Below are 128,913 nucleotides of genomic sequence, written 5' to 3'. Positions count from 1 at the left end.
GATAATATAGAGGAGTTTACCTCACCACTCAGCAGATAGTGATAATATAGAGGAGTTTACCTCTCCGCTCAGCAGATAGTGATAATATAGAGGAGATTACCTCTCCGCTCAGCAGATAGTGATAATATAGAGGAGATTACCTCTCCGCTCAGCAGATAGTGATAATATAGAGGAGTTTACCTCTCCACTCAGCAGATAATGATAATATAGAGGAGATTACCTCTCCACTCAGCAGATAGTGATAATATAGAGGAGTTTACCTCTCCACTCAGCAGATAATGATAATATAGAGGAGTTTACCTCTCCACTCAGCAGATAATGATAATATAGAGGAGTTTACCTCTCCACTCAGCAGATAATGATAATATAGAGGAGATTACCTCTCCACTCAGCAGATAGTGATAATATAGAGGAGTTTACCTCTCCACTCAGCAGATAATGATAATATAGAGGAGTTTACCTCTCCACTCAGCAGATAATGATAATATAGAGGAGTTTACCTCACCACTCAGCAGATAGTGATAATATAGAGGAGTTTACCTCTCCACTCAGCAGATAGTGATAATATAGAGGAGATTACTTCTCCACTCAGCAGATAATGATAATATAGAGGAGTTTACCTCTCCGCTCAGCAGATAATGATAATATAGAGGAGTTTACCTCTCCACTCAGCAGATAGTGATAATATAGAGGAGATTACCTCTCCGCTCAGCAGATAGTGATAATATAGAGGAGTTTACCTCTCCACTCAGCAGATAGTGATAATATAGAGGAGTTTACCTCTCCACTCAGCAGATAGTGATAATATAGAGGAGATTACCTCTCCACTCAGCAGATAGTGATAATATAGAGGAGATTACCTCTCCGCTCAGCAGATAGTGATAATATAGAGGAGATTACCTCTCCACTCAGCAGATAGTGATAATATAGAGGAGATTACCTCTCCGCTCAGCAGATAGTGATAATATAGAGGAGTTTACCTCTCCACTCAGCAGATAGTGATAATATAGAGGAGTTTACCTCTCCACTCAGCAGATAGTGATAATATAGAGGAGATTACCTCTCCGCTCAGCAGATAGTGATAATATAGAGGAGATTACCTCTCCGCTCAGCAGATAGTGATAATATAGAGGAGATTACCTCTCCACTCAGCAGATAGTGATAATATAGAGGAGTTTACCTCTCCACTCAGCAGATAGTGATAATATAGAGGAGATTACCTCTCCACTCAGCAGATAGTGATAATATAGAGGAGATTACCTCTCCACTCAGCAGATAGTGATAATATAGAGGAGTTTACCTCTCCACTCAGCAGATAGTGATAATATAGAGGAGATTACCTCTCCACTCAGCAGATAGTGATAATATAGAGGAGATTACCTCTCCGCTCAGCAGATAGTGATAATATAGAGGAGTTTACCTCTCCACTCAGCAGATAGTGATAATATAGAGGAGATTACCTCTCCGCTCAGCAGATAGTGATAATATAGAGGAGATTACCTCTCCGCTCAGCAGATAGTGATAATATAGAGGAGATTACCTCTCCGCTCAGCAGATAGTGATAATATAGAGGAGTTTACCTCTCCGCTCAGCAGATAGTGATAATATAGAGGAGTTTACCTCTCCACTCAGCAGATAGTGATAATATAGAGGAGTTTACCTCTCCACTCAGCAGATAGTGATAATATAGAGGAGATTACCTCTCCACTCAGCAGATAATGATAATATAGAGGAGATTACCTCTCCACTCAGCAGATAATGATAATATAGAGGAGATTACCTCTCCGCTCAGCAGATAGTGATAATATAGAGGAGATTACCTCTCCGCTCAGCAGATAATGATAATATAGAGGAGATTACCTCTCCACTCAGCAGATAATGATAATATAGAGGAGATTACCTCTCCACTCAGCAGATAATGATAATATAGAGGAGATTACCTCACCACTCAGCAGATAATGATAATATAGAGGAGATTACCTCACCACTCAGCAGATAGTGATAATATAGAAGAGTTTACCTCTCCACTCAGCAGATAGTGATAATATAGAGGAGATTACCTCTCCACTCAGCAGATAGTGATAATATAGAGGAGATTACCTCACCACTCAGCAGATAGTGATAATATAGAGGAGATTACCTCTCCACTCAGCAGATAATGATAATATAGAGGAGATTACCTCTCCACTCAGCAGATAATGATAATATAGAGGAGATTACCTCTCCACTCAGCAGATAGTGATAATATAGAGGAGATTACCTCTCCACTCAGCAGATAATGATAATATAGAGGAGATTACCTCTCCACTCAGCAGATAGTGATAATATAGAGGAGTTTACCTCTCCACTCAGCAGATAATGATAATATAGAGGAGATTACCTCTCCACTCAGCAGATAGTGATAATATAGAGGAGATTACCTCTCCACTCAGCAGATAGTGATAATATAGAGGAGATTACCTCTCCACTCAGCAGATAATGATAATATAGAGGAGATTACCTCTCCACTCAGCAGATAGTGATAATATAGAGGAGATTACCTCTCCACTCAGCAGATAATGATAATATAGAGGAGATTACCTCTCCACTCAGCAGATAGTGATAATATAGAGGAGTTTACCTCTCCACTCAGCAGATAATGATAATATAGAGGAGATTACCTCTCCACTCAGCAGATAATGATAATATAGAGGAGATTACCTCTCCACTCAGCAGATAATGATAATATAGAGGAGATTACCTCTCCACTCAGCAGATAATGATAATATAGAGGAGATTACCTCTCCACTCAGCAGATAGTGATAATATAGAGGAGATTACCTCTCCACTCAGCAGATAATGATAATATAGAGGAGATTACCTCTCCACTCAGCAGATAGTGATAATATAGAGGAGATTACCTCTCCACTCAGCAGATAGTGATAATATAGAGGAGATTACCTCTCCACTCAGCAGATAGTGATAATATAGAGGAGATTACCTCTCCACTCAGCAGATAATGATAATATAGAGGAGTTTACCTCTCCACTCAGCAGATAATGATAATATAGAGGAGATTACCTCACCACTCAGCAGATAGTGATAATATAGAGGAGATTACCTCACCACTCAGCAGATAGTGATAATATAGAGGAGATTACCTCTCCACTCAGCAGATAGTGATAATATAGAGGAGATTACCTCTCCACTCAGCAGATAATGATAATATAGAGGAGTTTACCTCTCCACTCAGCAGATAATGATAATATAGAGGAGATTACCTCACCACTCAGCAGATAGTGATAATATAGAGGAGATTACCTCACCACTCAGCAGATAGTGATAATATAGAGGAGATTACCTCTCCACTCAGCAGATAGTGATAATATAGAGGAGATTACCTCTCCACTCAGCAGATAATGATAATATAGAGGAGTTTACCTCTCCACTCAGCAGATAATGATAATATAGAGGAGATTACCTCACCACTCAGCAGATAGTGATAATATAGAGGAGATTACCTCTCCACTCAGCAGATAATGATAATATAGAGGAGATTACCTCTCCACTCAGCAGATAGTGATAATATAGAGGAGTTTACCTCTCCACTCAGCAGATAATGATAATATAGAGGAGATTACCTCTCCACTCAGCAGGGAGATGATCTCCAGGGCGCAGGCGATGATTCTTCGGGCCGTCTCTGCCTCCATCCTCGGACGTCGCTCCGGTCACAGGCGGTGGATGGTGTCGGGGGATGGAGACCTTCAGGCTTCTGTATAATAACGGCTGACACCACAGACAACAACCTGCAGCTGCTGCACTGTAGATGAAGGACCTGTGGTGACGTCAGCATCATGTGACCAGGAGGGGCGGAGCTCAGCAGAGCAGTGAGGCAGAAAGACTTGTGATGACGCCACACCATGTGACCAGAATGTGCAGAGCTGTGACGTGGAGGGTATATAAGGGCAGTAGTGCTGGGCGCTCTCTGGGCCTCGGTATACAGCTGTACAGGAGTGCAGTGAGGGCTTTTCCGCCATTCCCTCAGGCTGTAGCTCTGGATCCCTCACTCCTGTCCCTTCACTATAGAGCCTGGGCCTCGGTATACAGCTGTACAGCAGTGCAGTGAGAGCTTTTCCGCCATTTCCTCAGGCTCTAGCTCCGAGGCCCTCGCTCCTGTCTCTTCACTATAGAGCCTGGGCCTCGGTATACAGCTGTACAGGAGTGCAGTGAGGGCTTTTCCACCATTTCCTCAGGCTCTAGCTCCGGGGCCCTCACTCCTGTCCCTTCACTATAGAGCCTGGGCCTCGGTATACAGCTGTACAGGGGTGCAGTGAGGGCTTTTCCACCATTTCCTCAGGCTCTAGCTCCGGGGCCCTCGCTCCTGTTTCTTCACTATAGAGCCTGGGCCTCGGTATACAGCAGTGCAGTGAGGGCTTTTCCACCATTTCCTCAGTCTCTAGCTCCGGGGCCCTCACTCCTGTCTCTTCTATAGAGCCTGGGCCTCGGTATACAGCTGTACAGGGGCGCAGTGAGGGCTTTTCCGCCATTTCCTCAGGCTCTAGCTCCGGGGCCCTCACTCCTGTCTCTTCACTATAGAGCCTGGGCCTCGGTATACAGCTGTACAGGGGTGCAGTGAGGGCTTTTCCACCATTTCCTCAGGCTGTAGCTCCGGGGCCCTCACTCCTGTCCCTTCACTATAGAGCCTGGGCCTCGGTATACAGCTGTACAGGGGTGCAGTGAGGGCTTTTCCGCCATTTCCTCAGGCTGTAGCTCCGGGGCCCTCGCTCCTGTCCCTTCACTATAGAGCCTGGGCCTTGGTATACAGCTGTATAGGGGTGCAGTGAGGGCTTTTCCACCATTTCCTCAGGCTGTAGCTCTGGGGCCCTCACTCCTGTCCCTTCACTATAGAGCCTGGGCCTCAGTATACAGCTGTACAGGGGCGCAGTGAGGGGTTTTCCGCCACTTCCTCAGACTGTAGCTCTGGGGCCCTCGCTCCTGTCCCTTCACTATAGAGCCTGGGCCTCGGTATACAGCTGTACAGCAGTGCAGTGAGAGCTTTTCCGCCATTTCCTCAGGCTGTAGCTATGGGGCCTTCACTCCTGTCCCTTCATTATAGAGCCTGGGCCTCGGTATACCGCTGTACAGGGGTGCAGTGAGGGCTTTTCCCGCCATTTCCTCAGGCTGTAGCTCCAGGGCCCTCAATCCTGTCCCTTCACTATAGAGCCTGGGCCTCGGTATACAGTTGTACAGGGGTGCAGTGAGTCTTTTCCGCCATGTTGTCAGCTCCCTTACCACTGCTCTGTGTTGTCACTTTCTGGTCTCTGCTGGTTGTTCCTGTGGTGTCTCCATTAGTCGGTGCTGTGACATCGGCCGGCGCTGGAGAACATTCTTAGGCCAGTTTCACACGTCAGTTTATTTGCGGTACCGGAGATCTCCATGTCAGTGTGTCTAATACTTGTGTCACGTGTGTGGCATGCGTGTGCCGCATCAGTACCACACGGACGAGCGCCGGGGAAGAAGCTCTACAGCCAGCAGGTGCTGAAGACGGCTCTCATCATTCTTCCCTGCTCTGCCGGAGATCACTGGCAGCAGAGGAGGATGATGAGAGTTATATTAAAGTCAGAACGATGACAGCAGGTGGGGGCTTGTGGGACTATTACTCCCATCATCCTGCACCTGCTGCCGCTAATAACAGTGATAGAAACACTTGGTGGCAACAATTTAATGAGCCCACCATTAAGAAGTGAAGCAAAGCATAAATAAAAATATGTTTTATTTGCAAAATTACATATATTAAAAGGAGCACATGTCCATGATTCCATCAGAACATACCCCAAAAGGGGGCAGCAGCAGGAAAAAAGCAAATTCATTGATACAATCTTTTTAGAGGTATACACGGATCACATATAACACAAAATATCCACCACATAGCCATATATGGAGTGCCAATTTAATAAGTGCCAGTATAAGCATCTATCATAAGATAATCTTGTTTATGATCCAAATCCTTCATATAATCCGTATATAATATTCAACAGCATATCCTCTGTCAGGGTCCAGACAGCCCCGGCGTACAGCCTCCGCTAGGCAGGGACTCACCCGCACCGTAGGGACTCCTGGGGCCAAGAACAGCCATAAAATAAAGATACACGGGACCTGAATGTAGAAGTTTAGAAAGGCACAGGACCTACGGTCATGTGACTACAAGGGGGAGGGGCTTAGCGTCCTGCTTTCAAAGAAGGTAGAAAACTCAAAGTCGGGCAAAGCGGGGGTCATGCACAATACAGGCAAGCAAGGTACAGGAGGGATAAACAGACGGGAGGTCAGACAAAGCCAAAGGTCATACACAAGATATCAGTACAGTACCAGGGATGCGACAGAACGGATAGTCAGAGCCAAGCAGAGATCAAAACCAAACAGACGTAGAAGGTACCAAGCAGAATCCAGAGAACAGACCGAGTCATACACAGAGAATCAAGCAACCAGAACACAGCACTAACACACTCAGGGGTCACCACACAATGCCAAGGGCGAAAGTATAACTGACGGGGGATGGGAGCTTCCTGAGGCTATAAGAAGCCTCCCCAGAACCAATGAGAGGCCACCATAATAGGTCCCAGGTGTGCAGGTGAGAGTCTGCACTGAGGTCAGAACATTAACCCCAGCAGTGCCGGTCACCCAGCACTGGTATCATGACAGTACCCCCCTCTCAATGGGGGGCCTCTGGACCCCCAAGCTTTCCCGGGTAGCATGGAAAGCCCGAACCAGACGATCCGCATGCATCAACCGGACCGGCACCCAGGACCTGTCCTCTGGCCCATACCCCTTCCAATGAACTAGGTACTGTACTGTACCAACCTAGAATCTACGATGTGACCAATCTCATATTCCACATGTCCCTCAACCGAAACCGGAGGAGCAGCGGACTCGGATTCTCCCCGGACTGCTTCAAATGGTTTCAGTAGAGATCTATGGAAGACGTTAGGGATCTTGAAAGAGGGTGGAAGGCATAGCCTGTACGCTACTGGGTTGATTTTTTCCACAATCTTGTACGGGCCAATGAATTTGGGGCCCAACTTGGCTGACGGAATCTTTAACTTAATGTTTCGCGTGGAGAGCCAGACTTTCTCTCCAACCTGAAACATGGGACCAGGTGTTCGTTTCCTGTCCGCGATAAACTTATACCTGCCTTGAGACCTAGATATACGTTGCTGGACTTCTGCCCATGTATTTTTTAACCGCTGAACAGTCCTCAGCCCCGGGGCACCCCGAATCCAGACGAGGAAACTCACCAAAATGAGGACTGAACCCATAGTTGATCAAGAAAGGGGACAGACCAGTGGATTGACTCACCCGACTATTGAAGGCAAATTCAGCCAACGGCAGTATATCACACCAGTCATTCTGTCTAGCAGAAGTCAGACATCTGAGGATCTGTTCCAGTGACTGATTAGTGCGTTCCGTCTGACCATTACTCTCAGGATGGTATGCAGACGAAAAGGCCAGAGATATCCCTAATTTTTTGCAGAAAGCATGCCAAAACTTAGCCACAACCTGCACACCACGATCAGACACCACATTCAGGGGTACCCCATGCAAGTGGACCACATGCTGCACAAACAATCTGGATAAGGTCTCAGCAGAAGGTAATGCGGACAGGGGTACAAAATTAGCCTGCTTTGAAAATCTGTCCACCACTACCCATACCACCATATTACCCCTGGAAGAGGGAAGATTGGTAATAAAATCCATGGACAGATGGGTCCAAGGTCTTTCGGGAACTTCCAAGGGCATCAGCTCCCCCGCCGGCCGGCTATGGGAGCTTTTAGAACGAGCGCAGACCCCACAACCAGAAATGAATTTCTTTATATCAGGACCAAGAGTAGGCCACCAGAAGATCCTATCCACCGCCAGTCGCGTGGCTGATATACCAGGGTGAGCACACAACTTGGATTCGTGGAACTCTTGCAAGAGTTTAATGCGAAGTTGCTCTGGTACAAACAACTTGCCCCCTGGCTTGGCCGCAGGAGCCAGCGACTGGGCCCCCTCAATTTCCCGTTCCAATTCAGACGAGATCCCTGCTAACACCACCCCAGGGTGCAGGATGGAGGACGGTGGCTCAGGGGCAGACACAGGGTGAAAACTATGACATTCTTTGACCCTGGACGGAAAGTAATAGTAAACTGGAAACGAGAAAAAAAAAGTGACCAACGGGCCTGTCTGGGCGTTAATCTTTTAGCAGACTCAATGTATGACAAATTTTTGTGATCAGTGATCACAGTAACCGGGTGACTGGCCCCCTCCAAAAAGAGCCTCCATTCCTCGAACGCCAACTTGACCGCAAGAAGCTCTCTATTTCCTACATCATAATTTCTTTCAGCAGCAGAGAACTTCCTGGAAAAGAAAGCACATGGCCTGAGGTTGGTAAGAGTGGCAGACCCTTGAGATAACACTGCCCCCACCTCGGAGGCATCCACCTCCACCACAAATGGTTTGGAAGGATCTGGCTGTACCAAGACAGGAGCAGACATAAAACATTTTTTCAGCGTCGCAAAGGCCTCTTTTGCGAGCGAGGACCAATTTCTCACATCCACACCTTTGCATGTTAGATCCGTGAGAGGTTTGACCACTTGCGAAAACCCCCGGATAAATTTGCGGTAATAATTGATGAACCCCAAGAAGCGCTGAAGACCCTTAAGATCTCAGGGTTGCACCCAATCCGCAATGGCCTGCACCTTCTTGTGGTCCATGCGAAAACCCTCACTGGATACAATTAATCCCAAAAATGACAATTCTTGTACACAGAATACAAGTTTCTCCAATTTGGCATAAAGATGATTTTCTCTCAGTCTTTGGAGAACAGTTCGTAAATGTTCCAAATGAGAATGCTTGTCAGAGGAGTATATCAAAATATCATCTAAGTAGATAACGACAAAACGACCAATGAGATCCGAGAATACCACGTTGATGAAATTCTGAAATATGGCGGAGGCGTTGGTAAGACCAAATGGCATGACTAAATTTTCAAACAGTCCCTCGGTCGTGAGGAACGCGGTTTTCCATTCATCCCTCTCCCGGGCCCTTATCAAATTATATGCCCCCCGAAGATCCAGTTTAGAAAACCACTTTGCCCCTGATAGTTGGTTACACAAATCAGGAATCAACGGAAGGGGGTACGTATTCCGTACCGTAATCTGATTAAGCTCCCGAAAATCGAGACAGGGACGTAACCCACTATCTTTTTTCTTTACAAAAAAGAAACCTGCCGCCACAGGTGAGACTGAAGGACGTATGTGTCCTTTGCGCAGACTTTCAGCAATGTACTCCTTCATAGCCAAGGGCTCAGGACCGGACAAATTAAACAGACGGGCTTTAGGTAATTTAGCCCCCGGGACCAGCTCAATAGCGCAGTCAAAGGGTCTATGTGGCGGTAACGTCTCGGCCTCGCTTTCGGAGAATACATCTTCAAAGTCCTTCAGGCATTCTGGAATACCTTCCAGCTCGACAGATGATACAGACACAGATTTAACAGGTTCAACCAGCAGTGCGGATTTATCACATAACAAAATCATTAAACCCCCATTGAACAATCTCCCCCGTTTTCCAGTTAATAACTGGGTTATGACGTAACCAGGGCATGCCCAGCACCAACCCTGCAGGTAGATTGTCCAGAACAAAACAACTTAGGTTTTCCACATGAGTAGCGCCCACTCTGAGGGAAAACAAGTAAGACATAAAGAGAATTCCCTCCTTAGTGAGGGGAGAGGAGTCAATGGCCTTCACCTTGATCGGAACCTTGAGCCTAACTGTCCCTATCTTACAGTGTGTGACCAATTGGGAGTCAATGAGGTTAATCTGTGAAGTACAGTATTCAGATGTACGGGACATCTTGTTCTTTAGACTCCATTTTTGTGCTTGCGACGCCATTTTGTTGTTTATGAGTTAAATTTTCTAACTTAACTAGATGAAAGTTCACGGCTGTTATGAAACCAGACTGTTCCAGCTTGTACAAGATATGAGATATGAGATGAGACCCTAAAAGAATGCGCTATTGTTCTATATTCTACGTCACGCAGCTGGGGACATATTCCGATTTTCTTGCAATACTATTGGCTTAAATGTATTATGATTCTATTGGTAGCTGTATACTTTGCATAATTAAGCAGAATGCTATGTAATGTGAGATTCAGTAAAGGGGCTCAGTGATCTGCCTCGATCCTCCCGTACAGAGACCCCCGTCTCCGTGTGGTCATTCCCAGTTGTTAGCAACGCCCTGTAAATTAATTTGGAAATCACTGGCTCAACCGTGAAGGGTTAATTTAGCCATACCTCAACAGTTTTGGCGCCCAACGTGCGGCCCCCGGAACAGGGACGCCTCTGCCCCCGGAACAGGGACGCCTCTGCCCCCGGAACAGGGACGCCTCTGCCCCCGGAGGACAACAAGACAAAGGACCCTCGGAGCGGACACAGGTGCTGCAAAATTGGGACTGATCACCCCCCCACGACAACCACGGTAAGTTGGCAGTTATACTGTTCAGACTGACCGTTTGGTGTGGTTTTCCTGTGCTTGTTGCTGCAAAGAGGATCTGAGGTTTGTCCCCGTGGTGGGGTGATTCATGGGTGGAATCATATAGAGGTGTAGTCCCGTTGAGGGCCCAGTGCTCGAACCGTACTTCATAAGGGACGGACACCCCGGATTGACCAGTGATTGTGACTCTCTTTATCGTCAAAATATCCTGAAATCCTGAATTCACTGTTAGTAATCAGGCGTGGTGTGTGATCGAAGACTGGGTAGGATACGTAACTCAGGTATACATAGATATATATAACCAGAGGTGTCCGGAGGGATAGTCTGAGACGCCCTCCTCCTTTCACTGAGTACCGCGAATTTTGGGCAATCTCAGAGGGGAATTATTGACCCGGTGGAACAGAGACTGAAACGGCCACCAGATCTGTGCACAATTTGTCAGGATATTTAGCTCTAAATGAGAGAATCCGTGGAAGGAAAAGAAGAATTTTGTGGCTTGGCACATGAATTGTGTGACGAAGGTGTTAGGAAGAACAGAGGAAGTGAATTCTGATTGTTTCTGTTACTGCTATGTTGAAGAAGGAAAAATTGTCTATTATTATGGAAAAGACGGATTGTTTGTGGTTCAAGCAAGTGACTGTGGTGTGAGAATGTGATTGATTAAAGAAAGAACTAAGATCCAGACAATGTGTCAGGCAGTCGAATAGTTAAAAGAATGATTGGAAAGAAGAGGTCTCCCTGCTAGATGACAATTGTACAAGGAGACCGAGAGTCGCAGCCCCCACCTTTGCTGCCAGCCTCAATCCCCGTTCACCCGATCCAGAGGAAAAGAAAAAAAAGTTTTCAGAAGAATTTAACCCGTCTGTTCAGCGTACAGAAAAAAAAAAGCAAACAGCAGCCTCCAGCCCCCACTGCAGCTGCGAGCACACAGTGTGCCCTTCAGCCCACACAGCAAACTCTCGCCCCCCCCAGACTTCAGCTACTGGTAACCCTGCTCCTCAGCCCCTCCCTGCTAATTATGGTGCTGTGCCAGACTCGAACACATTCAGAGATTGTCATTCTCCTGCTGTTTTGATCGGAGTAGATGGTAGACCCAATTAATATTCTTTCATAAACCCTATTTCTGTGGGACCTTTTCCCAAGGTTACTGTTCAGTTCGTAATCTCTCCCACATGTCCAGTAAATTTACTAGGGGCAGATTTATTATCACAGTTCCGCTCTGGAGTACAATTCCAAGATGATGGTCACATGGTTCTTATGTTATAAAATCCCTATGTAGATGAAGACAGTGAGGAAATCTGTATTTTGCATGCCCTTCCTACAGTTATGATGGCCCTGATAGGCTCAGATCCACCCCCAATATTGCCTGAGGATCAATGACTCACCCCATACCTCTCAGAGATACTATCTAAACTCTGGTAAAAAGGGCCAAATGATATAGGGAAAATGCCCGTAGAACCAGTAAAAGTGTTTCTCAAACCTGGTGCCTAATCCTCATACTCTTTTGTCCCAAATACCCCAGGATGCTGCTTGGTTTACAGTTATTGATCTTACCAATGCCTTCTTTAGCATTCCGTTACACCCAGACTGCCAGTTTCTATTTGCCTTCATTTATCAGGGCAACAGTTAACATGGACAGTTATGCCACAAGGGGCCCAAAACAGACCCAACCAGTTTGCAAAAAAATATGAGCCGGTGTCTTTTGCCATTTCTGCCATTGTTAGCCTCCTTAAGTATCTAGCAGCACTGAACTGTCGGGTTTCGGCCTCGAAACTTCAGTTCTGCCTTGGTCAAGTGATCTTCTTGGGTCACTGTCTCCTTCAGGGTGTCAGACACCTCGGACTCACGGTATGCATTTGGTATTGCTCACGATTTTGGGGCTCTATGGGCCAATCGAGGGTTTATTACTACTGCTGGAACCCCAGTGAAAAATGCTGAAGCTGTTAAAACCCTCATGGACTCGATCAAATTACCTACTCAGGTGGCCATTATCAAAGTTAGGGCGCACGGTCCTAGGAACAGCCCACAGACTGTTGGCAACGCATTTGCGGATATACAAGCAAAAGCCGCCGCTCTCTTACCCGTTGAACCAACCATACCAACTATGGTGACCACACGCTCTCAGCGTAAACAGTTACAAGAAGCATTGACCCTACAAGAACTTGAGGATCTACAACAGACTGAAGTTTTCTGTCGGACCCCGCGAGACCGCTTAATGACAATGCAGAGAATGTCTCCAAAAAAGAGGTGAAGTAATGGAAGACTGATGGGGCACGTATGGATAATGGTCTCTGGAAAAAGGACCAACTCGTGTGTCTCCCTAAGCGGATGTACCCTGCTATTGCCACATGGGCACATGGACCTACACATCGAGGAAAGAATCAGGCCCTCGCACTGGTGCAAAAATTCTACTGGGCCCCGGGAATTTCCACAGTTTTGACAGCGCTCAACCGTGCCTGTAATATCTGTCAGACTTGCAATCCCGGTCAACTTCAACGTGTACCCCCGAAGCATCTTGCTAAGCCCGACTATCCTTTCCAAAGGCTCCAGGCGGACCATATCACGTTGCCTAAGTCTGGAAGGTATGAATACTGTTTGGTTGTTGTTGACATGTTCTCCAGTTGGCCGGAAGCATTCCCCGTTACCAACATGACTGCAAAAACTACAGCGAAGAAACTGGTGATGGAAGTTATATGCACATATGGGGTTCCAGAAGTTGTTGAAAGTGATCAAGGTCCGGCCTTTTCTTCTCAGGTGTATCAGGAAGTTCTGACAATGCTTGGATCCACTGTAGCCCTCCATACTCCGTACCACCCACAATCCAGTGGGAAAGTTGAGAGGCTGAACGGCACACTGAGGGACAATTGACCAAAATGATGCAGGAGACTACGGCTCCATGGCCAGAGCTCCTACCCATTGTACTCTACAATATCCGTCGTACCCCTATTGCAAAACCTGGCCTGTCCCCATATGAGATATTGTTTGGTACTAGGCCCCCAGTTGCAAACTTCCAGCCCCAGCAGTTATCAGAAGAAACTGACCGTGCTGTTCAATATGTTATTCAGCTTAGTAAAAATCTTGCTAACACCCATGTTCTAGTTTTCTTTTCATTTCCAGATTCAGCAGAAACCGACACCTGTCATAACCTGAAGCCTGGTGATTTGGTAGTCGTGAAAAGGCATGTCAGGAAGCACGGACTAGAACCCTTGTATGACGGTCCCTATCAAGTCCTCCTCATCACCCCTACATCAGTGAAACTAGAAGGAAGACCGACTTGGATTCACGCATCGCACTGCAAGCTGGTTAAACGAGCCAATAGCAAATAAGGGGGCATAATGTTTTGGTCTTTAGCATTTTCTATATTACTATTGGTAACCGCATGGGACAGCCTAAATTCCCCAATGTCCTTGAATAATAAGTTTATACATCATCATGAAAAATTACTGAGAGATTTGTTGGACAATTCCCAGTCTCTGGCAGACTGATGGATCTGCACGTATTCACCAGTGTCAGCCACAAGCATCCCCTTTTTGGCTATCCCTGTTCCACCAGAGGAGTTATTTGCTTGGACTGACTGTTCTGACACACTCGCTAATAATGCCACAGATAATGTTAAGTTATGGAATTTAACTGTTGGTATACCTATTGTGGGATGGGTGGGATACCCCTGGTGGCAAGGTAACCATTTAGGAAGTAATACCCAACTTCAATATTTGGCCTACAAAGGGGGGGCTTGGGTCCCTAAGAATAAGACTAGTTTAATCAATCTGGGGCAAATTCCAACGTATGGTCTACAAGTCAGTTTCAATGTAACTTCACACTCTACTGATGCCTTCAAACCAATGTTGCTAGAAAGAAGGTTACATAACACGTCATGGGAATATTCTAATTTGTTTCCCCAGGGTTCTAACGAAACCTGTGCCAGTATTCCTGGCAATATATCTTGTAATGAGTCCTCTGAATATGTGCCAGGAACTCCCACTTGTGGAAATCCTGATGTAGGTTATTGTAGTCCTTTAGGACAATCTTCAGGTTGGTGCATGCTTCAGAATGCATCTGCATTCATAGACTTAGCGCATAGATTGGTACTGCAACATTCAGCCCTATGGGATTTACCTGATGACATGTTCTGGGTATGTGGAGACAATGCTTATAAATGGTTGCCAGTAGGGGTAAGAGGTACTTGTACTCTGGGTCACTTGACCCCGGCAACCTTTGTTATTCCGAACAAACAGTTGGATACACAGGCTATACCCAAACATACATTATACAAAAGAGCTGCGGACAATTCACCCCGCCCTTCAGGGAGACCACATATAGTGCAGATGAGTGTGGCCAATAAAATTGTCAGTTCCATTTTCATTTACCCTATGATTACACAAATGTGGGATAAATTGGTTAGGGCCACAGACTATATAGATGATCAAATTTGGGATATATTGGATATACTTAACACTACTGTTGCTGTCCAAAATCAACTTATTATAGTCACTAATCAACAAACTATAGTGCTGGACTACTTAACAGCAGCACAAGGTGGTATGTGTCAGGTCATTGGACCCGCTTGCTGTCATTATATAGATCCTAACAGTACTATGAAGTTAAGGTTAAAGTTAGAAGATATTCAAAGACTCAGAGAGCAATATGATAAAGACAATGATCGTACTAAGGACAGTTGGTGGTCAGACACCTTCTCCTTTCTCACTCCAGCCAATTGATTTAAGGGAATTGGGGGCTGGATAGCTGGGATCTTACAGAGCTTGTTACACACTGCTGCCTGTATCCTTGTTGTATATGTGATACTAGAACTTGTTCTTTGGTGTATTTCTGTATGTATTAGGAAATTCTACACTAAGACAGCTAATGATGATACCAAAGGTGTCGTTGCCCCTGCTCTTCTCTGCACCGATCTCAAAAGGCTACTTGATGAAGATGTTGAAGCCAAGCGCATGGCTACCTACAAAAGATCTCCACCACCGTCATCAAAAATTGTTATTCGGAAATTGTAGTATACAGGGGGGACGGGTGCGCCGCGACAGCCATGACTGATAACACGGCATCAGTCATGTGAAGACCAGTACCCCTCGAGCTTATGGCTTGGGATAGCACCTCTGATGCTGCATATGTGTTATCAAAATTTATCTAGGGGGGAATTGTGAAGTACAGTATTCAGATGTACGGGACATCTTGTTTTTTAGACTCCATTTTTGTGCTTGCGACGCCATTTTGTTGTTTATGAGTTAAATTTTGTAACTTAACTAGATGAAAGTTCACGGCTGTTATGAAACCAGACTGTTCCAGCTTGTACAAGATATGAGATATGAGATGAGACCCTAAAAGAATGCGCTATTGTTCTATATTCTACGTCACGCAGCTGGGGACATATTCCCATTTTCTTGCAATACTATTGGCTTAAATGTATTACCATTCTATTGGTAGCTGTATACTTTGCATAATTAAGCAGAATGCTATGTAATGTGAGATTCAGTAAAGGGGCTCAGTGATCTGCCTCGATCCTCCCGTACAGAGACCCCCGTCTCCGTGTGGTCATTCCCAGTTGCTAGCAATGCCCTGTAAATTAATTTGGAAATCACTGGCTCAACCGTGAAGGGTTAATTTAGCCCTACCTCAACAAATCGATGATCCGCAGTCCACGAAGGCTGTAGAGGAAAAAGAACTACCGTCCACAAACCGTTCCACAGGCAGTAAGACTTTAGAAAACGAGGAAAAGGGTACCTGAGGGTCTGAGTAGTCTCCCCATTGACTACCCAGACCTAGTCGTTTCCCGCCGACCGGGTTGAAGACGGGCAATCAGGACACTCCCTTTTCCAATGTCCCGTTTTACCGCAGTAAAAGCATAACTGCTTGTCCTTCCGGCGTTTCCTCTCCATATCCTTCAGGGAGAGGGCACCTACATCCATGAGCTCAGGGGCAGTCTCTTTTCCACTGGGGAACAATGGAGTTTCCACCTGCATCACCCCTCTGGCCCGCAGCCTGCGGTCCATCCGGACGGCCTAGGTCATGGCGTCCTCGAGAGAGTTAGGCGGGGGATGTAACGCCAAGGCATCCTGCAGCCGATCGGACAAGCCTCTGCGAAAGAGTCCTCGGAGTGTGGCATCGTTCCAAGAGATCTCTGCGGCCCAGCGGCAGAATTCAGTACAAAACCACTCAGCTGAGTGTTTCCCCTGACAGATGCTCATCACCATGTCCTCTGCCAATCACACTCGGTCAGGCTCATCATAAATGTGCCCGAGGGCCTCAAAAAATGCATTCACCGACACTCAGGGACAGTGGGAGGAAGGGAGAAAGCCCAAGCTTGTGGGGACCCTCTTAACAGAGACATAATGACGCCAACCTTCTGACTTTCGTCCCCAGAGGAACGTGGTCTCAAACTGAAAAAAAAAAGTTTGCACCCCTCTATGAAGACCCTGAACTCTTTTTTGTTTCCAGAAAAAAAGTCAGGCAGTTTAACAGGTGGTTCTGGGGACACCAAAACAACAACACTCACCCCAGCCCCCAGAGACCCAGCAGCTAGAGCTCCCCGCACTGTCTCAGAAACCTGCTGCTGAGAACGAGCCAGAGCTTGCTGATCCAGAGATAAACCCTGAAACATCTGACTCAGACTTTTCATCTGGTCAGCCAGAGACTGTATGGGATCCATAACTCTCTGCACAAAAAACCCCCCAAAAACTTAATGGTCAGTTATAATGTCAGGGTCCTGACAGCGCTGGCGTACAGCCTCCGCTAAGCAGGGACTCACCCGCACCGTAGGGACTCCTGAAGACAAGAACAGACGGAAAATAAAGATGCACGGGACCTGAATGTAGAAGTTTAGAAAGCAGGCACAAGACCTACGGTCATGTGACTACAAGGGGGCGGGGCTTAGCATCCTGCTATCAAAGAAGGTAGAAAACTCAAAGTCGGGCAAAGCGGGGGTCATGCACAATACAGGCAAGCAAGGTACAGGAGGGATGAACAGACGGGAGGTCAGACAAAGCCAAAGGTCATACACAAGATCTCAGTAAAGTACCAGGGATAAGACAGAACGGATAGTCAGAGCCAAGCAGAGATCAAAACCAAACAGACGTAGAAGGTACCAAGCAGAATCCAGAGAACAGACCGAGTCATACACAGAGAATCAAGCAACCAGAACACAGCACTATCACACTCAGGGGTCACCACACAATGCCAAGGGCAAAAGTATAACTGACGGGGGATGGGAGCTTCCTGAGGCTATAAGAAGCCTCCCCAGAACCAATGAGAGGCCACCATAATAGGTCCCAGGTGTGCAGGTGAGAGTCTGCACTGCGATCAGAACATTAACCCCAGCAGTGCCGGTCACCCAGAACTGGTATCATGACATCCTCATTATCCCTGGATTAGGGTCTCATTAGGGACTAAATATATACTTTTATAAAATACCATTAATGCTTTAGGCATCCATATGCCATGCGGTCTAAGCCTGCAATAAAGTCATATTCATACCTCAATATACAATATCCCCATATAAATTGCGGCTAGTGCTTAATATTTGAGTTGTTAATAATAATAATAATAAATTTTATTTCTATAGCGCCGACATATTCCGCAGCACTTTACATTTCAGAGGGGATTTGTACAGACAGTAGACATTACAGCATAACAATAATCACATAGATCATAACAGACACCAAGAGGAGTGAGGGCCCTGCTCGCAAGCTTACAGTCTATGAGGAAAGAGGGAGACACGAAAGGTGGGTGGTAACAGTTGCCCTGATTGTATGGAACAGCCATAATGTTAAGTGTGTAACAGTACAGATACTGAGGGCTAATGGATGCATAAAGCATGTGGGAACATGATGCTGGGAACCTGGTTATGGTAAAACTTTTGGCTGTGCCACACCGGGATAGCTTAGGTTAATGTGTTGAGGCGATAGGCCAGTCTGAATAAATGCGTTTTCAGGGCACGCTTAAAATTGTGGAGATTGGGGACTAATCGTATTGACCTGGGAAGTGCATTCCAAAGAATTGGCACAGCACGTGTAAAGTCTTGGAGACGGGAGTGGGAGGTTCTGATTATTGAGGATGCTAACCTCAGGTCATCAGCAGAGCGGAGGGTGCAGGTAGGGTGGTATACTGAAACAAGGGAGGAAATGTAGGGTGGTGCTGAGCCATAGAGGGCTTTGTGGGTGAGAGTAATAAGTTTATACTGAATTCTGGAGTGGATGGGTAGCCAGTGTAATGACTGGCACAAGGTAGAGGCATCGGTGTAACGATTGGTGAGAAATATGATCCTGGTTGCAGCATTCAAGACAGATTGGAGAGGGGAGAGTTTGGTAAGAGAGAGATCGATTAGAAGAGAGTTACAATAGTCAAGACGAGAATGAATAAGAGAAACAGTAAGAGTTTTTTCAGAGTCAAAAGTAAGAAAAGGTCGAATTCTAGAGATGTTTTTGAGGTGCAGATGACAAGAGCGAGCCAGTGATCGAATGTAGGGGGCGAAGGAAAGCTCGGAGTCAAGTATGACCCCAAGACAACGGGCATGTTGCTGGGGAGTAATAGTGGAACCACACACAGAAATGGCAATGTCAGGTATAGGTACATTAGTAGAGGGAGGAAACACAAGGAGTTCAGTCTTTGACAGGTTCAGTTTCAGATATAGTGAGGACATGATGTTAGACACAGCGTTTAGACAATCGCCGGTGTTTTCTAGAAAGGCTGGCGTGATGTCAGGAGAAGAGGCGTATAATTGGGTGTCATCAGCATAGAGATGGTACTGGAAACCAAATCTACTGATTGTTTGACCAATAGGGGCAGTGTACAAGGAGAAAAGGAGGGGGCCTTGAACCGATACTTGAGGAACCCCAACAGTAAGGGGAAGGTGAGAGGAGGAGGAGCCAGCAAAAGATACAGTAAAGGAGCGGTCAGAGAGATAGGAGGAGAACCAGGAGAGAACGGTGTCCTTGAGGCCGATGGAACGGAGCATAGTGAGGAGGAGCTGATGATCCACAGTGTCGAATGCTGCAGAGAAATCCAAGAGAATTAGCATGGAGTAATGACCATTTGATTTAGCTGTTAGTAGATAATTAGAGACTTTAGTGAGGGCAGTTTCAGTAGAGTGTAAAGAGCGGAAACCGGATTGGAGAGGGTCGAGAAGAGAGTTATCAAAGAGATAGCGGATAAGACGGGAGTGGACCAGGCTTTCCAGGAGTTTAGAGATGAAGGGAAGATTAGAGACAGGTCTATAGTTAGCGGCACAGTTTTGGTCGAGGGATGGTTTTATAGAGTTGAGCGAAACGGGTTGGCCAAATTCAGAATCCGCCGAGTTTGGCTAAAGTCGGGTTTCATCGATCGAAACCCGACCATAGCGTGAGGTCGGCCATGAGGTCGCCGACTTGAGCGCCTAAGTCCTGTTTCCCACAATTCTTCCAGTGCCTTTTCTCAGCCAATCATCAAGGACGCACACTGTGGGCAACGCGATTACGTAGGCAGCAGCCCCCACCATGTTAGAGAAGGGCATTCAAGTGATTGGCTGGCTTTGTGTGGCGTCACAGTGGCTATAAAAGGCCGTGACCGCCGACCCCCATCTTACTTCTGCCAATCTTAGCATAGGGAGAGGTTGCTGCTGATCGTTCTCAAAAGGGAGAGTTTAGGCAGGAAAAAAAAAATAGCTTGTGCTGATAGCGAATGTCACTGTACAACACAACAGTATAGTGTGCAGTGACAGGGGAGGATATATTTGTGTGCAGCAGCTCTGTTGGTTTTTAGGCTGCCTTATAAGGCTACCTGATAGCTGCATTTCTGTTTGCACACTGCTGTGCAGAATGCATTTTTAAAAGCAAAAATCCTTTTATTCCTTTTTTTCTGCACAGTAGATACTGAGCGTAAATTTTTTCTCACACCGTATAGAGGTGTACGCTCCTCACACACTACCGTGTACCGGCTGGTATCACGGACAAATACATGCTATATGTGTGTGACTCTGTAAAAAAATACACAGAGATTAACATTTTTCCATACATACACCGTATAGAGGTGTCCGACTCGCAAACAGTATCGGATATCTGGTGTTCTTATTACGGTCACATCTCCACAGAGTCAGCGTGTGTGTGTGACACTCTGTAAATACATATACGGACATTTCCATTTCTCCATACACCGTATTGACTGCTGTCCGATTATCAAACAGTATCAGATATCTGGTGTTCTTATTACGGTCACATCTACACAGAGTCAGCGTGTGTGTGTGACACTCCGTAAATACATATACAGACATTTCCATTTCTCCATACACCATATTGACTGCTGTCCGATTCTAAAACAGTGTCGGATATCTGGTGTTCTTAATACGGTCACATCTACACAGAGTCAGCGTGTGTGTGTGACACTCCATAAATACATATACGGACATTTTCATTTCTCCATACACCGTATTGACTGCTATCCGATTATCAAACAGTATTGTATATCTGCTGTTTTTATTACGGTCACATCTACATAGAGTCAGCGTGTGTGTGTGACACTCCGTAAATACATATACGTAGATTGACATTTTCACCAACAACGTATACAGCTGTACACTTCTGATACAGTACCGTATATCTGCTTGTTGGATTATGGTGAAATACATACTGGGTGAGCGTCTGTGACTCACAAAATATATACAGAGATTTCACTTTTTACATACACCTTACACAGCTGTACGCTCCTCATACAGTACCATTTCTCTGCTGGTATTTTTGGTACATGTTCCCAAACATGAGGAAGTATGGTGTAAGAGGCCATGGGCGGGGGGGCGCAGCTGGTACTGATGGTGGTGGTGGTGCATCGGCTGGTTCTGGGACAAGCACAATAGCAGCTAAGGCAGGAGGTGTTGAACCTGCGTCATCATCTGGCACAAGAAGGCCTTTAAGTTTCCCTTTTCTGGGAGTAGGTAAACCGCTTTTAAAGCTGGAGCTTCAGGAACAGGTTTTGGCTTACATTGCCGAAACAGCCTCCAACTCTATTGCATCCTCTTCTGAAGTTACAACAACTGCAAGCACAGAGTCATCAGTGCAGGCTTCTGGTCAGGAACAACACCTTTCCTTGTGTCCTTCACCCACACCAAAAGTGAAGGATGCCACAGCACACACTTCAGATTACTCCATGGAGCTCTTTTCACATACCATGCCTGGGTTATCAAGTCAAATCCTGAATTCCCCAGTCCAAGATGAATCTGACATGGAGCGCACTGATGCACAGCCTCTGCGAGATGATTATGCTGGTACATTCACCCACAGCACTACATTGCCCTCGCAGTCTACTGAGCCCAAATCAGACCATGATTAAACTCAGGTGCCCCTTCCCGCACACTATACCACCATACACAGTGACACAGAGGAAGGTACAGAGGAAGGTGCAGATGACATTGAAGATGAGGTCATGGATGACCCAGTTGACCTGGATTGGCATCCATTGGGGGAAGAGGGTGCCGGTGAAAATAGGTCAGAACAGGAGAAGGATCCGCAGCAAGCATCGTCATCGCAGCAGCGGTTATCCGGCAGGCCCGTAGCTGTCAAAAAACTTGTTAAGAAAACTAAAAGAGTTGCAGGACAGCTTGGCCAGACGGTCAAATTAGCACAGCGTGCAAGCCCTGAAAATTTGTACCATAGTAGGAAGAGTGCAGTGTGGCACTTTTTTGAACAAAATCCTACTGATGACGCAAAGGTTATCTGTAAGAAGTGCCGAAGGACCTTTAGCAGAAGGAAAAATCTAAGAAATTTGAATACCAGTTGCATGCTTAGACATTTAACCAACATGCACTTGCAAGCGTGGACGGACTACAAAACCTCAGGTAGCACATGTGCGCCTACTCCGACTGAAGGTAGCCGGCAACGGTCCATCGCTTCACCCACTGTAAGGCCACCGCTAAGCACACCACCATCAAGAAATGTTGAGGTGTTGTCGCTAGCAGTCAGGGAATCACAATATTTTTGCGAGAAAATGCTGAATCTAGGCCATCAACACCCTCACCATCACCAACCCCTTCTCAGTCCATCCGGTCTAACGCTAGTTCCCCCATATGCAGCTCTCAAGTCCAGCTCACCCTACCAGACACTCTCAGTAGGACAAAAAAGTACTCATCCTCTCATCCGCGAACACTGGCTTTGAACGCCTACTGTTGTGAGTTCATTTTTCCCTTCACCATTGAGGTCTGATGAACTCCCTCCTCTTGTGAAGGAAGGTAGTGAGACTGATTACCAAACACCTGGGCAGCTAGATGATAACTGGGTGGCTGGAATTGAGGACTGGATATAAGGCTGCCGACGCCCTTCTTCCTGGCTGGTGATTTTCCTGCTGGATTCTTGGAGACCAGTCTGATTCCTACGTCTCAAAGCTAAGTTTTTCTGCTCTGCTTTGTACTCTTCAGTTTTGTTTTTGTTTTGCCTTGTTTTTGGGAGTTCTGCCATCCCGGGGGGGGTGAGCTGAATTCCAATTTTGTGCAGTCCTGTGGGACTTGCTCACGGTCTACTGTTGTGAGTTCATTTTTCCCTTCACCATTGAGGTCTGATGAACTCCCTCCTCTGGTGAAGGAAAGTAGTGAGACTTATTACCAAACACCTGGGCAGCTAGATGATAACTGGGTGGCTGGAATTGAGGACTGGATATAAGGCTGCCGACGCCTTTCTTCCTGGCTGGTGATTCTGTTATGATGAGTTACCGAAGGAGGAAAAAACAAAATACCAGCTAAGTCCAGAAAAACCAGAGAGGTCGGCAGCTATCGGATTGCAGACACCTGAACCTATCCACAACAACTAGCAGTAGCCCGTGGGGGGTTCCTACGGTGCCCTAGACCCCTCGATCACAGCCGGAGAGCTACATAGCCTAAAGACAGAAAAGGGAAAAACTAAACTGCCCCAGAGCAGACCCCAAAGCAATAGGCAACCCCCAACATATAATGACGGTGAAGCAAGATGAAAACACTAACACAGATAGAAAGATAGGTTGAGCAAATGATGGGGCCCAAGCTAACTACATAGGACAGGATAGGAAAGCTGCTGTCTGCCATCCGCAAAAATCCTATCAAAATGAGCCAACCGACTGATAGGAAAAACTGGCCCTGAAGTCGCTAGGCTTCAAAAGACTATATCAGCACTCAGGTATATTCTGAAGACAGAGCAAAAGATCAACAGATCAGAGACAAAAATGGAATTCAGCTCACCCCCGGTCGGGGATGGCAGAACTCCCAAAAAACAAGGCAAAACAAAAACAAAACTGAAGAGTACAAAGCAGAGCAGAAAAACTTAGCTTTGAGACGCAGGAATCAGACTGGTCTCCAAGAATCCAGCAGGAAAATCACCAGCCTGGAAGAAGGGCGTCGACAGCCTTATATCCAGTCCTCAATTCCAGCCACCCAGTTATCATCTAGCTGCCCAGGTGTTTGGTAATTAGTCTCACTACCTTCCTTCACCAGAGGAGGGAGTTCATCAGACCTCAATGGTGAAGGGAAAAATGAACTCACAACAGCCTACATTGCCAAACTGATCTCATTAGAGATGATGCCCTTCCGTTTGGTTGAAAGCAAAGCTTTCCGAGAGCTCATGGCCTACGCTGTCCCACGCTATGACCTACCCGTTCGGCACTACTTTTCTCACAAATCCATCCCTGCCCTCCACCGGCATGTGAAAGACCGCATTATCCATGCACTAAAACAATCAGTGAGTGGAAAGGTGCACCTCACAACACATGCATGGTCCAGAAGGCATGACCAGGGCCATTACGTGTCCATCACTGCGCACTGGGTTAATGTGGAGGATGCAGGCTCCACAGGGGACAGTGGCAGTGGAACAGTGGTGCTGCCTAGCCCACGGTATAGGAAACAGTTGGCTGTAGGCGTTCGACCCTCCTCCTCCTCCAGAAGCGAAAACTTGTCGACAGAGTGCAGTCGCACGAGCACTCCATCCACATGTGTCAGTGCTGCACACGAGGTGTCCCACTATCGAACAGCTAGTGGTAAGCGGCAGCAGGCTGCTTTAAAAATGATGTATTTGGGCGACAGCAGACACACCGCGGAGGTACTGGCTGACTGCTTGCATCGACAAACTGAGTCATGGCTGGGCAATCTACATCTTGAGCCAGGCAAGGTAGTAGGTGATATCCCACCTTGAACCTGGTAGTGCAGTGCTTCCTAAATAATTATCCTGAGTTAACAGCCCTGCTCCATAAGGTGCGAAGACTGTGCTCGCACATCCGTCGCTTGCCCATACACTCCAGTTGTATGCAGAAGCTGCAGCGATCACTCCACCTCCCCAAGCACCGCCTAATCATAGACATTGCTACAAGATGGAACTCCACCATGCACATGGTTGAGAGGCTGTGCGAACAGAGGCAGTGTTATGATTGAGTCACCGTAGGAGGCAAAAACGGAAATGCTAACTAAGTCCAGAAAACCAGAGAGGTTGGCAGCTATCGGATTGCAGACCCCTGAACCTATCAACACAACTAGCAGTAGCCGTGGGGGGTTCCTACGATGCCCTAGACCCCTCGATCACAGCCGGAGGACTAAATAGCCTAAAGACAGAAAGGGAAATCTAAACTGCCCCAGAGCAGACCCCAAATCAAAAGGCAGCCCCCCACATATAATGATGCTGAAGCAAGAAGAAAGAACACAACACAGACAGAAAGATAGACTGAGCAAAGACGGGGCCCAAGCTAACTAGATAGGAAAGGACAGGAAGGCTGCTGTCTGCAATCCGTGAAAAACCCTATGAAAATAAGAGCCAACAGACTGACAGTGAAAAAGGCCCTGAAGACGCTAGGCTTCAAAAAGACTATGTCAGTACTCAGGAATATTCTGAAGACAAAGCAACCGGCAAAAGGAGATTCAGCTCACCCCAGCAGGGAATGGCAGAATCCAGAAAAGCAAGGCAAACAAAAGCAAAACACAAATGCTAAAAGGCAAAGCAGAAAACTTAGCTTTAGAGGAGCAGGAATCAGACTGGTCTCCTAGAAGTCCACAGAGAAATCACCCGCAGGGCAGAAGGGCATCGGCAGCCTTATATCCAGTCCGTGACTCCACTCAGCCAGTCATCATCATTAGGCTCAGGTGCCTGATAATCAGGCTCATTACCTTCCTTTACCAGAATAGGGAGTTCACCAGACCTCAGTGACGAAGGGGAAAATGAACTCACAACAGGCACGCTGTAAAGCATTTGTGGGAGGATACACGGGCAGGCAGTTTGAGGGCAGACATGGAGTTGTCGGGTGTGCAGTGGTCAAAGCTGAAAGACCTCTGTAAAGTCCTTCAGTGTTTTGAGGAATGCACACAGCTGGTAAGCGCAGACGATGTCATCATAAGCATGAGCATACCACTTATGCGTCTGCTCATGCAAACTTTGACGCACATTAACGATCAGGTGTCTGCAGTGGAGGAGCAACAGGAGGAGGATGAGGAGGGAAGGCTTGATGATGGCCATTGTCTGGTCAGGGAACTGTCATGGACGAGGTGGAGGAAGAAGAGGAAGATGAGGGGGATGATTATTTTGGGGATGAGTATGCTTCTCAGGGAGCAAGAGAAAATGTGGGCGTGCCAAGGTCAGGTACAGGGTTTGTGCGTGACTGGAGAGATGTGGATTTGCAAGAAAGTGCTCCTCCACCCAAAAACTGGCAGTGCAGCATTGACACCTGGAACATTGGCCCACATGTGTGATTATGCCTTGCGGATCCAAAAAAGGGACCCCCGCATTGCCAAAATGATGAGGGATGATGACTACTGGTTGGTCAGCATCCTCGATCCACGCTATAAAGGCAAACTACACAACATCATGCCACAGGAGAACCTAGAGATAATATTGGCTAACAAACAAGCAACTCTGGTAAACCGTTTGTTTTGAGGCATTCCCAGCAGCGGAGCTGGTTCTCCCACGAGCCGTAGTGGGCAAAATGGAAGAGGTGTTCGTGGTGCACACAGCCAAACTGGCGTTGGAGACAGGGGTTTCCTAACCATGTTGTGGTCTGATTTCTCAAGTACCACGCAGATGACAGCTAATACAGAATCGATTGCAAGTGACAGGAGCCAGCAGTTTTCAACTATGGTTACAAACTACTCCCATATCGAGGTTCTCCCTCACAGGTCATTCCCCTTTGATTATTGGGCCTCAAAACTGGACACATGGCCTGAATTGGCACAATATGCCTTACAGGAGCTCGCTTGCCCTGCTGGTAGTGTGCTATCTGAGTCTTCAGTGCTGCTGGATCAATCCTGACAAAAAAAAGGACCTGTTGACCCAAAATGTGGATGATCTAACCTTCATTAAAATGAATCATGCATGGGGTTCCAAGGATTTTGTCCCACCTTCCCCTGATAGCACATAGGTTGCAGAAAAAAGGCTCGCTTTTGTCCTCTTCCTCGGACTTCTCCAATTCCTCCATTTGCAGCTGCTGAAAGTCCAGCCTACACATCAACATATGCAATTTTTTAAACCTCCCTAACTGTGCTGCCCCCCCCAATGCTGGGGTCACCACCTGGTGCACACGGGCAAGTGCTGTTGCCCTGAACAGGTGTGTGTGCCCACCCTCCCTTGGGCGACGGCACTGGCCCAGGCCCCCTCATAGTACAATAAAGTGTCTCTGACGGTGGGGGGGCCCACTCACCGTCAGACACACTGCCGTACTATGAGGGGCCCTGTGCCAGTACCAGCGCCCACAAGTGGGACCACCCTGCTTGCTCAGGGACACAGCACCTGCAATACTTACCTCTCCCTGCTGCACCGCTGTGTAGTCTGGCCAGTTAAATCCTTCACAGGGATGGCCACTACAAATTTGGTGTACTGATCGATGATGGTTAAGATGTAGCTATGTCCTGTCATGCTGGCCTCTACCTTCAGATGATCAATGGCTACCATTTCTACCGTGTGACCTTCCTGCCACCATTTTTCAATGTCTCCTCTCATGGCAATCCAATAGAATCTCCTACGGCCTGTGGCTTCTGTGTTTTGCACTCCAAAGTGACCAGACAGATCATGATAGGCCGTGAGGACCATGTCTACAGCTCTCCCTGCAATCACAATTTGATGGAGACGAAAACCGGTGATCGACGCTACTGCGATACAGCAACTCTTTCTTCACTAATTTCCGTTTTAGCTGTATCCACAGTAAAAGTAATTGAGGGTCAGCATCGCCTCTGCTAATTTTACCCGGTTTTCCCGTGATTAGTAATTCAATCTTTTCTGAAATCACTCGACTTTCCGTCTCTACTTTTATCCATCTAGCTTCCTGTAGTGGAGAGTCTGGACTTGCTTACTGAGACTAAAATATATACGAAGATTTCAAAGTACCCAAACACTGTTTAATGATGTATGTTTCGAATACATTTCCCTTTTTCTCATTTTTATATTCTTGTGTAATCCATACTGAGCCTGTGAACATCTGTCTGTAACTCCAGAAATATATTTGTACATTTAAGATTACCCCAACACTGTATACAGCTGTACGCTTGTGATACCTTACCCATTTAATGCTTTTTATATTGTGGTCTAATTCATACTGAGCCAGTGACAGTCTGTTTCTGACTCTTGAAATATATACTGAGATTTACAATGCCCCCTACACCGTATACAACTGTACGCTTCTGATCCGTTACCCTTTTACTGCTTTTTATATTGTGTAAACCATACTGACCCTGAGAGCGTCTGTGTCTGCCTCCAGAAATAAAGAGGGAGATTTGCAATGTTTAAACAATACTATATCTACCTTGCATCTGGTGAAACAGTGCCCTTTTTCTACTTTTTATATTCTTGGCTAATTGTAAAAAAATGAGTATTCTTATATATTATTTAGGACTTGTTACCAGGTAAAAATGTAGTGGTTTATTTGGATTCTTCCATCAAAGAAAAGATTATTACAGAAAAGCATAAAAATAGGTGAAGAGATTGTCCATTTGTTCATAGCAAAGCAACATGTATTCATATTTCCTTGGGATCCCGCATGGCAAATGGCTTCTGTCTGTGTTAGGCTTCTCACGTAGTGATCAAGTTACATACCAGCTGTCCATTCAATCTTGTGGGCAAGCAAAGATGACTTCTCGAGTGTAGAAGTGGAGAAGAGCGAGCGACCCCTAGAGTGAGCCTTGAATTATATACGTCTCTTAAAGCACGTGATCTATATATAAATATGGAGTTGACATTTACCATGAGCTAAACTTGCAAAAATAACACATGCAGTGTCAGCGGAAGGCAATGTTCAATACAGAATTGAGTGTAATATAAATACATATCCAGTTATTTAATATTTAACAATTCCCCCTTTTTGAGGGTGACAGACAATAATTGGAACCATCAAAATATAATGAGATCTTCTTTTCTTCTTCTTTGACAAAATAATTTAATATCAATAATAATAATATCAGATTATTGTTATACGCACTCAATGATGTGAATTCATGTTATGGTAAGCCGTGAACAATATTCATATAAAATAGTTGTAATTATACTTTCCTAAATCTAAATTGAAGCATCTCAGGTCCAGTCATCATCATCCGATGTCATCTGGTCTTCATTTTGATGTCTTCTGTCTTCTTCTTGGTTCTTTTTTTTTTTTTAGAACACAGTCTTTATATGATAATTCCTTTGTTTAGCATATAGTTGTTGCAGAAATCGTGTTGTGTATCAAATCAAAGTTCATAAATTCAAATATTGATAAGAAACAAAGTCTATAGATGAAATGCAGCTTTAATATCTGTGCGGTGTCACCTTTAAAAGCCTGGGCTACATTGGCTCGCCTTGGATATTCTGGAATCCTCCATCGGCACTGGTCTTTGAACAGGTGTGACGTCTTTGGTCAGCAAAGCAAGGGTTAAAATGACTCTTCCTTGCTAAACATAGCACCATAACCAGTCAGTCCTACTGCACAGGACACATGTCAGGGTTGTAGCTTCCTGACAATTACCTTCATTGTTCACCAGCTTTTCGTTGAAGCTTTACAGGTGATTGAAAACCTCTGGAACTTGATAAGAACGTGATAACACCGTTCATCTCAGCATCACAGGAACATCGTCCTCTGGTTGTCAGGTTAGACACTTTAATTGTGACTGTCAGTGGTGGATACTGCACTTGTGACTGTCAGTGGTGGATACTGCACTTGTGACTGTCAGTGGTGGATACTGCACTTGTGACTGTCAGTGGTGGATACTGCACTTGTGGCTGTCAGTGGTGGATACTGCACTTGTGGCTGTCAGTGGTGGATACTGCACTTGTGACTGTCAGTGGTGGATACTGCACTTGTGACTGTCAGTGGTGGATACTGCACTTGTGACTGTCAGTGGTGGATACTGCACTTGTGGCTGTCAGTGGTGAATACTGCACTTGTGACTGTCAGTGGTGGATACTGCACTTGTGGCTGTCAGTGGTGGATACTGCACTTGTGACTGTCAGTGGTGGATACTGCACTTGTGACTGTCAGTGGTGAATACTGCACTTGTGACTGTCAGTGGTGGATACTGCACTTGTGGCTGTCAGTGGTGGATACTGCACTTGTGACTGTCAGAGGTGGATACTGCACTTGTGACTGTCAGTGGTGAATACTGCACTTGTGACTGTCAGTGGTGGGTACTGCACTTGTGACTGTCAGTGGTGGATTCTGCACTTGTGACTGTCAGTGGTGGATACTGCACTTGTGACTGTCAGTGGTGGATACTGCACTTGTGGCTGTCAGTGGTGGATACTGCACTTGTGACTGTCAGTGGTGGATACTGCACTTGTGACTGTCAGTGGTGAATACTGCACTTGTGACTGTCAGTGGTGGATACTGCACTTGTGGCTGTCAGTGGTGGATACTGCACTTGTGACTGTCAGTGGTGGATACTGCACTTGTGACTGTCAGTGGTGGATTCTGCACTTGTGGCTGTCAGTGGTGGATACTGCACTTGTGACTGTCAGTGGTGGATACTGCACTTGTGACGGTCAGTGCTGAATACTGCACTTGTGACTGTCAGTGGTGGATACTGCACTTGTGGCTGTCAGTGGTGGATACTGCACTTGTGACTGTCAGTGGTGAATACTGCACTTGTGACTGTCAGTGGTGGATTCTGCACTTGTGACTGTCAGTGGTGGATTCTGCACTTGTGGCTGTCAGTGGTGGATACTGCACTTGTGGCTGTCAGTGGTGGATACTGCACTTGTGGCTGTCAGTGGTGGATACTGCACTTGTGACGGTCAGTGGTGGATTCTGCACTTGTGACTGTCAGTGGTGGATACTGCACTTGTGGCTGTCAGTGGTGGATACTGCACTTGTGACTGTCAGTGGTGGATTCTGCACTTGTGACTGTCAGTGGTGGATTCTGCACTTGTGACGGTCAGTGGTGGATTCTGCACTTGTGACTGTCAGTGGTGGATACTGCACTTGTGGCTGTCAGTGGTGGATACTGCACTTGTGACTGTCAGTGGTGGATACTGCACTTGTGACTGTCAGTGGTGGATACTACACTTGTGACGGTCAGTGGTGGATTCTGCACTTGTGACTGTCAGTGGTGGATACTACACTTGTGACGGTCAGTGGTGGATTCTGCACTTGTGACTGTCAGTGGTGGATTCTGCACTTGTGACGGTCAGTGGTGGATTCTGCACTTGTGACTGTCAGTGGTGGATACTGCACTTGTGACTGTCAGTGGTGGATACTACACTTGTGACTGTCAGTGGTGGATACTGCACTTGTGACTGTCAGTGGTGGATACTGCACTTGTGACGGTCAGTGGTGGATACTGCACTTGTGGCTGTCAGTGGTGGATTCTGCACTTGTGACTGTCAGTGGTGGATTCTGCACTTGTGACTGTCAGTGGTGGATTCTGCACTTGTGACGGTCAGTGGTGGATACTGCACTTGTGACTGTCAGTGGTGGATTCTGCACTTGTGACTGTCAGTGGTGGATTCTGCACTTGTGACGGTCAGTGGTGGATACTGCACTTGTGACTGTCAGTGGTGGATACTGCACTTGTGACTGTCAGTGGTGGATACTGCACTTGTGACTGTCAGTGGTGGATTCTGCACTTGTGACTGTCAGTGGTGGATTCTGCACTTGTGACGGTCAGTGGTGGATTCTGCACTTGTGACGGTCAGTGGTGGATACTGCACTTGTGACTGTCAGTGGTGGATACTGCACTTGTGGCTGTCAGTGGTGGATACTGCACTTGTGACTGTCAGTGGTGGATACTGCACTTGTGACTGTCAGTGGTGGATACTGCACTTGTGACTGTCAGTGGTGGATACTGCACTTGTGACTGTCAGTGGTGGATACTGCACTTGTGGCTGTCAGTGGTGGATACTGCACTTGTGACTGTCAGTGGTGGATACTGCACTTGTGACTGTCAGTGGTGGATACTGCACTTGTGGCTGTCAGTGGTGGATACTGCACTTGTGGCTGTCAGTGGTGGATACTGCACTTGTGACTGTCAGTGGTGGATACTGCACTTGTGGCTGTCAGTGATGGATACTGCACTTGTGGCTGTCAGTGGTGGATACTGCACTTGTGGCTGTCAGTGGTGGATACTGCACTTGTGGCTGTCAGTGGTGGATACTGCACTTGTGACTGTCAGTGGTGGATACTGCACTTGTGACTGTCAGTGGTGGATACTGCACTTGTGGCTGTCAGTGGTGGATACTGCACTTGTGACTGTCAGTGGTGGATTCTGCACTTGTGACTGTCAGTGGTGGATACTGCACTTGTGACTGTCAGTGGTGGATACTGCACTTGTGACTGTCAGTGGTGGATACTGCACTTGTGACTGTCAGTGGTGGATACTGCACTTGTGGCTGTCAGTGGTGGATACTGCACTTGTGACTGTCAGTGGTGGATACTGCACTTGTGACTGTCAGTGGTGGATACTGCACTTGTGGCTGTCAGTGGTGGATACTGCACTTGTGACTGTCAGTGGTGGATACTGCACTTGTGGCTGTCAGTGGTGGATACTGCACTTGTGACTGTCAGTGGTGGATACTGCACTTGTGGCTGTCAGTGGCGGATACTGCACTTGTGGCTGTCAGTGGCAGATACTGCACTTGTGGCTGTCAGTGGCGGATACTGCACTTGTGACTGTCAGTGGTGGATACTGCACTTGTGGCTGTCAGTGGTGGATACTGCACTTGTGACTGTCAGTGGTGGATACTGCACTTGTGACTGTCAGTGGTGGATACTGCACTTGTGACTGTCAGTGGTGGATACTGCACTTGTGGCTGTCAGTGGTGGATACTGCACTTGTGACTGTCAGTGGTGGATACTGCACTTGTGGCTGTCAGTGGTGGATTCTGCACTTGTGACTGTCAGTGGTGGATACTGCACTTGTGGCTGTCAGTGATGGATACTGCACTTGTGGCTGTCAGTGGTGGATACTGCACTTGTGACTGTCAGTGGTGGATACTGCACTTGTGACTGTCAGTGGTGGATACTGCACTTGTGGCTGTCAGTGATGGATACTGCACTTGTGGCTGCCAGTGGTGGATACTGCACTTGTGGCTGTCAGTGATGGATACTGCACTTGTGACTGTCAGTGGTGGATACTGCACTTGTGGCTGTCAGTGGTGGATACTACACTTGTGACTGTCAGTGGTGGATACTGCACTTGTGACTGTCAGTGGTGGATTCTGCACTTGTGACTGTCAGTGGTGGATACTGCACTTGTGGCTGTCAGTGATGGATACTGCACTTGTGGCTGTCAGTGGTGGATACTGCACTTGTGGCTGTCAGTGGTGGATACTGCACTTGTGGCTGTCAGTGGTGGATACTGCACTTGTGACTGTCAGTGGTGGATACTGCACTTGTGACTGTCAGTGGTGGATACTGCACTTGTGACTGTCAGTGGTGGATTCTGCACTTGTGACTGTCAGTGGTGGATACTGCACTTGTGACTGTCAGTGGTGGATACTGCACTTGTGACTGTCAGTGGTGGATACTGCACTTGTGACTGTCAGTGGTGGATACTGCACTTGTGGCTGTCAGTGGTGGATACTGCACTTGTGACTGTCAGTGGTGGATACTGCACTTGTGACTGTCAGTGGTGGATACTGCACTTGTGGCTGTCAGTGGTGGATACTGCACTTGTGACTGTCAGTGGTGGATACTGCACTTGTGGCTGTCAGTGGTGGATACTGCACTTGTGACTGTCAGTGGTGGATACTGCACTTGTGGCTGTCAGTGGCGGATACTGCACTTGTGGCTGTCAGTGGCGGATACTGCACTTGTGGCTGTCAGTGGTGGATACTGCACTTGTGACTGTCAGTGGTGGATACTGCACTTGTGGCTGTCAGTGGTGGATACTGCACTTGTGACTGTCAGTGGTGGATACTGCACTTGTGACTGTCAGTGGTGGATACTGCACTTGTGACTGTCAGTGGTGGATACTGCACTTGTGGCTGTCAGTGGTGGATACTGCACTTGTGACTGTCAGTGGTGGATACTGCACTTGTGGCTGTCAGTGGTGGATTCTGCACTTGTGACTGTCAGTGGTGGATACTGCACTTGTGGCTGTCAGTGATGGATACTGCACTTGTGGCTGTCAGTGGTGGATACTGCACTTGTGACTGTCAGTGGTGGATACTGCACTTGTGACTGTCAGTGGTGGATACTGCACTTGTGACTGTCAGTGGTGGATACTGCACTTGTGACTGTCAGTGATGGATACTGCACTTGTGGCTGCCAGTGGTGGATACTGCACTTGTGGCTGTCAGTGATGGATACTGCACTTGTGGCTGTCAGTGGTGGATACTGCACTTGTGGCTGTCAGTGGTGGATACTGCACTTGTGACTGTCAGTGGTGGATACTGCACTTGTGACTGTCAGTGGTGGATACTGCACTTGTGGCTGTCAGTGGTGGATACTGCACTTGTGGCTGTCAGTGATGGATACTGCACTTGTGGCTGTCAGTGGTGGATACTGCACTTGTGGCTGTCAGTGGTGGATACTGCACTTGTGACTGTCAGTGGTGGATACTGCACTTGTGGCTGTCAGTGGTGGATACTACACTTGTGACTGTCAGTGGTGGATACTGCACTTGTGACTGTCAGTGGTGGATTCTGCACTTGTGACTGTCAGTGGTGGATACTGCACTTGTGACTGTCAGTGGTGGATACTGCACTTGTGACTGTCAGTGGTGGATACTGCACTTGTGACTGTCAGTGGTGGATACTGCACTTGTGACTGTCAGTGGTGGATACTGCACTTGTGACTGTCAGTGGTGGATACTGCACTTGTGACTGTCAGTGGTGGATACTGCACTTGTGGCTGTCAGTGGTGGATACTGCACTTGTGACTGTCAGTGGTGGATACTGCACTTGTGGCTGTCAGTGGTGGATACTGCACTTGTGACTGTCAGTGGTGGATACCGCACTTGTGGCTGTCAGTGGTGGATACTGCACTTGTGGCTGTCAGTCTTTTACTCAGTAATCACAGCTTTGTTACCTTCTGGGACTTCTGGATCGCAGCATTCTTCTTCTTGCAACTGGTAAGAATCAATAAAGTTTAGAAATATGAAAAGTCTTTATTAGCGTAATTTCAGTATCTTTCTTGAAGTCTTCATTCCCTATTCTATACCAAATCTGGTAATTTCAGAACCCATAATATCACAGCATACCACAGCAGTCAGTAATATCCATATAATTATTATCAGAATTTGTACCATATATGGATTTCAATATTTGGAATAATAATAAAACAATAATAAGTGATAATACATTATTAACCATATTCTTCATGTGATAGAACAATTTTTTTATGCCATAGGTGTAATTACCTTTTTCAACCCATAGGTGTCAGTATGTTTTATGTAACAAGTGTTTTCATCTTTATTATTCAACTTTATTAATAGAATATATTCATTAGACCAATAATATGTAGGAATGTATAGCCATGAACCAAAATAAGAATATAAGAGTGAATGAATGAATGAAAGAATTGTTGCATAGAACTCAGAAGTGAAACATTTTCCTTTGTAATAGAACCATATCATCACTATATTTAATGAAGCAATATTCTCATAGTAGATATTACTTTATTAAATATTGATGTTTTTCTTGATTGACAGAAAAAATAAAAAAATTAAGAATTAGAAATAAAAAATAGAATAATAAAAATTGAAAATGAAGAATAAAAATAAGAATAAAAATAAGGCCTTTATGTTGATACCAAATGCAGAGTAGTTATGTCCTCAGTGACATATACCCTTAATATTTCCATGATCTGGATTATTTCATATTTGTATTACCAAAATATTTAAATTATGCGACTTTGCATGTAATACTCTTCTTACTGTAAAGAAATGACTCTTTATAATACTTAATGTTATTATCCCCAATACTTATACCATTGAACCTTATTTATATTTCTTCTTTATTAAAATGTGTGAAGAAGAGGTATTCATCAAATGTGATGATGTAGTCAGGATCAAAAAACACAATTTCCCCCTTAATACCGAAAAATATTGTTTTATGAAATAATTCATTTATCAAAACCAAAATGAAAAATAATTAATTTATAAATTGTGTGAATTTTATACTTGCTTTATACCATATATTTGTCTGAAGAGATGTACCCATCTATGTAACTATTAAAAATAAAATTGATTATCATAAAATTATCCTTTGAAAAAAAAAAATAATCTAAATGTAAATTTTCTTAAACCATTTTGATGTGTGATTGCACTTATCCACAATTAACTAAATCAAGAAATAATTACTAAAGAAATATAGAAATGTATGTTGTGTAGATAATATTTCATTATATGTCTTAATATTCTAATAATTTAGCTGATCTGCATATTTTTTATAAAGATAAAGTTTGTTGTTTTTTTTTTCTAACATTCATAGTCTTGAGGCCTCACATACATCAAACGTTTCACATTACTCCTAAGCAGCTGCTTATACACGCATCTGTCACTCAGACAGTGTCACATATAAGTTCACACCAAATTCCACATACAAAGGTGTGAATACATGAATATAACCCCAAAAAATTATGGTAATTATTGATCAATGCGCATTGTAAACAATTACATTTAGTATCTTAATATTTCTTTGCATATTCCCCAAATACACATAACATAAATGTATGTTGTATAGCTATACTTGAAACTTTAGGCCTAAGGAAAAAAAATTCATTTGATTTGCAAAAGTTGAGACCCCTTAAAAATTCTTTTCACTAAGGAACAGGCTAAATTACAGCACTAAAACCAGGGACATGATATACTGGTATACTTATTATTAGAATAAGGTTCAGATTTCACATGCTGTGGTTGTCATTCATGCCATGCAGTAAAGACATACACACAGAACACATTTACAATGCAGTTAGTTATATGAATATTATTTAAGTGTTAAATATATAAAATCATGCAATTATTTCAACTTCCTGTGTAAATAAAGGCATAAATCCTTGTCAGAGAATTTTTCCCGATTAAGTCCTGCTTTAAAATGAAAATTCTAAGGAAAAATAAAAGAGAAGGTTAATATCATATTCATAATTCTAAATATTATTACTGGAGTAGATTTTAATTTTCACTAAAAAAAACAGTTCTACAATCTCTACTTCTACAAACACTCTATATATACTGTATGAACATGTATCTCTATAGAACTACAGAATTATACTCTATATAATAATTACATATAACTGACTAATACATTGTCTAACACTTTTACACAACATATAATTACATTTTTATCCAATTCCTAAACCCAATCTTATTTCTCTGTAAAAAATGTCTTGAAATATTCTTACTATTTTGAAATTAATGGATTCTCTGAACAGCTCAGATAATGGATTCTTCAGCTGACAGGCCACGATGTCACTCACCGCCTGCTTCTGTCCGTCAGATTCCGATAGACTCTTCAGCTCAAAGCCAATGATCTCATTCACCACCTGCTTCTGTCTGTCAAATTCCGCCATCTTTTTTACAGAAAGATCAGAATTTTGAATTTTTCTTAACTCAGTTTGTGAAGTTTTTTCAGTGGTCTGCATCATTTCATACGGGATAAAGCAAATATGTGATTTTCTTCGTTCTTCATAGATTTGATTTCGGGGAGACTTTGATACAAGCTTCTGATAAGATTTTACTCTGCCTGTCTTTACAAAATTAGCACGATTTACTTTCCTTTCACAGTTCTCGTATTTCCTAGCAAAATCAAGGGATTGCGCACATTCAAATAAAGAATCTTTTTGTGACGCAATAACACGAGATGCAGGATTTAGAAACCCAAATTTGTTTACAAAACTCTTTATCAGGGACTGTGTTTTGACATTTTCAAAGAGCGTTCTGTACAAGCAATCAAATATGGACATGAATGTAAAAGTACATTCTTTCCGACCAATCCTTAATTTTTGAAGAATATCAATATCTGGATAATTTTCATTTGATGCACAAAAAATCAGAATTTTTAATCTGTCCTTATCATTTAAGTTCGCATGTGTTTCACCAGATATCCTTAATGATAACCGCCTGGAAAAAGTTACAGGGATCCATATTTTAAACAACAGATTTTTTTCCTCGTTAGTTAAATCAAATTTGTCAACACAGCTTTCAAAAACCCCAAAGTTTCTACAAACATGGATTTTGTTATCATATGCAGGAATGATTTTGCATATTTTTAACAAATTTTTCCACCTCGTTTCAATTTGAAATTGGGCCTGTGAGTCGTCTATTTTTAGTGGTACGTCCTTCCCTTGTACGTCCTCTACGTCAGTTCTGAAGTCTCCTCCTACTTCTCCATCTTGTTCCATGTCTGCAAGGTCACCTTGAATGGCTGCTACAGACACTTGATTACAGTCTTGTTCAATCTCCCTAACTTTACAGCCAATCTCAGGAACATCACTATTTTCCTTTGCACTATCAGTTTTGAATCTCTCTGTTACAAATTTATGAAATACATCAATCATTTGTAAAATATGTTTCAATTTCATTCTGTAATAAAGGATAAAAGCTAGAATCTAACTTTAGATTTTCCACTTCACATTCTGCTTATAAGCTGAGCAATAAAACGTCTAAATTAGACTCGTCTACAGACTTAAATTTCAGTTTACTCTGCTTAGAAAAAGAAGTAATAACATCCATTTTCTTACCTTGAAATATCTCTGCTTGTAGTTCCTTTGATGGACAACGCTGGGCTCTTGTCTTCCCATGTCTACCTTCAGCACGTCTGGCACTTGTAGTACTTCTCAATCCATCTGGCAATTCTTAGTCCTCACTTCTAGGTTCTGTCTGATTCTTGTGACTTGTACATATAAGTGGAGTTCCTGATAACTTGCACATCTGACGTTAGCAAAGTTCATTCCCCCTTTTTGGGCAAGTTGAGGGAAATCCGCAAAAAAGTGCAAGATCTGGCTGGCTCTCCAATGTAAAAAAAACAGGTATTCTTATATATTATTCAGGACTTGTTACCAGATAACAATGTAGTGGTTTATTTGGATTTTTCCATCAAAGAAAAGATTATTACAGAAAAACATAAAAATAGGTGAAGAGATTGTCCATTTGTTCATAGCAAAGCAACATGTATTCATCTTTCCTTGGGATCCCGCATGGCAAATGGCTTCTGTCTGTGTTAGGCTTCTCATGTAGTGATCAAGTTACATACCAGCTGTCCATTCAATGTCGTGGGCAAGCAAAGATGACTACTCGAGTGTAGAAGTGGAGAAGAGCGAGCGACCCCTAGAGTGATCCATGAATTATATAAGTCTCTTAAAGCACGTGATCTATATACCGGGTGAGTCATAAAGGACGGATGTATTTGAAGTGGCTATAACTCACCACCAGGTGGAGGTAGAGATGTGCGGGAGGCGGGGTTATGTTTGTGAGGTGAAAGCATTGTTTTTATTTTAGTTTCAGTTTAAGCTATGGTGCCGTGGACGATAGAACATCGCGTTTTTGCGTACGACAGTTTTGTCAAGAATAATGAGTGTATCACAGCCGTTCAGCATGAGTTTCGGCATCATTTCAATATTCACAGAAATCAAGCTGTTCCCGCTCGTAACACTATCCTACGTTGGGTTGAAGCACTCCGTACACGAGGTACACTAATGAACAAACGACCACCGGGGGCTCCACGAACGGCACGTACCGCTGCACAGCCCTAAGGTAACGGTGTGGTGCGCTATGGGCAAATATGGCGTGATCGGTCCGTACTTTTTCGAAGGCGATAATGGCAATACTGTTACCGTGAACTCACAACGTTATATCGCCATGATAAATAACTTCGTTGTTCCTGAGTTACGACGGCAACATATCCCCATCTCTAGTGTGTGGTTTCAACAAGATGGGGCAACGGCCCACACAGCCGGAGCAACAATGAACGTTCTTCGCCCTCTCTTCCCTGGTCGCATCATTTCCAGGTTTGGCGATATTAATTGGCCTCCTAGGTCCCCAGACCTGTCCATGTGCGATTATTACTTATGGGGTCACCTCAAATCACGTGTATACAAGCTTAAGCCTCGATCATTACAAGAACTGAAGGAAGCTATTCGAGTGGAAGTTGCCCAAATCGACAGAGTTGTGTTGGAACGTGTTGATGCCAACTTCCAAGAACGCCTTTGGAAATGCATCACTGATAATGGCCACCACATGGCAGATGTTGTTTTCCACACTTGAATTTGTCAAATGCTATTAGTATACGTAACCAAATCTGTGAATACATTTATATTTAATAAATATTTAACGATTTTATGATTAGTTTAAAAACGTCCGTCCTTTATGACTCACCCGGTATATGGAGTAGACATTTACCATGAGCTAAACTTGCTAAAATAACACATGCAGTGTCAGCGGAAGGCACTGTTCAATACAGAATTGAGTGTAATATAAATACATAGCCAGTTATTTAATATTTAACACTAATGCATACTGGGACTGAGAGCGTCTGTGTTTGCCTCCTGAAATGTCTACGGAGATTTTGAATGTTTAAACTATACTATATATACCTTGTATCTGGGGATACTGTACCCTTTTTCTCCTTTTTTGATTGTTGTCGAATCCATACTGGCCATGACAGCGTCTGCCTCCAAAAAAATAAATGTAGATTTAGAATGTTGAAACTATACTATATATCCCTGGTATCTGGTGTTAAAATGAAACGCCACACAGGGCCGGGGGTTACACAGTACCGGGCCTTTCAGGCTCTTTTAAGGGTGAAATATGTCACGGAGGTCATTGGGACCCAGTACGTGGCCCTGGGTGTCCAATAAAGAAGATGACAGTTCAGATGAGGGGGAAGATGGTATGATAATTAATTTGGAAAAGGGGGATCGTGACGCCACCTGTGGTACTCGGCTAGGGTAGCCGACGCTGCAATGCATATCCTCTGGGACGGTTTTAAAGCATCCAAGATGATGAAGCTCTCCACGGGCACAGCTGTATCCCAGTGTAATGTTGAGTAAGGTATAATGTACTGTAGATATGTTTCTGGAACATTCCAGAAGATCCCTTTGCCATGTAGCTGCAACCCCCCCTCTTTCCCCCACAACCCCCACACCAGTGTCTTCCTGTGTGCAGCTCTCTGAAACATGATACCGTCCATTTCCTGTCGAGCTAGGAATGTTAATTAAGCTGAGTGGAAATAGTGTCTTTGTTCTGAAGCATGCGGCTTGCATACAGGTATAGGAAATATTAAAAGAAGCTCCAGCGCGCCCTTTGCTTGTGACAGAGATATGAAACTCACATTTCTGCAAAGGGCACGAGGCCAACTTTCAAAACCCCCAAGTTTCACGATTCTCGGACTTCCAGAAATTGAGATATGGATGGCTCCCAATCGGAGTGTCCTACCTAGTGCATTCTTGATGTTTTCTTGTTGGGTTCGTTACACTGGGAAACATGACACCCTTGGTGAGTTCATACGAGCTTCCCCCATTAAGATATGATTATCATAAGTTTTAGTAAGATTTCAACTTAGAGAGTAAGGGAGGTTGGACCTCTCCAGACCTCCCATTTCGTGAGGTCACAGACCCTAGTCTATAGGTATTCCCTACCAAATTCCAGGCAGAGCAGCTCAAGTCCTCGTGCCAGAGAGACGTGCCGATGAGTGGGGACGTTTGGTTAAGTGCCCCTCTCCCCAGCCACATGGGATGCCTAAAGAGTCATAAGCAACTGTGAGAGTACTTTCTGTTTTCATCCATTTTGCTTTATATTTGTATTTGTACATATTTAATGTCTCAATTTTATAGCATCTTGTTGTGAGTTCATTTTCCCAATCACCATTGAGGTCTGATGAACTCCCTCTTCTGGTGAAGGAAGGTAGTGAGGCTGATTACCAAGCACCTGGGCAGGATGATGACTGGGTGACGGGAATTACTGACTGGATATAAGGCAGCCGACGCTCTTCTGCCTTGCTGGTGATCTCTCTGAGGGATTCTAGGAGACCAGTCTGATTCCTGCTCCTCAAAAGCTAAGCTTTCTGCTCTACTTTTTGCATTTGTGTTTTGGTTTTGTTTTGCATTGTTTTCTGCCATTCCCAGCTGGGGTGAGCTGAATTCCTTTTTGCTCTGTCTTCAGAAAATACCTGAGTACTGATATAGTCTTTTTGAAGCCTAGCGTCTTCAGGGCTTTTTTTCCCTATCAGCTGTTGGCTCTTGTTTTGATAGGGTTTTGGCGGATTACAGACAGCAGCTTTTCTATCCTGTCCTATCTAGTTAGCTTGGGCCCCATCATTTGCTCAGCCAATCTTTCTATCTGTGTGTTTTTTCATCTTGCTTCACCGTCATTATATGTTGGGGGCTGCCTATTACTTTGGGGTCTGCTCTGGGGCAGTTTAGATTTCCCTTTCTGTCTTTAGGCTATGTAGTTCTCCGGCTGTGATCGAGGGGTCTAGGGCACCGTAGGAACCCCCCACGGCTACTGCTAGTTGTTGTTGATAGGTTCAGGGGTCTGTAATCCGATAGCTGCCAACTTCTCTGGTTTTCTGGACTTAGCTAGTACTTCTGTTTTTGCCTCCTACGGTGACTCATTCATAACAGCATCTTTTATCTATAATCACTGCCTACCCTTTGGGGAATAAATTATATAATAATTCAGTCTGTCTTCATGCTCTAAGAAACGAACTATACGCCTTGTTTAGATAATCGCTACTAATTCAAGGGGTTTGCCGCGGACCCTCTTAATTAACTCTTTGATTAAGTAAAGCGTGGATGGTGGCAGCATGGTGTGTGCGGTTGTTTCGGCTAGTTGGCAGTCCAGAAGGGTCTTATATTGCTGAAGGGGGGCTGCGGCCACAGCATTGATAATTCCCTTACTGCAGTAGCCTAATTGCCCGTGCAGAACAAGCAGCCCGTCTGGCGACTAATTATCCTAGGTGCAGTTCCCTGACTGACCTGAGGGTAAGGGGGGCGCCGGAGAGCTGCGAGTTCCAAAGTGGAACTGAGAAAGTGGGATATACATAAATCCCCGCAGTTTGTGGAAGGTTGTTAGCAGTGGTGGGGCATCCAAAATACCCCCCTGCGGTAAACTGTTAGAGCGAGATTAGCTTCCTGGATATTTTTGTCACATGGTGCCAGTGGTGGGATAACTAAGATAAGTCCCCACTGTGCCTGTGATAGCCGTGTGCCGGCAATGTGTCGCGTCCCTCCGTCCGCTGATACACCCATGTCAGTGGTGGGATTGTGATATATTGGTGACACAGGGTCCGCTGTCCGTCACGATTTGGTGGCAGCGGCCCGCCGGTTCGTCACATATTGGTGGCAGAGCGGTGGGATAATCCTAGATCATTAGTGATTTGGTTTGAGCAGTCATTTCTCTCACTAAAGACCTGCACGGTTCCTGCGGGAATCCTGCATCATAGGTTTTGGAGAACAGACTCAGTGGTTACTAGTCCTGAGACATTTTTGTGTATGTACAAGTATCCCCTCCCTTTTCTTCGTTTTTTCTTTTCTATCTCTTATTTGGCAACCATGGCGGCAAAAGAAGAACACTGGTACACACAGCAGAAAAAGGACAATCTTACTGTAATACAGTCATATGTTAAAGTTTGGGCACCCCTATTAATGTTAACCTTTTTTCTTTATAACAATTTTGGTTTTTGCAACAGCTATTTCAGTTTCATATATCTAATAACTGATGGACTCAGTTATATTTCTGGATTCAAATGAGGTTTATTGTACTAACAGAAAATGTGCAATCTGCATTTAAACAAAATTTGACCGGTGCAAAAGTATGGGCACCCTTATCATTTTCTTGATTTGAACACTCCTAACTACTTTTTACTGACTTCCTGAAGCACTAAATTGGTTTTGTAACCTCATTGAGCTTTGAAGTTCATAGCCAGGTGTATCAAATCATGAGACAAGGTATTTAAGGTGGCCACTTGCAAGTAGTTCTCCTATTTGATTCTCCTATGAAGAGTGGCATCATGGGCTCCTCAAAACAACTCTCAAATGATCTGAAAACAAAGATTATTCAACATAGCTTTTCAGGGGAAGGATACAAAAAGTTGTCTCAGAGATTTAACCTGTCAGTTTCCACTGTGAGGAACATAGTAAGGAAATGGAAGAACACAGGTACAGTTCTTGTTAAGCCCAGAAGTGGCAGGCAAAGAAAAATATCAGAAAGGCAGAGAAGAAGAATGGTGAGAACAGTCAAGGACAATCCACAGACCACCTCCAAAGACCGACAGCATCATCTTGCTGCAGATGGTGTCACTGTGCATCGGTCAACAATACAGCGCGCTTTGCACAAGGAGAAGCTATATGGGAGAGTGATGCAAAAGAAGCCGTTTCTGCAAGCACGCCACAAACAGAGTCGCCTGAGGTCTGCATAAGCACATTTGGACAAGCCAGTTACATTTTGGAAGAAGGTCCTGTGGACTGATGAAACAAAGATTGAGTTGTTTGGTCATACAAAAAGGCGTTATGCATGGAGGCTAAAAAACACAGCATTCCAAGAAAAACACTTGCTACCCACAGTAAAATTTGGTGGAGGTTCCATCATGCTTTGGGGCTGTGTGGCCAATGCAGGCACCGGGAATCTTGTTAAAGTTGAGGGTCGCATGGATTCAACTCAGTATCAGCAGATTCTTGACAATAATGTGCAAGAATCAGTGACGAAGTTGAAGTTACGCAGGGGATGGATATTTCAGCAAGACAATGATCCAAAACACCGCTCCAAATCTACTCAGGCATTCATGCAGAGGAACAATTACAATGTTCTGGAATGGCCATCCCAGTCCCCAGACCTGAATATCATTGAACATCTGTGGGATGATTTGAAGCGGGCTGTCCATGCTCGGCGGCCATCAAACTTAACTGAACCGGAATTGTTTTGTAAACAGGAATGGTCACAAATACCTTCATCCAGGATCCAGGAACTCATTAATAGCTACAGGAAGCGACTAGAGGCTGTTATTTTTGCAAAAGGAGGATCTACAAAATATTAATGTCACTTTTATGTTGAGGTGCCCATACTTTTGCACCGGTCAAATTTTGTTTAAATGCAGATTGCACATTTTCTGTTAGTACAATAAACCTCATTTGAATCCAGAAATATAACTGAGTCCATCAGTTATTAGATATATGGAACTGAAATAGCTGTTGCAAAAACCAAAATTGTTATAAAGAAAAAAGGTTAACATTAATAGGGGTGCCCAAACTTTAACATATGACTGTATGCACGTACCGGGGCCTTGATGCCACGCACATGAGCAAAAGCCAACTGATCGCGGCTCTGGTGCAGCTGGACAACGACCAGAGCCCAGCGGACGCAGAAGCTGGCCCAAGTGACAATGGGGCTGTAGCAGAGGCTCCACTCATGAGCGCTGGCCCCACATTCAACCAGAGCGGGGTGGACCCCTATCTGCAAATGGGCTTGGACGAACTCCCCGCTGAAGACCATGAGGGGCGGGTGAGGCTGATCTGGCAATATTGGCAGGAGGCCCGAGAGGCTGAGAGAGCCGAGTGCCAGGCACAGGCTGAGAGCTGAGCGCCAAGCAGAAGCTCAGAGAGCCCATGATCTGGAGATGCTCCGACAAGGGGGGAATGCCCCCACAGCCCGAAGCAGTGAGCCCAGCAGCGTCCAGACTCCTAAACCCCGGCCAGAGCATTTTCCCATGATGGAAAAGGACGGGGACTTGGACACGTTTCTGCGAGCCTTTGAGAAAGCCTGCAGACAGTACTGTCTGCCCCCTGGCCAATGGGCCAGGTACTTGACCCCAGGGCTAAAAGGCAAAGCCCTGGAGGCATTTGCTTCTCTTCCGCAAGCGCATGATGATGACTATGACGCCATAAAGCAGGCTCTGATCCCCAAATATCGGCTGACACCTGAGGTATACCGAAAGAAGTTCCGGAACTTCCATCGTGGCCCACACGATAGCTATAGCGATGTGGTGCAAGGACTCAGGACCCACTTTGACCAGTGGATCCATGGACTGTCTGCTGTTTCCTGTGAGCAACTGCGGGACCTGATGATCAAAGACCAGTTCCTGCATCTCTGCCCAGCTGAGGTCCGACAGTTCATCCTGGACCGCAAACCAACGAACGCGGACAAAGCGGCGCAGATCGCCTACAACTACGAGGCCAACCTGAAGCCAGAGACGCGGAGGCCAGTCACCACCAGCTGGAGAGGGGGTAAGCCTGCAACCAACCCCAGTGCCCCAGCTAGTCGTCTCTCCGGAGGCCCTGTCCCTGTTGCCAACACCAGGCCTACTACTGACAGTCGCCCGTTTCAACCGCAATCGGACTGGTCACTTCCGTTCCTCCTGTCCGGAAAAGCCGAAGAACCCCCCAGCCAGGAAATCTGGTCCCATCGCCTCTGTTCTTTTGGTGGGAGGTGTGGTTGGGAGGATTTACGACAACGTTCAACCTGTTCAGGTGGGGGCCCGTCTTGCTACAGGCCTCAAGGACACTGGGGCTGAACGAACCCTCATCCGTCCTGGACTGGCGACCCCTGAAGAGTTTGTTGAGGGGAAAACCCTGACTGTCACCGGGATCGGTGGTACCCGCTGTCCCTTGCCAGTGGCCCGGGTATTTCTCGATTGGGGTGCTGGGAGCGGGGTGAGGGAAGTGGGAGTGTCTGAAAACCTGCCCACTGATGTTTTATTGGGGACTGACTTGGGGAGGATGTTGCATACTATGTCCCTGACACCCTTCCCCAATCTGATAATAAGGGTAACGTTAACCCTGATGTTGATGATGATGATGGGAAACTGAATGTGTTACTGCTAATGCCTTGATGAGTAATGATGCAACTAACAACCATTCTTTCCCCAGGTACGATGCTGATGGTGATGTGAATGTACCAAAGCAATCTGATAACCATTCTTTTCCTAGGAATGGTGATTATGATGATGTATCTGTGCTGACTGAACCTGTTAACCCTTTCTTTGAAACGGTAGATGTGTCCACAGGTACCAAAGTGCTCAGCCCTGTCACTCTGCGGAGTGAGACGGCTGAGGAACCCCTGGCAGGAGCAAGCAACGGTGCTCAAGGAAATAGGGAGGTGCATGGGGACCATGAGGAAGGTAATGCCATGCACCTGTCCAGTGCCACCGAGGAAGGTAACTGGCCCATAAGTAGCACTGCTCCTGAAGTGTTGGGGGTGGATGGGGAGGTAGAGCCCACGGCAGCGCCGATTGGTTGGTCTGTAGAAATCCCCAGGGAGACAGCATACATTGCAGCTGTCACACGCAGAGTGCCCAGATCGCAGGTAGCGCCCTGTCTTCTGGACCCTCTTCTGCTACAGGAGAGACTGAACCAGAGGTGACCCCAGAGCCAGTTCCAGAGGGTCCCAGTAAGGAAGGTACCCTGACGTCACTTCTGGCAGCCTCCAGCAAGGAGTTCCAGGCTGCACTGCACTCAGATGCAAGCCTGGAGAAATTGAGACATCTCACCAAGACGTCCACCTCCGAGTCTGATAAGGAGAGGGTGTTCTGGGAACGAGGAAGGTTGTACCAGGAGACCGTACCCGGAGACTCCCATAAGGAGTGGTTGAGGGAAAGACAGCTAGTCATCCCCCTACAGTTCAGAACTGAGTTGTTGCGGATTGCCCATGAGATTCCACTCGCTGGACACTTGGGGATCAGCAAAACAAAGGCACGGCTGTCTCAACACTTCTATTGGCCCAAGATGGTGACAGATGTCACGACCTACTGCCGCTCCTGTAACACCTGTCAAAAAGTGGGTAAGGCGGGGCCTGCTCTTAAGGCTCCCCTTATTCCTTTGCCAGTGATAGAGGAGCTTTTCCAGAGAATCGCGGTGGACATTGTAGGCCCGCTGTCCGTCCCCAGCAGCTCTGGAAAGCGATACATTCTCACCGTGGTAGACTACGCTACCCGGTACCCAGAGGCAGTAGCTCTGTCTTCAACCAGGGCAGATAAGGTGGCTGACGCACTGGTGACCATCTTTTCAAGGGTAGGATTTTCCAGGGAGATGCTTACCGATCAAGGGACCCAATTCATGTCTCGCCTAATGGAGGCTGTGAGAAAATTCAGGTGAAGCACTTGTATCGAGTGCGTATCACCCACAGACTAATGGTTTGTGTGAACGCTTCAACGGTACCCTGAAACAGATGCTCCGCATGCTGGTTGAGACCCAAGGGCGCGACTGGGAGCAGTACCTCCCACACCTGCTGTTCGCTTACAGAGAAGTTCCGCAGGCCTCGACCGGGTTTTCCCCCTTCGAGCTCCTGTATGGCAGGCGAGGTAGGCGGGGGTTCCATGAGTCCGGAGCCAGAAAAGGTGGACGCAATCGCGTCCTGGCCCACCCTGTTATGAACTCATTTTCTGCTCCACCAGTTGAGTTCCCCTTCCGTTCTCCCTCTGGTGGTGACAGGAGGTAGTGAGGTTGGTTTAAGTGGTAGTGATCTGCCACCTGATGAGGAAGATAATGATTGGATCTCTGGAGTATCAGACTGGTTATAAGACAGCCGACGCCCTATCCTAGTGCTGGTGATTCAGTCTGCTTCTCAGGTCCTGGACTTCCGCTCTCTTCCAGTCTTCTCAAGTTAAGTTTGTTTTTTGCTTATGTTCACACTTGCGCTTGTTGGTCAATTCAGTTTCTTGTGTAATCAGCCTGCCCCTGCTGGGGCTGTGCTGAATTTCCACTCCTGTTTATCAGTGTTTGCCAATCTGCTTTTTGTCCCTTGTTGGATTGGCCTCTTTTTGCTCTGGCTCAGGGTATTTCAGAGTGCTGATATAGGTTTTGAAGTCTAGTGACTTCAGGGTTAATTTTGCTATCAGAAGTGTTGGACAATATTTTTGTAGGTTTTATTTTGGCAGATTGCAGACAGTGTCTTTCCTTTCCTGTCCTTTTTAGTTAGCCGGGCCCCATCGTTTGCTCAGCCTATTTTCCTGCCTTTGTTTGTATTTTCATCTTGTTTCACCGTCAATACATGTGGGGGCTGTCTTTCCTTTGAGGTCTGCTCTGGGGCAGTTAGTTTTCCTCTTTTCCTGCTTTAGGCTTATGTAGCTCTCTGGTTGTGACGAGGCGTCTAGGACCATCGTAGGAACACTCCACGACTGCTGCTAGTTGTGCGGTTAAGATCAGGGATCTGCAATCTGCATAGTTACCAACTTCTCTGGTTTTCTGACACTTAGCTTGTTGTCTTTTTTTCCCTCCTCGGTGACCCATTCATAACACCACCCCCAGGACCAAGAAACAGGTGAAGTCCATCTTGGGCACTGCAGGGTACTATAGGCGGTGCGTGCAGGACTATAGCGCCCTTGCAAGACTCTTGACTGACCTCACCAAGCAGAGGCTACCCTAAACAGTCAACTGGGCAGATGACTGTGAGGCGGCTTTCCAAGCTCTAAAAGCAGCCATGTGCAGCTCTCCAGTGTTGAGAGCAGTTGACAGCTGTCGCCCTTTTCTGGTACAGACCGACGCCAGTGAGTTTGGCCTCGGTGCTGTGCTCAGCCAGGTCGACTCGGGGAACCAGGAGCAGCCCGTGTTGTACCTTAGCCGGAAACTTTTGCTGAGGGAAGTGGCATACTCCACCATCGAGAAGGAGTGTCTGGCCATGATGTGGGCCCTGCAACGTTTGCAGCCCTACCTGTACGGGCGCACCTTCACGGTGGTAACCGACCACAACCCTCTGAGCTGGTTGCACACAGTGTCTGGAACCAATGGAAGGTTGCTCTGCTGGAGCCTTGCCCTTCAACAGTACAACTTTACTGTACAACACAAAAAGGACAGTGAACATGGCAATGCCGATGGGTTGTCCCGCCGGGGCGAACCCGCTTAGGTGCGCATGGCCGATTACCGTCAGGTAATGCCTCCGTAGCGCCCTCTAAAGGGGGGAGGTGTAATGTTGAGTAAGGTATAATGTACTGTAGATATGTTTCTGGAACATTCCAGAAGATCCCCTTGTCATGTAGCTGCAACCCCCCCTCTTTCCCCCACACCAGTGTCTTCCTGTGTGCAGCTCTCTGAAACATGATACCGTCCAGTAATAAGAATTGATGTTGTTGGCATTGAAATGGGCACTGTAGGTGTTTCCTGCGTCCTCCACTCCCTGCCGACTTTGCTTCCCCATTGACTTGCATTGGGTGTCATGTTTCAGTCGGACCCCGACTTTTCCCTATAGTCGGACGATTTCGTTCACAGCTGGTGGCTGCAACTGTCAGCTTTAGCAAGGCTGGTTATCAAGAATAGAGGGGTCCTACACTGTATTTTTAATTACTGTATAACCTGGTGTATAAGCCAAGATTTTCAGCCATTTTTTTGGGCTGAAAGTCCCCCTCTCGGCTTATACATGAGTCATATACTTGGGGGGTCGGAGGGGGAGCGGGAGTGTCACAGATCATACTTCTGCCCCCACCCCCCCGGTGGCCTCCCCCCCCCCGCTTCTCCATGGTCTCCCTTCCTGCCTTCAGAGGTCACGTGGTACCGCTCATTAAACTCATGAATATGCGCATATTCATGAGTGTAATGAGCAGTACCACGTGATCACTGAAGGCAGGAAGGGAGACCATGGAGAAGCGGGGGCTGCAGAGACCGCGCCAGGGGGGTAAGTATAGGCTATATTCACCTGTCCCCGTTCCACGCTGCTCACTCCTGTCTGCTGCGTCCTGTGTCAGTGACCTTTACCAGCAGAGGGCGCGGTGACGTGGTTAGTGTGCGCCGCGCCCTCTGCTGCCTCAACGTCACTGACAGACGTGGCAGACAGCAGTGAGCAGCGATGGACCGGGGAACAGGTGAATATCTCAGGTGCCGGGTCCTGAGCAGGAGAGGTGAGTATGGCATTTTTATTGCAGCAGCATATGGGGGCATAATATATGGAGCATCCTATGGGGGCAGCATATGGGGGCATATTCTATTGAGCAGCATATGGGGGCATAGTCTATGGAGCAGCATATGGGGGCATATTCTATGGAGCAGCATATGGGGCATAATCTTTGGAGCATTTTATGGGGGCATAATCTATGGAGCATTTTATGGTGGCACATTCTATGGAGCAGAATATGGGGGCATATTCTATGGAGCATCTTATGGGGGCATATCCTATGGGGCAGCATAATGGGGGCATATTCTATGGAGCAGCATATGGGGGCATATCCTATGGGGTAGCATATGGGGTCATATTCTAAGGGGCAGCATATGGGGGCATGTTCTATGGAGCAGCATATGGGGGCATTTCCTATGGGGCAGCATATGGGGGCATATTCTATGGGGCAGCATATGGGGGCATATTCTATGGGGCAGCATATGAGGGCATATTCTATGGAGCAGCATATGGGGGCATATCCTATGGGGCAGCATATGGGGGCATATTCTATGGAGCAGCATATGGGGGCATATCCTATGGGGCAGCATAATGGGGGCATATTCTATGGAGCAGCATATGGGGGCATATCCTATGGGGCAGCATATGGGGTCATATTCTAAGGGGCAGCATATGGGGGCATGTTCTATGGAGCAGCATATGGGGGCATTTCCTATGGGGCAGCATATGGGGGCATATTCTATGGGGCAGCATATGGGGGCATATTCTATGGGGCAGCATATGAGGGCATATTCTATGGAGCAGCATATGGGGGCATATGCTATGGAGTAGCATATGGGGGTATATTCTATGGAGCAGCATATGGGGGCATATTCTATGGAGCAGCATATGGGGGTATTTTATGGAGCAGCATATGGTGCATGTTCTATGGGGCAGCATATGGGGGCATATTCTATGGGGCAGCATATGGGGGTATATTCTATGGGGCAGCATATGGGGGGTATATTATATGGAGCAGCATATGGGGGCATATTCTATGGAGCAGTATATGGGGCATATTCTATGGGGCAGCATATGGGGGCATATTCTATGGGGCTGCATATGGGGGCATATTCTATGAGGCTGCATATGGGGGCATATTCTATGGGACAGAATATGGGGGCATATTCTATGGGGCAGCATATGCAGCATATTCTATGGAGCATCATATGGGGCATAATCTATGGAGCATTTTATGGGAGCATAATCTATGGAGCATCTAATGGGGGCATAATCTATGGAGCATCTTATAGGGGCATAATCTATGAAGCATCTTATGGGGATATAATCTATGGAGCATCTTACGGGAGCATAATATATAGAAATCATAGAATCGTAGAGTTGGAAGGGACCTCCTGGGCCATCTGGTCCAACCCCCTGCTCAAAGCAGGATTCGCTAAATCATCCCAGTCAGATGTCTGTCCAGCCTCTGTTTGAAGACTTCCATTGAAGGAGAACTCACAACTTCTCGTGGCAGCCTGTTCCACTCATTGATCACTCTAACTGTCAAAAAGTTTTTTCTAATATCTAATCTGTGTCTCCTCCCATTCAGTTTCATCCCATTGCTTCTAGTCTTTCCTTGTGCAAATGAGAATAAAGTTGATCCTTCTACAATGTGACAGCCCTTTAGATATTTGTAGACAGCTATTAAGTCTCCTCTCAGTCTTCTCTTTTGCAAACTAAACATTCCCAAATCCTGCAACCTTTCCTCATAAGACAGGGTTTGCAGACCGGTCACCATTCTGGTCGCTCTTTTCTGAACTTGCTCCAGTTTGTTGATGTCTTTTTTAAAATGTGGTGCCCAAAACTGGACACAATATTCCAGATGAGGTCTGACCAAAGAGGAGTAGAGGGAAATAATGACTTCACGTGATCTAGACTGTATGCTTCTGTTAATACATCCTAGAATTGCATTTGCCTTTTTTGCTGCTGCATCACACTGTTGACTCATATTCAGTCTGTGATCTATTAGTATACCCAAGTCTTTTTCACATGTGCTGTCACTTAGCCCTATTCCTCCCATTCTATATATGCTTTTTTCATTTTTATTGCCCAGATGTAGTACTTTGCATTTCTCCCTGTTAAAAACCATTCTGTTAGTTGCTGCCCATATGGAGCATCTTATGGGGCCATAACCTTTATGGAGCATTATATGGGGCATATTATTCTATGGCGCATCTTATGGGGGCATTATTATCCTTTGTGCACCATTATATGGGGTGTATTTTGTATGGAGCATCTTATGGGGCCATCATGAACTGTATGGAGCATTATATGGGGCTCCTGATTCAATATGGATATTCAAAAACATTTAACCTACTGATGTCTCGATTAAATTTACTTTTATTGGTATCTATTTTTATTTTTGAAATTTACTGCTGCTGCATTTTCCACCCTAGGCTTATACGTGAGTCAATACATTTTCCCAGTTTTTTGTGGCAAAATTAGGGGGGTCGGATTATACTCGGGTCGCCTTATACATGAGTATATACAGTATTTAAATAAAAAAAGCGGCTTGTGGTCCCCCCCATTTTTGACAACCAGCCTTGCTAAAGGTCACAGCTGGGGGCCGATATTCTTAGGCTGGTAAGGGGCCATGGATATAAGCCCCCCCACCCTAAAAGTAGCAGACCGCAGCTGCCCAGAAAAGGCATATCTATCAGATTCACCAATTCTGGTGCTTTGCCTGGCTCTTTCCACTTGTCCTGTATCAGTGGCAAGTGGGGTTCATATTTGTGGGCTTGATGTCACTTTTCAAGTGACATCAAGCCCACGGATTACTAATCAAGAGGTGTCTATAAGGCACCTATACATTACTAATCCTATAGTTATATGGTAAATAAAGACAGAGCCAGAATAAAATCCTTTATTTGAAAAAATGACAGACTCTTAATAATCTCAATTAAACCATACTTATAACCACGCCTAATTCAACCGAAGCCCTCGATGTCCTGTAATAAAAATTGTCACGTACCCGCTTCTCAGCACGTGACTTGAGGTTGCGCCTGCAGGGGTTAATCTGTCTCCTCTCACTCAGTCCAGCATTGAACCTCTGTTCTATGCTGCAGTGGAAGCATAAATCACACCCCAACACAGACCACACACCCCGCTCATACACGCTGCCACCACTCACTGAACACACGGGCGACAAGTCCCAGAAGAACTACTACTACTATGTGCCAATCACCAGGAGCACACACTCTAAGGCTATGGATTCTTTAGAGCAGGGTCCCCAACCTGTAGCTCGGGAGCCACATGTGGCTCACGGTCACATGAATTGTGGCTTGCGACTGTCTGCCAGCTTGGTGCATTAGGTCCAAGTCTAGCAAACACGTATGAAGACAACATCTCAAAATGGTGAATTTTGTGAGTGGCCCTGCACAGAAGAGCAGATCTGGATGCACATACACTGGTCTTAGGGGGGTTAGAGATGTTTTAGGTATGGTATGCTGGAGGATGGTACTGCCAGTTAGAGGAGGTGATCAAAGCTGGATGTGACGGTGTTGGGAGTCTTTGATGGGAGAATACTGAATGGGGGCATTGTGGGAACTCCTGGATTTCAGTGTACTGCTTTGGAGTGATTTTTGTGGAAAAGCTTTGGTTATCATTATACCTGTAATGGGGGCTTTGGTTGACACTACTTTGAAGGGGGGGTGGGAGCTGGATGTGGCTCGCGACTCTCTCAGTGATGAATGTGGCTCGCGACCCTCTCTCTAAGCTGAATGTGGCTCTCAAGGTCAAAAAGGCTGGGGACCACTGCTTTAGAGCAACAATGTTCAGCCTTATTAAAGTTTTAAAAACTTTAATATAAAAGGATATAAAAATGGAAATGAAAGTGACATACAAATATGCAGAACAGCGATAAAATAAAAGGGAGAAAACTTACAGAAATATGGAACTTTGCATCCTGATACTCTGTCCCCGAGGGAGGGGGGGATATGAAATGCAGAATAGCTAGGCTGCCCCTCACTGTGAACTGGTTTTCTATGTGTACAGGCCTAATTTATAGATTAACTTGGAAATCGGATTTCTAGACCAGCCTCTCGTTAATATTCTAATCCTTGGTTTGTGACTGGATCCTAGCTATTTTACCAATGAATACATTATTTTTTTTCCTTTGAACATTATTTGTGTGACCCTTCCCATAGTAAGATAGTGTCATGCTGTAATTGGCCTCTCCATTAAAAGCGCTAAGAGGTATGAAATGTAACCACTTTGTGGTTGTCCGTTGATCATCGGCCAATCGCGTAATTGTCCAGACAATAGGAGGCAGCAGAGAGCTGTTTGCTCCAAAGATCACAGCGGGTGGTACTAGTGACCCCATCGGCCTGTGATATCAGGCATTTGTGGGATTAAGAAAGTCCTGACAAATATTTGTATCCCTGACAGTAAATATCGCTTATCGGGGATTTCCCTAGGGCAGACAATCGCCAGTGCAGCTGTATCGGGCCCAGAGGTGGAGAGAGGCCGCTGACACCAGTGAATGTTTGCGCTAGATCTTCATCCTCGGATGCACATTCAGATGAAATATATTACAGTGCAGGCGATCCGCCAGCTACCTACGCTGCAGTACATGTCGCTGACCAATTTGCAGCCAGCAGCTGACCTCGGCGTGCTCAAGACTGGGGCATATGGCATGTGCAATGGTTGGGACACCGAACCCATGTCGTGGCTCCTGCTGCGGCTGCAGAATAGGACGTCGGATGGCGTTGGAGAGGTGAAAAGTAAGTAGAATCGTTTTTTTTCTTGTGTTGCAGAAGGACAAGTCAAATTATCAGAGGATGGGGCATGGAGCACTATACCTGGCATGGTGTCCCCTTCTCCCTCCATGCAGGGACGCCGGCTTACTCACCGCCCCGTCTGCGGTGTGATTCCTGGTGTGGCCCTGTCTCCTTCCTCCTCTGTGCATCCTGCACTGTGTCCCGCCGACCTGCCTAGGGCGCATGTGCACACTTTACTGTTCTTAAAGGGGTAGTGCGCACAAGGTAAATGCTCCCATTAACAGCTAGGAGGCATTTAGTTAAATGTGTGTTCACACGCAACGTGTCTTCCAACCAATAGCTTGGAGACATCTTGTATAAAAGGCACTTTCCTCAATAAGGTGTTGGTGTGTATGTGACTGTATTTTGCCAGGTCCCCCGTCCCTTGTCTGATATAGTATCCTGTATCCTGCGTCCCATTAGTCCGCTATAATTAGTGATCATTTCCTGTGATCGTTTCAGCTGTGTCCGTATCGTGAAACCGCATCCAGGTAACGGTGCTCTGTAGCCACATTGCTGGTACCTGTCTGCCACCCTGGAGGCTGAATATGCAGGCAGCACTCTGAAGTTGTCCCTGCGGCCATCCTGTATGCACAGCCAGAACCTGCCCCAGTAGCCGTCCTGTCAGCACAGTCTGAACTTGTCCCAAGCGGCCGTCCTGCCCTATTGTGAATCTGAAGTAACGTCTCTTCCCTTTGGGGTCAGCAGCTACTGCCGGATGCCACCCTGGAGTGGGACCTGGCACCTACCTGCTGCACAAATCTGACCTCACCACTAAAGGCTCCAGTGAACACCAGGAAGGGGACCAGGGTGGGAAACATTATACCAGGAAAGGGACCAGGGTGGGACACATTATGCCAGGAAGGGAACCACAATGGGGCACATTATCCAACGAACGGGACCAGGATGTGGCGCTTTACCGATGGAACGGGACCAGGAAGGGGCGCATTATCCTAGGACCGGGACCAGGAAGGGGCGCATTATCCAAGGAACGGGACCAGGATGGGGCGCATTATCCAAGGAACACAAGTCTGGCCTCACCACTAAAGGCTCCAGTGAACACCAGGAAGGGGACCAGGGTGGGACACAATACACCAGGAAGGGAACAAGGGTGGGACACATTATACCAGAAAGGGGACCAGGGTGGGACACATTATACCAGAAAGGGGACCAGGGTGGGGAACATTATACCAGAAAGGGGACCAGGGTGGGGCACATTATACCAGAAAGGGGACCCGGGTGGGACACATTATACCAGGAAGGGGACCAGAATGGGGCACATTATACCAGAAAGGGGACCAGGATGGAACACATTATACCAGGAAGGGGACCAGAATGGGGCACATTATACCACGAAGGGGACCAGAATGGGGCACATTATACCAGGAAGGGGACGAGAGTGGGACACATTATACCAGGAAGGGGACCAGAATGGGGCACATTATACCAGGAAGGGGACCAGGGTGGGACACATTATACCATCTTCTGGAATGCTCTACCCCAAGAAATTAGGACTATCCACAATTTGCAGTTTCAGGCGCTCCCTCAAAACACATTTGTTCAGAGCGGCCTATCACGTTCCCTAATCAGTCATTTTATGTGTAACTGTGCGTGTGTAGCCCATTCACTATCTCCATCCCTCCCTCCCTCAAAATGGCCGGACCTTCATTGTAAATACATCATTGTGAATACACACCTATACTCTGTATCTCCCCCACCTCATTGTAGAGTGTAAGCGCTCACCAGCAGGGGCAGCTTATTTTGCTTTAAATATTGTATTGTTAACATTGTTACTTATGACTTGTGTTTTGAAACTGTTAAACTGTAAAGCGCTGCGGAATATGTTGGCACTATATAAAGATTATTATTATTACCAGGAATGGGACCAGGGTGGGACACGTTATACCAGGAAGGGGACCAGAATGGGGCACATAATCGAAGGAACTGGACCAGGATGGAGGGCATTATCCAAGGAACGGAACCAGGATGGGGTGCATTATCCAAGGAACTGGACCACGATGAGAAACATTAAACCAGGAAGGGGCACATTCTATCCAAGGAAGGAAACTAGAATGGGAGACGCCTAACCAAAAAGAAGGCCTTGTTGGTAGATATTATCCATGGAAGGGGCCCAGGAAGGTGGACATTATTACTGGAAAGGGGCATAGGATGGAGGGCATTATGCCTGGAAGGGGCATAGGATAAGGAACATCATTATATGGGGTGAAAATGTCTTTATAGGATCTAAAATGTTACAAGGGCCCATATATCTGACCAACATGCAGGCAAGGGCCCAGGTTTATTTTTACGTGATAGCATTCTCTCCCACCTCCCTGATTCATTATATGACCCCGATAACATCCTCTTCAACCCCTAATTATGACTTTACCAGGGACTTCTAAAGAATCTGTGTGGGGGGGTTGGTCCCAGGACAGGGACTAAGTCTATGTGCAGACGCTCAGGATTTGTGGCAGTAAAATTCAGCTGTAAATTCTGTTGTGTTGGCAGGAAAAACGCTGCAAAAAATCCGTTTTTACCATGTTTTTTCATGCGTTTTTGTTGCATATTTTCCCCACTCATTAGTATGGGTGTGTGAGGATCTGAGGTGATGGGTTCTAATGGGTTCTAAAAATCACCTAGGCAGGTTAACAATGGAACCAGTGCTCCGTGCTGAGAAAAGTCTGCTTTCCATAGAGCTGAGGGCTTCGCTTTAAGTCCATTCGTCCTATAGTCTTCAGTACTGGCCATCTCCTTACAGGGTGAAATACGCTCCAAGAATTGACGTTATGCAGATTTTAATCTGCTGTAAATTTGCAAGGAAAAATAAGCAACGTGTGCATGAGATTCCGGGATCTCATTGACTTCGCTTTTACTGTAAAATGCTGCATATTTTCCTCAAGTCTGTGAGAGAAAAAGCAGCAAAAATGCAGAGTCTGCACATAGTCCTCAAATGAATTGGGGAGCGTCAGAGCGACTGATCAATCTATATTTATTGGGTGCCGGAGACTATAGTCAATGGGGGCACAGTGCTGGCTGATCACTTTATATGCTGATTGGTGTGTGGCTAATATATATTATCGGAGGGGTATATATCTGTAGTCAGGGGGAGACAAATGTATGTATACAGTGGGTACGGAAAGTATTCAGACCCCTTTACATTTTTCACTCTTTGTTTCATTGCAGCCATTTGGAAAATTAAAAACAGTTCATTTTTTTCTCATTAATGTGCACTCTGCACCCCAATGTAGAAATTTTTGCAAATGTATTAAAAAAGAAAAACTGAAATATCACATGTAGATATAGCAGATGGCTAGCACTCGACTAGTAAGATGAATATACGGTGCTAGTGAAAGGGAACCTATGGTCCCGTAAACATGAAGTCAATATAGAATCACTGCACACGTAAATTATGCTTTAGTGAGCTCTTTTATTTGATTAACGGTGAGGAAGCGACAGCTGACGTTTCGGCCTAACAACGGCCTTTATCACATAGTCGCTGCTATAAAAAAATGTACAATAAGAATTCAAGCAATTATATACAAAATTTACAAAATATAAGAAGTATATCCGAACAAGAGACAATATTGAAGGCACATGTCTTAGTGTCATAGGATCAACTAAAAAGCATAGAAACTCAGCACAATTGAAGGGGAACAAGAGGCGGCAGATATAACGAAATATAGTGAAATTGAGCTCATACCCCTTTTGAAGTAGAGTTTTGGTAGTCATCGGTTAATAGTGTATCACTGCTAGGCAATATTTCAGAAACCTGTAGGACAATCCGCATTTTTCTGAAATATTGCCTAGCAGTGATACAACAGGAACAGGCTGCTAAGAGAGGTGGTGAGTTCTCCTTCAACAGAAGTCTTCAAACAAGGGCTAGACAGACATCTGTCTGGGTTGATTTAGTGAATCCTGCTTTGAGCAGGAGGTTGGACCAGATGACCCAGGAGGTCCCTTCGAACTCTACCATTCTATGATTCTATGACAACAGAATTTCTGTAGTACTCAAGTTTCCTAAGAGCACAGCAGCCTCCATAATCTTTAAATGGAAGAAGGTTGGGACCACCAGAAGTCTTCCTAGACCTGGCCGTCCAGCCAAACCGAGCAATCGTGGGAAAAGAGCCTTGGTGAGAGGTAAAAAAGAACCCCAAGATCACTGTGGCTGTGCTCCACAGATGCAGTAGGGAGATGGGAGAAAGTTCCACAAAGTCAACTATCACTGCAGCCCTCCACCAGTCGGGCGTTTATGGCAGAGTGGCCCTACGGAAGCCTCTACTCATTTCCAGACATGTGAAAACCCACATAGAGTTAGCTAAAAAAAAAAAAAAAAACACATGAAGGACTCCCAGACTATGAGAAATAAGATTCTCTGGTCTGATGAGATGAAGATAGACCTTTTTGGTGATAATTCTAAGCGATATGTGTGGAGAAAACCAGGCACTACTCATCCCTTGCCCAATACAATCCCAACAGTGAAACATGGTGGTGGCAGCATCATGCTATGGAGGTGTTTTTCAGCTGCAGGGACAGGACGACTGGTTGTCATTGAAGGAAACATGAATGCGGCCAAGTACAGAGATATCCTGGATGAAAACCTCTTCCAGAGTGCTCTGAACCTCAGACTTGGCCGAAAGTTCACCTTCCAACAAGACTATGACCCTCTTCTATTATTAATTTCAAAAACTGACAGTCACATCCAAGTATAAACAGTGTGAACAGGTGCTTAACCTAGAGTCACCAACTCATATACATTCAAACAAAAAAGGAAGCACACTGTAGCGCCATAACATGCAAACATGAAATATGAAAAATGAATTGCATTACTGCATTTGAAGTATGAACAATTGAGAAAGTTTATCGCATAAACTGGCCAAGTTATGTGTACCTGGAAGCCACGGTAAGGCATTTCTCGTTTTCCAGGACCCTGACCCAATACCAATCCTCACTTAGACTGAAGTCTTCTTCTGAATGAGAACCTATGTAAATCCTCTCCTTTTGTCTTACTGACACCTCTCCATTACTAAGCCGGGCTTAATATCACCTTACAATAGAAAGGTGACATTAACCCCTTATTACCCCACTTGCCACCTCTACAGGGCAAGTGGGAAGAACCCGACAAAGCTCCAGGATAACTGCAACTAATAGATGCGCCTTTTATGGGCAGCTACGGGCTGCTGTTTTTAGGCTGGGGGGGCCCATATCCATGGCTCCTTACCAGCCTGAGATTAGCACCCCGCACCTGTTAGTTTTGCCGGTTTGGTTCAAAATAAAAATGGGACCCCATATCGTTTTTTTTTTCATTCACTCTTCCATGCTCGTGCTGTTGCCGGCTGAACAGGGAGAATGACAGCCGCGTTCAGCACCACATGCAGGGGAACAGCGCTTACTGTAGCGCTACTTCCCCTGCAGCCGTATGTGTGGTACTGATGTGGCACACGTAGAACACGCAGACACACGGACATGGATATCTCCGATACTGTGTTTTCCGGTACCAGAAATATCTGGATGTATGAAACTGCCCTTACAGGAGGGGAATATAGAGAGCTCTTCTCTTCTATGGTAATTCTCTCATGTCTGCCCTTATATACTTGTAAAGCGTCTCCCCCATTCAGAACATGAATGTGTCTTCTCTCCTTTATGATGTATTTTTTATTTACCTTACTCACTTATATTGCACCATCACATTCTGCAGCTCTGTACAAACATCATCACTGTCCCCATTGGGGCTCACAATCTAAAATCAATATCAGAATGTCTTTGGCGTGTGGGAAGAAACCCAAGAAACCTCTTCCACGTTATCCTTTTGTGGCTATAAATCACAGTACTCCAGCATGGCAAGGCTACAATGCTAATCACTGAGCCAACCATTGAGCCACTCGAGTTTAACAAGATCTGATATCAGCATAAAACATTACATTGTGATCATGAATATGACTTTTATCTAGTATGAATTCTCTCATGTTTACCAAGGTTCCACTTAAATGCAAAACATTTCCCACATTTTGAACATGAATACGGCTTCTCTCCTGTGTGACTTCTCTCATGTGTAGCAAGATTTGCTTTACTTGAGAAACTTTTTCCACATTCTGAGCATGAATATGGTTTCTCACCTGTGTGAACTCTTCCATGTATAACAAGCATAGATTTATATCTAAAGGATTTCCCACATTCTAAACATGCAAACGGCTTTTCTCCTGTGTGACTTCTCTGATGTTGAACAAATATGTTAAATCTTGTAATACACTTTCCACATACTGAACATACATACGGCTTCTCTGTGTGAATTTTCTCTCCAATGTGGCTTCTCCCATGTGTGATAAGATGTGCTGTATCTGTAAAACATTTCCCACATTCTAAGCATGAATACGGCTTCTCTCCTGTGTGACTTCTCTCATGTGTGGCAAGATATGATTTATCTACAAAACTTTTCCCACATTTTGAACATGAATACGGCTTCTCTACTGTGTGAATTCTCTCATGTGCAACAAGATTTGATTTACTTGAGAAACTTTTTCCACATTCTGAGCAAGAATATGGCTTCTCACCCGTGTGAACTCTTTCATGTATAACAAGCATAGATATATATTTAAAGGATTTCCCACATTCTATACATGCAAACGGCTTTTCTCCTGTGTGAATTTTCTGATGTATGGCATGACTTTGTCTACTTGAAAAACATTTCCCACATTGAGAACATGAATACGGCTTCTCTCCTGTGTGACTTCTCTCATGCACAGCAAGATTTCGTTTAGTTGTGACACTTTTCCCACATTTTGAGCATGAATATGGCTTCTCACCTGTGTGAACTTTTTCATGTGCAACAAGAAGACATTTTTTTTTAAAACTTTTTCCACAGTCTGAACATGAATGCAACTTTTTTACTGTGTGACTTCTCTGGTGAAGAACAAATATATTAAATCTTGTAATACACTTTCCACATACTGGACATACATACGGCTTCTCTGTGTGATTTTTCTCTCCAATGTGGCTTCTCTCATGTGTGATAAGGTGTGCTGTATCTGTAAAACATTTCCCACATTTTGAACATGAATACGGCTTCTCTCCTGTGTGAATTCTTTTGTGCGTAAAAAGATCTGAGTTTTTTGAAAACTGCTTTCCACATTCCCCACATTGAAATCTTGTTCTGTCGTTCAGAGCTGTACATGTGGTGACAGTCGGTGAGTGGTCAGGAGACAGCTCCTCTGGATTATATGACCTATCTGCAATGTGTCCTGGACGTACATTGAGGGTGACGAGGTTTTCTTCTGAAGAGGGATGCACAATATCTTTATCTTCCGCTTTATTATTTAGCAAAATCATGACGTTTCCTTTACAGTTCTTGTTCGGATTTTCTATTAGAAAAAAAAAAATACAATCTATTTTTCAATCCTGTCAAACCACAAAAGCCCATATATTTATAATACCTCTATTAGTCTGGATTTACTCAGGTTCTTCTGCGTGCCAAAGTGGATTAAACATGAAAGAAGAGAATGACTCCTTTTATATTTGTATCTCTATATAATCCACTACTGAATCTGGCCAAGGAAAGAGACACAAAACCGTCCAGTGTGAATCCAGTGCTATAAAGTTTTGTATAAACTCTGAGATGGATTTGTGTCGGCAGTGAGTGATTGCGTTACTTACATAAACCTCCACTAAACCCTGCCTGTCCTCTGCCTACACAGATTCTCTGCGCCAACGGGGCAGCATTTTCATAAATCAACATATCGAATGTTCAACGGATCGAATCCTCAAATCGAGCCATGACACCCATCTGACCTAAGAGCAGAACAGAGATGACCCGGCACACCGAGAAGTTCAGGTCCTATTACTTACAATAGGGCCCATGAATCACACAGTAACTGCACTGCCCAGTGTTCATTACGTCTCTCCATGCGCAATGCCACATCAGTCTGGGGATGAACATTGGAAAGACACCATGATTTAATATTATCAATGATCTAATCATTTATGTGAGGAAAACTCACCTATCTCGCAGGGGGGCTTATTTTAGTTATTCCACCGCTGCCACCAAATGTCACCAACTGCAGGGATTTATGTATATCCTGCTTTCCAGTTCCTGTTTGGAACTCGCAGCTCTCCGGCACCTCCCTTACCCTCAGGTCAGTCAGGTAACTGCACCAAGGATCAGTAGTCGCCGGACGGGCCGCCTGGACGTGTGCTGGCAGTTAGGCAAGCTACAGCGAGGGATATATAACTACTCCTAGCCGCAGCCAGACAATAAGCTTATAAAATCCGTTCCGTCACTGCCAGTTTTACCCAACCTGCCAAGAACACACTTCGCTGCCACCAGCTCCGATTCTTAATTAATCACGAGTCCGGAGCTGACCCAGTTTAGTAGCATTTTTCACTTTGGAGGTCGTACAGATACGTTATAGAGCAAGGAGAAACGAACTAGTAATTTTATATATTTTACTCCAAAGGGTAGGCAGTGTATACAAAAGGTATAAAAGACATTACAAAGGGAGACAATTGAAATTATGTACAAGACAATTACAAAATAACGGGGATTAAAGGTAGAGAAGCACTTACATTTATTTGCTTAAGTTATTTCAGGCAGTCAATGCAGTCGGGGGAGGGGCGATACAGCACAGTGCATCACAGTCTCTCTGTATCTCAGGTTTCCCAGGCAAGACTGCTCCAGACTGGGCTTACACCAACTAATACCCCCTTGTCGTGACATCACTGAAGGGGCTGAGTTATGGAAGCCCTCCTCTTTTTTACCAATGCCTAATAGCTCATAAGTATATCTCGGGGAGGGTACCTCGTGTAGCGACGAACAGAGTATCATCTTACTCAGCATGATGCTGGCATTCATTTAAGTCTAAACTCAAGGTACTTGCATGAATCGACTAAGTAGGAATCTGTTTCTTGGATTCTGCTGATGCTGGAGTCTAGGAAACTACAGGGCGGGTAGCTCTATCGAAGCACATCCCAAATATGTAATTTTTATATTTGTAACACCAACTGGAGTCAAGTAAGGCACTAATAGTTAGGTGCAGAACGTCTTCGCCTTGTCCCAAATTGTACAAAGATCTAACAGAGAATGCTGTCATATACCCTGTTCCCAATACGAAGGCACTCTTGTATAAGGTAACCATGTCATTCAACATCTGATTTGAACCAGCCTGCATGTATTTCACTCCATTCAATTTTAGCAAGCAGTGTGAATGGTAACCATGTCATTCAACTTCTTTGCTATAATTCATCTGTTACATTGTTCTCAGTACTTACTATTGTATAGCCATAGGGGGGAACTCTATAGATGTTATCTCAGGAGAGGTGCTATAGCATAGAGATGGTATCAGGACTGTGTCTTTGATCATGTTTTGCACACCAGGAAGTGTGGAGCGGCTGTTGCTAATTTATAACTAAGCAGCTCCCACAATCCCTCTCTCCTGGCCCTGTAGTGGGGTGTATAAATTTAGACTAATTCTAAGGGGGAACACGCAAGTGAGGGGTCAGGACGCATTAAGCAAAGCATCGCATTAACTAAGCATCCAGCAAAAGACAGTTACTCCATGACAGTAAGTCAGGGCAGGAGTCAGGTAAATCACACTTTGCTCTCCCTTTAAACCATGTACTTTATTTCTATCCTCCTGTGCTCCCTTGCCATCCACATTCACCACCCCGTCCCCCCTCCGTCACAACTGATACGCATTAGCCCCTCTATACTTCCCTCTCCCATGTACAGCTCCCATGCACTTCTCACCTTCCTGAAAAACCTCAGCCCATCTTTCCCAAACAAACTGCACAAAAAAACTTCTTACTTTTCAAAGAACTACTTGCTTTTTATGTTCCTTCTCCTACTGATTTCAGGGGACATCTGTCATGGTCACGAGTGTCTGGACGCAGATGTTTCCGCAAGGCGAACCCATAACACACGTGACCCTGGATACAGCACCTCCAGTGGGGCGAATTTAAATAATAAAACGTGCAGATGGATACACCGCCTCCACCTGGCAAATTTAGGTATTACACGTTAATATAAATTCTGGAAACCCCGCCTCCAGTACGGCGAATTTAAATAATAAGGGGGACCTGGGAAACAGTAACAATGGTGGGCCCTGCGATAGGGAATAGGAAAGTGGAGACCGCCTGAGCTCCCCTGAGCCAGTGTCCCTGCACTCCTAACGTTCCCTATGCCGGTTCCGCACCGGGCGCCGCACGCGTACCTCAAAGCCCTTGCTCGCCCTGACCCTAAACCCTCACTAGGGAATTGGTCGGTGCGGAAACTAATCCCACCACTGCACTAACAACACACATGAGGGAAAGAGACAATACAGGGGGACACCACTTAGCTTTATGCTCTGTGCTTATGCTCCTGCAACAGAGCCCTCCACCTGCGTGCGTCTTCTCCACCCGGATCCATCACCATAGTGCAGCCTTGGAGCAGGGTCCATCACCAGTTGCTGCTGCTTAGTAACAGAGTCCCAAAGAGGAGTTCAGCTTCTGCCACGAAGTCAAGCATGCTTGAGTCCAGCTCAGCAGCCAAGTCCCACATGGTGAGTGCCACTCTCCATAGTCGCCACTCCACCAGTCCATGCAGACACTTCCCGCTGACACCATCACTGCGACCCCACCACGCCATGCCAGCCCTTCGTCCAGACACCATAGCTGACACACGTCCCCCCTGGCTAAGCTGCGCAGGACTCCTCCTCAGCTCCATCCTTCCACACCTCTCACCAACTCAGAATCCATGAATGAATCAATATCACCCGCAGTGATTGCACACCCTGAGACTCATTTATAGAGCCCCACACCTGAATCATAATTACAGAGAACTTTAAACTGAAAACCTAAGGTGCGATACCACTAACCACCACCGGGGACAGTCAAGTCACCTTGGCAACTTGCCAAAAGGAAAAAAAGTTCACTCTGTGCTTTTAAAACTGTCAGATCAAATTCAGATCATGACAACATCTCCCCCAACCCCGATCCACCATCCCCCAACCTCAACCCCTACCCTACATCAAAACTATAATAATCTTATTAACATAACTTGCACTCCCTCATCTCCTTCATTTAATTGTGCCCTCTGGAAATCACGGTCTGTATGTAACAAGCTTCCTTTCCTGCACAATTACTTTCTGAACAACTCTCGGAATCTGTTGGCCCTCACTGAAACTGGGATACAGGACTCTGACACTGTCACCCCTGCTGCCATTTTCCATGGTGGCTTACAATTCTCCCATTCCCTCGAGATCCAGAAACAGACCTGGTGGTGGAGTTGGCATACTCCTGTCCCCACAATGCACTTTCCAGGTCATCCCCCAGTTCCATCACTCTCATTCCCTTCTTTTGAGGTCCACACCATTCAGCTCTTCCGTCCCCTCCCCCTCAGAGTAGTGGTCATATACTAGCCCCCAGGCTCACCCACCCACTTCCTTGACGACTTCTCAGCCTGGCTGCCGCACTTCATGTCCTCAGAACTACCAACCCTTATCCTGGGAGACATCAACATCCCCATTAACAGCCCTACTTCCACAGCTGCATCCCAGCTTCTATCACTAACCACTTCTCTTGGCCTCTCACAGCTCTCAACCTCAGCGACACACAAAGACGGTAACACCCTTGACCTGGTCTTTGTCCGGCTCTGCTCAATCTCCCACCTAAATAACTCACCGCTTCCTCTCTCTGATCACAACATTCTCTCTTTCAAGCTCACAAATCCTCGCCCACCCCACAGACTCCTACCTACCACACATTCAGAAATCTACAAGCCATTAACCCTCAGACACTTTCAGACTCCCTACATCTCATCACTGTCCCCCATCTCCTCTTTTTCCTGTCCTGATCTGGCTGTACATCAGAGAGCTGGGAGACTAGAGGATCGTCACGCTCCCAGAGGGGGTTCCACCCAGGCTAAGGCCTCCACCTCTAGGTGGGAAACCACAAACATCAACTTAGCTTGGTAGGTGGAATATTGCTCCAGTAGCAATTCAAAGTGTAGTTGGCACTGATTTAGAAACCCCCAACAACTTGGGATCTCCACTATACCGTGGGGTTGTTTCTAGGCGGGGGGGGGCAGGGCAGCGGCGACGGACTGCAGGGACTGGAGCCGGTTATCTACCGACGCCATATAATTGAGGATGTGGGCCTGGGTGTCACATTGCTGGGCGAGCTCCTGTTGGAGACTGGCCAGCTGAGAAACATTCCCCGGATCTGAAAGCTGCAAAGCCGACAAACAGGACTCCTTGGTTTTTAAAAAGGACATCATCCTCGTCTGATTTTCCCACAGGAATACCAGTTACTTGTGGGCCGTAGCCAAGGTACCAGTGGGGTCCATGGCCTTTCTACTGTGAGAACTAGTGGAACTCCAAGAGTGGAACCGCTGGGCCATGACAACGAACCTCCCACGGGCGAGCTGGCCTGGTGGACCGCCCCCCTATACAGGGAGCGTTAGGGGCAGGCCCGGGGAGACTATCTTTGCGACAGCTGGTACCAGGGAAGGACCGTAGGAGAAACTAGCGGGAAACAGGACGGACTAGCAGAGAGTGGCACGGAAAAGTCACAGGCAGGCGGGCTTGGTAGAGACACAGGCGGGTGAGCACAGCTGAGACACTCACAGGTGGACACGGCTGAGAAACGGGAACATGGGGAGGATGGAGACACTGGCAGGTGGACACAGCTGAGACACAGGGACATGGACAGGACAGAGGTACAGGCAGGCAGACACTAGGAGAGATCACAAAAGAGAGGGCCGGGTGTGAACTAAAGCAAAGGTGGCAATAGCACAAGCCAGGGCAGATAGGCTAGAGCACGGGGAACCGCAGGGAAGCATGGGGCCTGAATCAAGCGTGGAATACAAATGATAATCAGGCACAGCCAGAAGGAAGTGGCTGCCTGATATGCAGAGCGCGTCTTGGGACTTCCGAGTCAGGGTCCTCCCAGGGCAAGGAGAGGGCAGGAAGGAGCGACAAGGGTCAGGCCGGGAGGTGTGCGCGTGCGCCGCTGAGCTCAGCGTGCACGCGCACCCGACGGGAGCGAGGAATCAGATGCCAGGAGACGCGCAGCAGTACCAGGAGCACGCCAGGACGCCGAGGACCGGTAAGTATGCCAGGGCTCGGGGGAGCGGCGGCGTGACAGGTGGAGAAGGCGGCGTGACAGTCTTAGAATCACCGGGATCCATTGAAGCATTCCAGAGTTATTACCTCATAAAGTGACAGTGGTCAGAATTGTAAAAATTACAATTAACAGTCATTAACGTGCAAACCACCATCGAGGGTAAAGGGACTAAAAACACATCTCCTTAGACAGGTGAGAAACATCACTTCACTAATCCAACTCTCTCCTGTTCCCGCTTTCTACATTTTCCTCAGATTCTTACTCTTCCTACTCATGTCTCCATGTCCTCCATGCACCCATTAGCACTTGGTAATTGTACATGTACAGATACTTGCCGGTGACCGGATCATACATGTGCATATACAGATACTGGCCAGTGACCGTATCATACATGTACATATACAGATACTGGCCGGTGACCGTATCATACATGTACATATACAGATCCTGGCCAGTGACCTGATTATACATGTACATATACAGATACTGGCCGGTGACCGGATCATACATGTACATATACAGATACTGGCCGGTGTCCGGATCATACATGTAGTTATACAGATACTGGCAGGTGACCGGGTCATACATGTACATATACAGATACTGGCCGGTGAGCAGATCATACATGTACATATACAGTTACTGGCCAGTGACCGGATCATACATGCACATATACAGATACTGGCCGGTGACCGGATCATACATGTACATATACAGATACTGGCCGGTGACCGGATCATACATGTACATCAGTCCCGGATTGCTAATCTGCCCAGCCGGGCAGATGCCTGGTGGGCTGGTGGCTAAGTGGGCCGCTGGTCCTTTAAAATGGGTGGGGAACCTCCGGCCCACGGGCCACATGCGGCCCGCAGGCAGGTCCCCGCAGTCCGCAATTCTCCAGCGGCAGACCTGCCAGCTGCCGGCCATTTAACCCACAAGTGCACGCAGCGTTCATTACAGAACATATGTATGAAACAACAAATGGTTAAAAAAATAACCAAGAGAGTATAAACCCTTAAAAAAATTTTATTATCTTCAAAAAGTGGTTTAATAACAATCAGTACAAGACAATACTACTAGACTAGTAAAAGGTAAAATAGGGACGCCTGAAATAACAGAAGAAATATTATACTATAGTGTCTGACACCTGCCCACTACTATCCTAAGAAATATAATAGGGTTTAGGGTCAGGAGGCGTGTCCTGATGAAGTATTAAGACAAAACGTGCGTTGGGGCGACGGGGACGCTTTCTTATTATTATTTCATGTACGTGTGAACATCCTGCTTTTTTATTGAAATTTATTATTCATCTTTGTTTAAGGAAAGGAAATCCTTCTTAATGATATATTTCTTAGGATAGTAGTGGGCAGGTGTCAGACACTATAGTATAATATTTCTTCTGTTATTTCAGGCGTCCCTATTTTACCTTTTACTAGTCTAGTAGTATTGTCTTGTACTGATTGTTATTAAACCACTTTTTGAAGATAATAAAATTATTTTAAGGGTTTATACTCTCTTGGTTATTTTTTTAACCATTTGTTGTTGTTTCATACATATGTTCTAAGAGTTAAATTACCCATTTACTTTGGTGGGCTTTCTTTTGTTGTTCATTACAGAACGCTGCCTGCACATGAATGATGAGGTCATTGGGGTGGGCGGGGTTAGCACCAAGGTGGGCAGGGTTAGTGACCAATGCTGTCCCATTCTCCTGTCCCAGAAGAGGAGCTCAGTGCCTGTCTTCAGGTAATTTCTGTGCTTGGTGATCTGTGCCCCAATATAATCTCTGTGCCCCCCAGCTATATGCCCCCTGTGATCTGTGTCCCCAATTATATGCCTCCCTGTGATCTGTGCCCCCAGCTATATGCCCCCTATAATCTGTGCCCCCCAACTATATGCACCCCTGTGATCTGTGCCCCCAGCTATATGCACCCCTGTGATCTCTGTGGCTCCCAGCTTTCTGCCAGCTTGTGATCTATGTGCCCCCCTTTTATGTACCCCCTGTCATATTTGTGCTCCCATGTGATCTCTGTGCCCTCCTATGATCTTTGTGCCACCCCCCAGTGATCTGTGCCCCCGTGATCTCTGTACCTCCCCCTGTGATCGTCGTGACCCACCCCGTGTTCTATGTGCCTCCCCAGTGATGCCTGTCCGCTCCAGTGCTGTATATCCCCCTTTTTTTGTTTCCTGCTCTTCTCACCGTCCAAGCCAGGGACACGCTCCTCTGCACGCCCGACAATGGACACACCTCAGCAGTTTATCCTCCCCCATCTCCATACCTGGGTGAGTCCCAATATGGAAACTTGGTCTTATGCATGTTCAGCACTTGCACTATCACCTGTATACTGTATATAGACTGCTGTGTATACAATATATAGGTGATACTGACTGCTAAATCTGTGTAATCACAGTATCATCTATGTAATCTATATACAGCAGTCTATACACATTATATGGGTGATACTGTGACTGCTGTTTATACAATATATAGGTGATGCTGGCTGCTAAATCTGTGTAATCACAGTATCATCTATGTAATCTATATACAGCAGTCTATATACGCTGCTCTAAAAAATAAAGGGAACACTTAAATAACAGAATATAACTCCAAGTAAATCAAACTTCTGTGAAATCAAACTGTCCACTTAGGAAGCAACACTGATTAATAATCAATTTCACATGCGGTTGTGCAAATGGAATAGATAACAGATGGAAATTATTGGCAATTATCAAGACATACTCAATAAAGGAGTGGTTCTGCAGGTGGGGACCACAGACCACATCTCAGTACCAATGCTTTCTGGCTGATGTTTTGGTCACTTTTGAATGTTGGTTGTGCTTTCACACTCGTGGTAGCATGAGACGGACTCTACAACCCACACAAGTGGCGCAGGTAGTGCAGCTCATCCAGGATGGCACATCAATGCGAGCTGTGGCAAGAAAGTTTGCTGTGTCTGTCAGTGTAGTGTCCAGAGGCTGGAGGCGCTACCAGGAGACAGGTTAGTACACCAGGAGACAGGTTAGTACACCAGGAGACATGGAGGGGGCCGTAGGAGGGCAATAACCCAGCAGCACGACTGCTACCTCCGCCTTTGTGCAAGGAGGAACAGGAGCACTGCCAGAGGCCTGCAAAATGACCTCCAGCAGGCCACAAATGTGCATGTGTCTGCACAAACGGTTAGAAACCGACTACATGAGGAAGGTCTGAGGACCCAACGTCCACAGATGGGGGTTGTGCTCACAGCCCAGCACCATGCAGGATGCTTTGCATTTGCCACAGAACACCAGGATTGGCAAATTCGCCACTGGAGCCCTGTGCTCTTCACAGATGAAAGCAGATTCACACTGAGCACATGTGACAGACGTGACAATCTGGAGACGCCGTGTAGCGCGATCTGCTGCCTGCAACATCCTTCAGCATGACCGGTTTGGCAGTCGGTCAGTAATTTTGTGGGGTAGCATTTCTTTGGAGGGCCGCACAGCCCTCCATGTGCTCATCAGAGGTAGCCTGACTGCCATTATGTACCGAGATGAGATCCTCAGACCCCTTGTGAGACCATATGCTGGTGCGGTTGGCACTGGGTTCCTCCTAATGCATGACAATGCTAGACCTCATGTGGCTGGAGTGTTTCAGTACTTCCTGCAAAATGAAGGCACTGAAGCTATGGACTGGCCCGCCCGTTCCCCAGACCTGAATCCGATTGAGCACATCTGGGACATCATGTCTCACTCCATCCACCAACGTCACGTAGCACCACAGACTGTCCAGGAGTTGGCGGATAATTTAGTCCAGGCCTGGGAGGAGATCCCTCAGGAGACCATCCGCCGCCTCATCAGGAGCATGCCCCGGCGTTGTAAGGAGGTCATATAGGCACGTGGAGGCTACACACACAATACTGAGCCTCATTTTGACTTGCTTTAAGAACATTACATTCCACTTTAATTTTGTGTGTGACTCCAAATCCAGGCCTCCATTGGTTAATACATTTGATTTCCATTGATGATTTTTGTGTGATTTTGTTGTCAGCACATTCAACTTTGTACAGAACAAAGTATTCAATGAGAATATTTCATTCATTCATTCAGATCTAGAATGTGTTTTTTGAGTGTTCCCTTTATGTTTTTGAGCATTGTACATTATATAGGGGATACTGTGACTTAAGCCGGGGTCACACTAGAGTGTATGATGCGAGAAACTCACACGAGTCTCTCGCATCAACACCCGGCACTGTCGCCAGCACTCAGGACCGGAGCGTGCGGCTGCATGTATTTCTATGCAGCCGCACGCTCCGGTCATAGAATCATAGAATCGTAGAGTTGGAAGGGACCTCCTGGGCCATCTGGTCCAACCCCCTGCTCAAAGCAGGATTCGCTAAATCATCCCAGTCAGATGTCTGTCCAGCCTCTGTTTGAAGACTTCCATTGAAGGAGAACTCACCACTTCTCGTGGCAGCCTGTTCCACTCATTGATCACTCTGTCAAAAAGTTTTTTCTAATATCTAATCTGTGTCTCCTCCCATTCAGCTTCATCCCATTGCTTCTAGTCTTTCCTTGTGCAAATGAGAATAAAGTTGATCCTTCTACAATGTGACAGCCCTTTAGATATTTGTAGACAGCTATTAAGTCTCCTCTCAGTCTTCTCTTTTGCAAACTAAACATTCCCAAATCCTGCAACCTTTCCTCATAAGACAGGGTTTGCAGACCGGTCACCATTCTGGTCGCTCTTTTCTGAACTTGCTCCAGTTTGTTGATGTCTTTTTTAAAATGTGGTGCCCAAAACTGGACACAATATTCCAGATGAGGTCTGACCAAAGAGGAGTAGAGGGAAATAATGACTTCACGTGATCTAGACTGTATGCTTCTGTTAATACATCCTAGAATTGCATTTGCCTTTTTTGCTGCTGCATCACACTGTTGACTCATATTCAGTCTGTGATCTATTAGTATACCCAAGTCTTTTTCACATGTGCTGTCACTTAGCCCTATTCCTCCCATTCTATATATGCTTTTTTCATTTTTATTGCCCAGATGTAGTACTTTGCATTTCTCCCTGTTAAAAACCATTCTGTTAGTTGCTGCCCACTTCTCCAGTTTATTTAAATCTTTTTGAATCCTCTCTCTCTCTTCTCTAGTATTAGCTATCCCTCCTAGCTTTGTGTCATCAGCAAATTTAATCAGTTTACCCTCAATTCCTTCATCTAAATCGTTGATAAAGATGTTGAACAATACAGGGCCCAGGACAGAGCCCTGTGGTACCCCACTTGAGACATTCTTCCAACTGGATGTGCAGCCATTTACGACCACTCTTTGGGTCCGATCACTAAGCCAGTTATGAATCCACCTAACAGTTGCCTTGTCCATTCCATACTTAGTCATTTTTTCAATAAGGATTGTATGAGAGACTTTGTCAAATGCTTTGCTGAAGTCAAGATATACTATATCTACAGCATTTCCTTGATCCACCCAATCAGTGATACCGTCATAGAAGGAAATTAAGTTAGTCTGACATGACTTATTAGTTAGAAACCCATGCTGACTCTGTTTAATCACTTCATTCTTATCCAGGTATTGACATACATGTTGTTTAATAATTTGTTCAAAGATCTTTCCTGGTATAGAAGTCAGACTCACCGGCCTATAGTTACCTGGGTCCACCTTCTTCCCCTTTTTGAAGATAGGAACAACATTTGCTCTTCTCCAGTCTTCTGGCACTTCTCCTGTTCTCCAAGAATTTTCAAAGATTATGGAGAGGGGTTCAAAAATTTCTTCTGCTATCTCCTTCAGTACTCTGGGGTGTAATTCATCTGGACCTGGAGACTTGAATTCATTTAGGTTAGCTAAGTGTTTCCTCACTATCTTTCTGTTTATAGATATACTGGATTCTTCTATTCCCTTAATAGGACAGTGAATAACAGTTGATGTTGCATTTCCTTTCTGAGAGAAAACAGATGCAAAATAGGAATTTAAAAGTTCAGCCTTCTCAACATCCTGTCTTACCATTTCATCATTTTCATCCTGTAAAAATCCTATAGCATCTTTGACTTTTCTTTTACTTTTGACATATCCCGAGTGCCAGCGGTAGCACCGGGTGTTGATGCGAGAGACTCGTGCAAGTTTCTCACATCACACACGCTAGTATGAAACCGGCCTTATAAATACAATATAGTAGTTGGCCCGTGCAAAATTTTCGCACATTGGTCGTCAGGGGCGCAGGCAATTTCAGAAAAAGCAAGCTGGTGAAATGTAAATGTATTTCATGAGCCGATGAACACAGACAGGTATTTATATATGGAGATTGGTAATACAATCAATTGGTTTGATAAGTAGAGGCCAAAAAATGTCTTCCGGTTGAGGTGCCACCTGCAGGTCATTGTGTCTTTCTGCAGGTTTATGAAAATGAATGTTTAACCTGTATTTAGTGATAAAATCATGAATGTGTGGTTTGTTTGGCTGTTTTCTTGCTGAATTGGGCTAGGCGAAGTAATCACCGAAAAAGCAGTGCATGTTTACAAATGTGTTTGCATATGTGACTCGCCTGCAGTGAAGTGTGCAATCCTCCAATTTGCATGAAATAGGCTGGGCAAACACTTGGGCAAGCTGGAAAGACCCCAAGGCAAATGTTTAGATTTTTTTGTGATGTCTGTAAGCAGCTTTGTGGTAGTATGCTTTGGGGTAGTGTACTGCCACCTGCAGGTAACTTGACCTTTCAAATGGTGTATCATTTGTTTGTGTGGGTGGATTATGAACGAAGCAAGTGTGCAAATCATTAGGCAGTGCATATTTACAAATGTGTTTGCATATGTGCCTCACCTGCAGTGTATTGTGCAATTCTCCAATGTGGCTAAAATAGGCTGGGCAAGCAATTCGGCAAGCTGGAAAGCCCCCAAGGCAAACATTTGGATTTGTTTGTGATGTCTGTAAGCAGCTTTGTAGTAGTGTGCTTTAGGGTAGTGTGGTGCCACCTGCAGGTCATTTTTCCTTACTGCAGTTTTATGAAAATTAATGTTTAAACTGTATTTCGTGGATGTGTGGTTTGTTTGGCTATTTTCTTGCTGAAGGGGGCAAGTTTACCTTGCAAATGGTGTATCATTTGTGTGTGTGGGTGGAGTTGCTTAAAACATACAACTCTGCCCTTCACCTCTCCAAACAAACCTATTTCAACACCCTCATCACCTCACTGTCCAATAACCCTAAACGTCTCTTTGATACTTCTCATTCCCTACTCAACCTAAAAGTGCAGGCCCCAACCACAGATCTCCACGCTGACGTTCTGGCCAATTATTTCAAAGAAAAAATTGACCACATCCGACAGGAAATTATCTCCCAATCCCCTCATACTAAGCACTGTCCCCAATGCATCTAGCTCACTCTCTGATTTTGAACCAGTCACAGAAGAACTAATCAGGCTCCTTGCATCTTCTCGCCTTACCACTTGCACCAGTGATCCCATTCCATCACATCTCCTCCAGTCCCTTTCCCCTGATGTCACCTCTTACCTAACAAAAATATTTAACCTCTCTCTCTCTTCTGGTATCTTTCCCTCCTCATTTAAGCATGCCATCATACATCCACTACTTAAAAAACCATCCCTCGACCAAAACTGTGCCACTAACTATAGACCTGTCTCTAATCTTCCCTTCAACTCTAAACTCCTGGAATGCCTGGTCCACTCCAGTCTTATCCGCTATCTCTCTGATAACTCTCTTCTCGACCCTTTTCAATCCGGTTTCCGCTCTTTACACTCTACTGAAACTGCCCTCACTAAAGTCTCTAATGATTTTCTAACAGCTAAATCTAACGGTCACTACTCCATGCTAATTCCCTTGGATCTCTCTGCAACATTCGAAACTGTGGATCACCATCTCCTACTCACTTCGCTACACTCCATCGGCCTCGAGGACACAGTTCTCTCCTGGCTCTCCTCCTATCTCTCTGACGCTCCTTCACTGTATCTTTTGCTGGCTCCTCCTCCTCTTTCCCTTGCTGTTGGGGTTCCTCAAGGATCAGTTCTAGGCCCCCTCCTCTTCTCCTTGTACACTGCCCCTATTGGACAAACAATCAGTAGATTTGGGTTCCAGTACCATCTCTATGCTGATGACATCCAATTATACACTTCTCCTCCCGATATCATGTCTGCCTTTTTAGAAAATACCATTGATTGTCTTAGGCCTCTTTCACACATCAGGTTTTCGCCGTCAGGCGCGATCCGGCGCTTTTGACAGAAACCGGATCCGGCGAAATGCAATGCCGGATCCGGTTTCACCCCCATTGACTTGCATTTGCGCCGGATCGCGCCGGATGGCCATGCGTTTCATCCGGTTTTCGCCGGATCCGGCAATGTGTCGCAATGTGTCGCGATCCGGCGTCTGGAAAAAACGTCTACTGTAACGTTTTTTGTCTCCGGCGAAAAAGCCGGACACGCCGGATCCGGCGCGTCCGGCTTTTTCACACAATGAAAGCCTATGAGCGCCGCAATGCGCCGGATCCGGTTTTTTGGTCTGAGCATGCTCAGTAGCTCTGCCCACAAGACATATATAAAAGCAAGACAGTGGGACCCACAGCCACACCCAACATGCCACCCAAGAAAGCAACCAAGCGAAGCAGGAGAAGGCAGGAGACCACTGCAGCACCATCAGCACCACCACCACCCCAAATGGAGCAGCAAATAGAACATGCTGAGGAGGGGAGGCCAGCAGCAGATGAGAGACGGTAATTATCAAATCCCCCATTCCTCCAAACTAGGGCCATGGAATATCAAGATATTCATTGGCCCTTTGTTTCTCTTTATTCAACAGCCGCCAAAGAGATGCAGCAGCAGCACCATCCCAAATGGAGCAGCATGCTGAACGGGAGGGGAGTCCAGAAGCAGATGAGAGACGGTAATTATCAAATCCCCCATTCCTCCAAACTAGGGCCATGGAATATCAAGATATTCATTGGCCCTTTGTTTCTCTTTATTCAACAGCCGCCAAAGAGATGCAGCAGCAGCAGCAGCAGCAGCAGCAGCAGAAATGGCATCACTGGCAGCAGCAATACCCACAGCCATGGAGTCTGGCCATCAACAGGACAGCACATCTTCTTCTGGGAGCCCTCCCTCGCATCGTCAGCGTTTGACGGTAAGTTTTTATTTCCAAAATCCATCATCTCTGTAATATATGTCTATTCATTGCCTTTTATTTCAAAACAGGAATCACAAGATGAAGAGGAGCTCCCAGAAGAAGAAGGAAGGGGTGGACAGACGCTTGGAGTGGGCTCACAATTCGTAAGTTTTTTGCATCAAACGCAGAAACACAACATCACACTACACACAACACATAGAAAACAATGTTCTGCAGACCACACACAGCAAACAAATGCCTACATCCAAACTCATAACATTTTTTGTTTTCTTCTCTAGTCTTCCCAATCTGGTGCTCGGCCAAGAGGTCCTAGCAGTGCCTCCCAGGGTCGTCGGCGACAGCAACGCGGCGGTCACCAGCGTGTAAGTATAAATATTTTGGCTTTGTTTTTTTGCACTTTTTATTTCATTTCTTTTGTGGAGGCTAATTATGTTATTTTTGTCTTTTTCTTTAACAGCCTTCACAGCGTGCTCCCGACTCTGACGGTGAGGATGGAGGGATTGATGTGGACCGCCTCATCGATCTCGTCAGAGAAAGGGAGCCGCTCTGGAATACGGCTGACCGCCGCCACGCTGACCTGATCATTACCCGACGACTCTGGGAGGAAATCTGTTCTCTCCTTGTGGGCCGCTGGGAGGACCTCGAAGCTCGGGACCAGATTAAAGAGCGTAAGTATATACAGTAACGGTTGCTTGATGTAAACCAGTGTTTCCCGAACTCCAGTCCTCGTGGTCCCCACGGATCATGTGTTCAGGATTTCTATTTACTATTGAAATCCTGAAAACATGACCCCTGGGGACCATGAGGACTGGAGTTTGTGAAACACTGATGTTGTATACTAACCACTCCTTTCTCGTTTCAGGGAACAGAATTGTGAATCGGTGGCGGTCTGTGAGGGATCGTTTCAAGAAGGAGTTCAATAAAGAGATGCGGGCCCCGAGTGGATCTGGAGGACGCAGGAGCAAGTACAAGTACGCAGAAGCCCTGTCGTTCCTCCGGGAAACAATGGTCACCAGAAGGTAAATATTACACACCACATGTGAAAAAAATGTTAGATGTAACTTTTTTTTTTCAGCCAGGGCCATACCATGTCAGTATTTTAATTGTTTTTTTTTCTCTTTATTCCACAGCACAGTGAGCAGCACTCGGGAGCCTGCACGATTGGACCCTTCTGAGGCGATCCCTGAGGAGACCGGCACCGAGGGACACTTCGACCGCCCCGGTACATCTGCACCTTCCCTGCCTTCCCACACATTCGACCCATCTGTCCCATCCACCAGCACAGGAGCATCGTGGCCGCCTACATTACATGAAGCTGCTGGTGAGGAGATCGCTTTCCCTTTACCCCACCCTTCTGCCCCTGCCGCCTCTAGTACACCTGCGGGTACTGGGCGACAGCGGCAGAGGGGTCAGGAAAAGAGTTATGCGCAAGAGTTATTGCATCTGAATGCATCTTTCCAGAACTGTCTCAAAGTCTTGTCAGAGCAAATCTCCGCAGGCTTTCAGCAGATCAACTCCAGCATTCTGGAGGTGAAGACACTTCTGCAAACCATGCATTCAGAAGCAAGATCTTCGCCAAACCACACCTTTTTCAGGTCTGTTGTGGAGCGCATGGAAACGCTCTCTCCTGCCCAGCAGATGCATGTAATGCATTCGTGCCACGGTGCTCTACAGCAGGTTACCTCCCAACCTCCACCTCCCACCACTGTAGTTCCTCCACCTGCACCCCCTCCAGCCACTTTCCATCCTCCCCCTCCTATTACATCTGCACCCCCTCCAGCCACTTTTCATCCTCCCCCTCCTACTACATAGCAGCAACCTGCCAAGTACCAGCAACCTCCCCAGTACCAGCAACCTCCCCAGTACCAGTCATCTCCCCACTTCCAGCAACCTGCCCCGTACCAAACTCCTTCCCCATACAACTTTCCATCAACATCATCTGCTCCTACAGTCCCTGCCCAACCCTCCACTCCACCACCCACCACCTCTTCTGCTTCCCACATGTCCACCCATTCTGTAGTTTTTTCCACACCTTCACCTCTAACTGTTCCTTCCCCACCAAGATCCCAGTCCTCTCTCCACACACCCAGTGTCGAAGTGTCCCGCAGCCCCTCCAGCAGTATTTCCACCCCACAGTACACAGAATTGTAATGTGTGTTTTTTGTAATAAAAAAAATGCCCATTGGGTTTAAAACCTTTCTAAAAAAGTTTTTTTGCACTTTAAAAACATTCTACAAAAAAAAAAAAAATTTAAATAAAAGTTAAATTATCGTTTCACAATGGTTGTCTGTCATTTCTTTCTGCGGCGAACTATGTTTTAAAAAAAGGTTAAATACAGGGTATTTCAAAGGAAAAAAGGTATTCAAAACCAGGTATAACTGTGGGTAAATTTTAGCTTTTTGCCACAGTTGTGTTCCTGGTTGTGTTTGAAGCAAAGTATTTCACTTAAAAAGTTGTGTTTATTGTTGGTGATTTCCTACCAATGTACACAACTTTTGTTAAAAGGTGAAATACTTTGCATAAAACACAACCAGGTACACACCTGTGGCCTAAAGGTAAAAATAGTAAGACCATGACAAGATAGCCAACTTTGGTTGGCAAAGGTATATACTGTTGGTCCAGAAGGTACACAAGTTTAGGGCAAAAATCTCTCACACTCTGTCATCCCAGTGTACTCTGCCTTGAGGTGACATAAAGTATAGTGGAAAATTGTCCCTGAAACCGTCACAGAACTTCTAGTGGTAATATTTCCAATGACAACATCCATCTTCGCCAGTAACTTGCTCTTCTCTCCAACCTGCACTTTCTTCTCTACAACCTGTCAAAGAAGGGCTGTAGGAACATGCTATATCTAGTTTTCCAGTAGCCAATCCCGTTCGGAAGGCCACAAGGGTCAATTTTAAAAACCGGATCCGGCGTAATCCGTCGAAAAACGGATAGAAAAACGGATGAACCGGATGAGACGGATCCGGTTTTGTCTGTCAAGAAAAAGACGGATCTGGCAGAAAACCGGATCCGTCACATCCGGTTTTACTAAACATTTGCCGGATCCGGCGTTCCGGCACGACGCCGGATCGCGCCTGACACCGAAAACCTGATGTGTGAAAGTAGCCTTACCGCTGTCTCTAACATCATGTCCTCACTATATTTGAAACTGAACCTGTCAAAAACTGAACTCCTAGTGTTTCCTCCCTCTATTAACCTACCTATGCCCGACATTGCCATCTCCGTGTGTAGTTCCACCATTACTCCCCAGCAACATGCCCACTGTCTTGGGGTCATACTTGATTCCGAGCTTTCATTCACCCCCCACATCCGATCACTGGCTCACTCTTGTTGTCTGCACCTCAAAAACATTTCTAGAATTCGACCTTTTCTTACTTTCGACTCTGCAAAAACTCTTACTGTTTCTCTTATTCATTCTCGTCTGGACTATTGTAACTCTCTTCTAATCGGTCTCCCTCTTACCAAACTCTCCCCTCTCCAATGCTGCAGCCAGGATCATATTCCTCACCAATCGTTACACAGATGCCTCTACCTTGTGTCAGTCATTACACTGGTTACCCATCCACTCCAGAATCCAGTACAAACTTATTACCCTCACCCACAAAACACTCCATGGCTCAGCACCACCCTACATCTCCTCCCTTGTTTCAGTATACCACCCTACCCGTGCCCTCCGTTCTGCTAATGACCTGAGGTTAGCATCCACAACCTTCTCACATTCTCTTCCCTCTCCACTCCATGTCTACAATCCCCACCCCACAAACTTTCACACCCTCGCAGAAATCTTAAACACTTTGACCTACACTCATTCTCTGAATCCCTCCTCCCTCTCACAGATATAAGTTCCTTACACAATGCGGATGACGCTGCTGCTCTATATAACACCACAATAGCTGTAGCTTTGGAATCTGCTGCCCCACTTACACATACCAAAGCTCTCAAAATCAACAGACAGCCCTGGCACACCAGCCAGACCAAAGAACTGAGGCGAGCTTCCAGGGCTGCTGAGCGCAGATGGAAAAGATCCCACTCCAATGAGCACTTCATCGCATTCAAACAGTCCCTCACTACTTTCAAGACCACACTCGCCACAGCTAAACAAACCTACTTCTCATCTCTCATATCCTCCCTGTCTCACAACCCTAAACAGTTATTCAACACCTTCAATTCTCTCCTCCGTCCCCAGCACCTCCTCCCTCCCCACTCATCTCAGCTGAAGACTTTGCCTCATTTTTCAAGCAGAAGATTGATAACATCAGAGACAGTTTTGGTCAACAACCCCCAGAGCCCCTCCTCCCGACTTCCCAGCCCTCCACCTCCAAAACCAACTTCTCCACCATTACAGAAGATCGACTCTCCACTCTACTCTCAAGATCACATCTCACCACTTGTGCACTTGACCCGATCCCTTCCCACTTCATCCCAAACCTCACCACAGTCTTCATCCCAACCCCAACCCATCTCTTCAACCTATCACTAACAACTGGTGTTTTCCCCTCAAGCTTTAAACATGCCTCCATCACACCTATCCTCAAAAAGCCCTCTCTTGACCCATCCTCTGTATCTAGCTATCGCCCTATATCACTTCTCCCCTATGCCTCCAATCTACTGGAACAACACGTCTACCTTGAACTGTCCTCCCATCTCTCTTCTTGCTCCCTCTTCGACCGCTTACAATCTGGCTTCCGGTCACACCACTCCACTGAAACTGCCCTTACTAAGGTCACCAATGACCTCTTAACTGCCAAGAGCAAGCGACACTACTCTGTCCTCCTCCTCCTGGACCTGTCGGCTGCCTTTGACACAGTGGACCATTCCCTATTATTACAGACCCTCTCATCCCTTGGCATCACAGACTTGGCCCTATCCTGGATCTCATCATACCTAACAGACCGGACATTCAGCGTCTCCCACTCACACACCACCTCCTCACCTCGCCCCCTATCTGTCGGAGTCCCACAAGGTTCAGTCCTAGGACCCCTGCTCTTCTCCATTTACACCTTTGGCCTGGGACAGCTCATAGAATCTCATGGCTTTCAGTATCATCTCTATGCTGATGACACACAGATCTACATCTCTGGACCAGATATCACCTCCCTACTAACCAGAATCCCTCAATGTCTGTCCACTATTTCATCCTTCTTCTCTGCCAGATTTCTGAAACTTAACATGGACAAAACAGAATTCATCATCTTTCCCCCAACAAACCTATCCATTACAGTAAATGGCTGCCCACTCTCCCTGTAAGAGAATGGTCAGCCATAATATACTGAGCGGCCATGTTGTCTCTAGCAGCCATCTTGTCGAAAGTTAGAGAAGATTCAACTTTTACAAAAGAGCTAATAAAATGTACTAAATGGAGGATGGAAAATGAGATCATGTCTCTTACCAACTTCAGTAGATGTGCATAGAGGAAGATTGGAACAAAAGGGGAATAGGTCACCAAATATATGGTCAATATGCTTATACGTGATCGTGTGGTAGCGAAAAGTAAAGTCATTAAAATGTCAGGATGTCAGAATTTATGGACATAGACTGGAGACAATGATAAGATTTTAGGACAGTAGCCATAGATACCAATGACTTATGGGTTTTAGTGTTGCTTGGAGAAATGTTAATTAATATCTTCGTATTATGTCATCATATTCTCTTTTCTAAACCACGTTTCTGTAGATTACCATGAAAACGCCTTAGAATTATAATGTTAACACCCTCTGCGGCAAAATGCAGCTTTCTTTGTTCTGATAATGTATAAAAAGCCCCTGTTACTGTCGATCGGGGCCATTCCATCGCCATCATGCCACTGTGCCTCACCATGGCCAGGGCACAGAGCCTTATCATCGCCAGACTTCCTAGCGAATCTCTGCCTGTCTGCATTCCTGTTTTTGCCCGCATATTCCAACTCCTCTGTTATTCTGTATCTGTTTTGCTGTGTATCTCCGAATAAACTTCAACCTCAGCTTCAAGAAGAATTGTCTGCAGTTTTATCCGGCTCTTCCAACTCTCCCGATAAGAACATTTTCTTACAAGTGGCGATTGCCAGTCAGGTGGAGCGGCTCCGGAGAGCGGCCTCCAGAAGAACCTTTGTGGAAGAAGTTGCAGATGAGAGTTTGAGGTTGGAAGAGTGAAGAAAAAAATAAAAGAAACGCGTGTGGCCACACGTGAAACCGATCAAAGGAAGCCAGCCTGAAGGAGAACCTCTCGTGATCGCTCCGAGACCGCCTGCCCGATTTTTTATAAGAAAACCACGGACAAAGAAAAAGACTATAAAAAGATGAGTAACTAAGAAGAAGCTACCTACAAGGACGTGAGAATTTTTTTGTGCCCGGAAGCAAGAAGCTTTAAAAGGGCGTGGGGAGATGCCTGGCAAGCTAACGAGTGAGGCTGGAATCACGGCTGCACCTCTTTTGATATCTGGTCGACCCCAAACAGCCGGCAGGAGGTCTTCCATTCGAGAGAGGTGTGAGTATCTAACTTTGCTTAAATTGCATTTGTTGATACTAGAACAGAGTAAAACTCGTCCTTGTAGACCACAGTAAATATGGAGTGGTTACGGAAGCAGGCAGAGAAATATGCTGGCACACCCCAGCTGGAGGGGGTTAATGTGGAAACCACGTGGCTAAATTGTATGCGTTGGTTCACCACAGAGAACAGGGAACTAGTTAGAAAGAGTTCGCTAGGGAAAAGTAACAGTCGGGTAGCGGCTTTGCGTAAGACAGTCATAACCTTTGATCAGGCTCTTGATAGGCAGCTTACACAACAATATGTTAACATGATCACCCGGGGAGGGGCAGCATATAGGGAGAGATTAGAAAAGCTGAGAGATGCTGGAGCTAGCATGGAAGCACAGAGAGGAGGGGTGCGAGCAGCAGCAGCTGAGAGCAGTTATGTCACAGATGGACACTGCAGCTTCGAGACAGTGCTGATGTAAATACAGGTGTAGACTGGAGAAGAGTTAGGAGAATGGGTGAAGTAGTACATAAGATATAGTGTCCCAACAGCTCCAGCTTATGCAGACACAGTTGAGGAAAGATATATTGTCCCGACAGCTCCAGCACATGCAGACCCTAGGTTAGGTGTGATGCTGCTTCTACCCCGAGAAAAAATCCCTGTCCAAATGTTCCTGGTCCTTCTTAAATTTGTTAAAATTTTTTTTGCCTAATTGGGAGAAAAGTGAGGGAGTGCTTTGTTAGGACAGTGCAGTCTGAGGTGAAGGGTGATGAGTCTAATGTGTTTGCATGCCATTCACCTCGGGGTGTGTCTGCTGATTCAGGGAGGCCAGGAGTTCCGGGGGGGGTATGCGCAGCTGCCGAGAATGGGCAGGTCCCGTTCGGCAGAGCCCCCACGAGATCCCATGAGAGGTCCCCGATTGTGTTATTTTTGTGGACATCTAGGACATGTTAGATGTTTTTGTCCCAACCTTGTGCCAGGGATTGTACCCCGAGAACCCCGGGCACCATTTAACCCCCAACAGACCCGGGAGTTCTCTAGACCACCTTTCGGAGTTAGACCTCCGTATCCAGCAGTGAGTGACCCTAGGCAGTATCAGCAGTACAACGGTCTTCAAATGGTTAACCCAGTCTCACAGGAGCCTTCTGCTCCTGCTCCCTCCCCAATAGCTTTCACTCATCCGCACCTGGATGTCCATGCTATTCAAGGAGGGGTCACTCCTCCTCGACCCTATGCTCCCCTGATCAAGGAGCTGCGGGAACATGAGGACCGGACCCTGACTAAGGATCTCTTTGGGGCGGAGGTGGCAGCTGTTGGACGGAAGCTGTGCCCAGATTGGGATGATGGATTTTTCGGGCTTCCCACCGCAGGTAACACTGATTGATGGAGTGCTCCCCCTGTTCCCCTCACCCTCCTTGCCCCTCTTTCCCTGGGCTGGGACGGTAGACCTTATGTCAGAGGGAGAATAGAGGGGCTGCCTTGGGAAGACATGCAAAGTACTACATCTGGGCAATAAAAATGAAAAAAGCATATATAGAATGGGAGGAATAGGGCTAAGTGACAGCACATGTGAAAAAGACTAGGGTATACTAATAGATCACAGACTGAATATGAGTCAACAGTGTGATACAGCAGCAAAAAAGGCAAATGCAATTCTAGGATGTATTAACAGAAGCATACAGTCTAGATCACGTGAAGTCATTATTTCCCTCTACTCCTCTTTGGTCAGACCTCATCTGGAACATTGTGTCCAGTTTTGGGCACCACATTTTAAAAAGACATCAACAAACTGGAACAAGTTCAGAAAAGAGCGACCAGAATGGTGACCGGTCTGCAAACCCTGTCTTATGAGGAAAGGTTGCAGGATTTGGGAATGTTTAGTTTGCAAAAGAGAAGACTGAGAGGAGACTTAATAGCGGTCTACAAATATCTAAAGGGCTGTCACATTGTAGAAGGATCAACTTTATTCTCATTTGCCCAAGGAAAGACTAGAAGCAATGGGATGAAACTGAATGGGAGGAGACACAGATTAGATATTAGAAAACACTTTTTGACAGTTAGAGTGATCAATGAGTGGAACAAGCTGCCACGAGAAGTGGTGAGTTCTCCTTCAATGGAAGTCTTCAAACAGAGGCTGGACAGACATCTGACTGGGATGATTTAGCGAATCCTGCTTTGAGCAGGGGGTTGGACCAGATGGCCCAGGAGGTCCCTTCCAACTCTACGATTCTATGATTCCTCATCGATACAGGAGCCTCAGTTTCAATAACACGACACAAATTGCAGTCACCCCCTGGACTGCCTGAGACTACCACGTTGGTAGGATTTGAGGCAGTAAAAAGTCGTCCAGTAAACCTGAGATTTCAGGACACAGGGGGATCGAAGCAAAGGGGTCTTCGATGCGCTTTTTGGTTAAACCCACAGTTACGGCACACTATTTTGGGAACTGATGTTTTGGGAGCAATGGGAATTGTTGATTTATGTAATAAAGTTCTGTGGCGGAACAAAGAAGCCACTATCTGTTCTGTAATTGTCCCTGTGGAGGAGGAGGAGAGTCACAAATTACCCATTGCTAGTTTCGGAGTATGTACTGGTAAAAATGTTGAAAATGCTGACAATGATGCTTTAAAGAATGTATTGAAGCAAAGGTTCCCTGAATTGTGGATCTCAAAGAAAACTGATTGTGGGTTAATGCAAACTAAGGTTAAAATTGATGGTGAAAAGCTGCCACCTTTCCAGCGTCAGTACCATATTCCTGAGGACGCAATCCCTTACATAAGGGTTGCAGTCAGTGAATTAGAAAAGCAAGGTGTTGTTGTGAAAGGTAATTCTCCATGTAACAGTCATATTTTACCTGTAAGAAGGAAGATGGCAGTTTTCGAATGGTAGTAAACCTGAGACTTCTAAATAAGTACACTCCCTCAGCTGCTCACCTTGTTGCATCTGTCCCTGAAGTTATGTCACAGCTGAGGAGTGATTGTAAAGTGCTTTCATGTTTGGACATTGCAAATGGCTTTTTCTCAGTACCCCTAACACCTGAATCTGCCCTCCGCTTCACATGTGCAATACTTGTTCACGCGGTTGCCCATGAGATTTCACAGTTCTCCTGTGTATTTCCATCAGGCATTAACTCAGGTGTTAGAACCCCTTGGTTACGGAGACAAAGTCTTACAGTATGTGGATGATCTATTGATTCAAACTGTCGATGAATGTGAACACAGAGAAACCCTTGAAAATGTTTGTCAGGCTTTACAAGATGCAGGACTCAAAATGAGTCTAGATAAAGTACAATTGATGAAATCAGAGGTTAAATTTCTGGGTGTGCCTATCTCAGCAGAAGGAAAGAGACCCATGCATGATAGGGTTAAAGCTATTCAGGCTGTCCCCATACCAACTAACATTACTGAGGTCAGAAAATTTTTGGGTCTTATTAATTTTTCCAGAGAATTTATTGAAGATTTTGCCAATTTGGCTAAACCACTGTATGATTTATTGAAAAATGCTGATGATGACCTTACCCCTGTAACTGTAGAAGGAGCCGCCTTACAGGCTTTTGAGGGATTGAAGCGCGCCCTTACGGCAGCTGCTGCATTGGTTAACCCTGACCCTTCCCAGCCTTTTTACATTCAGACTCACACTGGTGATATCTCTATTTCTTCGGTGCTCCTACAAAAATGGCCCAAAGAAAGCCCAGAAGTGTCTAGTCAGTTGTATGCCCTAGGTTATTACTCTAGGTTGCTTACACCTGTGGAAAAAGGATTCACTCCTACTGGGCGTGCACTGGACTATGAATCAAGTGAGACATATAGTGGGATTTGCTCCTTTAATTTTACAAACCCCACATGTCACTTTAAAAACTTTGTTGAAAGGAAAAGCTTCAGGTATCAATTCAGAGAGAATGGCCCAATGGATCATTGATTTTGAGACTAGAGACTTACAAGTCAAAGTAGGTGAGAAATATCACTTAGCCCAGATGATGCAATATGCAGGAAAAAGTCACGATTGTCAAATTGAACAGGCTAATGTCACTCCCTCACCATTTCGAGCAGACTTTCAAGAGGGAATCCCCTGTGCCTATATTGATGGAGCTCGCTATTGGCATGAGGGGCATTACGTCACAGGCTTCGCTGTGTGGTTCCCAGCTAAGCCACTGCTGCTGCAGTATAAACTCCCTGGTCATTTCTTCACTCAAAGAGCTGAGTTGGAAGCAGCTTTACAGGTCATTCTTGTGTGTACAGAGCCAATGAATATCTTCAGTGACAGCGCATATGTTGTGTCGTCACTCACTCTGTATCTTAATGTATGAGGGGGATGGTTGATTCACAGAACAAGCCCTTGCAGCATGCAGAAATTCTTAAACAAATTGAGCAGCGGGGCAAAGAATTCCTAAAATTATGGTCCTTCTGTAAAATTAAAGGGCACCAGAGGCTAATTCCTGATCCCCACATCCTTGGCAATGCATATGTAGACCACGCAGCCAAGGAAGCTGCACTCACGGGCGATGACAAATATCCCCAAGAAGTCATCGCTGCAGTCACTAAAAAAACCCCGAGAGCCCCCCTTGTCTTTTCTCCTCTTCAAAATCTTGTAAAGGCACAGATGACGGATGGAGACTCTTCCCTGTTCAATTCCCTTGAGTCCCTGCCCATTGAAGGGGACGGGCTAGCACCTTACATCCCAACAACAATGATTAAGTCTTTGCTGAAATTTTCAAGCTAAAAAGGTGATTAAAATGGTTCATATCAATCAGTGTAGACTTCTTAATTATTTTACTGAGATTTCTGGTAAGGACTGATACTCCACTCTTTTTTTCTATTTTCTCCAGGTCCGCTGAAGATTTTCATATTCGACTCCTGGGACCATGAACCTAGTGGATGATCAGGAGAAGATGTTTCATACTGATCTGAAGATCAGGAAAATCCAGAAGACAAAGAATGAGAAGAAAAAGACCAATAGACTTGACTATTGTGCAACTTATTTTTGGGACTAATATTTGAATTATTGAATTATTTTTTTTATTATGTGTTTGTTCTATTTTTAGGGACTTTTGCCTTACACACACGTGCATAAAGTGCTGAATTACCTCAATATTCTTATTTCCAGTAATTTACCCATGAATATTACAGTACTGTATGTTGTACTCTGGATAGAGTACAAGAGGGGGACTTGTAAGAGAATGGTCAGCCATAATATACTGAGCGGCCATGTTGTCTCTAGCAGCCATCTTGTCGAAAGTTAGAGAAGATTCAACTTTTACAAAAGAGCTAATAAAATGTACTAAATGGAGGATGGAAAATGAGATCATGTCTCTTACCAACTTCAGTAGATGTGCATAGAGGAAGATTGGATCAATAGGGGAATAGGGTCACCAAATATATGGTCAATATGCTTATACGTGATAGTGTGGTAGCGAAAAGTAAAGTCATTAAAATGTCAGGATGTCAGAATTTATGGACATAGACTGGAGACAATGATAAGATTTTAGGACAGTAGCCATAGATACCAATGACTTATGGGTTTTAGTGTTGCTTGGAGAAATGTTAATTAATATCTTCGTATTATGTCATCATATTCTCTTTTCTAAACCACGTTTCTATAGATTACCATGAAAACGCCTTAGAATTATAATGTTAACACCCTCTGCGGCAAAATGCAGCTTTCTTTGTTCTGATAATGTATAAAAAGCCCGTTACTGTCGATCGGGGCCATTCCATCGCCATCATGCCACTGTGCCTCACCATGGCCAGGGTGTGACGAACAGCCCACCGCCGTTCGTCCACTTACGGGCGACGACTAACGGGTGTCCCGCTGCCACCAAAACGCGACGGACAGCGGACCCTGTGTCACCACTATGTCACAATCCCACCACTGACACCGGTGTATCAGCGGACGGAGGGACATGCACAATGCCGGCACACGGCTATCACAGGCGCAGTGGGGCTTATCTTAGTTATCCCACCACTGGCACCATGTGACAAAAATATCCAGCAAGCTAATCTCGCTCTACAATTTGCCGCAGGGGGAGTTTAATTTGGATGCCCCACCACTGCTATCAATCTTCCAAGTACTGCGGGGATTTGTGTATATCCCACTTTCTCAGTTCCACCTTGGAACTCGCAGCTCTCCGGCGCCCCCCTTACCCTCAGGTCAGTCAGGGAACTGCACCTAGGATAATTGGTCGCCGGACGGGCTGCCTGTTGTGAACCGGCAATTAGGCTTCTGCAGTAAGGGAATTATCAATGCTGTGGCTGCAGACCCTTATTCAGCAATATAAGACCCTTCTGTACTGCCAGCAAGCCGTAATAGCCGTACACAACGTGCTGCCACCAGTCACGGTTACTTAATTCACAGTGTTAAATTAAGAGGGTCCGTGGCAAACCCCTTGAATTAGTAGCGATTATCTAACAAAGGCGTATAGTTCGATTCTTAGAGCATGGAGACAGATCTAAATAATTATTTCATTTATTTTCCGAAAGAGGACAGTGGTTACAGATAAAAGTTGCTATAAAATTGAGACATAAAATATGTACAGTACAGGTATAAAATAAAAGTGGAGAAAACAAAGAGATTGCACTCACAGTTCCATATTGTTCCTTAGGCGGACCATGCGGCTAAGGTGGGTGGAGGCGGAGCTGCACTTCTCCGCTCATCTGAGTTCTTGTCAGCACGGACTCTGCAGCTGTTCTGAGCTGGTTTGCCCAGGAAATGCCTTATAGACTTTCCTATGTGACATCACAGAGAGGTGCATTCTGGGTTGATCCCACCTCTCTTATCCAAGTTATGTTTTGGCTACAAAACTTAGATTAGCTATAACTTTATGGGAGAAGCTGGTATGGACTCATCAGTGGTATCATGTTTCCCAGCGTAATGAGCCCATCAAGAAAACATCAAGCATCTATGCGATATGACCATCCATTTGGGCGCAAATCCTATCTCATGTTCTGGACAGGGTAGAACTTCGAAACATACGCGGTCTCGAAGCTGGGACCGCTCAGGTTACAAAAATATGATTTTCATATCTCTAGGGTATTTGGTTCTTATGGTATAGTCTCTCATAGTTTTATTCGTTTCAAACAAAGAAGTTTAGTTCCCGCACTTTTTTCTCTTTCAGCTGAGAGAAGCCAAATGGTGTGAGGAAGATGGTCTAGCTAATTAACATTCCTGCTCTTCCAGAGGAAGTGGCAGGGTTGGTAAAACCTGGGGGGAAGGAATTCCTACTACTGACAGTTTACAATGTCCTAGGATGGAGGATTTGTTAGCACATTGCAACAGAAAACATATCTTGCAGATATTGTACATCACACCTCCCCCCTTAAGAGGGCGCTAAGGAGGCATTACCTCTCGGTAATCGGCCATGCGCACCTCAGCGGGTTCGCCCCGGCGGGACAACCCATCGGCATTGCCGTTTTCACTGACCTTCCTGTGTTTTACAGTAAAATCGTACTGTTGAAGGGCAAGGCTCCAGCGGAGCAATCTTCCATTGGTTCCGGACACTGTGTGCAACCAGCTCAGAGGGTTGTGGTCGGTTACCACCGTGAAGGCGCGCCCATACAGGTAGGGCTGCAAACGCTGCAGTGCCCACACCATGGCCAGACACTCCTTCTCGATGGTCGAGTATGCCACTTCCCTCGGCAAAAGTTTCCGGCTCAGGTACAACACGGGGTGCTCTTGGTCCCCCGAGTCGACCTGGCTAAGCACAGCACCGAGGCCAAACTCGCTGGCGTCGGTCTGTACCAGAAACGGGCGACTGCTGTCGACTGCTCTCAACACTGGAGAGTTGCACAGGGCTGCTTTCAAAGCTTGGAAAGCTGCCTCACAGTCATCTGTCCAGTTGACTGTTTGGGGTAGCCTCTGCTTGGTGAGGTCAGTCAAGGGTTTGGCAAGGGCGCTATAGTCCTGTACGAACCGCCTATAGTACCCTGCAGTGCCCAAGAAGGACTTCACCTGTTTCTTGGTCCTGGGGGTGGGCCAGGACACGATTGCGTCCACTTTTCCTGGCTCCGGACTCATGGAACCCCCGCCTACCCGGTGCCCCAGGTAGTGGACCTTGCGTATGCCTATCTGGCACTTCCCCGGCTTGATGGTCAGGCCTGCCTGGTGAAGACGCTTGAGCACCTCCTGGAGGTGCTGAAGGTGTTCCTCCCAGGTGGAACTGAAGACGGCAATATCGTCTAAGTACGCCACGGCGTACTCCTCCAGTCCCCGAAGCAGGTGGTTGACCATCCGCTGGAAAGTGGCAGGGGCATTCTTCATGCCGAAGGGCATGACCGTGGACTCGTACAGTCCAAAGGGGGTGATAAAGGCGGATTTCTCCTGCGCCTCAGGGCTCAGGGGAATCTGCCAGTATCCCCGACTCAAATCCATGATGGATATGTAGTTGGCGTTTGTCAACCGCTCGAGCAGATCCTCGATGCGCGGCATTGGGTGGGCATCAGAGGTTGTGATGGCGTTGACCCCCTGTAGTCCACGCAGAACCGGGTGGTTCGATCCTTTTTAGGAACGAGGACTACAGGTGAAGTCCACGCACCTTTTGACCGTCGAATCACTCCCAGCCTTAACATCTCATCGACCTCTCGGCGCATGACTTGTTGCACCGTTTCAGAGATCCGATAAGGTGTTCGCCGTAATGGGGCATGATTCCCGGTGTCCACCTCATGAACCGCTAACTCCGTCCTCCCAGGACGGTTGGTGAACACGGGCCGGAAGAGTTCCAGGGTGGCCATCAACTGCAACCGCTGGGACACGGTGAGCGAACCACTTATCTCCATGTCCTCAATGGACCCATTGGCCTTGGCCTGGGCCAGCATGTCCAGGAGGGAATCTTCCTCCCCATCCTCTGGCAGATTGCAGACCGGTAGGATGCAAGCTTCACGTTCGTAGTGCGCCTTCAGCATGTTGACGTGAAAGGCCTTGCGCCTACCCCGAGCATGGTCAAGCGTGACCACGTAGGTGACCGGGTTGAGCTGTTGGTGGACGACGTACGGGCCTTCCCAGGCTGCCTGAAGCTTATCCGTTGGTACAGGGACCAGCGCCCACACCTTTTGGCCCACCTGGTAGGTCCGCTCCCGGGCGTTCTGGTCGTACCAGTGCTTCTGGTCAGCCTGAGCCTGCGTCATGTTGTCATGCACCAACTGCGTCAAGGTCTGCATCTTGTCACGGAAGCGCATGACATAATCCACGATGGACACTTCTGTGGGGTTTGGCTCATCTTCCCAGGATTCTCTTATCAACCCAAGGGGTCCCCGGACTCGCCTGCCATACAGGAGCTCGAAGGGGGAGAACCCGGTCGAGGCCTGCGGAACTTCTCTGTAAGCGAACAGCAGGTGTGGGAGGTACCGCTCCCAGTCGCGCCCTTGGGTCTCAACCAGTATGCGGAGCATCTGTTTGAGGGTACCGTTGAAACGTTCACACAAACCATTAGTCTGTGGGTGATACGGACTCGATACCAGCTGCGTCACCTGCATTTTCTCAGAGAGCCTCCATTAGGCGAGACATGAATTGGGGCCCTTGATCGGTAAGCATCTCCCTGGGAAATCCTACTCTTGAAAAGATGGTCACCAGTGCGTCAGCCACCTTATCTGCCCTGGTTGAAGACAGAGCTACTGCCTCTGGGTACCGGGTAGCGTAGTCTACCACGGTGAGAATGTATCGCTTTCCGGAGCTGCTGGGGACGGACAGCGGTCCTACAATGTCCACCGCGATTCTCTGGAAAGGCTCCTCTATCACCGGCAAAGGAATAAGGGGAGCCTTAAGAGCAGGCCCCGCCTTACCCACTTTTTGACAGGTGGCACAGGAGCGGCAGTAGTGTGTTACATCTGTCCCCATCTTGGGCCAATAGAAGTGTTGAGACAGCCGTGCCTTTGTTTTGCTGATCCCCAAGTGTCCAGCGAGTGGAATCTCATGGGCAATCCGCAACAACTCAGTTCTGAACTGATAGGGGACGACCAGCTGTCTTTCCCTCAACCACTCCTTTTTAGGATCTCCGGGTACTGTCTCCCGGTACAACCTTCCTCGTTCCCAGAACACCCTCTCCTTATCAGACTTGGAGGTGGGCGTCTCGGCGAGACCTCTCAATTTCTCCAGGCTGGCATCTGAGTGCAGAGCAGCCTGGAACTCCATGCTGGAGGCTGCCAGAAGTGACGTCAGGGTCCCCTCTTTACTGGGACCCTCTGGAACCGGCTCTGGGTTCACCTCTGGTTCAGTCTCTCCTGTAGCAGCAGAGGGTCCAGAAGACAGTGCGTTACCTGCGATCTGGGCACTCTGACTGCGTGTGACAGCTGCTATGTATGCTGTCTCCCTGGGGATTTCTTCAGACCCACCAGCCGGTGCTGCCCTGGGCTCTCCCTCCCCATCCACCCCCAACACTTTAGGAGCAGTGCTACTTATGGGCCAGTTACCTTCCTCGGTGGCACTGGTCAGCTGCATGGCATTACCTTCCTCATGGTCCCCATGCACCTCCCCATTTCCTTGAGCACCGTTGCTTACTTCTGCCAGGGGTTCCTCAGCCGTCTCACTCCGCAGAGTGATGGGGCTGAGCACTTCGGTACCTGTGGACACATCTACCGCTTCAAAGAAAGGGTTAACGGGTTCAGTCGGCACAGATACATCAACATCATCATCATCCTTCCTAGGAGAAGAATGGTTATCAGTTTGCTTTGGTACATTCACATCAGCATCAGCATCGTACCTGGGGAAAGAATGGTTGTTAGTTGCATCATTACTCATCAAGGCATTAGCAGGTAACACATTCAGTTTCCCGTCATCATCATCATCATCATCAGGGTTAACGTCACCCTTATTATCAGTTTGGGGAAGGGTGTCAGGGACGTAGTATGCAACCATCCGCCCCAAGTCAGTCCCCAATAAAACATCAGTGGGCAGGTTTTCAGACACTCCCACCTCCCTCAACCCGCTCCCAGCACCCCAATCAAGAAAAACTCGTGCCACTGGCAAGGGACAACGGGTGCCTCCAATCCCGGTGACAGTCAGGGTTTTCCCCTCAACAAACTCTTCAGGGGCCGCCAGTCCAGGACGGATGAGGGTTCGTTCAGCCCCGGTGTCCTTGAGGCCTGTAGCAAGACGGGCCCCCACCTGAACAGGTTGAACGTTGTCGTCAGCCCTCCCAACCACACCTCCCACCAAAAGAACAGAGGCGTTGGGCCCGGGGGCCTTGGCTGGGGGGTTCTTCGGCCTATTCGGACAGGTGTAAGAGAAGTGACCAGGCCGCTTGCAGTGGTGACACAGGCGACTGTCAGTAGCCGGCCGGTTGTTGGCAACAGGGACAGGGCCTCCGGAGGGACGGCTAGCTGGGGCATTGGGGTTGGTTGCTGGCTTACCCCCTTTCCAGCTGGTGGCGACTGGCCTCCGCGTCTCGGGCTTCCGGTTGGCCTCGTGGTTGTCGGCGATCTGCGCCGCTTTGTCCGCGTTCGTTGGTTCGCGGTCCAGGATGAACTGTCGGACCTCAGCTGGGCAGAGATGCAGGAACTGGTCTTTGATCATCAGGTCCCGTAGCTGCTCAAAGGTTTCAACGGACAGTCCATGGATCCACTGGTCAAAGTGGGTCCTGAGTCCTTGCACCACATCACTGTAGCTATCATGTGGGCCACGTTGGAGGTGCCGGAACTTCTTTCGGTATACCTCAGGTGTCAGCCGGTATTTGGCGATCAGCGCCTGCTTTATGGCGTCATAGTCGTCATCGGCTTCTGGCGGAAGAGAAGCAAATGCCTCCAGGGCTTTGCCTTTTAGCCCTGGGGTCAAGTACCTTGCCCATTGGTTTCTAGGCAGCTGGTACTGTCTGCAGGCTTTCTCAAAGGCTCGCAGAAATGTGTCCAAGTCCCCATCCTTTTCCATCACGGGAAAATGCTCTGGCCGGGGTTTAGGAGTCTGGACGCTGCTGGGCTCACTGCTTCGGGCTGTGGGGGCATTCCCACCCCGCTGGAGTACCTCCAGTTCATGGGCCCTCTGCGCCTCCCTCTCGGCTCGCTGCTCTGCTCTCTCAGCCTCCGCTCGGCGCTCAGCTCTCTCAGCCTGGGCTTGACGCTCGGCTTGGGCCTCCTGCCGATATTGCTGGATCAGCCTCACCCGCCCATCACTGTCTTCGGCGGGGAGTGCGTCCAAGGCCATTTGCAGATAGGGGTCCACCCCGTCCTGGTTGAATGTGGGGCCAGCGCTCAGGAGTGGAGCCTCTGCTGCAGCCCCATTGCCACTTGGGCCAACTTCTGCGCTCGCTGGATTCTGGTCGTTGTCCAGCTGCACTAGAGCCGCGATCATTTGAGCTCTGTTTTTGTTCGTGGCGTCAAGGCCTTGGTACGTGCATAACCCAGCAAGAACTTCCTTTGTCTGCCGGTTGTACCAAGGTTCTCCTTTTGCCGCCATGGTTGCCAAATAAAAGATAGAAAAAGAAAAACGAAGAAACGGGAGGGGGATACTTGCAAGTACACACTAATGTCTCAGGACTAGTAACCACTGAGTCTGTTCTCCAAAACCTATGATGCAGGATTCCCGCAGGAACCGTGCAGGTTTTTAGTGAGAGGAATGATTGCTCAAACCAAATCACTAATGCTCTAGGATTATCCCACCGCTCTGCCACCAATATGTGACGAACAGCCCACCGCCGTTCGTCCACTTACGGGCGACGACTAACGGGGGTCCCGCTGCCACCAAAACGCGACGGACAGCGGACCCTGTGTCACCACTATGTCACAATCCCACCACTGACACCGGTGTATCAGCGGACGGAGGGACATGACACAATGCCGGCACACGGCTATCACAGGCGCAGTGGGGCTTATCTTAGTTATCCCACCACTGGCACCATGTGACAAAAATATCCAGCAAGCTAATCTCGCTCTACAATTTGCCGCAGGGGGAGTTTAATTTGGATGCCCCACCACTGCTATCAATCTTCCAAGTACTGCGGGGATTTGTGTATATCCCACTTTCTCAGTTCCACCTTGGAACTCGCAGCTCTCCGGCGCCCCCCTTACCCTCAGGTCAGTCAGGGAACTGCACCTAGGATAATTGGTCGCCGGACGGGCTGCCTGTTGTGAACCGGCAATTAGGCTTCTGCAGTAAGGGAATTATCAATGCTGTGGCTGCAGACCCTTATTCAGCAATATAAGACCCTTCTGTACTGCCAGCAAGCCGTAATAGCCGTACACAACGTGCTGCCACCAGTCACGGTTACTTAATTCACAGTGTTAAATTAAGAGGGTCCGTGGCAAACCCCTTGAATTAGTAGCGATTATCTAACAAAGGCGTATAGTTCGATTCTTAGAGCATGGAGACAGATCTAAATAATTATTTCATTTATTTTCCGAAAGAGGACAGTGGTTACAGATAAAAGTTGCTATAAAATTGAGACATAAAATATGTACAGTACAGGTATAAAATAAAAGTGGAGAAAACAAAGAGATTGCACTCACAGTTCCATATTGTTCCTTAGGCGGACCATGCGGCTAAGGTGGGTGGAGGCGGAGCTGCACTTCTCCGCTCATCTGAGTTCTTGTCAGCACGGACTCTGCAGCTGTTCTGAGCTGGTTTGCCCAGGAAATGCCTTATAGACTTTCCTATGTGACATCACAGAGAGGTGCATTCTGGGTTGATCCCACCTCTCTTATCCAAGTTATGTTTTGGCTACAAAACTTAGATTAGCTATAACTTTATGGGAGAAGCTGGTATGGACTCATCAGTGGTATCATGTTTCCCAGCGTAATGAGCCCATCAAGAAAACATCAAGCATCTATGCGATATGACCATCCATTTGGGCGCAAATCCTATCTCATGTTCTGGACAGGGTAGAACTTCGAAACATACGCGGTCTCGAAGCTGGGACCGCTCAGGTTACAAAAATATGATTTTCATATCTCTAGGGTATTTGGTTCTTATGGTATAGTCTCTCATAGTTTTATTCGTTTCAAACAAAGAAGTTTAGTTCCCGCACTTTTTTCTCTTTCAGCTGAGAGAAGCCAAATGGTGTGAGGAAGATGGTCTAGCTAATTAACATTCCTGCTCTTCCAGAGGAAGTGGCAGGGTTGGTAAAACCTGGGGGGAAGGAATTCCTACTACTGACAGTTTACAATGTCCTAGGATGGAGGATTTGTTAGCACATTGCAACAGAAAACATATCTTGCAGATATTGTACATCACACAGGGCACAGAGCCTTATCATCGCCAGACTTCCTAGCGAATCTCTGCCTGTCTGCATTCCTGTTTTTGCCCGCATATTCCAACTCCTCTGTTATTCTGTATCTGTTTTGCCGTGTATCTCCGAATAAACTTCAACCTCAGCTTCAAGAAGAATTGTCTGCAGTTTTATCCGGCTCTTCCAACTCTCCCGATAGGAACATTTTCTTACACTCCCCAGTCCCACAAGCTCGCTGCCTCGGGGTAATCCTTGACGCTGATCTCTCCTTCAAACCACATATCCAAGCCCTTTCCACTTCCTGCCGACTTCAACTCAAAAATATTTCACGAATCCGTTCATTCCTCAACCAAAAATCTGCAAAAACCCTAGTCCATGCCCTCATAATCTCTCGCCTTGACTACTGCAACCTCCTGCTCTGTGGCCTCCCCTCGAACACTCTCGCACCCCTCCAATCTATTCTAAACTCCGCTGCCCGACTAATCCACCTGTCCCCCCGCTATTCCCCAGCTTCTCCCCTCTGTCAATCCCTTCACTGGCTCCCCATTGCCCAGAGACTCCAGTACAAAACCCTAATCATGACATACAAAGCCATCCACAACCTGTCTCCTCCATACATCTGTGACCTCGCCTCCCGGTACTTTCCTGCATGCAACCTCCGATCCTCACAAGATCTCCTTCTCTACTCCCCTCTTATTTCCTCTTCCCACAATCGCAGACAAGATTTCTCTCGCGCATCACCCCTACTCTGGAACTCTCTACCACAACATATCAGACTCTCACCTACCAACGAAACCTTCAAAAAGAGCCTGAAGACCCACCTCTTCCGACAAGCCTACAACCTGCAGTAACCACCGATCGACCAAACCGCTGCATGACCAGCTCTACCCTCGCCTACTGTATTTTCACCCATCCCTTGTAGATTGTGAGCCTTCGCGGGCAGGGTCCTCTCTCCTCCTGTACCAGTTATGACTTGTATTGTTTAACATTATTGTACTTGTTTTTATGTATACCCCTCCTTACATGTACAGCGCCATGGCATAAATGGCGCTATAACAATAAATAATAATAATAATCAGAACCTCCCACTTCCGTCTCCAAGACTTTTCACGCGCTGCTCCAATTCTTTGGAATACACTTCCCAAGTCAATACGATTAGTCCCCAAACCCCACAATTTTAAGCTTGCCCTAAAAACACATTTGTTCAGACTGGCCTACCGCCTCAACACATTAACCTAATCTATCCCTGTGTGGCACAGCCAAAAGTTTTACCATAACCAGGTTCCCCTAAATCATGTTCCCACATGCTTTATGCATTTAATAGCCCTCGGTTTCTGTACTGTTACATACTTTGGCTGTTAACTGGTTCATGCAGCAACAGGAACACCCGATTTGTACACTATGGCCGGTCCAAACAATGAAGGCAACTGTTACCACCCACCTTTCGTGCCTCTCTCTTTCCTCATAGACGGTAAGCTTGTGAGCAGGGCCCTCATTCCTCTTGGTAACTGTTATGATCTATGTGATTATTGTTATGCTGTAATGTCTATTGTCTGTACAAATCCCCTCTGAAATTTAAAGTGCTGCGGAATATGTCGGCGCTATAGAAATAAAATTATTATTATTATTATGAGCGGAGATACAAAGTAATCACCGAAAAACAGTGTTTAGAAATAATAGAATAGAGATGGGTGATACCGCTCTACATATGTTACATAGGTGATACTGCGACTATACACCCCAGTCACAGTATCACCTATATAATGTATACACAGCACTCACCTATATGATGTATGCAACATAATATATTGCTGCCTTAATATAGTGCACAATGTAGAGTTGTGCGTATATATACACACACATATACACACACCCCATATATGAAAAATGTACAGATGTTTATATACTATGTTGCTGTGTATATAGTGTGGAATCAACACTATATACTCTGGCCCATCTCCATACTATATACACAGCTCCACTCTACATTCCTTACCACAGTATCTATTGTGGAGCTGTGTATACTTCTGTCCTGTATACATTGTGTAATTCTTTAGTTTCTGCTCTTATTGTGTGTGTGTGTGTGTGTGTGTGTACTGTATATATATGCACATACTTCCTTCTCACCCCTCAATGGGGGTGGTCTTTGTTGTCCTTTCTCATTCTCGGGTCCTCTACCAGAGACCTGGGAGATTGAGGGTTCTGCGCAGGATCTTGGTTGTTCCCAGCATTACGCTTTTCTGGACAGGGCTCAGATGTTGGTCCTGGGATCTGTTGTAGCCATTCTTCCAACTTAGGGGTCACTACGCCAAGTGCTCCTATCACCACTGGAATCACTGTGGCCTTCACATTCCACATCTTCTCCAGTTCTCCTTTGAGGCCTTGGTATTTCTCCAGCTTCTCATATTCCTTCTTTCTGATGTTGCTGTCACTTGGCACTGCCACATCTATTATCATTGCTGTCTTCTGGTCCTTGTCTACTATGACAATGTCTGGTTGGTTAGCCAACACCTGCTGCTTATCAGTCTGGATCTTGAAGTCCCACAGGATTTTAGCCCTTTCATGCTCCACCACTTTTTCTGGGGTCTCCCACCTGGACTTAGGGGGGCTTAGCTCATATGCTGTGCAGATGTTCCTGTATACAATTCCCGCTACTTGGTTGTGGTGTTCAGTATACGCTGTTCTTGCATTTTACATCCTGCCACTATGTGCTGGACGGTTTCTGAGGTTTCTTTGCATAGTCTGCACCTTGGGTCTTGTCTTGTGTGGTAGATTCCTGCTTCTATGGATCTTGTACTTAGTGCTTGCTCTTGTGCCGCTATGATTAGTGCCTCTGTGCTGTCTCGGAGTCCAGCTTTCTCCAGCCATTGGTGGGATTTCTCTGTGTCAGCTACCTCCATTATCTGTCGATGGTACATCCCATGCAGCGGCTTGTCTTGCCATGGCGCTTCATGTTCCTGCTCTTCCTTCCAGATCTGTTGTTGCTGCCATAGGCTTTCTCTCAGCAACTCACCTTCTGGAGCCATTCTTCTGATGTATTCCTGGATACACCTTGTTTCATCCGTGATGGTGGCTTGGACACTTATCAAGCCTCGACCACCCTCCTTTCTGTTGGTATACAATCTTTGGATGCTAGACTTAGGGTGGAGACCTCATGCATTGTGAGGAGCTTTCGTGTCTTCACACCTGCAGCTTCCATCTCTTCTTTTGGCCAGCACACCATGCCAGCAGGGTATCTGATAACTGGCAGGGCATATGTATTGATGGCGCGGATTTTATTCTTCCCATTGAGCTGGCTCTTCAGGACCTGTCTTACCCTTTGATGGTATTTAGATGTTGCTTCTTTCCCGCCTCCTCATTATGGTTCCCGTATCCCTGTGGGATGCTGAGGTACTTGTAGCATGTCTGTACATCTGCTATGTGCGCTGCTGGTACTTCCACTCCATCGGTCCTGACTACCTTGCCTCTCTTTATTACCAACCGGCCGCACTTCTCCATATATTCATTCATGCAGCTTTATATGAAAATCCCTATTATAATTGCCAGACCTGAATTAACAAGCATTTCTCACCTACTGTGTCCCCCCATTTCCTTGTAGATTGTAAGCTTGCGAGCAGGGACCTCACTCCTAATGTCACTGTTTGAATTGTCTTAACTTGTATTGAATTTATTGTCTGTACATGTCCCCGCTTAATTGTAAAGTGCTGCGGAATATGTTGGCGCTATATAAATAAAAATTATTATTATTATTATATATAAACATATATATTAATCACTCCGATAAGTTGTGAAAAAAGTGTCGGACTCTTTATTAGCCCATGTGGTAACGTTTCACATCCATAACATAACCTTTCTCTGCTGTGGAACTGAACTGTTGCCACATGGGCTAATAAAGAGTCCACCCCTCCCCCGCTTGCTCAGGGCCCTGGCACTTGCGATACTTAACTCTTCCTGCACCTCCACTGCGGCGTCTTCTGATTGTGATGTTTCAGGTCAGAGGGTGCAGTGACGTCACTTCTGTGCTCCCTCTGTCTGAACAGTCACAGTGCAAAGAGCCGGAAGACGCCGACGTTGAGGAGCCCGGAGCAGAGCAGCGGCCAGCGAGGAGAGGGGAGGATTTCAGGTTGTTTTTTTTTTTAAATGTTTTGAGCAATATATGGGGCCCATCATATACTGGAGCATCATATAGGGTCCCATTATATACTGGAGCATAATATGGGGCTCATTATACTGAAGCATAATATGGGGCTCATTATATATGGAGCAATATATGGGGCCCATTATATATGGAGCATCATATGGGGCTCATTATACTAAATGGAGCAATATATGGGGATCATTATTCTGTATAGAGCATTATATGGGACTTATTATTCTGTATGGAGCAATACATGGGGCTCATACTGTATGGAGCAATACATGGGGCTCATTATACTGTATGGAGGACTATGTGGTGCCCATAATACTGTTTGCAGGACTATACTGTCTGATTTATGACCTACTGACCTCATCATCTCCAGCCTCGACTATTGCAACATCCTTTTCTGTGGCCTCCCTGCTAACACCCTTGCACCTCTTCAGTCCATTCTCAACTCTGCTGCCCGACTAATTCATCTCTCTCCTTGCTACTCCTCCGCTTCTCCCCTCTGCAAATCTCTTCACTGGCTCCCATTCCCTCAGCGTATCCAGTTCAAATTACTAATACTGACCTACAAGGCCATCTACAACCTGTCTCCTCCTCACATCTCTGAACTAATCTCCAGATACCTCCCCTCACGTAATCTCCGGTCCTCCCAAGACCTCCTTCTCTCCTCCACACTTATTCGCTCCTCACCCAACCGCCTCCAAGACGTCTCCCGAATAGCCCCCATCCTCTGGAATTCCCTGCCCCAACACGTCCGGCTATGAACCACACTCGGATCCTTCAGACGGAACCTGAAAACCCACCTCTTCAGGAAAGCCTACAGCCTGCAGTGATCCTCGCTGCCTACTCACCACTACTGGAGCTACCGCCTCACCATCACTGGAACCGCTGCAACTCTCCAACCTACTGTCTCCTTCCCCACCATCCTGTAGCATGTAAGCCCGAAAGGGCAGGGTCCTCTCTCCCCTCTGTATCAGTCTGTGATTATTAGTTTGATTGCTGTAAGTGATATCTGTAATCTGTATGTAACCCCTTCTCATGTACAGCACCATGGAACCAATGGTGCTATAGAAAGAAATACTAATAATAATTGTAGAATATACAATAGCTATCACTCATGTAATGTATTGTATACCTGTATTTCTCTGCTGTATCTCTGCATTATGAATTGTGGGACGTGTAAAAGGGGCCACTGAGACTTTCACCCGGGGCCCGCAAAAACCTGCAGCCGGCCCTGTATGCACAGCACAGTACCACTTCTCCTGTCCTGTTGTCATTGGAATTTGGGAGGGTCAATACTGGTTTAGTATTTTCAATATTACTATGGCCAAATAAAAATAAAATATTGGAAAAGGTGTTTAAATGGATTATCCCAAATTAGTCCGCTCTCCTCTGGATAGGGGATAACTTTCCAATTGCTGAAGATCCGACTGCTGGGATCCCCATGATCCTTAAAATCGGAGCTCTGTAGATCACCATGTAAATGCCGCTGTGGTCAATCATACGCACTGTGGCGCCATTCACATGTGGCACTATGAATATCTCCTTTTAGGAGAGTGAAGAGGGGACGACAAAGTAAAGCAAAATTCACTGGTCGGGGTGAGGAGTGTTATAGCTGGTGGGCTGGTGAGGTTTGTGTGGCAGGGCTGCTTTTTTGTCCCAGTCCGGCCCTGATATACACGATAATATACAGATACAGGCCGGTGTCCGAATCATACATGTACATATACAGATAATGGCCAGTGACTGGATCATACATGTACATATACACATACTGGCCGGTGTCCGGATCATACATGTACATATACAGATACTGGCCGGTTTCCGGATCATACATGTACATATACAGACACTGGCCGGTGACCGGATCATACATGTACATATACAGATACTGGCCGGTGACCGGATCATACATGTACATATACAGATACTGGCCGGTGTCCGGATCATACATGTACATATACAGATACTGGCCGGTGACCGGATCATACATGTACATATACAGGTACTGGCCGGTGACCAGATCATACATGTACATATACAGATACTGGCCGGTGACCGGATCACACTTGTACATACAGTGGGGAAAAAAAGTATTTAGTCAGTCAGCAATAGTGCACGTTCCACCACTTAAAAAGATGAGAGGCGTCTGTAATTTACATCATAGGTAGACCTCAACTATGGGAGACAAACTGAGAAAAAAAAAATCCAGAAAATCACATTGTCTGTTTTTTTTTCATTTTATTTGCATATTATGGTGGAAAATAAGTATTTGGTCAGAAACAAAATTTCATCTCAATACTTTGTGATATATCCTTTGTTGGCAATGACAGAGGTCAAACGTTTTCTGTAAGTCTTCACAAGGTTGCCACACACTGTTGTTGGTATGTTGGCCCATTCCTCCATGCAGATCTCCTCTAGAGCAGTGATGTTTTTGGCTTTTCGCTTGGCAACACGGACTTTCAACTCCCTCCAAAGGTTTTCTATAGGGTTGAGATCTGGAGACTGGCTAGGCCACTCCAGGACCTTGAAATGCTTCTTACGAAGCCACTCCTTCGTTGCCCTGGCGGTGTGCTTTGGATCATTGTCATGTTGAAAGACCCAGCCACGTTTCATCTTCAATGCCCTTGCTGATGGAAGGACGTTTGCACTCAAAATCTCACGATACATGGCCCCATTCATTCTTTCATGTACCCGGATCAGTCGTCCTGGCCCCTTTGCAGAGAAACAGCCCCAAAGCATGATGTTTCCACCACCATGCTTTACAGTAGGTATGGTGTTTGATGGATGCAACTCAGTATTCTTTTTCCTCCAAACACGACAAGTTGTGTTTCTACCAAACAGTTCCAGTTTGGTTTCATCAGACCATAGGACATTCTCCCAAAACTCCTCTGGATCATCCAAATGCTCTCTAGCAAACTTCAGACGGGCCCAGACATGTACAGGCTTAAGCAGTGGGACACGTCTGGCACTGCAGGATCTGAGTCCATGGTGGCGTAGTGTGTTACTTATGGTAGGCCTTGTTACATTGGTCCCAGCTCTCTGCAGTTCATTCACTAGGTCCCCCCTCGTGGTTCTGGGATTTTTGCTCACCGTTCTTGTGATCATTCTGACCCCACGGGGTGGGATTTTGCGTGGAGCACCAGATCGAGGGAGATTATCAGTGGTCTTGTATGTCTTCCATTTTCTAATTATTGCTCCCACAGTTGATTTCTTCACTCCAAGCTGGTTGGCTATTGCAGATTCAGTCTTCCCAGCCTGGTGCAGGGCTACAATTTTGTTTCTGGTGTCCTTTGACAGCTCTTTGGTCTTCACCATAGTGGAGTTTGGAGTCAGACTGTTTGAGGGTGTGCACAGGTGTCTTTTTATACTGATAACAAGTTTAAACAGGTGCCATTACTACAGGTAATGAGTGGAGGAAAGAGGAGACTCTTAAAGAAGAAGTGACAGGTCTGTGAGAGCCAGAAATCTTGATTGCTTGTTTCTGACCAAATACTTATTTTCCACCATAATATGCAAATAAAATGAAAAAAAACCAGACAATGTGATTTTCTGGATTTTTTTTTCTCAGTTTGTCTCCCATAGTTGAGGTCTACCTATGATGTAAATTACAGACGCCTCTCATCTTTTTAAGTGGTGGAACTTGCACTATTGCTGACTGACTAAATACTTTTTTTCCCCACTGTATACAGATGCTGGCCAGTGACCGGATCATACATGTACATATACAGATACTGGCCGGTGACCGGATCATACATGTACATATACACATACTGGCCGGTGTCCGAATCATACATGTACATATACACATACTGGCCGGTGACCGGATCATACATGTACATATACAGATACTGGCCGGTGACCGGGTCATACATGTACATATACAGATGCTGGCCGGTGACCGGATCATACATGTACATATACAGATACTGGCCGGTGACCGGATCACACATGTACATACACAGATACTGGCCGGTGTCTGGATCATACACGTACATAGACAGATACTGGCCGGTGACCGGATCATACACGTACATAGACAGATACTGGCCGGTGACCGGATCATACACGTACATATACAGATACTGGCCGGTGACCGGATCACACATGTACATATACAGATACTGGCCGGTGACCGGATCACACATGTACATATACAGATACTGGCCGGTGACCGGATCATACATGTACATATACAGATACTGGCCGGTGACCGGGTCATACATGTACATACAGTTATAGCCATAAGTGTTGACACCCTGGAAAATGTTCCAGAAAATGAAATATTTCACCCAATTACAATTCCACATGTTTTGTTATACACATGTTTATTTCCTTTGTGCATATTGGAACAGCACAAAAAAAAACTGAAAAAAAAAGCAAATTGGACATAATGTCACACAAAACCCCAAAAATGGTCTGGACAAAATTGTTGGCGCCCTCAGCTTAATATTTGGTCATGCCCTTTGGAATAAATAACTGCAACCAGTCTCTTCCTATATCCATCCACAGGCTTCTTACTCCTCTCACCTGGGATTGTGGACGACTCGTCTCACAAACTGCTCCCGGTCTCTCGCATGTGAAGACGTCTTCTCCCAACAGCAATTATAGGATCTCTCCACAGGTGATCCATGGGATTTAGATCCGGACTCATTGCTGCCATTTGAGAACTCTCCAGCGCTTGGTTTCCATCCTTTTCTGGGGGCTTTCTGAAGTACCGCAAGTTTCTGACTATAAGACGCAGCAGGAGCCGGGCGATTCTTCCTGTGGTCCGACGCTGCAGGGCAATGATCTTACTCCCATCCCGGTGCGGCGGGTTCAGCAGGGTCATTGCCGAGATCTCAAACTGCGCATGCGCTGCCTCCAGCTTCCATTTTCCCAGACGCCACACCATCACGGAAATGGAAGTGCAGGGGCTCCGGGCTTTCATAAAATGTCGTCGGAGCCCCCATACCACCAAGCACTGCCGAACTCGCAGCACCATCCTTGGGATGGGATTTCCCGGAGACCACCCCATCGCACCAATGGATGTGCAGGGGCTCCGGGCTTTCAGAAAATGTCATTGGAGCCCCCGCACCATCGAGCACCGCCGATCCTGCCGCACCAGTCTGGGTCATATCATCGTCGGACCACCAAACAACCCATGTGATTCCACTCCACCAGTAGTGCAGATCCCCCCAGGGTAAGCTGAATTCAGGACTGTAAGATGGACCCCCAGATGACAGATACATTTTTTTCACCATTTTTCTTCTGAAAATTTGGGGTGCGTTTTATGGTCCAGTTCGTCTTATAGTCTGAAAAGTACGGTATGTTTGGGGTCACAGTCCTGCTGGAAGAACCATGACATAGGGTGCAAACCCAGCTTTCTGACATTGGGCACTACATTGCCTCCCACACAGTTCTTTGTTATTCTGCAGATTTCATGATGCCTTGCACACAGTCAAGGCCCCCAGTGCCAGAGGCAGCAAAACAACCCCAAACATATGACCCTTCATCATATATGACTATAGGTACTGTGCCCTTTTCTTTGTCGGCCTCATTACGTTTTTTGGTAAACAGTAGAATGATGTGCTTTACCAAAAAGCTCCATCTTGGTCTCATCTGTACATAAGACGCTTCCCCGAAGGATTTTGGCTTACTCACGTACATTTTGCAAACTTCAGTCTAGCTCTTTTATGTCTCATGTGACAGCAGTGGGTCCTCCCTGGTCTTCTGCCATAGCATTGTTCATTCACACGTAGACGATAGTTTGCGCTGACACTGATGTATCCTGACAGCTTGAAGTTCTCTGGACCTTGATTGGGGCTCATCAACCATCCTGCATTCCAACCTTTCATCAGTTTCTCTGCCATGCACATGCAGGGAGATTAGCCACAGTGCAAGGGGGTGTAAACTATATTGAGCACCTTGGACAAAGGACCATCAAGATCTCCGGAGATGGACTTGTAACCCTGAGTTTGTTAGTATTTTACAACAGTTTTGGTTCTCAGGTCCTCAGACAGTTCTCATAGTAACATAGTTATTAAGGTTGAAGGAAGACTTTACAGTAAGTCCATCTAGTTCACCCCATATCCTATCCTAACTTGTCCTAACATGTTGATCCAGAGGAAGGCAAAAAAACCCCATGTGGCAAACAGTAAGCTCCACATACGGCAATCAGACTAGCTCCCCGGATCAACGCAATATTAAGGAGACTAGTGTATATACCCTGTAATATTATACTTTTCAAGAAAGGTGTCCAGTCCCTTCTTACATGTTAGTAGGGAATCACTCATTACAACATCATATGGCAGAGAGTTCCATAGTCTCACTGCTCTTACAGTAAAGAATCCGCGTCTCTGAGTATGCTTAAACCTTCTTTCCTCCAGACGTAGAGGATGCCCCCTTCTCCCCGTCACAGGTCTAAGAGTAAAAAGATCATTAGAAAGGTCTTTGTACTGTCCCTGCATATATTTATACATTGTAATAAGATCACCCCTAAGAATAACCCCAAGTGTAATAACCTGTCTTGGTATTGCAGACCCCCTAGTTCCCTAATAACCTTGGTCGCTCTTCTCTGCACCCGCTCCAGTTCAGCTATGTCTTTCTTATACATCGGAGACCAGAACTGTACACAGTATTCTAAGTGTGGTCGCACTAGTGACATATATAGAGGTAAAATTATGTTCTCCTCATGAGCATCTATGCCTCTTTTAATGCATCCCATTACTTTATTTCCCTTTGCAGCAGCTGCCTGACACTGGCCGCTAAATGTGAGTTTCTCGTCCACCCATACACCCAGGTCTTTTTCAGTGACAGTTTTGCCCAGTGTTTTACAATTAAGCACATAATTATACATCTTGTTTCTTCTACCCAAGTGCATGACCTTACATTTATCCCCATTAAAGCTCATTTGTCATTTATCAGCCCAAGCTTCTAGTTTACATAAATCCTCCTGTAATATAAAATTGTCCTCCGCTGTACTGACTACCCTGCAGAGTTTAGTGTCATCTGCAAATATTGAAATTCTACTCTCTATGCCCCCTACAAGGTCAATAATAAATATGTTAAAAAGAAGCGGGCCCAATACTGACCCCTGTGGTACCCAATATGACCCTTGCGGTACCCAATACTGACCCCTGTGGTACCCCACTGCTAACCGTGACCCAGGCCGACTGTGCTCCATTAATAACCACCCTTTGTTTCCTATCCCTGAGCCAGCTCTTAACCCACTGACACATATTTTCCCCTATCCCCATTGTTCTCATTTTATGTATCAACCTTTTGTGTGGCACCGTATCAAAAGCTTTTGAAAAGTCCATGTACACCACGTCCACTGCATTCCCTTGGTCCAGTCCGGAACTTACCGCTTCATAAAAGCTTATCAGATTTGTCTGACAGGAATGGTCCCTTGTAAACCCATGTAGGTATTGGGTCATGAGGTTCTTCTTCATCAGCTACTCCAGTATAGCATCTCTTAGAAAACCCTCCAGGATTTTACCCACAGTTGAGGTTAAACTTACTGGCCTATAATTTCCAAGTTCAGTTTTTGTCCCCTTTTTGAATCTTTATCCCACATTTGCTATCCGCCAGTCCTGTGATACAGAACCTGTTATTATTGAATTTTTAAAGATTAAAAATAATGGTCTATCTATGACTGTGCTTAATTCCTGCAGTCCTCGGGGGAGTATCCCATCCGGGCCCGGGGATTTGTCCACTTTAGTGATATTTAGACGCCACTGTACTTCCTGCTGGGTTAAGCAGGTGACATTTAATGGAGAATTTTTATCCCTGATCATGTTATCCGTCATGGGAATTTTTTGTGTAAATACTGTTGATAAAGTCATTTAGCATATTGGCTTTTTCCTCCTCCTTATCCACCATTTCGCCCAGACTATTATAAAGGGGGCCAACACTATCATTTTTTAGTTTCTTACTATTTATGTAGTTAAAGAATATTTTCGGATTATTTTTTACTTTCTCTGGCAACGAGTCTCTCTGTCTCTTCCCTTCTGTCTGTTCTCCATTTTTAGTGTGGCTCTCACAGACACCTAATGCAAAGATTGAGTCAACTTCTCCCCTTTTTATCTGGTTTCAAGTGTGATTCTAATATTACCCACACATGTTACTTGCCACAGGCGAGTGTGAACGAGCATCACATGCTGGAAACAGTTGTTTACTCACAATTTTGCCTGGCCCATTTTTGGGGTTGTGTGTGAAATGATGTCCAATTTGCCTTTTTCCCCCCTCTGTTTTTTTGTGTGCATTAGAACAACACACAAAGGAAATAAGCGTGTATAACAAAGCATGTGTAATTGGAATTATTTTCTTGGAGAAATACTTCATTTTGTGGAACAATTTCAAGGGTGCCAACACTTTTGGCAATCACTGTACGTATATAAAAATTGAAGGATAGAAGCAGCACCAGCGAGGGTTGTGGGTGTCAAGCCTCCTCGGCAATTAATGCTCCTCCAACATATAAAAGATAATGGAGGCCGCGCACCAATTAGATGACACGACTTGTGCTTTAACAGCCCATGTTGGTGAGAACTCTGCTCATTGTCACCACCTCCTTCTTGGAGAAAGATTCTCACAATGATCTGGAAGGTCACCAACATAAGAGGCACAAGTAGTCATGTAATCGCTGTGCTGCCTCCATTATCATATATACACAGCAAGGGGTGTACTTCATTTTTCTGCATTCTGGCTTAGATTTTGGTAATAAATAACACTATGTAATCTGTCATGTGCTAATGCCCATCTGAGGTGTAATTTACTGAACTATCATTATCTGTAAGGTGCAGCGCCACCAGAAGACACCGGTGACCCCATTGTTACATACCTGCTGTATCATCTCCTGGACTCTCCTCCTTCACATCGCTCACACACGGCTGATCGCCCATCATCTGCTCGTCTTCATCCTTCACTTTAATATCAGTCAGATCTCCGCCCTGATGTCACATATATAACAGCTCAGTACAATACAGCAGACATCACCAGGAAGACCCCAAATCTCTGAGCGCCCCCCATATAGATGTGGTGGAGGCCCAGCTTCATCTACCTGGCCACTCTCCGGACAGTCCTGGGAATACGGAGGAGCCGGACGTCTCTCCGGGGGATTTCTTATACGGAGTCCATCTGTAGGAAACAGCCAGACAAGAGAGGGTTACATGGGATGATGGGAGTAGTATCTAGGTGACCCTCTAACAGACATGACTGTCCCCCTCCTTACACTGAGTCCATCTGTAGGAAACAGCCGGACAAGAGAGGGTTACATGGGATGATGGGAGTAGTATCTAGGTGACCCTCTAACAGACATGACTGTCCCCCTCCTTACACTAAGGCCATCTGTAGGAAACAGCCGGACAAGAGAGGGTTACATGAGATGATGGGAGTAGTATCTAGGTGACCCTCTAACAGACATGACTGTCCCCCTCCTTACACTGAGTCCATCTGTAGGAAACAGCCAGACAAGAGAGGGTTACATGGGATGATGGGAGTAGTATCTAGGTGACCCTCTAACAGACATGACTGTCCCCTCCTTACACTGAGTCCATCTGTAGGAAACAGCCGGACAAGAAAGGGTTACATGAGATGATGGGAGTAGTATCTAGGTGACCCTCTAACAGACATGACTGTCCCCCTCCTTACACTGAGGCCATCTGTAGGAAACAGCCGGACAAGAAAGGGTTACATGAGATGATGGGAGTAGTATCTAGGTGACCCTCTAACAGACATGACTGTCCCCTCCTTAAACTGAGGCCATCTGTAGGAAACAGCCGGACAAGAGAGTGTTACAGGAGATGATGGGAGTAGTATCTAGGTGACCCTCTAACTGACATGACTGTCCCCCTCCTTACACTGAGGCCATCTGTAGGAAACAGCCGGACAAGAGAGGGTTACATGAGATGATGGGAGTAGTATCTAGGTGACCCTCTAACAGACATGACTGTCCCCCTCCTTACACTGAGGCCATCTGTAGGAAACAGCCAGACAAGAGAGTGTTACATGAGATGATGGGAGTAGTATCTAGGTGACCCTCTAACAGACATGACTGTCCCCCTCCTTACACTGAGGCCATCTGTAGGAAACAGCCAGACAAGAGAGGGTTACATGAGATGATGGGAGTAGTATCTAGGTGACCCTCTAACAGACATGACTGTCCCCCTCCTTACACTGAGGCCATCTGTAGGAAACAGCCGGACAAGAGAGGGTTACATGAGATGATGGGAGTAGTATCTAGGTGACCCTCTAACAGACATGACTGTCCCCCTCCTTACACTGAGGCCATCTGTAGGAAACAGCCGGACAAGAGAATGTTACATGAGATGATGGGAGTAGTATCTAGGTGACCCTCTAACAGACATGCATCTCAATAAATTGTCAACTTTTGCCGTATATCATAATAACATTTTTTGAGTGCCAGAGGTAAAGCAAATCCAAAGGAATCCAGACAAACATTGTCGATGTTTCGGCCTATTTATGGCCTTCCTCAAGAGATATCTGTGTAGTGAGGGATCGCAGAAGTCCGTGCTGCAGCGTTCAAGTCACCTCTAACAGACATGACTGTCCCCCTCCTTACACTGCTGTTCGGACATGAAATCCATCGCCTCATCGTCAGCTATGACTTCATGAAGAAGCTGAAGCCTCAGCTGCCTGTAAGGTGAATGTTTTAGGTGTAGGGGTGTACAGTGGCTTGTAAAAGTTTGTGCACTACTGGTCAAAATTACTGTAACTGTGAACAGTTAAGCAAGCCGAAAGATGAAATTATCTCCAAAGATCACACAATTACGTTGTATTTTAGACAAAAAATAAAAAACATACACAATACAATGTGCGTGTGTGTGCGCGCATGCACACATACATACACACACACACACACACATACATACACACACACGCATACACACACACGCACACGCATACACACATACACACACACACGGTATTTTTCAGAATAAAAGATGCACTTTTTGCCTCCAAAATTTGAGAGGAAAGTGGGTGGGTTTGTCTTATAGTCTGGATGCGCCTTAAATTGGCTGTGGGTGGGAGCGACGGAGGAGTAGGTCACAGGAGGTAGGATTCTTTTAAGGAAAATTCATCTTCACTGCTCCCCACGCCCATAATACCGCCCACCTCTATGCACTGAATCCAGCGCCGAGTGGTGGGAGCAGGGAATATTCTGGCAGCTGACCTCAGTGTGTGACAGCGCATGGCAGTGACTTCATGTGCTGCTTACACACCGAAATCAGGTGCTGACAGCACTGGACGCAGTGCTGCGAGGGAGCCGAGGGAAAGTGAGCAGAATTTGTTTTCTTTTTTAAGTGTGCAGGGTTATGGGGCCATGTATACCAGGATGGGGATGAGGGGACCATGTATACCAGGATGGGGATGAGGGGGCCATGTATACCAGGAAGGGGATGAGGGGACCCTGTATACCAGGATGGGGATGAGGGGACCATATACACCAGGATGGGGATGAGCGGACCATTTATACCAGGATGGGGATGAGCGGACCATTTATACCAGGATGGGGATGAGGGGACCATGTATACCAGGAAGGGAATGAGGGGACCATGTATACCAGGAAGGGGATGAGGGGACCATGTATACCAGGAAGGGGATGAGGGGACCATGTATACCAGGAAGGGGGATGAGGGGACCATGTATACCAGGATGGGGATGAGGGGACCATGTATACCAGGATAAGGATGAGGGGACCATTTATACCAGGATGGGGATGAGGGGACCATATACACCAGGATGGGGATGAGGGGGCCATGTATACCAGGATGGGGATGAGGGGGCCATGTATACCAGGATGGGGATGAGGGGGCCATGTATACCAGGATGGGGATGAGGGGACCATGTACACCAGGATGGGGATGAGGGGGCCACATATACCAGGATGGGGATGAGGGGTCCATGTATACCAGGAAGGGGATGAGGGGACCATTTATACCAGGATGGGGATGAGGGGACCCTGTATACCAGGATGTGGATGAGGGGACCATGTATATCAGGATGCAGATGAGTGGACCATGTACACCACGAGGAGGATGAGGGGGTCATGTATACCAGGTTGCAGATGAGGGGGACCATGTACACCATGATAGAGATGAGGGAACCATGTATACCAGGATGGGGATGAGGCGAACATGTACAACAGGATGGGGATGAAGGGACCATGACAACTAGGATGAGGATGAGGGGGCCAAACATTTGGGCACCTGCTCAGATAACTTTGACCAAGGTTTCAGACCTTAGCCTTTTAGGTTATGGCTTGTTCACCATCAACGTTCGGGAAAGGCGAAGAGATGGAAATTTTCCAGCTTAATAAAAACTCAGCCTCCTCTAACAGTGTGCCAAAAAACAGCCGCCATGGGTTCTTCTAAGAAGTTGCTTAGCGCTCGGTTAATGAAAATGGTGGAGGCCCACAAAGCAAGAGATGGCTATAAAAAGACAGCAGAGTGTTTTCAAGTTGCCCTTTCCTCATATGAAATGGCAACTAACAGGAACACTGGGGGGTCAAGATAAGATCTGGAATACCAAGTAACATTTCAGTGAGAGCTGCTTGTAGGATTGGGAGAAAGGCAAAAAAGAACCCCCAATTGACTGCAATAGACATTCAGAAAAATTTAAAAGACTCTGGAGCTTCGTACATTGTTATACTTCTCAGACACCTGCACAAATATGGTTTTCATGGAAGAGTCATAGGCAGAAAACCTCTCCTGTGTCCTCCCCATAAAATTCAGTGTCAGAAACATGCAAAAACATCTAAACAAAACTGATGGATTCTGGAAACAAGTCCTGTGGAGATTAAAATAGAACCATAATGATCAAAGGCATATATGGAGTGAAAAGGGCCACGAATTTCAGGAAAAGAACGTCTCGCCAACCATTAAACATGGGTGGATCAATCATGCATTGAGGATGTGTTGCAGCCAATGCCACAGGGAAGATTTTACAGGTAGAGGGAAGAACAAATTCAATGAAATTTCAACAAATTATTGATGCACACCTAACAATATCTGTAAAAAAGATGAAGGTGAAAAGAGGAAGAGGACGGCTTCTACAAATGAATAATGATCCTAAACACACGACAAAATCTACAATAGACGACTTCACAAGGCGCAAGCTGAAGGTTTTACAATGGCCCTCACAGTCCCTGATCTGAACATTATTGATAATCTGTGTCTAGACCTCAAAATAAAGGATGCAAGATGACCCGGGAATCTCACAGAACTGGAAGAATCAATGAAAATCCCAAATACAAGGATTGAAAGACTCTTTTAGCCGGTTACAAAAGTGTTTACAAGCTGTGATACTTTCAAAAGGGGGGTGATACTAGGTACTAACCATACAGGGTGCCCAAACTTTTACATCAGCCCATTTTCCAATGTTTAAAGGTAAAATATGAAAAATATACAGTACAGACCAAAAGTTTGGACACACCTTCTCATTCAAAGAGTTTTCTTTATATTCATGACTATGAAAATTGTAGATTCACTCTGAAGACATCAAAACTATGAATTAACACATGTGGAATTATAGAATTAACAAAAAAGTGTGAAACAACTGAAAATATGTCTTATATTCTAGGTTCTTTGGAGTAGACACCTTTTGCTTTGATTACTGCTTTGCATACTCTTGGCATTCTCTTGATGAGCTTCAAGAGGTAGTCACCGGGAATGGTTTTCACTTCACAGGTGTGCCCTGTCAGGTTTAATAAGTGGGATTTCTTGCCTTATAAATGGGGTTGGGACCATCAGTTGTGTTGTGCAGAAGTCTGGTGGATACACAGCTGATAGTCCTACTGAATAGACTGTTAGAATTTGTATTATGGCAAGAAAAAAGCAGCTGAGTAAAGAAAAACGAGTGGCCATCATTACTTTAAAAAATGAAGGTCAGTCAGTCCGAAAAATTGGGTAAACTTTGAAAGTGTAACCAAGTGCAGTGGCAAAAACCATCAAGCGCTACAACGAAACTGGCTCACATGAGGACCGCCCCAGGAAAGGAAGACCAAGAGTTGCCTCTGCTGCGGAGGATAAGTTCATCCAAGTCACCAGCCTCAGAAATCGCAGGTTAACAGCAGCTCAAATTAGAGACCAGGTCAATGCCACACAGAGTTCTAGCAGCAGACACATCTCTACAACAACTGTTAAGAGGAGACTTTGTGCAGCAGGCCTTCATGGCAAAATAGCTGCTAGGAAACCACTGCTAAGGACAGGCAACAAGCAGAAGAGACTTGTTTGGGCTAAAGAACACAAGGAATGGACATTAGACCAGTGGAAATCTGTGCTTTGGTCTGATGAGTCCAAATTTGAGATCTCTGGTTCCAACCACCGTGTCTTTGTGCGACGCAGAAAAGGTGAACGGATGGACTCTACATGCCTGGTTCCCACCGTGAAGCATGGAGGAGGAGGTGTGATGGTGTGGGGGTGCTTTGCTGGTGACACTGTTGGGGATTTATTCAAAACTGAAGGCATACTGAACCAGCATGGCTACCACAGCATCTTGCAGCGGCATGCTATTCCATCCGGTTTGCGTTTAGTTGAACCATCATTTATTTTTCAACAGGACAATGACCTCAAACACACCTCCAGGCTGTGTAAGGGCTATCTGACCAAGAAGGAGTGATGGGGTGCTACGCCAGATGACCTGGCCTCCACAGTCACCAGACCTGAACCCAATCAAGATGGTTTGGGGTGAGCTGGACCGCAGAGTAAAGGGAAAAGGGCCAACAAGTGCTAAGCATCTCTGGGAACTCCTTCAAGACTGTTGGAAGACCATTTCCGGTGACTACCTCTTGAATTTCATTAAGAGAATGCCAAGAGTGTGCAAAGCAGTAATCAAAGCAAAAGGTGGCTACTGTGAAGAACCTAGAATATAAGACATATTCTCAGTTGTTTCACACTTTTTTATTAATTATATAATTCCACATGTGGTAATTCATAGTTTTGATGCCTTCAGAGCGAATCTACAATTTTCATAGTCATGAAAATAAAGAAAACTCTTTGAATGAGAAGGTGTGTCCAAACTTTTGGTCTGTACTGTATATATTTGTTTTGCCTAACATACATAGGTAAGGTTTCACCTCTAACTGTAGTCCTTGTAGAGCTCATTTCATCTGCAACTTGTTTAACTGTCCACAACAGCAATTTTGACCAGGGGTGTCCAAAGTTTTACATACCATGGTATATGCTTCAATAGTAGTATGGGGAGTGATACTTTATTGTAACGATTTCTTGATGCATGAGGAGGATGAAAAGGAGAGACACCTGACTAGAGATCCAGAGGTCCAGGCTTCATGTCCCTGAAGAAGCCAGAAGCAGAGGATCCATCAGGGAGAGATACAAGTTACTCTGCTGATAAAGGTCACTTGTCTGTGTGCGATGAAAGGATCGAGGCCGCGGAGATCAGATAAGGGCACACACTGCCATGTAGAGACGGGCGACCCCGACAATGACACGTCCGACACGCCGCAGAGGTAGGACCAGAACCAGATGTAAGAGCCGAAACCGGGAGCTTCTACATGACCGGGCAAGACAAGACCCCAGAGCACCAGAGCCCGCAGTGAGAATGTACAATACACACGTCTCTACTCACCTGGACGAACCCGGAGCTTCTCCACCACAACGTCCGAGTACAGATCCCGGTGTCCTTCTACATAATCCCACTCCTCCACGGAGAAATAGAGAGCGACGTCCTGACACCGGAGAGGAACCTGACAACCAAAGAGAGAGACATCACCCAGAATCCTCCAGTGTACACTGTGTAATCTCCCAGCAGTCTCCTCTCATCACCCAGAATCCTCCAGTGTATACTGTATAATCTCCCAGCAGTCTCCTCACATCACCCAGAATCCCCCAGTGTACACTGTATAATCTCCCAACAGTCTCCTCTCATCACCCAGAATCCTCCAGTGTACACGGTGTAATCTCCCAGCAGTCTCCTCTCATCACCCAGAATCCTCCAGTGTATACTGTATAATCTCCCAGCAGTCTCCTCTCATCACCCAGAATCCTTCAGTGTATACTGTATAATCTCCCAGCAGTCTCCTCTCATCACCCAGAATCCTCCAGAGTATACTGTATAATCTCCCAGCAGTCTCCTCTCATCACCCAGAATCCTCCAGTGTATACTGTATAATCTCCCAGCAGTCTCCTCTCATCACCCAGAATCCTCCAGTGTATACTGTATAATCTCCCAACAGTCTCCTCTCATCACCCAGAATCCTCCAGTGTATACTGTATAATCTCCCAGCAGTCTCCACTCATCACCCAGAATCCTTCAGTGTATACTGTATAATCTCCCAGCAGTCTCCTCTCATCACCCAGAATCCTCCAGAGTATACTGTATAATCTCCCAGCAGTCTCCTCTCATCACCCAGAATCCTCCAGTGTATACTGTATAATCTCCCAACAGTCTCCTCTCATCACCCAGAATCCTCCAGTGTATACTGTATAATCTCCCAACAGTCTCCTCTCATCACCCAGAATCCTCCAGTGTATACTGTATAATCTCCCAACAGTCTCCTCTCATCACCCAGAATCCTCCAGTGTATACTGTATAATCTCCCAGCAGTCTCCTCACATCACCCAGAATCCCCCAGTGTACACTGTATAATCTCCCAACAGTCTCCTCTCATCACCCAGAATCCTCCAGTGTACACGGTGTAATCTCTCAGCAGTCTCCTCTCATCACCCAGAATCCTCCAGTGTATACTGTATAATCTCCCAGCAGTCTCCTTTCATCACCCAGAATCCTCCAGTGTACACTGTATAATCTCCCAGCAGTCTCCTCTCATCACCCAGAATCCCCCAGTGTACACTGTATAATCTCCAAGCAGTCTCCTCTCATCATCCAGAATCCTCCAGTGTATACTGTATAATCTCCCAGCAGTCTCCTCTCATCACCCTGAATCCTCCAGTGTATACTGTATAATCTCCCAGCAGTCTCCTCTCATCACCCAGAATCCTCCAGTGTATACTGTATAATCTCCCAGCAGTCTCCTCTCATCACCCAGAATCCTCCAGTGTATACTGTATAATCTCCCAGCAGTCTCCTCTCATCACCCAGAATCCTCCAGTGTATACTGTATAATCTCCCAGCAGTCTCCTCTCATCACCCAGAATCCTCCAGTGTATACTGTATAATCTCCCAGCAGTCTCCTCTCATCACCCAGAATCCTCCAGTGTATACTGTATAATCTCCCAGCAGTCTCCTCTCATCCCCCAAAATCCTCCAGTGTATACTGTATAATCTCCCAGCAGTCTCCTCTCATCACCCAGAATCCTCCAGTGTACACTGTATAATCTCCCAGCAGTCTCCTCTCATCACCCAGAATCCTCCAGTGTATACTGTATAATCTCCCAGCCGTCTCCTCTCATCATCCAGAATCCCCCAGTGTATACTGTATAATCTCCCACCAGTCTCCTCTCATCACCCAGAATCCTCCAGTGTATACTGTATAACAGGGGTCCCCAACCGCCGGTCCGCGGCCCAGCACCGGGCCGCTGCAGTGCCCTTGCCGGTCCGCGGACACAAGGGGAGCCAGGGGCGGTCAGTGGCGTAGCGGGGGCTGGGGCGGCGTGTGTAGCGGCGGCAGGGAGCGATCCAAGCAGCTCCGCTGCCTGCAGGAGGGAATAGCAGGAGCGGAGCTGCAAGGACCCGTCCACTGCGTCCAGCTTCCTGCCCGCCGCCCGCGCTTCCTGTCTCTGACTGACACAGAGAGGAGCGCGGCCGCTGCTGTGTCAGAGCGAGGAAGCGCGGGCGGCGGGCAGGTGAGAGGAGAGAGGTGGTGTCTGTGTGTGTGTGTGTGTTGGTCTGTGTTTGTGTAGCCTGGCCCTGGAGGAGATGGGGACATGAGGAGAAGGACATGAGGGGAGTGATGGAGAGACAGCAGTGATGGGGAGAGGGGAGTGATGGGGTGAAGGCAATGATGGGGAGAGGGGAGTGATGGGGTGAAGGCAATGATGGGGAGAAGGGAGTGATGGGGTGAAGGGAGTGATGGGGAGAAGGGAGTGATGGGCTGAAGACAATGATGGGGAGAAGGGAGTGATGGGGTGAAGGCAATGATGGGGAGAGGGGAGTGATGGGGTGAAGGCAATGATGGGGAGAAGGGAGTGATGGGGTGAAGGTAATGATGGGTAGAAGGGAGTGATGGGGTGAAGGTAATGATGGGTAGAAGGGAGTGATGGGGTGAAGGCAATGATGGGGAGAAGGGAGTGAGAAGGCAATGATGGGGAGAAGGGAGTGATGGGGTGAAGGTAATGATGGGGAGAGGGGAGTGATGGGCTGAAGGCAATGATGGGGAGAAGGGAGTGATGGGGTGAAGGCAATGATGGGGAGAGGGGAGTGATGGGGTGAAGGCAATGATGGGGTGAAGGGAGTGATGGGGTGAAGACAATGATGGGGTGAAGGGAGTGATGGGGTGAAGACAATGATGGAGAGAAGGGAGTGATGGGCTGAAGACAATGATGGGGAGAAGGGAGTGATGGGGTGAAGGTAATGATGGGGAGAGGGGAGTGATGGGGAGAAGGGAGTGATGGGGAGAAGGGAGTGATGGGGAGAAGGGAGTGATGGGGAGAAGGGAGTGATGGGGAGAAGGGAGTGATGGGGAGACAGCAGTGATGGGGTGAAGGCAGTGATGGGGAGAAGGGAGTGATGGGGTGAAGGTAATGATGGGGAGAGGGGAGTGATGGGGTGAAGGCAATGATGGGGAGAGGGGAGTGATGGGGTGAAGGCAATGATGGAGAGAAGGGAGTGATGGGGTGAAGGCAATGATGGGGAGAGGGGAGTGATGGGGTGAAGGCAATGATGGAGAGAAGGGAGTGATGGGCTGAAGACAATGATGGGGAGAAGGGAGTGATGGGGTGAAGGCAATGATGGGGAGAGGGGAGTGATGGGGTGAAGGCAATGATGGGGAGAAGGGGGTGATGGAGCACTCATTCAAAACCTATGGTGAGTTGAGTCACATTATAAATGTTATTTAATTATAAGTATGCACTGCTACACTACAACCGTGTCCATAGTCCCGCCCCCTTATGACCAAAGCCCCGCCCCTGCCACACCTCCATCCCCGCCCTGCCGGGCCATGGAAGAATGGTCTTGCTTGAAACCGGTCCCTGGTGCAAAAAAGGTTGGGGACCACTGCTGTATAATCTCCCAGCAGTCTCCTCTCATCACCCAGAATCCTCCAGTGTATACTGTATAATTTCCCAGCAGTCTCCTCTCATCACCCAGAATCCTCCAGTGTATACTGTATAATCTCCCAGTAGTCTCCTCTCATCCCCCAAAATCCTCCAGTGTACACTGTATAATCTCCCAGCAGTCTCCTCTCATCATCCAGAATCCTCCAGTGTATACTGTATAATCTCCCAGTAGTCTCCTCTCATCCCCCAAAATCCTCCAGTGTACACTGTATAATCTCCCACCAGTCTCCTCTCATCACCCAGAATCCTCCAGTGTATACTGTATAATCTCCCAGCAGTCTCCTCTCATCACCCAGAATCCTCCAGTGTATACTGTATAATCTCCCAGCAGTCTCCTCTCATCCCCCAAAATCCTCCAGTGTATACTGTATAATCTCCCAGTAGTCTCCTCTCATCACCCAGAATCCTCCAGTGTATACTGTATAATCTCCCAGCAGTCTCCTCTCATCACCCAGAATCCTCCAGTGTATACTGTATAATCTCCCAGCAGTCTCCTCTCATCACCCAGAATCCTCCAGTGTATACTGTATAATCTCCCAGCAGTCTCCTCTCATCACCCAGAATCCTCCAGTGTATACTGTATAATCTCCCAGCAGTCTCCTCTCATCACCCAGAATCCTCCAGTGTATACTGTATAATCTCCCAGCAGTCTCCTCTCATCACCCAGAATCCTCCAGTGTATACTGTATAATCTCCCAGCAGTCTCCTCTCATCACCCAGAATCCTCCAGTGTATACTGTATAATCTCCCAGCAGTCTCCTCTCATCACCCAGAATCCTCCAGTGTATACTGTATAATCTCCCAGCAGTCTCCTCTCATCCCCCAAAATCCTCCAGTGTATACTGTATAATCTCCCAGCAGTCTCCTCTCATCATCCAGAATCCTCCAGTGTATACTGTATAATCTCCCAGCAGTCTCCTCTCATCACCCAGAATCCTCCAGTGTATACTGTATAATCTCCCAGCAGTCTCCTCTCATCCCCCAAAATCCTCCAGTGTATACTGTATAATCTCCCAGCAGTCTCCTCTCATCATCCAGAATCCCCCAGTGTACACTGTATAATCTCCCAGCAGTCTCCTCTCATCACCCAGAATCCTCCAGTGTATACTGTATCATCTCCCAGCAGTCTCCTCTCATCATCCAGAATCCTCCAGTGTATACTGTATAATCTCCCAGCAGTCTCCTCTCATCACCCAAAATCCTCCAGTGTATACTGTATCATCTCCCAGCAGTCTCCTCTCAACATCCAAAATCCTCCAGTGTATACTGTATAATCTCCCAGCAGTCTCCTCTCATCACCCAGAATCCTCCAGTGTATACTGTATAATCTCCCAGCAGTCTCCTCTCATCACCCAAAATCCTCCAGTGTATACTGTATCATCTCCCAGCAGTCTCCTCTCATCATCCAGAATCCTCCAGTGTATACTGTATAATCTCCCAGCAGTCTCCTCTCATCCCCCAAAATCCTCCAGTGTATACTGTATAATCTCCCAGCAGTCTCCTCTCATCATCCAGAATCCTCCAGTGTATACTGTATAATCTCCCAGCAGTCTCCTCTCAACCCCCAAAATCCTCCAGTGTATACTGTATCATCTCCCAGCAGTCTCCTCTCATCATCCAGAATCCTCCAGTGTATACTGTATAATCTCCCAGCAGTCTCCTCTCATCCCCCAAAATCCTCCAGTGTATACTGTATAATCTCCCAGCAGTCTCCTCTCATCACCCAAAATCCTCCAGTGTATACTGTATAATCTCCCAGCAGTCTCCTCTCATCCCCCAAAATCCTCCAGTGTATACTGTATAATCTCCCAGCAGTCTCCTCTCATCACCCAGAATCCTCCAGTGTATACTGTATAATCTCCCAGCAGTCTCCTCTCATCACCCAAAATCCTCCAGTGTATACTGTATCATCTCCCAGCAGTCTCCTCTCAACATCCAGAATCCTCCAGTGTATACTGTATCATCTCCCAGCAGTCTCCTCTCAACATCCAGAATCCTCCAGTGTATACTGTATCATCTCCCAGCAGTCTCCTCTCATCATCCAGAATCCTCCAGTGTATACTGTATAATCTCCCAGCAGTCTCCTCTCATCACCCAGAATCCTCCAGTGTATACTGTATAATCTCCCAGCAGTCTCCTCTCATCACCCAGAATCCCCCAGTGTATACTGTATAATCTCCCAGCAGTCTCCTCTCATCATCCAGAATCCTCCAGTGTATACTGTATAATCTCCCAGCAGTCTCCTCTCATCATCCAGAATCCCCCAGTGTACACTGTATAATCTCCCAGAAGTCTCCTCTCATCATCCAGAATCCTCCAGTGTATACTGTATAATCTCCCAGCAGTCTCCTCTCATCATCCAGAATCCCCCAGTGTACACTGTATAATCTCCCAGCAGTCTCCTCTCATCACCCAGAATCCCCCAGTGTATACTGTATAATCTCCCAGCAGTCTCCTCTCATCATCCAGAATCCCCCAGTGTACACTGTATAATCTCCCAGCAGTCTCCTCTCATCACCCAGAATCCTCCAGTGTATACTGTATAATCTCCCAGCAGTCTCCTCTCATCATCCAGAATCCCCCAGTGTACACTGTATAATCTCCCAGCAGTCTCCTCTCATCACCCAGAATCCTCCAGTGTATACTGTATAATCTCCCAGCAGTCTCCTCTCATCACCCAGAATCCTCCAGTGTATAATGTATAATCTCCCAGCAGTCTCCTCTCATCATCCAGAATCCTCCAGTGTATACTGTATAATCTCCCAGCAGTCTACTCTCATCACCCAGAATCCTCCAGTGTATACTGTATAATCTCCCAGTAGTCTCCTCTCATCCCCCAAAATCCTCCAGTGTATACTGTATAATCTCCCAGCAGTCTCCTCTCATCACCCAGAATCCTCCAGTGTATACTGTATCATCTCCCAGCAGTCTCCTCTCATCACCCAGAATCCTCCAGTGTATACTGTATCATCTCCCAGCAGTCTCCTCTCATCATCCAGAATCCTCCAGTGTATACTGTATCATCTCCCAGCAGTCTCCTCTCATCCCCCAAAATCCTCCAGTGTATACTGTATAATCTCCCAGCAGTCTCCTCTCATCATCCAGAATCCTCCAGTGTACACTGTATAATCTCCCAGCAGTCTCCTCTCATCACCCAGAATCCTCCAGTGTATACTGTATAATCTCCCAGCAGTCTCCTCTCATCACCCAGAATCCTCCAGTGTATACTGTATCATCTCCCAGCAGTCTCCTCTCATCACCCAGAATCCTCCAGTGTATACTGTATCATCTCCCAGCAGTCTCCTCTCATCATCCAGAATCCTCCAGTGTATACTGTATCATCTCCCAGCAGTCTCCTCTCATCCCCCAAAATCCTCCAGTGTATACTGTATAATCTCCCAGCAGTCTCCTCTCATCATCCAGAATCCTCCAGTGTACACTGTATAATCTCCCAGCAGTCTCCTCTCATCACCCAGAATCCCCCAGTGTATACTGTATAATCTCCCAGCAGTCTCCTCTCATCACCCAGAATCCTCCAGTGTATACTGTATAATATCCCAGCAGTCTCCTCTCATCACCCAGAATCCTCCAGTGTACACTGTATCATCTCCCAGCAGTCTCCTCTCATCACCCAGAATCCTCCAGTGTATACTGTATAATCTCCCACCAGTCTCCTCTCATCACCCAGAATCCTCCAGTGTATACTGTATCATCTCCCAGCAGTCTCCTCTCATCATCCAGAATCCTCCAGTGTATACTGTATCATCTCCCAGCAGTCTCCTCTCATCCCCCAAAATCCTCCAGTGTATACTGTATAATCTCCCAGCAGTCTCCTCTCATCATCCAGAATCCTCCAGTGTATACTGTATAATCTCCCACCAGTCTCCTCTCATCATCCAGAATCCTCCAGTGTATACTGTATAATCTCCCAGCAGTCTACTCTCATCATCCAGAATCCTCCAGTGTATACTGTATAATCTCCCACCAGTCTCCTCTCATCACCCAGAATCCTCCAGTGTATACTGTATAATCTCCCAGCAGTCTACTCTCATCACCCAGAATCCTCCAGTGTATACTGTATAATCTCCCAGTAGTCTCCTCTCATCCCCCAAAATCCTCCAGTGTATACTGTATAATCTCCCAGCAGTCTCCTCTCATCACCCAGAATCCTCCAGTGTATACTGTATCATCTCCCAGCAGTCTCCTCTCATCACCCAGAATCCTCCAGTGTATACTGTATCATCTCCCAGCAGTCTCCTCTCATCATCCAGAATCCTCCAGTGTATACTGTATCATCTCCCAGCAGTCTCCTCTCATCCCCCAAAATCCTCCAGTGTATACTGTATCATCTCCCAGTAGTCTCCTCTCATCTCCCAAAATCCTCCAGTGTATACTGTATAATCTCCCAGCAGTCTCCTCTCATCACCCAGAATCCTCCAGTGTATACTGTATCATCTCCCAGCAGTCTCCTCTCATCCCCCAAAATCCCCCAGTGTATACTGTATAATCTCCCAGCAGTCTACTATCATCACCCAGAATCCTCCAGTGTATACTGTATAATCTCCCACCAGTCTCCTCTCATCATCCAGAATCCCCCAGTGTATACTGTATAATCTCCCAGCAGTCTACTCTCATCACCCAGAATCCTCCAGTGTATACTGTATAATCTCCCACCAGTCTCCTCTCATCCCCCCAAATCCTCCAGTGTACACTGTATAATCTCCCACCAGTCTCCTCTCATCATCCAGAATCCCCCAGTGTATACTGTATAATCTCCCAGCAGTCTACTCTCATCACCCAGAATCCTCCAGTGTACACTGTATAATCTCCCACCAGTCTCCTCTCATCATCCAGAATCCCCCAGTGTATACTGTATAATCTCCCAGCAGTCTACTCTCATCACCCAGAATCCTCCAGTGTATACTGTATAATCTCCCACCAGTCTCCTCTCATCCCCCAAAATCCTCCAGTGTACACTGTATAATCTCCCACCAGTCTCCTCTCATCATCCAGAATCCCCCAGTGTATACTGTATAATCTCCCAGCAGTCTACTCTCATCACCCAGAATCCTCCAGTGTATACTGTATAATCTCCCAGTAGTCTCCTCTCATCCCCCAAAATCCTCCAGTGTATACTGTATAATCTCCCACCAGTCTCCTCTCATCATCCAGAATCCTCCAGTGTACACTGTATAATCTCCCACCAGTCTCCTCTCATCATCCAGAATCCCCCAGTGTATACTGTATAATCTCCCAGCAGTCTACTCTCATCACCCAGAATCCTCCAGTGTATACTGTATAATCTCCCACCAGTCTCCTCTCATCCCCCAAAATCCTCCAGTGTACACTGTATAATCTCCCACCAGTCTCCTCTCATCATCCAGAATCCCCCAGTGTATACTGTATAATCTCCCAGCAGTCTACTCTCATCACCCAGAATCCTCCAGTGTACACTGTATAATCTCCCACCAGTCTCCTCTCATCATCCAGAATCCCCCAGTGTATACTGTATAATCTCCCAGCAGTCTCCTCTCATCCCCCAAAATCCTCCAGTGTACACTGTATAATCTCCCACCAGTCTCCTCTCATCATCCAGAATCCTCCAGTGTATACTGTATAATATCCCAGCAGTCTACTCTCATCACCCAGAATCCTCCAGTGTACACTGTATAATCTCCCACCAGTCTCCTCTCATCATCCAGAATCCCCCAGTGTATACTGTATAATCTCCCAGCAGTCTACTCTCATCACCCAGAATCCTCCAGTGTATACTGTATAATCTCCCACCAGTCTCCTCTCATCCCCCAAAATCCTCCAGTGTACACTGTATAATCTCCCACCAGTCTCCTCTCATCATCCAGAATCCCCCAGTGTATACTGTATAATCTCCCAGCAGTCTACTCTCATCACCCAGAATCCTCCAGTGTATACTGTATAATCTCCCAGTAGTCTCCTCTCATCCCCCAAAATCCTCCAGTGTATACTGTATAATCTCCCACCAGTCTCCTCTCATCATCCAGAATCCTCCAGTGTACACTGTATAATCTCCCAGCAGTATCCTCTCATCATCCAGAATCCTCCAGTGTATACTGTATAATCTCCCAGCAGTCTCCTCTCATCATCCAGAATCCTCCAGTGTATACTGTATAATCTCCCAGCAGTCTCCTCTCATCACCCAGAATCCTCCAGTGTATACTGTATAATCTCCCAGTAGTCTCCTCTCATCCCCCAAAATCCTCCAGTGTATACTGTATAATCTCCCACCAGTCTCCTCTCATCACCCAGAATCCTCCAGTGTACACTGTATAATCTCCCAGCAGTCTCCTCTCATCACCCAGAATCCTCCAGTGTACACTGTATAATCTCCCAGCAGTCTCCTCTCATCATCCAGAATCCTCCAGTGTATACTGTATAATCTCCCAGCAGTCTCCTCTCATCATCCAGAATCCCCCAGTGTACACTGTATAATCTCCCAGCAGTCTCCTCTCATCACCCAGAATCCTCCAGTGTATACTGTATAATCTCCCAGCAGTCTCCTCTCATCACCCAGAATCCTCCAGTGTACACTGTATAATCTCCCAGCAGTCTCCACTCATCACCCAGAATCCTCCAGTGTATACTGTATAATCTCCCAGCAGTCTCCACTCATCACCCAGAATCCTCCAGTGTACACTGTATAATCTCCCAGCAGTCTCCTCTCATCACCCAGAATCCTCCAGTGTATACTGTATAATCTCCCAGCAGTCTCCTCTCATCACCCAGAATCCTCCAGTGTACACTGTATAATCTCCCAGCAGTCTCCTCTCATCACCCAGAATCCTCCAGTGTATACTGTATAATCTCCCAGCAGTCTCCTCTCATCACCCAGAATCCTCCAGTGTACACTGTATAATCTCCCAGCAGTCACCTCTCCGGTCAGCAGCTCAGTGATCTTGGTGGTGAGTTGTAGGATCTTCTCCTCAGGGGATGGAGAGTGCGGGGGAGGGATTGCGGTGGGTCTCCGTCGTCCAGGCTCGTGGTGGTAGATGATGGGAGTCTCACGGTCGTCGGACGGTTTCCTCACTATGATGTAATCCTGTATGGACAGACAGTGGGAGAGAGAAGCCGCCATCAGTATTTTATCGCTGATTCTTTATTTTACTGCAGAAATCAGTTTCTCGTTTTAGCAACCTCCATAATGGAAATGATATGCTAATGAGATGCAGGTGCAGTGGGCGGGCTCCGCCCTGACTCTCCACTCTCCGCTCAGCAGATAGTGATAATATAGAGGAGATTACCTCTCCACTCAGCAGATAATGATAATATAGAGGAGTTTACCTCTCCACTCAGCAGATAAT

The 128,913-nt window shown here is 46.5% G+C and overlaps 1 protein-coding gene across 1 annotated transcript; it reads right to left on the bottom strand.

The window, feature by feature from the left end:
* Positions 1 to 60,947: 60,947 nt before the first annotated feature.
* Positions 60,948 to 128,702, bottom strand: LOC141079254 (uncharacterized). Its single transcript, XM_073565296.1, has 5 exons — positions 128,484 to 128,702; positions 117,969 to 118,086; positions 111,421 to 111,497; positions 111,202 to 111,310; positions 60,948 to 62,784 (listed from the first exon to the last, which is right to left on the bottom strand). The coding sequence occupies exons 1-5, from the start codon at positions 128,685 to 128,687 to the stop codon at positions 61,370 to 61,372; spliced, it is 1,923 nt and encodes a 640-aa protein (XP_073421397.1). The 5' UTR covers positions 128,688 to 128,702; the 3' UTR covers positions 60,948 to 61,369.
* Positions 128,703 to 128,913: the final 211 nt, after the last annotated feature.

The sequence above is a fragment of the Dendrobates tinctorius genome, unplaced genomic scaffold, assembly GCF_039654945.1.
Source record: "Dendrobates tinctorius isolate UK_male_01 unplaced genomic scaffold, ASM3965494v1 ptg000642c, whole genome shotgun sequence".
Taxonomy (NCBI): domain Eukaryota; kingdom Metazoa; phylum Chordata; class Amphibia; order Anura; family Dendrobatidae; genus Dendrobates; species Dendrobates tinctorius.
This window is presented reverse-complemented; position numbering and strand designations above follow the sequence as displayed.

Coding starts and splice junctions, on each gene's coding strand:
- LOC141079254 (XM_073565296.1), bottom strand. CDS start 128,687: ATGGCGGCTTCTCTCTCCCACTGTCTGTCCATACAGGATTACATCATA. Junction 111,498..117,968: donor GAAGCTCCGGGTTCGTCCAG/GTGAGTAGAGAC, acceptor TGTTTCCTACAG/ATGGACTCCGTATAAGAAAT. Junction 62,785..111,201: donor TCCAGGAGATGATACAGCAG/GTATGTAACAAT, acceptor TTTTTCTAATAG/AAAATCCGAACAAGAACTGT.